A 144,179-nucleotide genomic window follows, 5' to 3' on the forward strand; every position below is an offset into this window, starting at 1 on the left:
ACATTCTCTATTTCTTCTGGCTTCGGTATCAGACTGTGTCTGACCCTATGCAAATTCACGTAGGCTTCGTTGAGCTTAGCTAGTTTGGAGCACATCTTCTTAGGAGGATGAGTCAACAATGGATGGTTAGACTGGAAACAACCCCGGTTCTTAAAGTCAAAGCGCGGACGTGAAGGAAAACATCCCCCACACGGTTTTCGAGCCGCAACGTTCAGTGAGTGTCATGAGAGGGATAGTAAGAAATGAAAGAGCATCAATCCAACATTCTTATAGCTAAACAAAAGACAAAGGCATTTTTTTCAAAACACAACATTTTTTATTCAAAAATCACTTAACACTAAACAACAACTCTAACATTTTTAACAATAATCCAGCATGATATCATCAAACAATTGTTTCAAATTACAAACATTTTTTTCTCAATTGACAATCTACTTTAAACAGGGCTGACAACGTTGTGATTTCCACTGTTGGAAGTCATTAGGCCATTGATGGACACTACGTTTCCTAGCTTGAGACAAAAGATAAGCATAATGGTCACAAAACCATCGATCTACTTTCACATCGTTTCTAGAAGAAGAACGAGGAACAAAATGAGTCACTAAATGTTCTAAGGAATAGCCCAGGCTGCGATGATGCAGAAAATACACACAGTACTGTCCACACACCAAGGAATCTGTGCCTTGTAATTTCACGTTATTGAATCGGGTGGTTTGAGCATTTCTTCTCATAAAGTCAATGATATCGTCTTCCAAAGGGGGCAATCCGTACGAATCGAAATATTCCACACATCCTTCTTGAGGAAAGTAGACGGCTACCCAGTGGGTTCCTGGGAGATGACTGTCGTCCGTGTTGATCACGTAAGCTTGATGGTCTTTAGGTTTGCGATGAGGGAGTTCATCTTTAACACAGACGACAGGATTCCAAGAAGCCGTATACGAACTGTGGTTCAAAAGGTAATAAAGTTCCCAGGTATCCATTGATTTGTGTGTGCTTTTTTCTTCTTCTTCACAGGTAATAATAAGTTGTCAATTCGATCCTGACTTTTTGCTTGAAAATGTCTGACGAATAAACGGTTATTCGTTCTGTTTCCTCACTCTGATTCAGGAGAGCTTCGATACGATGGATCTCTTGAGTGGTTAATGGTGGACAAGAATGTTCACGCAAGTCTTTATACCACTGGTGCAACACGTCTTTGTTCGAGATGAGACTCCAAGCTTCGTCCACATACTCGTCCAATTTTTCTTCTTGACTTAACATTAGGCATTTATCGTGTTGAATTTGACTGGGATGATCGTTTTGACATCCATAACAATTTTTCTTGATCAATTCCGTCATTTTTTCGACCAAGTGTTTGGCAAAACAGGAGACTAAATGGGCTTCTTGTTCTGGCCATCTCGACTTCATCATGACAACTTCTTCGTCTTTGTCTTGAGATTCTTCTCCTTCCACGGTCTCCTCACATTTCATGTCCAAAGTTTCTCCACTAGGTAAAGAGGGATAACAGTCTTCCATGACTTCTAGTAATCTAGAATGACTTCTCTCAAACTGTTGATTTCTATGGTATTATCGAATTCTGCATACAGGATGACGTTCACTGTGTTCCCTGCATCCAGTGGACTCGCAAACTGAATTTCCACACGAATCTGGCCGGATTTTATAGGGTGGAAATGTCCCTCGTCGCTGCCTTGGTCTGGAGTGAAATCGAAAGCCCACAAAGCGTAGCCTCCTGCATAATCGTCGTACGTAATGCCGTGACTGGTGTTGGTTCCTAACTGTCCGGTAGCTTCGTACAGGGACAAGTACGATCTCAAATAATTCTTCGCGGCACCAAAGTTAGGCTCAAAAGGTCGGGTACACAAGGTCTTGCCATCGCGACTGACTTCGATCTTGGTCACATTGTAATGATTAAAGTAGAAAGGATTTTCGTTGTAGACTCCATTGAAAGCTGAATTCTTGACGATACCAACAATAAAACGTTTGGGTAACTGTCCTTGGAACAGATGATCTTCGATCATGGATCGCTGTACAGCAGGAATGGTGAAGGTTTTCACTTCTACGCGTCGTATCGGATACTTGGCGGTTGTTCTGCTCAATGTCTGACTGATGTCGTTACCTACTTTAGGTAACACTTCCACACGACGCACATAGAGTCTGGCTTCTTGGATGATGGCTTTGTAAGTGGCATCAGCAGCAGCCATCAAATGGAAAGCAGCACTACTGCGATTCAGTCTCAGGCGGACATCCACCCCGTTCAGCAAATACTTTTCTTGTAACCACATGTCCAAATGCAAACGATCCATCAGTTCTAAACTACGACTTCCAGCAATTTTCTTTTGTCGTTCTACAAATCCCGTTGGATTTGAAGCATCCCCAGCAAGTGTAATGCCGTTGAACTTAGTCGCTTGGTCAGGTTTCCATACCACGCAAGCATCCAGATGAGTGTTCTTGGCTTCTTTTCCGTACGTCAAGAGATTTTCCAGGTACGCTCGATAAGGGTAAGTATCCATGCTGCTGCTGACCAGTTTGTTATTCAAGTACAAGTCCACTTCGCTGAACAAGGAATGCATGAAATTATTGACGGGAGCTACTGCTTCATCAGCGTCTATGTTAACGGGGGGTGTTCCTTCCATCACTTTCACTTTCAAGTACAAGTAACTGCTATTCAGATCGATGTAATCTTCGGGCTGTCCTTTGATTTCAAACTCGATGGGAGCGGAATCGGTCAATGAGGAGACGGGATGAAATTCCACCCACTGGGATTCTTGCATCGTCATCATGGTGGGGGGCATGGCAAGATATCCAGTTCCGTCTTGGAACAAGCACAAGACTCTCGGTGCATCATTTTTTTGTTCTTTCTCAATAATCGAAAGCGTCTAAGTCTCGAACGGTTTTTCTTTTCTTGGCCTTTCTAGCTTGAAGTCTGGTGAAAGGTTGTTTTCTTCTTCGTCGTCTCTTTCTGCCTTGTCCTTGCTGAATGCCTGACTCGGTAGCGTGCAGGACATTTATAGGTGTGTCTCGTCGGCCTAAAATGTCTTTACCCGTTTGCAGCAAGACATTTTTGCCTGCCCTCATGAAGGCTTCTTTAGGGTTTTGTTTGTCGATGATGACATTTTGGAGAAATTCTTTGCCTTGCGTCAGTGCCGCATCTTTCAAGGCGTGCAATCCGCGTGTCACCATCGGTTTCAACACCGGGGCCACCGAACGAAAGGCCGATTTTAACATATCTCCTAAACCGTGTCCTCGCTGTCGAGCAACCCCTCGGTACACTGGATACATGACTTACGAGTCGTGAGAAAACCGTTTTCGAAAATGGAGTTTCACCGTGACTTTTCCTTTGGTGAATGGAATATTTTGTCCCAAATCTCCTTTTATAGTAATGTTGACCGTGTCCAAATACGACTTGCTGACCGGCAAATAGTGAGGATGGACAAATTCGCGGTGAACGTGGTAAGTGTTTCCACCTTCCTCGTCAGCGTTCGTGGCAGAATCCACTTTGAAAGGAATGACACGCAGTAACGGCACGGAGGTGTGTCCCACCACGTTGTACTCCACCACATCGGAGTACACAAACATCAAATTCTGTCCTTGGTTCAGTTCTACCGGGGAACGAAAATACTTGGCAAAAGAATCGTTGTCAGAAATGACTGATAATTCGGGTTGTGCTTTTGTTCTACTTTTTTCCTCAGCTCCATGTCACCGCCCAACATGTCAAACAATTCAGGACAAAATAAAATGGACACGGTTTTACTCGACTCAAATTTCATCAAGAAGCGACGAGCTGCTTTGTGGTACTCCATGGTGACCTTTTTTGAGGCAAGCTCCAACGCTTTCCCAAACACGGCATTAAACCTGGAGCTTATGGTGCTGACCAAATGTTGACCACTAAACTAATAGCCTGGGGGAATCAAAATCTGGTAGGTCCACGTTCGAGTTGTTTCATTATATTTTTTGAGATCATATTTGACATTATTCAACTGCTTTTGCACTTGATCGTCATGAACTTCCACCGTAAAAAAATTTTGGTTGTTAAGGACATTGAGGACTTGGGTCGGGTGAATCATTTCTACTAAAGCCACTTCCCAATGGGCTTCGTGATCTAACGGGATGGCTTGAGGTAATTTAGCCGTGTAACAGCACAACGTGTTGTTGGGAAACACCTCCATGGAACTGTCACTGGGTAAGGTTAAGTAAAATTGGTTTTGGTGACTCATAATTCCAGAGTTCTGTGGCTGTCCGAGGGGTTACTGGACGTCAGAGGCGTGTCTCCGCCCAAAATGGGGTTCCGGTTGTGGTTGTTGTTGTTGGAGTGGTGACTGACACTGGCACTGGACACAAGGTTCCTGTTGGAAGAGAATTTCAGGGAGGGATTGGGAAGCAGGTAACCGATGCAACTGCTCAATAAAATGGTCCACGATTGTTTGTCTCCTTGTTGCAAACTCAAATTGGCGATGGCTGCCCCGATGACACAATACACCACGAAGATTTGGCAGAAAAAGACGATTTGCGTTTTAGGCACACGTTCTCCACACCACACCCACAAGGGTTGTTTTTGTAAATCTTGCACAGAAGAACTAGGTGAAGGAGGAGTGGTCGACGTAGCTGCGTCTGCTGTGTGAAAGGGCATGATGGTCACTTCTTTTTATAGTCGATGACTTGCGAAGCGTCGATCCAAGAATCGAAACTGGGTGGATATCCTTTCCAATGTACTTTGACTTCTTTGACACGTCGTTTGCCCACTTTACGGGTTCTGCGTTCGAGAATGCTTTCGATGTCGTACACGTCGTCTTCCTTTTTGGTGACACGTTGTAACTCGGGCAAATAAAACGTTCCTTTGAGCACTTCTCCGTTCATGTCTTCCAATTTATAGACGATAGGATGACGGCCATGCACTCGTCCAGTGACGCGAAACAATTCGGTCGTCCAGTTAGGTAAGTAACCTTTGTCGAAAGTGCGTTTGGTTTTGCCAATGCGCACCCAATCTCCTACGGCCAACATTCCACTTTTCTTGGGGACAGCCCTCGTCGGGGACGTACCGAACAGGCGCTCAAACACAAACACTTCGTTGTCGGGAGTCACATCTTGCGGGGCACGTCCGATGCTTCGATGGTAAGATTGGTTGTACGCTTGCACCAGGTGCGGTAAGATGTCGATGTACTTCAGAGTGTGGTGATGCGTAAAATATTTCCACATGCGTTCTTTCAAAGTGCGTTGAAAACGTTCCACGATGCTGGCTTTGGTTTCGGGATTCTCGGTGGTAAAAAAATGAATGTCACGTTTCTTTAATTCTTTTTGGAAAGCTTGGTTCAGAAATTCGGTACCTTTGTCCGTTTGCCATCGAAGAGGGTGACGACCGCTTTGTTTCAACACCCGTTGCAGGGCTCGCACTAACTCGCTGCTCGATTTGGAAGTCAAGGGCACGACCCAGGCAAATTTGGAAAAGACGTCGATGACACAAAACAAATATTTGTAGCCACGATTGTAGCTGGCCAAATGAGAGACATCGGCTAAATCGGCTTGCCATTGATGATCGATGCCTTCCACTCGGGTGCGACTTCTGGCAAACTTGCGTCGAATGGGTTTGTGTAAAGTGTAGGTAGCTTGTTCTTGTAACCATCGTTGCACTTGAGGTAAACGGAGACTTTTCAGTCGAGTTTTGGCAGCACGATACAATTTTTGAACTCCTGCGTAACCTGCAGGATGCGAAGGATCGTAGTAAATGCTGGCTAAGACTTTTTCCATTTTTTATTTTTTGTGTTGGTTGGTGTGTTAATAAGTCACCCACTCTTCGGTGATGCTACTTTGGGTGGGTCGAAAGGGTGGTTTGGAAACGGATTTACGTGTCCGATGGGCTACGGGAGTAGAAGTCGAAGGTAGTGGTGGTGGAGGTGGCAATGGAATGGCTTTGGTTTTCTTTTCTTTTTTCACTTCTGGTTTCCCTTCTTTCTTTTTCACTTCTGTCGAAGGAGGAGTGGACATCATCTTTTTAACCCAAGCTTTCATTTCTTCTCGTTGGGGTGTGGGGGACGGGGTCAACAAGGATGCTGCAATCTTACTCGAAATGGGAGCTGCTGACGGTGTTTGAAACACTTCTCGCATCTCTTCTTCCTCAGGCCTTCGTGGGGTAGCATCTCTGGTGACCCCAGGGGATGGTAGTAGTGGTGGTGGTAATGATGATGTTGCTGGACTTTTCATCAAGGTCTTAAAATCTTTCAGAGTGGGTAAAGCTGTTTCGTCTAAAGCTTTCTGGTGAAAGAGTTGCAGTCGTTGCAAGAGTTGACCGTACTTTTGCGATTTTTCTGTTTCGGACAAATCTTGGCGATCCATCAAGGACTGCAATTCGTGTTGTAACTGGGACATCTCGCTCAAATTGGGATTGGGAGGTAAATGCGGGGTGCGTTGTTCTTGCCACCGATGGTATTTCATCCATCGTTTGTAAGGCACTAAAGCTAGTTTTCGTCCTTCCATGGGGTTGTCAGGGGTCGATTCTGAGATCTTGGGACTTCCGAGGGCCTTTTTATCTTGCTCTTACCAGTCCTCCCAACATGGTTCCCAAGACTCCTTTCAGTATGGGGCCTAACAAGAGAGGTAAAATGCCTCCACGTTGCACTAACATCTTCTTTTTTTGACGAATGGGAATTTTCTTTTGAACCATTTTCCGAAGAACGTGACGTTGTTTGCCTAAGCATTGTTTCTGGTGTTTGGACAAAGGGATCGTGCCTTTCAAAACGTTTAAACAACATTCGCACACGGTATCGATGACCTCTTTGGAGGCAGTTTGAATGAGTTTTTTTCGTAGGGGTGGAGAAGCTTTGGACAGGACAGATAACATGTCCCCATGTTTGGCTAAACGTGGTGGCAGTCCTTTCCTTTTCTTTCCTTGGGGTTTTCTGGAGGGTGACATCTTTGAGTCTTCAGGAGCACCAAAAAAACACTGATACCCTACTTGGTCAAAGGCCTTTTTTATACTGGAACGCGTCGCCACTGATTGTCTTTACGTCGTATCAGTTTGAGGACAGGCATGACACGTCGTGCAGGGGTACGTAACGGACTAAATCGAGCCAGTTCTTGCTTGGACAAATCCAGTAAACTTTGTAACATGCCCGATCTTTCATGGACTTTGATTTGGGGAGAAGGTACTTTATGAGCAGCAGCCACTGCCGCTAAATTGGAGGGTCCTGCCACTGGGGAAGTTCTTTTGGGGGTCATCAACGGAGAAGTTCTTGGTGTGATCAACGTCTCCAAGTACTCTTCAGTTCTGGGTGTCATTAACAGAGAAGTGGATAAACGTGAGGCTGCCGGAGACGCAGTCACCGCTGTGGCAGGTCGTGGTTTGCGAGTGTAAGGTTGCGTCCTGGCCGAAGTGCCTCTCTTGCGACTAGTTTTCTTCTGTGGACTTTTCTTTTTCTGGGGACTTTTTTCTGTTTCTTTTTCTGGGGGCTTCTTTTCTTTTTCCGGGGTGGTGGTGTCTGGTCAGAGGAGGGTCCTGCCACTGGAGAAGTTCTCCTTGGGGACGTGGTCTTTTTCTTTTTCTTCTTGGGGCTTCGTTGGACTTTTGTCTTGGGGATAACTTTGGGGGCATTAGGATCCCATCTTAAGAGAGAGCGAATGATGACCCCTCCTAGAGTACCGCTCCCTCCAGGTTTCAAAATGATTTGTTTTTTGGTTTGAGTGTCGATGCGGGGATCGGCCAGTTGGACCAAAGCGACTTTGTTTCGATCGAAAAAGCGTTTGGTTTGATGAGGAATCTGAATGATTCCTTGGCGTATTTGACGTGCCGTCACCGTGAACCATCGTAAGACTTCTTTGAGACTAGCTTCTAAGACACGGGCTCGTGTTTGTGGATTTTTTTCTCGACTGATGCCATACAAGGCACGAATCAATTTGACGGGAAGATGCGACTGAAGGGACGTCATGTTCACACTGTGTGAGACAGACGAAAAAGGGTCTGAGGTTTTTATAGATTTTTTTATGGGGAGTGAAATGAAGTCCAGGACGGAGACGTGTACAGGACAGGCCCTCCGTCTTGGCACCAGTGGTGAAACAAGTGGGTACGAAATCGCAAATCCTCGGGAGTCGTAGGTTTCAAATCGACGAGTAAATAGGCGTGTGGTGTTTAAGTGGCATCGTCGTACGCCTGAGTCAGCCAAGGCGTTCCTAACTGTTTGGCTAAGACTTACACTTGCGATTTATCTCGAGGGCTTTTAAACAAGACCACGTAATGCGCATTGAGACTGATGGTGCGATGGGCTTTACTTTGTTGAAACAAATTTTGGGTGATGTAAACGACACTGGCATTACGGTGATGCCCTTTGCGCGTGAACCACAATTTAATTTCATCTTTGTCTTCTCCTAACATGTCGTCGAAAATGACCAAATGGGTTTGACGGGAGTCAGAGACGATGCCGTCGTCTTCTTTAGGAATGCCTTCCACAAACACGATGGAATCGCCTTGACTTTCTCGCAAGAGGTTGTACGCCGATTGCCACTCTTTGTAACACCACACGATCCGTTGAGGTGGCCGATCGATCAAATGATGTTTATGTTCGATCAAACGTTTGACGAATTCGGTTTTGCCTGAACCGCTAGGTCCAGCAATGAGCATGTTAAAAGGATGGCGAAGATACAAAGCCTCCCAACTGGCACGATCTAAGTGTTCGTCGATGACTTTGACAGTAGAGGAAGAGGGAGCAGAGACAGCAGAGGTAGCCATTGTGTGAGAAATGTCACTTGTGACACGAAAACAAAGAAGACAAGAGTTTATATACTTTTTCAGAACACGTTTATTGAATGTTTTTTTTTTCAAACATGAATACGAAAGATAAAAATACATAAAAGCCAAAGACTTAAGTACAAGAATAAAATGCACATGATAACCATTAACGTGGAATAAAAACAAGTGTCTGTACAACAACATGTTTTGGGTAATGTTCTAACCGGTTCTATAGTAGGGGGTAAGGTCACACAAGTGTCCTCCCGAAAGGGTCTTTCAGGCCTGTCCACGACAGTCCCGTCCTGGGTAACGGGTTCTTCTGGCACCGTCACTAACACGGGTTGAAAAGTAACTTTTTTCCTTGAACAACTCTCGTGCATACTGGGCTACTTCTTGGGTCCAAGCCTCAAAACCCCATTCTTTCCAAGCACGGACATCTGTCCAATGGGGATGTAAGTCACAAGCTACACACACATCGTCATACACGTCTTGGGTAGCTAAAAGTTGACGAATCTTTTTTTCCTGTTGAGGTCGAGAAGTATCCAGATGAAAACGCAAGGCTTTGAGCAAAAGGAGTTTTTCGTGACCATTTAAGGCCATTGAGGTGGTAAGTACTGATCGTAAAGAGTCCACAAAGAATCGGCTGGTAAACGAAATCCCAGAAAACAAGTCACTAAGACACACACCACTTGTCGTCCCAAATTGAATGGATACAGTTCTTGTAATAATTGATGGTAATGATCCACGGTTTGAATATGGTCATTGAGTACCTTCCACGGAATCTGTTCAATAATATGTGACATAATCCGTGGCATGGCAACTTGATTTTATAGTGTCTTTGTTTCGGAAGCAATAAAGGTAATTTCTAACCAAACATGTTCGTTCTCCAGTAGGGAATTTAAATGTTACATACTGTAACTGAAACGTCAGAGTTTGTCTAGATGTTTCGTCTTTTTCTAAGCAGATTCCATGTAACAAATGTTGGTAATCCTTTAACGTTGCAGTAAGTGAATCTCGAAGTAACCAAAATTACGAACGTCTAGTCCATCATCATCCCCAAACTGAAAGTGTTCAACAAGGTCTGACCACTGAAAAAATTTCTGACGAATCAGTCCTCTTATACCATTCAGGTACCAGTAGTTAAAGATCTGGTGACGTAACGGATGCAATTGTTCTTTACGTTTCACTTGTATTTTCACCAGCTCTCGGTAAATCCTTTCTCTCAACTCCTCAGGCAAGCCCAAAATGTTCTCTTGTAAAGTATCCATACGTATATACACTGTTTTTGGAATCGTTGGGTGGTGGCCAATAGCCTCGTTTAACTTTGTGCCTAATGTAATATCCACTCATAATCAGTCTTCTTGTACTTTGGAACAGAGCATAATTTAAAAACGGATGAATCACTTTGAGTTTGCGTTTCACTTGTATTTTGATCAGTTCTCGGTAAATGCTTTCTCTCAACTCCACAGGCAAAGCACGAATGTTCTCTAGCAAAGTATCCATGAATAGGTCATACTAAATCCTCTTTGGTCTAACACAAGAAATGTACTCTTTGCACAAACATGGTTTTACTTCAGTGTCGAATTTAAATCGTTTAGTCACTAATTTGCACATTACAATTCGTTCAGAAGTTTCCTCTTTCACTAAGTTGACATTGTGTTCAAGATGTTGGTAATTCGTTAACTCTTCCTCTGGAATTCGATGCAGTAAGTTTACAATGATGTAGGTAGAATCGTCCATAACAAACCAATCCTTTTTAAAACTAGAGGATCGTTGATCAATGTCTGTCCAATGGAACACTTTCAATTGAATCAGTCCTTGTATAGCCTTCAGGTACCAGTGGTTCAAACACCGGTGACGTAAGGGATGCAATTGTTCTTTACGTTTCACTTGTATTTTGACCAGATCTCGGTAAATGCGTTCTCTCAACTCCACAGGCAAAGCACAAATGTTCTCTTGTAAAGTATCCATGAACAAATTATGGTAAGAAGTTACTTCAATGTCTCGGTCCCACTAAGATTAAGTAATGACAATTCGGTGACCATCGAGCATGTTCTACGTAGGCCGAATCTTGCGGTTCCCAGTGGTGAAGTGACACACCGCAACTGAAGCACTTGACTTTATCTCCTTCGCCCAAGTAGAAAAATCCGGCTCTGGCTAATTCTTCGGGGGTCGGTCCTCCCAGATACTTAGGCCATTTTCCTTTGAACGAATGAAGCCGATTTTCAAAGTCGCAGTACTCCGACAAACGCACAGGGAACGAATATTCGTCTTTCACAGGTTCGTTTCGATGAGGGTTGAGTGACATGGGTAGGAGTTTGCTCAGGGCTGAATGACATCCGTAGTGGGGGTAGACGTGAAGGTGAACATTCCCCTTTAAACCCAGTAAAGTGTCCAAGAGGACGAGCGGCATCGCTTTCGCATCCCTCAGGTTTGACACGCACAGCATCACTTTCCATGATAGGGGTAGTGACACTAAAGTTCCCATGATGCTTTACGGCATCGCTAAGGTCACAGAGTACAGCATCGTACCCATCGCAAGGCTCACAATCGCATTCCACTTCCGAAGCCTCACACTTGAATTGTGCCTTTCTAAACAACTTGTTCTGTGTTTCTCTGAAAGTATTCATCTTGTTCGCTCGGTCTTGGTAGTCACAATGAACTATCGATCTTGACCATAGCCCCTTTTTATACTAGTCGCAATGTAGTCTCCAGCTTGTACATCTTTCCTTTTTTACGTTTTTTATGTCCTGTTCTGGAAGGTACCGTCTCTAAGGTACCGTCAACATTGTACCGTAGTGTGATGGGTGGAAAGGCCATAGAAAGGTAAGGGCAGTGCGGAGACCATCGAGTATGTTCCAGAATAGCTGAATCTTTATAGATACATATATCCATTCGTAACTTCAGTCCGCAAGCGAAACACTGTACCTCGTATCCCAATCCTGATTCAGGTCCCAAGTAGACAAATCCTGTTCTAGCTAAAACATGCGAAGAAGGTAATCCTTCCCTATCCGTAGGCCATTTCTGAAACGTGTCCAATCGACGGGCACAATCACAATAGTCAGGTAAGAAGACTGGAAAATGGTAGGGTTTGAACTTGGAGTTCTCATCGGGTTTCTCACTCGATTCTTGCTGTGGCGAAGTCATCTTTCTGGTGGGGTAACTATCCTCTTACAACCAATGTTTTATACCAACGTGTCCATACGGTAAGGTGAAATGATTGGGAAGTCGCACTCGCTTCTGGTACACGATTTGATAGACTTTTTCCAAGGGCCGACTGACGATGTGATGAGTGGGTAAACGTACAATCTTGTTCGGTTGATAGGTGGTCACTTTAAAGTTTCCATCCTCTCCCAATTGCAAGGCTTCTTTCAATACCCCAAAATTGACCACTCGACTGGTACGATAATTCAGAGTCAGTCCTTTCACTTTGCACGTCGTGTGCACTTCTCCTTGTTTGTCCCGGTATTCGTAGCCGTAATTTTTGGGACCGCCACTGACGAAACATAGAATCTTGTCGTCGGGATGCTCGTCTGTCCAGGCTCCTAAACGGTCTCCTTCGATGTTAGTGTGATGTTGAATCGGGTGATGGATGTAAATGCAACTGTCCGTGTCAAAGTACAGGACACGTTCTTCTAACAGTTCTAAAGCTTCGTACAATTTTAAGCGAGCATGGGCTGTCGCGTAAGCCGCAATGATGACATTTCCAAAAGGGTCGTCTTGTACAAAGTCCAGATCTTCTTAGTAATTGACCAAGATCAAATTCTCTCGAACGACGTCCACGTGTTTCATGTATTTGGTTTTGTCGTGAATCATCTGGAAGTAGCGGGAAGGTTCTGTCAAATATTCCGTCTTGGGTAAACACGGTCGTTGTGCCATTTTACCCCACAAGCAATTTAACATCACTTTGGCAAACGATCGCCTGCCTTCGTTTTTCTCGATGTGGTCTAAAGTGATGCCTTCTTGTTCGTAGTATTTCTCTTTGAATTGTATTTGGTCTTCGGGAGTGTGACACCAGGAAGGATAGCCGCTGGCTTCTTGCTTCAGTTTCAAAAAGGCATCCACGTAGTCTGCGAAAATGCCTTTCTGACTGGGGTCACCCTTGTGGTATTGTTGTGTCTTGGGAAAGTGGCAAATTTCGTACACTTCTAACAGTTGGTATCCCATGTCCAGAGCTTTGAACAATGCTACGCTGACCCAGGTTCCCGTCAAGACACGTTCTTCCTGGGTGTGCTGGCAAGGCTGGTCCTGGTTGCACGTTTCGGCACAAGTACGGCACAAGGGAAACATCAGTTTGCCTTGACAATGGTGAGGTAAGACGGGATGGTATAGGTTCGTGGGAGGCAAAACTCTACACTTGATCAAGCCTTCGTATTGTCGAATGTTTTTCAGGTCGATGTGTTCCGTCAGCAATTGCGGGTGCCCTACAGGAAAGCGACAATATTTGCACACGTAGGGATACAGCGAACACACGTCCAAGTATTTGATTTCTTCTCCTTTCTCTTCGTCGGCTTGGTACAGCAAACAGGTGGCATTGGTCCTTCCTCCGTACAAACTATCCCTCTGGTTCAACGGGTCCATGAACTGGCAACTTTCCACGAGGCGTTTAAACTCGGGATCGGTTTTCATTCGGTAATCGTACTCGTGTTCCCACATTTCCACCACTTGGTATCCTTGCTGTTCTAACTTTAGGCGCCGCTGACAAGTGTCCTGGTACAAGTCTTCCATGGTTCGTTGTAAAAACTGATTTTTAGTGCTACGGTCAGGGTAACAGACGGGACATCCGTGAAATAAGCAACCGTTAAACTCGTACACGATCTTGGGGTTTTCTAAGTCCCAGCCATCGACCGAATACGTTCCGATGGTCTTTTCACCCCCTCCGTTGCGGGCATGCTGAATCCACTTGTCTTCCTTGTCGCACAAGTAATGTAACCAACGTAGGGCTTTGACCGAGTATTGACGTTTGACAAAGTGGGTCGTTTGAGGACTGATGACAGCCACGGTGTTTTCAGGCATGAATCGTTGTCGATACACTAAGGAACACGCTTTGGCAATGGTGCAAGCTTCTTTCAAAGGATCGACCCCTCCGTGTTCCATGAACAGTTCTCGAAATTCCTGAAAGTCGAAAGGGTCGGAGGCGTGAGTCTGGTACCAAGCGTAGAAAGCTTCTCGTTGTTCGGTACGCATGTTGTCGGGGTCGTAATAGTGAGCCTCAGGTAAATGGGGTAGAACGGCCTGTTGATTGGCTTCCGTATTGAAAAAGTGAGGAAAATAACCTTTAGCCATTTCTGTCATTCCAAACGTTTTAGGCATTCGACTCAAAGGCATGGCCAAGTAACTCATCGAATCTTTAAACTGCACTTGTCCCACTTGCATGAAAATGATTTTGGCTCCGTTCAAAGTCACTTTAGGACGCTCGGTGCCTTGTTCCGTATAGTATCTGAGAAGAAACTGTCCATCGTATCCGGAAAAATTGTGAGCCATCACCGTGGCATGACGATGACAATCTCCGTAACGTTCGATGTCCTCTTGGCTCCACGTCTTGTCGATGGGGTCTAAGACCCATCGAGCAAAATCGGCTAACGTGTTCGGTCCCCGAAAGATTTTTTCACGCCCTCCAGGAATCTTGTTGCAGTGAGGGCAATGACTGAAGATAGGTTCTTGAACGCACTTCTCGCACGCTCGATGAGCCACGCAGAAATTAGGGATGTGAATGCCGGTCTCTTGCATGCATTCGAAATCGAAAAAGATGAAATTGCCTTTCTTCTTGTAACTGTCCTCTTTCTCTGGTGGGGGTTGGTATTTTTGCACGTAACATTGATGTTCCAAGTCCACGATGTGGTGACAAATGTGACATTTTTTCTTTCCTCGACATAGGTGTGCCTTGGCAGTATTGGTACATATGCCTTGTCCACAGGTAGGGCACAATCTCAGCAGTTGACAAGCACATTTCTTCTGTGAACCTTCCGTTTTCAAATGTTGTTGGTAACAGGTAGGGCTGACAAACGTACGCAGACAAGTTGAACAAGGCACTGGTTCTTCGCTCAGACAGGGTGGAGAGGCCAAACATCCTGGACATTTCATTCCACAATACTTGTGTTGCTCTCGATTGTTATAACCATAATCACATTTCTCACAATAATAACCGTATCCCAGGAATGCAGTGATACTGGTAATGGTATCGAAATGTTCATCGTGATGATAAAGGTGAATGTATTTTCCGTCCTTAAAATCTTGGCCTCGAAACAACAGAGGCCCGCGCATTTCTTGAGGGTGCACTTTCAAGGTGTATCGTGGAGCTAGGACATCTTGCAATTTTTGCATTTCAGGAATGCCACAGGGTGTGTCTTTGGACAGGCCAGCTTGTTGCAACAGGAGTTCTGCTTCGTTTCGTTGTTTGGCTCGATAGGAACGTTGAATAGTGTTCCAGGTTCTTTTCCATTCTACCGTGTCGTTCTTGTTGGCATAGGTTCGTCCCACCACGATGGCACGGGCTAAACACATCTGGTCATGAGGATTGTGAATTTGGACAAGACTACGCTTAATGCTGCGAAGCTCGTTCACCAATAACATCTTTTTGCGTCCGGTCCCTTGAGGAGGAGAGACGTGGGTCATGTCCAATGTGGCTTTTCCATCGGTGATGTCAAACTGGTCATTAGATTGTTGCACGTGTTGAATCTTGTCCATGACTTTGGAAGCGGTCAATTCTGCAGGGGTGCTAAACTCGATCCAAACAGGGGATTTCAAACCGTCGTGTTGTATGGAAAGTCTCAAGCGATCGTCTTCTTTGGGTTGACATTGTCGCTTGAGTGCAGTGAGCAGAGAATCCCACACCCCAGTGATAAACACTTCTGCTTTCTCTAACGGCACTTCAGCCTTGAAATCTTTAAACTTCACCGTGTATTTGTAAGCCGTGGTTCTAAATTTTCTAGAGGAGCGCTTTTCCGTCTCTCGAATGGAATAGTATTTTTCAGGGTTGACTAAGGGTGACGAACTTGGTTTAGAGGTTTCAAATTCTGGTTCACTCATGTCCTCTTCAAAATCACTGGCATGAATTTGTGCCAAGATTTCAGCTCTGGTACGAGGCGATAGATCACGTTTCTGCCTCTTACTTTCTTCTTCTTCTTCTTCTTCTTTCTTCTCGAATGAATAGGATCGTTTCATCTTGAGTGTAAAACGTCAAATGACTCAAGTTTAAACACCATAGACTAATTTATAGTCATGGCAGACTAGCGTATATAAAAGGGTGTGTGTCTTGTCCTTTCACTATTCATTTCACTCTCAAGCTGAGCACAACGATGGAAGAGACTAACCAAATCGAACGTTTCGTCAGAGCTTTGCGAGGGGTCATTAGAAAATTCTCTTCAGACCAGCCGACGGACTACTCTCCTTCCTTTCGAGATAAAAGTCAAGATACTTGCTATATCTGTCAGAAGAAAGGGCATTGGTCTTCAGAGTGTCCAGACCGTCAAAAAAAAAAAAAAACAGGGGCTAAAAAAGACAAAAGTCAAGATACCTGTTATTATTGTAAAGAAAAAGGACATTGGTCTCCAGATTGCCCAAAAAAGAAACAAGAGGAATCAGAAGAAAAGAGGAATTCTTCAGAAGAAGAGAGAGATTCTTCAGAGGAAGAGAGGGATTCTTCAGAGGAAGAGAGGGATTCTTCTGAGGAAGAAAGAAGACAGGTGAAGAAAAAGAAACAGGAGAAGAAAAGAAGAAGGGAAGAAAGCGAGGAGAAAAAAGAAGAGGAAAAGAGTGTGACGGTGAAAAAATTCAAAAAACAGAGAGACTAAACAAGGAGACAGAAGAAGTCAATGAACTTTTAATTAAAGTGTTCTGTTGTGAATTGTGAATTGGATTGTAATAAATGGAGAAAAGAATAAATTAATGATCCAAGGTAAGTGTCTTTGAGTTTTGATTTTAAAATAAGAAGCTACACTCACGCACTCATACACAGACATGTACTATAAGGGTAAAATGGGTGGGTTATTTTTTTTTTTTTTTTTTTTGAGTTATTGGCAAAATTGAAGGGCTATCTCTTTTCGAGAAATGTGGGTGGCCCTGAAAAGGGCCTTTTTTCTTTATGGTGTAGGGGTGAGTTTAAGCAATCAACTTTAACTGCCTTAAGCCTTTGCCACGGCCAAGGCCTACTTCTGATGATTGGGTTGAAATCACTAAGGGTGGTACGACAGGCTTAGTCACAGGGTTGGCGTGTTTAGCTCGGGAAGGTCGTATTCTCTTCGGTCGTGATAAAGAAGTCTGATACATTTGTTTCAGACTTCTTAACTCCGCTAAAATGTCCAACAGTACCGTAGCCGTTTGATTTTCACCCTCTTGTTTCTTTGCTGCTACTTCTTCTTGCTGTTGTTGCTGTTGTTTTTTTCTTACCTCTTCTTCTTGCTGCTGTTGCTGTAGGAGAAAAGCTTGTTCCGCTTCCTTTTGTCGTTGTATAAATTTCTCCAATTCTTCTTTCTGTCTCTGTCTAAAATTCTCCACTTGCGGTAATGAAGAAGGTAACGAAGGTTCCGGAACAAATTCTTGCGAGGAGAGAAAATCCACAAAATCCCAATTCACCTCTTCTGAAAGTAAGTCCGGGCTCCCTTGGGCAGTCTCCCCTGTTGGTGCACCCCAATGGATCGTTTTCTGAGTTTCCGTCATGTTGAATCACTGTCGCATAGATTGACTGCACACAAGCGCTAGCGAATCTATATAGACTACGTGACGTCACAGACTGCTCTCTTCGGATTGGATGCGGGCTGACTGAATTTTGTAACGCGTGTTCGGATTGGTGAATGAACTCAATCCGTTTCAATCCTACCTCTACCTATAAATAAGCCCAGTTCACTGCATTGATTCACCTGTTCTCGTCGCTTCAAGATGTGGACCGATGTGCAATCTTCTACGCTTGAGTCTTCCATGATGTTCAGGACGGACATGCTCATGTATGTCCGATCCAAGTGGACCGTTGTCCACAGGACAAACACCAGTCTGTGGATACGTAGGATCTACGTCGAAAGACAAGGATGCCTCAAAAGAGTTCTGATTTACGGGCCAACAGTGAGACGCAGCCTAAGGACAAGAAGAAGACCAATGCGGTGCCCTTTATGTTAATGGAAACATTAACATAAACCCAAAGGCCCTTTTCAGGGCCAGCCATATTTCTCGAAAAGAGAATGACTTTTCAATTGCCTACCCCTTTTTTTTTTAAAAAAATCCCTTTGTCCCTAAACAAACCCAAACTCTATTCCCCATGTTAAATTCCCCTTGTACGTATATTGACCCACGATTTTTCGCCATGTTAATTCCCCTTGTACGTATAATGTCCCACGATTTTTCGCCATGTTAAATTTACATTGTACGTATATGATCCCAGGGGTGTTTTTAATGCTAATTCCCATTGTACGTACAGTATCCCTACTTACTACTAATAAACCTCAGTCTGATTTTATTATGGAGAATTATGAACCATTCATATCGAAGGGTTCTATATCACTCTTTGGTAATTCGGCCAGTTCTACCCATATTAAAATTTTAAGGGACACTGGAGCGTCTCAGAAGCTTTAATTTTCAGGTACAGCAGCACAGCGGGTGAAAAGACCACTTGCTGGAAGGTCCATTTATGAAAAATAAAACTTCCTACGAAAGTGAAAAATATAAGGTCAATAACACAAAACCGAAGCCTCTAACTAAAACCAAGAGTTTCTCTAATTGGGTTAGTTTATTTTGTTACTCTATCTTTGTCGTTCGTGTTTTTCATTTTTTTAAATATGTTTTGTTTACCCTCCGTGACACTTATTTGTGGTCGCACTCTGCTGTTTTAATTTTTGAGTAATTAAATCATTCTTATATCAATCTCTCAACCAAAGATTTTATCAAGACCTATACGATATCGTGATCGAGGATCACATAAATGTATTGTGATAAATCCGTGTTTTGCTTCTGAAAAGAAGTTTTTGAACTTGATCATGCCCATGTCCCCACTCCACCAAGTCTGATGAATATTTCGCAGAGTAAGTGTATCGACTCCACTAAACACATGTAAAATATTATAATTTTCTCTGATAACCTACGTATTTGTGTATCTCGCCGAGTAACATAACATCGGTGTATTAGTGTCTTAATCGAGAAAATATCCGAGCTGGATTTGATTGTTTGTCCAACATTACATCATCATATAAAATCTTTAAGTACATCGTAACATTTCTGATCATCTACAGATGGAGCTACTAAATACAACTGATCCCATTTGAGCCATCTCATTATCAGATTAAGTAATAATTTGCGTTTTACCAGACCCAGATGGGCCTATGATTATCATTCTAATGGAATTTGTTAGCGCTGGATGATGTTTTACTGGTTCTTGCTTTCGTGTAGCTGAAAAATCAATGACATAGAAGTTGTAGATTTAAAATAAATAATATGAGTTCATATTGTGTTCGATACAGAACATCCACCCCCATCAGTCGATTAACAACAATAATAACATAAAATAAAAAGCGTGCACTTACAGATAAATGTGTAAAATGTGGTACAAAAATATAATTCGTCTCGTATGAAAACAGGTGGTGATATAGCCGCTTCATTAGGAAAATTGCCAGGAGCTCCATGGGCTACGCATCAAGTAGAAAAACATCTTCCCGGATATAATTATTGTGGTCCTGGAACTCGACTCGATATCCGACTTGACGAGATCAACCAAGGGTTTTGAGTAAATGCAATTGATCAAGCATGTCACGTTCATGATCTAGCATCTGAAAATAAGGATTTACAACAACGACATACTGCAGACGTGAAGTTGATTCACTCGTTAAATTTCATTTAAAAAAAATCTTTTAGAGAATTATTAGCTAATTGGTTGGTAAGATCTGCGATAAAAGGTAACTAGTATTATGAGCCGGTAATTAATCAACCGATTATTATAAAACAATGGAATCGATTTATTATACCCCAAGAGGATATTGGAGGGGTAGAGCAGCGATTAGTACACTCGCTGATGCAGGAAATGGTACACATTCTGTTGCTGAAAATTGGCTAACAGGCAATATGGCAAATAGCTACCACCACCTAAAAAATTCCACATGCACATTTTGATGTCATCACTCCTAATTGAAGTTCACCAAGCAGATATTTGTTTAATCACACGATACTATTAAAATTGGTAGACGTCAATCACGTACATACAAATACGCGTTGACTGTCCTTGACGTTGCAAGTTGTATCTGCTTTTGAACGAATTTATCAACGAGGACCCTTGCGACGGCCACAGTTACTACAGGTTGATCCTGGCAAGGAATTTCTTGGTGCAGTATCATCTGCAGTATCATCTCTTATGATAAAACATAATGTCAAAATTAGACGAGGACATACTGCAATTCATGGTGATCATGCAATTGTTGAACGATTTGATCGAACTGATAGAACACTTGTTGAGCAGGTTTTTTTTGGATATCAATATGCAAAGGAAATAATTCAGAAAGATATGAGATCTCGCAAATGGGTTGCAAGATTCCCAACTGTGATATCTGTGTTAAATAATGAAATTACCCGTGCAATTTATATGAAACCCATTAATGCAATTACAACAACAAAAAAAAACATATACCAATAGAACGACATGACTCCTATTAAAACAACTTGTACTACGTAATGTGACTGATATGATCTTTTTTAGTGTTATATTTGTTCCTGAATTATCTTATGATACTGATTGTAGCTTTTTAATCTGACCAGGAGTCAGACTGACACTAACATGATGATATGACATTATAAATATAATGAGTGATTTAATTACATGTTTTCTACTGGGGCATCAATGACTCTCATTCGTCCACCAACACCTTCAAGCAACATCGTTTTGTCTGAGAGTATAACAGCGATTGGCTTTGTAACCACCAGCAGGCAGTCGAACAACACGAGCTCGGAAGTGCTTATCAACGACTGATTGTCTGAACAAATCGAAATGTTCCAATGAAAAGTAATAGATTGGATACAATGTTGCGAAATCCCGCTGATATATCTGTAAACCAGAATCAAAATTCTGATCACGCCCCATGAATGTCATCAACCGATGACAAGCACGTGCAACATGATTTTGATCAAACTTTTGCAAAACTTATTCAGAAGGGTCTTGATGTCCGTTTATCCTCAAATCAACTTCATTAACCCCAAGCGTGTCAAACACCACTGGATTCCTTTCCTGCGAATCTAGTCTGGCATTTTTCTGGAAATAGATGAATATTTGTCGTGGTGCTGACACTCCCTGCTGTGATGCTATCTGCCATGTGAATAACCCAGCAGCATTACATTGAACGCTATCTGTAGTCATTGTCAACCATGACAATGCTGATTTACCGCTTTGACCCATGAAAGATAACAATCGATGTTCTTTGTCGTTCGATGGAGTCATTACTGACATCCATAGTGACAGTTTTGTTAGTATTATTTTACCTGCAGCAACTGTGTTTTTTTTTTCTTCTCGCCAGATAGCACCATGGTCGGTGGCTTTTCTTATAAGTATCACAGTGTGTTTAGCTCCAAATAGATCTTTTCTGACATTTCTGCAGAATCCAAATAAATGTGATAGTGGAATCACACATGAAAAATTTTCATCTCCATTTAACATTTGTCTGCGTGCTGCGAATCCTAAACTGAAATTGTCATTCATTGAATCAACCGTGTCCACATCTGCATTTAGTCTTACGTTGCTTCTCTCGGGGTGATCAGTGGTATCATTTACAAACATAATTGACGGACCAGCTGACCTCGAGTAATCATCGCTGTATCTTGCCAAACCCAATATCGTCGTAGCAATATCAATATTTTCTAGACATGATTCAATATTTTTCCGTCAATCATGTTAAATAATGCAATCACACCATTGTTAACAAAACCAGATTGATCTAAATGTCGTATGCTGTATCATCTGCTTTCAAAAGTCTACATTCCACTTCAATAAACTCTTCAGCAGGTAAAAATATCTCCTTGTATCTTGAACTTGAAATTAGATTTGTTCACGTGCGTCATAAGAATAATACTAATAATCGCGCACAGATTCATCTTTGAAAACGGGCGCATCCATGTCAAATGCGGGATCAGATTGCCGAGAGTGCTTTACTAGCAACATCACCAACAACACCAATACCTTTATCACGAACAACGTCAATAGCTTTCGTTGATAATTGTTTTGCAATCGGTGTTGCTTTTGGGGCTATCCTTCTAAATAGACCCTAAACAACATCACCGAGTCCATCTCCGTAGGTAACTTTGTATGTTGGTAATCGCGAACTTATCACCCTGACCAGTACAGGTCCACGTTGAGCATTATGTATAATCATCGTATTTTCTTGTCACTGATCTAATTGTAAACCCTCAATCAAAGTGATAATCATCAACGATTTAATTAATGAGAGACCGATAAGCATTAATGTCCATGATACCGCCTGTAAATAGTCGTTGACAAATATCAGCTGCTACATTGACGATTTCTGGGGAATTATTACCGGCTCGTTTTCTGCCAATCAGAATTTCTTGTCGTTCAACATCAGCAAGGAAGTTATGGGACATGAAGTAATAAGACCACTTCCTTGAGTGGTAATACCACTTCCAGTTGCTCCTTCTTCTCAGTTATTGTTTTATCTTGTCTTTTCTTCAATACTCTTGAGGCCAATTTCTTTTCTGCTTTCGCTTTTTTAAGTTGCTGCTTCATTTATTCTTCTCTTTGTCTACTCTCCTGTTTTGTTTAATACGCTCATCCACTCTCTGGTTAAAAATGTCAAAATTATAAACATATTCCTCAGATCTGATTTGTTGAATATCAGTAGCGATGCGATATACATCCCAAATCCAATTAGAATTCTTTAAAGTTTTAACATGTTTGGGTTTTACATATTTATCTCTATCATGCTATCCAAACGCAGCAATATCAAATCTTTTGTTTGAGTCTTTGATGGCGGTAATACCTTCAGGCGTAAATTTATCCATAATGTTAGTTTTACCCCTTGGCAGAGGTTGTGGTTGAAATTCAGGTTGTGGTTGGGGAGGTTGCTGAGGTGACGGTTGAGCTGCTTGACGACGGCCAGCAATATCAACAGGCAGTGTCTCAAGAGTTTTTTTTTTTTTAACCGCCTCAGTTACTTTAACAATTTTCTTTGTTGGTTCGACAATTGGTTTAAAAAACTGCTCCGTACATTCTGAAAACTCTACCAGAGACCCCTGACGCGCTTTTAGATGCTGATTGACAGCATCACGAATAAGGATATATTTTTTAATATACTCTAGTCGCTCTCGAGCTAATCTAGATGTGCAAGATTCCATTATTGATATAAAAATGATTTAACTACTCACACATTACAGCAGCAGAGAGGGTGCATTCACAAAATAGGTGTCAGGTTGGGTAAACAAAACATACAAATTTGTGAAAAACACAAACGACAAAGATAGACTAACAAAATAAACTAACCAAGTTAGAAACACTCCCGGTTTTAGTTAGAGGTTTCGGTTTTGTGTTTTTGACCTTATATTTTTCATTTTCGTAGTTAGTTTTATTTTTCATAAATGGACCTTCCAAAAAGTGGTCTATTCACAAGGTTGTGATTAATCCTTTTGTAACTGACAATCCTTGCTTGGATCATAAAGTTGATCCAAATGAGAAAAATATTCCCTGGTTTATTCCCAGCTTGTGCAGTTACCAGAGCTATGGCAAAGAAAGCTCCTGATAATGATGTTGATAAGGAAAATATTCCCTTAGCTGACACATGTATTGATCAGGCCTTTGATAAGGTCACTTTCACTCATGGTTTGGATCAATCAGAAGGTATTGATCACAGTGATCATCTTTTAACTATTCATTCTCTTTATTCTAATCAGGGTGACAAACACGTCAAACACGAAAAAAGATCCTAAGATCTGTTTGTTTCAAAGGGTCATTAGTGAAACTGAAGCCAATGACGTTCCTGTCCGTTATTTCATTAAAAATGGAATTCTTATGAGAAAATAGAGACCTCCCGAGGTACCTGCTGGTGATGAGTGGTCAGTGAACTATAAAATTGTGATTCCAAAACCTTACATACAGGAAATACTTAGTCTGGCACATGAAACTCCTTTGGCTAGTAATTTAATGATTAATCAAACTAATCATAAGATCTTGACTCACTGTTATTGGCCAAAAATCAAAAGGGATGTTTCTAAATACTGTAGATCTTGTCATACTTGTCAAATGGTAGGAAAACTCAATCAGAAGATACCTAATGCTCATCTACAACCTATCCCTGCCTTTGACTAGCCATTTAGTAGAATTACGGTAGACTGCGTTGATCTCTTACCAAAGATCAAGTCAGGTAACGAATACCTCTTGACCATTATGTATGCGTCAACAAGGTTTCCAGAGGCAATTCCTTTGAGGGAGGAATATTAAATCTAAAACCATAGTAAAAACTTGAATATAAAGTTGTTTTTAAAATTCAATTTGGCCTTCCCAAATCTGTCCAATCAAGTCAAGGGTCAAATTTTAGGTTTGGAACCTTCCAGCCTATTAATCTTGAATTTGGCAGTCAGCAATTCAAGTCAAAAATGAAATTATGGTTTGACAGAACTACAATGGAGAGAACTTTTGAGACTGGTGAAAGAGTTCTGTCTCTCTAGCTCATTCTTCAAAATTTTCTTCAGTTTAGATATTACGGCCCTTATAAAGTTAAGATAAAAATCAATATAGTTAAATTATAATATTAGTGCTCCTGGTATCTAAATAAATTATGGGAGTACCAGAATATTGAAAGAGATAGCCAGGTTAAACATGCAATAAATTTAGTTGTAACTGTCCCACTCTGTGAAGATTTAAGTGAAGGTATATCATCGGATTCTACTGATATTAGAGTGACAAGTCTTCAGAATTCAGAAATTATGAAAGATCTGGACCATGAACTTTCACATTTGCAAGTGCAAAAAAAGAAATGAACTTAAAGAGTTATTATTTGAATATAAGCACTTATTTCCAGATGTTCCTGCAAGAACAAAATTTTCCATGACGTTGAAATTATAAATTCCGAACCTGTGAAACAACATCCGTACAGGATGAACCCTCTCAAACAGGAATAATTGAAAAAAGAAATTCAGTACTTTCCAGTAGAATGATTTTATAGAGCCCAGTTAAAGTGACTAGAGTTAATCATGCATACTTGTTCCAAAACGAAATAAAACTTTCCGTATGTGCATTGATTATAGGAAGGTGATTAGTGTGACAAAAACAGATCCATATTCATTACCAAGGATCGATGACTGTATTGATAAGATCGGAAATGCCACGTATGTTACCAAATTTGACCTTCTGAAACGATTTTGGCAAATTCCATTAAGGAATGAGCAAAGGAAATTTCGGCATTCGTGAGTCTAGATGGACGTTCTCAATATAAAGTAAAGCCATTTGGGATGAAAGGGGCGCCAAGTACTTTTCTACGTTTCATTAATATGATCACCTCTGGTCTAGACAATTGTGATGCTTACATCGATTATGTCATCATCGTCATCGACACATGGAAAGAACATTTAGCAACAATTCGGAAATTCTTTGATAGTCTCACTGATGCAAGTTTGACAATTAATTTATCCAAAATTGAGTTCTGCCGTGCTAGTGTAACTTTTCTAGGACACATCGTGAGATATGGACAAGTTAAACATATATATGCTAAGGTCAAGGCTATCTCTGAATTCCCTGTGCCTGTACATAAAAAGCAACTGATGCGATCTTTAGGTATGGCCAGATACTATCGGAAATTTTGTTCCAATTTTTCTTTAACTGCTGAACCCCTGACAGACTCATTGAGTAAGGAAAACAAGAATCTTTAGACTGAAAAATGACAGGAGGCATTTGACAAGTTAAAGCCATACTTAAAAGCGCACCAGTTCTTACAGCTCCAAAATTAAGACAATCAATTAAACTGTTGATTCAAGTGATGTAGGGGTTGGAGCAGTTCTGATTCAAGAAGACAAAAATGGTATTGATCATCCAGTGTGCTATTTTTCTAAGAAATTAAATAAGCACCAAAGAAATTATTCAACACTCGAGAAGTAATGTTTGGCTTTGATACTGGCATTACAACATTTTGAAATTCACATTAGTTCAGCCCCTTCTTCGATTATTGTGTTTAGTGACCACAACACCCTTACTTTATTGGGAAGATGAAAAATAAAATCAAAGACTACTAAGGTAGATTTTGTTGTTACAGGAATATGATATTGACATCAGGTACATCAAGGGAATATAAAATTTAATAGCAGATGCACTTTCACATGTATAAAAATGTATTATCTCATGTACACTGTGTAATTTATAAGAGTTCTTTTTAACCTGATGAATAATTTATCTATGGTAAAAATAAAGCTTTATCCTATAAATTTTTCTTTTTCTTTATGGGGGGAAGTGTTACGTATATTTGATCTAATTTAATTGTTTGTAAGTTTTAAAATCTTTTGATTTTTAATTTCATTACATATCAAAGTAATGTAATCTTGTTTACTAGGAATCTGACATTTTCCAGAAAATTCAGTTTGACCCAACTCTTTTCATAAACACCTAATAATAGAAACACTGTTTCTATTTTTGACTTAGTTTCTTACCTTGATTCAGAAATCACTGAGACAAGTAAAGAACTTCTTATTTTTATTCTCAGAGTAAAATTATTGGTTTTCATCAAGGTCATACTGGGAGTACGTAATTTTATATGTAAACAACCTCAATTTTGCAGTTCTGGGTTTTCCAAAATTGCGCAGTAGTCAGGTTATATACCGATGGCTATAGAGATATTTCTCCATTTGGGCTTTTACTTTACACTGGAAAGTGTCTGTTTGTGATCAGTTTGAAGTTACATTTTAATTTTAGTCACATTATTTGGATTCTAAAAGATTAATTCTTTTTCCTGGAAATATTTGAGTGCTCATACAGAATTCTTGGACAAAGACATTTCTTTAAATTTTATTCGGAATACAAACACCAGAATATTATTTTCTGTGGTTCACAAAGAACTGAAAACACATCAACATTATACTGACTATAGTATACTTCATCGCCTTCCATTTTGTATTTTTTGTCAGGACTCGAACTTGAATTCATTAGAACATTTCTTTACTAGGACTTATAAAAATTTAATTCATTGCCTAAACATGTAACATAAGACTTGTCATAGTTTCATAATGATTCATATCAAGTATAATGAGAAGAGCTACTATGCATCTGAGGAAACTTTAATCAAAACCTGCTGATGGCGCCACCTGCAGGAAAACTGAGTGCTATGTCATGTTTTCTACTAATGCGGACTTGACATTAAAAATGTCAATATGCTAATAAAGCAAGTAGGGATAAATGTCTTCTGTGATTGAGTCAATTCACACCTATCTAGTCCTAAATGAAAACTACTTTCTAATGACAACAAAAAATCATCTGCAGAACAGTCTCTGTTGATACTCTCAACTGATCACTTAAATCACAAAGAATTCATTATACTGTTAGTAAACACCTGGACAACGTCTGCAGACCTTTCTACAGGAAAATCTGCTTGGAGGTGGTAGATAAAGGGTGGGAATGAGAATGGATGTTGTGGCCAGGTAATTCTGAAATAAAGGATTCCTTGACGTTTTATTCATATTTATATTTATGTATGCATTTATTAATTTCTTTATATTGGTGAAAGCCAGAGGTGACTGAAATACACCTAACAATAACTGTTGTAGGTACCTATTAGATGACAGATGTAGAAATTAATTCCTGCTGTTTGATAGATTGCAAACTTTATGCACCAAATTTTGGTTGGAATTAGCAAGAAAGTACAGTAGGATCAGGAAGAAACAACTAAAAAATGACAATGGAAAGATTAAGGAATGAACCATTCCAACTACAGGGGTTTGGTTTGGTGTTTTACAGCATAGTAACACAAGGTATTTTGAGCTGACACATTTAGAGTACTTTATCCTAGGGCACACCATGGTAAGTGATTAGCACTGATCTGATGGTAACTCCTACGCCCTCTATGCCACAAGTCTGGCATGCTGCTCACTCAACCACCATGGTTCCTGCCACTATTGGTCGCCTCTTATGACAAGGTCTATTCTACATTCTACATACATAAAACCACAAAGGCTTGTTGTCATTGCTTATTCACTTAATGTCCCCAGTATTTATGAAAGTTTCAGGAACAAATCTGTATGCAAACAAAAAGGAAACCTAAAAACTGATGGACGAATGGAAGACTGGGCAAAGGGAAAGCCCAATTTCAAAATCTTGGTTTGCTCCCCAAAATAATGGTATGTTCATGTGAATCTATGAGCATGTATATGCATGCATTACAGAGAGAAAGAGACAGAGACAGAGAGAGACAGACAGACAGAGAGATCCAAGTGGATTTCTCGATGTCACACTGAGGAACCCATATGCTTCGATTACAATCTATTGAGGCTACCACAAATGCATGAGAAAGTAAGAGGGACAGGTTTTGAAAGACTTTCAAAAGATAAAAACAAATCATGATGAAGTACATGTATTATTGACATAACCAAAGATATACCACATCTTCACATAGCGAGATGATAATATATGTTATATACAAATAGCACATAGTTACCAGGAAGTAATAACACCATTTGTGAAAAAGTCCATAGAGCATTCATAAGTCCATAAGTCTTTATACTGCTTGTACTAGGCAAAGCCTTTAAAGTAAAAATAATAACATCTGACAATAAAGATATATTATGCTGTTGATTGTGAAAAAAATCATAACAAATAAAAAACCAATAAAGCATTATTTTTATGGCTGATTTACCCTTGTCTTATTTTTTCTATTTTAGATAAGTATAGTTACCTCCATTAAATTCATGAGTTCTGATAACAAGGTGGCAGCACCCTCTTTAAGGTTTTTATTTTTGGCATCATTGTTAATATCGTCATTCTTGAAGATCCTAAAGTTGATGATTTCATTCAAGTATTTTAGTTTCCATTAATTCAATTATTATGCAAAAATACATATGAGAAGATATTATGACAGGTTGTGTATAAACGAACAAAAAATGAAAATTAAAATTAAAATTAAAATTAAAAAAAAAATAATTAATAAATCAATGCTTAATATGGGGACTGACCTTATATTAAACTTTTAATGTTTTTGACAGACAAGAGATGCCTTTTTATGTTAAGATTGTCTCTTATTAACCCAGAATGAAAAAAATCTTTAACAGTAACTTTGACCTAAAAGACTTTAGTACTGACCCGAAAAATCTAAAGTGTGGACAGATGGAAGGACACCTTGTCAAGATTCCCCAAAATGCAGGCAAGACAAAAATGACTTATGTTAAGTTGGTATTTCACAAATAAATTCTACAGTAGTAATATTTTATACTTTGACCCGATTTCCCCATCTGCGATCAACACGGAATGAGTCTTGGATTTTGTTAGAGACATTATATCAATGAAAACCCAAGAGTGGGGCTTTATTTTATTTATACTGAATATCAGTAATTTACCAAATTTATCCATATACAGTACACTCCACTTGGCACTGTCAAGACCCAGATATGCTTTACACAGTTCAATTAAAATCCAAAGAAGAACAGCATAGACCATTGCTAATCTCATTCAAAAAGACTCCTGCATTGCTTCATGAGATCTCCACAATAAGAGTGTCTAATAATATGCTTAACTGACCTGTGGTATCAATAGTTGTCATTTTCATCAAACAATGTAGAAGTAAAACCACAATGGCATTTCTCCCTATTTCAAAATTTACCTAGACAGACTTGCTGCAATCACTGAAACCAAAATAATACTGTCAGCTTAACAAGATATAGTTAAACATCCCTCTGTAAACAGACACAAAAAACTGCTCCCTATATGATGTCATAAAGAACACCACTGGATGTACATAGTCGACATACAGATAACTGGTACAAGTTATTTCTTATGCATCCGAGTAACCATTCGTTGACTGGATGTATGCAAAAAAATTTTCACTTGTGACATTGTAATTTTTTACCCATATCTCATGGACCAAACTTTAAACAGATTTGGAATAGCAAAGCAACAAACAACAACATACAAATTGGTCAATGTTAAATTTAATTTTATAAGACATAAATAGGCCAAGAACAAATAAACATTTTGCAGCAATAAAATAAAGATGTTGACAACAATAAACTTTTACATATGAAACCTATTCCTCTTTGAAGATTATCCAAGAGAAGTAAATCTTGCTGCAACAAAATTATCAGAAACTCTTCAATAACAGTACAGAATAAAGACTTTAATATTCTCATTCCATTCCAAAGAACAAGATGTGTATCAATATAGCAAACACAAACTGTTTGACCCTGTTGTCAGTCTAATTTTTAAATGTTCTTTTAATTATTTCAATGATTGATAATTTGTAAATGAAAAATCAATTTACAATGACTTTTTTCAATCAGATAGCTTAAGAATCTGTTTCTATCTCCTAATTATTGCAAATTTTTCCAAAAGGTAAAAATTAGAAAACACCTTTCTACACGTTTTTAGCAAATTTCCACATACACTTGCAATGACATTTTATGAGTCATAAGGGGAGATAACCCAATGTGAGGTGCACGCGAATGCCATTGGAGGAGAGGGATCTAAAACAGTTAAGACTGTCCATATTTATATGAAACCTGATGTTTCTTCATTATTACAGTGATGTATCATGCAATCTCACCTCATCATCCTATAAAATCAGACCCCCAAATTTTAGGAATGCCTCATTCTGGACTTCAAGGACAACCTGTTTAGCAGAGATCTTATGGAGCCATAACAGAGGTTTGAATGAGACAAAGGCTTTGGCGCACCAATAAAACTGGACCTATACTATTCAAGTTAATATCTGCCAACAAACCACAATGCAAAATTAAAAGGCCAAATAAAAATGTCTTTTCCAAGAAACATGAATAATGTATACAGAAACGATATCAAAAGTCTAAATTTATTAAGCATAAACTTCCAATGGACAATTTGCACTTTGTATTTAACTGTAAAAAAATTCTAAGCTTTGATCTTGTTAATGAAATTAACATAATAAAGTTTAATTCAGCAAGGTGGGTTGTCTTGTAATAGCTGAAGTTTAAAAGAACTAAATACTTGCACAGAATGTTTGATGAAAATCTGTATTACATACATCTGATAAAGTTATAAGCATTATGATAACTGTACAACTGTTATCTGTATCATAACAAGTATTAGATATTAAGATGATGAACAAATTTACTCATCTGGACCTAACATGTGAATGAATTTACTCATCTGGACTTAACATGTGAATGAAGGTACTCATTTGGATCTAATGTCAACAAATTTACTCATCTGGACCTAACATGTGAATGAAGTTACTCATCTGGATCTAATATGTCAACAAATTTACTCATCTGGAAATAAAATGTGATCAAATTTATTCACTTGGACCTAAAATGTAAAGAGATTTACTCATCTGGACCTAAAATGTAAACAGATTTACTCATCTGGACCTAAAATGTATCCTACACTAGTCTTGACCTTAGATCAATGTAAATGTTGCTGCATGCATACTAGCTCTGTTAAATGAACAGGATCAATATTAAGCTCTGATTGAACATTTTCCTTCACTCGAGTAGGAAATGTGCATGATGGTTTTATTCTGTGCACCTGTAGTTTCATGTCCCTTAAAATTAAGTTTCTTCCAGTTACAGCAACAAAATATCATTCATATGCTACTGATTACCAGTAAATGCTAATGATGTTTGTTTTCAAGAGTATACATGCTGATTCAGCTTCTTTCCAACTCTGCCTGGAGCAATCACGCATGCACCAATATGTACATTTGGGACAGAAGTATGACAAATATTGTAGCAATAGTTTTAAACAGTCGAAGTTTGCTACACAATTCACAATTACACTGAACATCTAACTTTGTATAATGTATTTAAATGTAGGTTGTTTTCTTTTCTATGTTAAAATAATTTTAAAAAATTACATGAACAGTCATTTTAAAGTAATATGACATTGAAAAACCAATGCAAATTTAGATCCTAAATTATTCTTTTCTATATAAGTGATCAGTTTCACTCAAATAATCATTCTGAATATAGTTGCTTATAAGTCCAACTGCAAACAGCACAGACTCTGATCTGCCAACACATAATTCGATGGAAGATTTGAGTCTATGCAATCTGTTAAGATATAATCAATAGAAGAAACAGCACAAACTCTGATCTGCCAGTGCATTACATCATGGCAGATTAGGGTCCATGCTGTTAGTAGCTGAATTTGACTTATAAGAGACTAAAGACACTATACTTGTAATTTATACCCTCTAAAACACTTTTAAGTCAAAAAGTACATCACTAAATCTTATCCCTATCAAGGTGTCTTCTTGCGACCAGTAAAAATCTGGTTTAATGTAAGCACTGGTAACATCAATTCTTCTATCACAAACATAACTAAATAAGTATGAGTAAAAGCATTAAACTTCCTAAATGAAGTTGCAAATAAAACATTTGGATACTGAATACAGGTTTCAATATTCCTTGGATAATGAAAATTACATAATGCATCTTTACCCATGACAATAACTTACTTTCTTAAAATAGCAGAAACAGTTGTAGATTTCATGATTGATAAACATGATTTTTTTTCTAGTCTAACAGTCATTCATATACTGAATAAAACTACCTAATACACATATAACTCCATTTCTGTCTTAGTGTATTCAAAGTGGCTCATTACATTCAAAGCAGTTTGCAAGTACAACATATTTAATCTACAGACAAAAAACAACATTACCCTAAAACTGGAAGAATACATAACAGGAGACTCAAGTAGGCTTCATATTGCTTACCTGGCTTACATTTAACTTTAACAGTTGATCATTTCACTAGTATTTCACAACCTATGTAAACCATCTCCAAAACTCTGAAGCATGTTAATTTGACCTATTATATTGTATCCTGATGAGAATTCTTTCTAAAGATAGAGGCATAATAAATAAACAGTCTTTTGCTCATAACTGAAATCATTGAAGATCTTGATAATATAAACCTACATACGATGTTTTATCGAAACTGGATGAGATACAAGTATATAGTCTCTAGACCTAAAGAGATAACAAGTTTAGCCAATCAGATGCCAGATACCTCATTAAAATGCATATATCTTACTTATTATACAGCCTATGATTATGCATCAAGCTGAGGCAAAATCAGACTGGAACTCAGTCTCCAGAATGGTAACAAGCTTAATCAGATAGATACAACATTACCTCACTGATAAGCAGTCATCCAACATCTTGATAGCATAAAAATATTTAACATGTTTGACCAAAATATGATCAGATATATAGTTGCAGGAGTGATGATAAGCTCAGCCAATAAGATGCAAGGTAACAAAATTAATATACATTGATCATGCTCATAAATGTACTCACATAGAGCATGCTCATAAATGTACTCACATGGATCATGCTCATAAATGTACTCATACTGATCATGTTCATAAATGTACCCACATGGATCATGCTCATAAATGTACTTATATTGATCATGTTCATAAATGTACTCACATGGAGCATGCTCATAAATGTACTCACATGGAGCATGCTCATAAATGTGCTCATCTAAGATCTTAATGATTTAAACATATTTACTACATCTGATCCAAATGAGCATCAAGAGTCATAACAAAGTTCTGCCAATCAGATCCTAGATCATCTCATTAGCTGCACTGACCTTGACCTATCCAACCTGATGTAAATCTTAACAATACTGTAAATCTGATCAGAGTGGTAATGAGCTTTGTCAATCACATGTGAGACCATGTCAATATTTGTGGATCCTGCTAATTATTTACATTTTCAGAGATCTGGATAAAAAAAAGCACACGCTGCCATTCTGATCAAATTCAGATCAGAAATATGGCTTTTAAACTGGTAACAAGCTCAATAAATCAGATGCAAAATTAAACCATTAATACAAATGGATCTTGGTCATTACTGACCACATCCAACATTTTGTTGATAAGCCCACATTTCAAGTTTAATCAAAACTGGATCAGAAACATAGGCTTCAGAGTGGTAAGCTTACCCGAAATCAGATGCCAGATCCTCCTTTTCATTATGCATCCAATTCATCTCACTCATTATGGAACTTGAGGATATAAGCATATATTGCAAGTATGATCAAATCTGGATCAGAAATATAGCCTCCAGAAATGTAACATGCTCAGCCTATCAAATGAAAGCTCATCATTACTACGTCTGTATTTCACTCATTATTAAACTCATCAAAAATCTTAATGAGTTAAGCATACATTGGAAGTTTGATCAAAATCTGATGATATCGCCTCCAGAATGTTAACGTGCAACTGTTGACAGATGGATGATAGATGACTGATACAGTGCCATTACATTAGCTCACTTGACCTTGTGGCCAATTGAGCAAAGAATCGTATTTAACAAGAAAATGACAGCAAACGTAAAAAAGTCGTGTAAGCATATATTTTAAGTCTGATCAAAATCAGCTCATAAATATGGCCCTCAGAGTGGTAACATGCAGTGTTGACAGGTAGATGATAGATGACTGATGCAGGGCCTTACCATATATCATGAGTTTGACAGCAAAATGTAACTGGTTATCAGGTATATTTCTTTGTCTATCAGATGTGAGGCATCATAACCATGAATTTGTGAACAATTTTCTGCTAAAACAATTTAAGTTCAAAAAATATATCAAAATGAGAGACGTTTACATGAAGCAGCATGAACTAATAAATTATCTGTGTAAGTGTTGGAAATCTCTATATAACAGGGACATGTCAATATGATTCCTCTGAGTAACTCAGTAAAGGACCAAGCACCTAACTGCAAACAGGGTAGACATTTATCTACCAGTACATAAATAAAAAGAACAACCTCGTTACTTTCATTTGCTGTTTCATTACATGCATGTGTATCAAAGTCTTCACTGTTCACCATGGGGGAGTGCACACTATATGCTGGTATACAGTGATTATCAACTTAATCCAGATATAATAACTTGTTGGATACATCACTGCTCAGCATTCCACTTAAATTTCCAATCAATAATAAATGACTAACACAAGGGCATCATGGGTAATTTCAACAACAACAAAAAATTATTTTGCACATTCTGTAGAAGAGTTCCCACCTTTGAGATAGAAAGCTCCCTTTTGATCAACCTGTTAGACTTTTTCTCCAAAAGGACAGAAATCCATAAGCAATTACAGATGTGCATTAACACTGAAATATCCACTGATATAAATACTGAATATTTAATATCTGCATGTCTGTTGTCAAGTTTCAAATTGTGCATGTTGCCTCACGTTTAAAAAAAAATTATATTATAACTATTAAATACAATACAATTCATGAAGTATGTGTGGCATGTTTTTGTGCAATCACAACAGAAGTTCACAGTTAAAATATATTTTTTTTAAACTCAAGAGTACAAAATGAAAATCATCCCTTATCCAACCTAGGACTAGATCAAAACCATCACTTCTCCAACCTAGGACTAGATCAAAACCATCACTTCTCCAACCCAGCATAAGATGACAACCATCATCTTCAGCCATGTAAAATGCCTGCCCAACTTCCAAAACAGCATAGCTCTAGATATAATCATTCCAAGTACTACCAGATCAATTCTGTTCACTTTAAAATACAAAATAGTGGAACTGGTCTGTATGTCAAACTCCTGAATGTTGTGTCCAAACACAATGACTCAGTGGCAAAGTGACCAAACCAAAAACTGACCACATGAAAATATTAACAATGAGGTTAATCTAGGGCATGGAAATAGAGACGCAGACACTAAATGGACCTGTGTTGTGCATATACCAAGACAGGCTAGACAAAAACTAGAATGAACAATATAGGCCCAGGTTTGCTGGCATAATATGCAATGTCAATCTGTACAGTAGTCCCTCACTATAGGGTACTTCAAAATAACATGGTCCCTGATTTATCATGGATGCATTCAATCAAATTAGCTAATAGTAATTTCATTTATAATGCACCCCTGTATAATGTAACCTCATCTATTATGTGCTCATTTCTTTCTCCATTAACTTTACATTGTCAGAATTGTGCAGTATTTTTCCAAACTGCACTGATTCATACTGCATGATATTTATCTAAAATTAGTATATGTTAGGAATTTTTTTTTTTTTTATTGTAAACAAACACTGCATGCTCATGTAGCAGATGTCTGAACTTTTGATTTATTCGATTTGTCTGTGGATGAACTAATCAAGCTGTTTGGTTCATTTGAAAGTAGAGATGATAAAGTTGACAATGTGGAAGTTAACCGAGTCACAGAAAAACACTTTCAACCAAGCAAACAAATGAAGGTCGTATTTGCAATGTGACACATACAGTATTGAAAATATGATTCTGATCATTTCAATTTTTATTTAGGAAAAATGTTTAAAACCATCCACAAATCAAATGGCTCAGTGTACGACCAATACTCTCAAGGCAAACAGCAGAAGACGGGCATATTATGGCCTATGGCTATCTCATCTTCCTCAGAGACATTCCATTTTCCAAGTCAGTCCAAACAATTAACTGGAAAAAATATGCAACTGAAGAGGACATTTTCTGGTAGAAAACCATGAGCCTTAGAGCCAAGATGATTAAGTCTTTCTCCATCTATGAAAAGAGCTGTCAGCTGCTTTGCAATTTGCCATTTTACTTTGTTTGATAATGTTTAATTTGTAGTAGCAGTAAATGAATAAGTCATATAGGTCATGTCAGTAGCTGGATTCTCTCCAATAAAGAGCATGGAAGTAATAAACATATGTTATCTACAGCAGTAATAAAAATGGCAATAAATACACTTACATTTTTGCATCTTGAAGTTCCTCACAATGTATTTTCTCAGTTATTTCTGCTAATCAGAATTACATGTGTTCCACACTGTGATACTGTACTATAATTTTGACTACACTTCCAACAGAAATTACATTCTTCTTAATGCAATCAAATGAAATGAATGCGATAATCACTAGCAGAAAATATATAGTCCTGCTTATATTTTTTGAGAATATCAATTAAAAGAATTAAAATTTAAGCTATGTTCAGCAGCATCAAGGCAGTCCTTCCACTGCTCCAGTCACATTTACTTCATGTTACTGACACAGCTAATATATCTAGTCCATCAAGAATAGAAAAGCAGAATTAAGTTGGATCGACAGAAAAAGTTCCTGCATTTCCAGACCAAATGGAAAAGATGTTTCAAAGCACTTTCATTCACAATATGATTCTAAATTTTCAATTTTATGAGGACCATAACAAAAATTATTTTTTAAATTAATTGTCAATGGGCAGTGCTATGCATGTATTAACACTGTTACTATATATTGCTGAACATATTGTTGTGTATTTACTTTGGAATCCTGCATAAATTCAATACCTTGTTTATTTTAGTGTGTTCTTTTTCTTATTCAGGCTTAGCTAAAAAAGCAAAATGAGTATATAATAAAATAGTTACTACATTTGTATGGGAAAAAAATGAACTCATTTTTTTCCTGATTAATACTGTACTTCTAACATCATTCATATTTTCCCATACAAATGCAGTAAGCTCTAAATATATCATGGTGCACTTTCATGACTCCTATGAGTAACATTATACTGAGGAACCAGTGTACTCTGTACAATGTACTCCAGAATTAGGAATCCTCAAACATTTCATGTTTCCTGTGAATGGTGTCATAGTTAAGGATCACTGTATAACTATGCTGTTTGCAGTTTTGGTGTGCAACGTAAACTGACAAGAATGCATGTAAAACACTAAGTGATGTGAGAATTAGAACATAAAACTTCACATTATCTTTTACTTTCTAGATAATTTACTTTCCTGTAATGGAGAAGTTTATTTCTAAACCAATGATTTTAATTTCATAAATTAGCTTATAGGGTTTAGTCTTACTGACCTAACCTCAATTACAGTTAAACCTGTCTTGAAAGACCACGATTTTTATTAAAAAAATTATGGTCTCTCATTATAGGTCATGATGATATACAATCAATAAATTTGTGCACTGAGAATGTGGCCTCTTAAAGCAGGTAGTCTCACATAGCAGTGTTCTTTCAAGACAGGTTTTACTGTATGGCAATATAAAAATTGGACAAACCTACATGTCAATTCACACCACTTTTGACAGACACGGAAAGGCTCCCATTCATGTCATCAACTTTGGAATTATTTAGAAAAGCAAAGTTTGGATTTTCAAAGGTATACTTTGTATCACATATGAGGTTTCAAGCAAAAAAAGAATCTACACCTTTGAAGCACATAATTGTGAGATTGTAGAAACAACAATGATGTAAAAATGCAGTAACAAATGTGACTGCAGAAATCAGTGAATGATGTCTTGTTCATCAGAATATTCATCTTCCATTGACTTCATTCAAAATGCACACTTCCAGCTGAGTAAAGGTTAAGGATCACTAAAACTTATGTACATATACATTTTTAATCAACAAGAATCCCTTGAAGGGACTGATGCTCTACTGGGTGAAAAGATTACAGATAAGACCATTCCTTCCCTTTAACTGTAGAGTGTTGAAACGGTCTCTAATGTTCTTCAGCAATAGCGTTAATTTTAAATGGTGAAATACTGGATATTAGATTGGCACCATTTTCATACTGGACAAAGCAAACATCATTAGAAGTCTTAGTTAAAGCCTTGTGTCATAATGATCATCTATTCGGGGGGAGTAGTGACAACATTTTTAAGACAGTCAATATGGCAGCCATACTGGATGCAGAACTAGTGCCATTTTCATTTAGGATCAACTAGGTATCGTAATAAGTCTATCTGGAGAGGAGTAGAGATAACAATATTTTTTCAACATATGATTTTCCTTTCACGAGTATTGAAGAAAGATGGCTGCTGTGGCAGCCATACCGGAAGTCAGCACATCACCATTTTAATTTAAGACCAACTAGATACCATAAGAAGTCTTCTGGTGAAACCCTAATGTCAATATCACTTTCTGTTCAAGTCAAGTTGTGATAAGATGATTTTTTCATATGGCTGCCATGATAGTCATATTGAATATCAGACTGGCCTCACTTCGTTTAGGCATCACAAATCTTTAGTGAATACCCCTTGCTGACATGACTGAGGAGGAGTAATGATAACAAGATTTTCAAGATGGCTGCTATGGTGACCATACTGGATGTCAGATCTGCACTAATTTTATTTTGCACCAAATAGAGATCTTAAGAAGTAATTTAGTGTCTGCGTGTTTATCATTTCTGATCTTATTCTGCTCCTAAGCTGTATGTGAATTTTATAAACTATGCTGTCTTCATTACAAATACAACTGCACAAAATTTTTCACTCTTTCTTTAAACACTGAATGCAGTGGCTTTGAAGCTGAACTTGAGTACATTAGCCTTTAATGACTGCATATAATCATCTGACTCGGCATTTCATGAAAGAGTTAACATCCTAAAATTCAAACAACTGATTTCTGATGTAAACGGGTTACTGTTCCTGCAACATTTGCAAATATCACAGAACATACCTACTTTCTTGGAGCTGTGTTATAACCATCTGAACTCTGACAACCAAGAACTCTCAAACTTTGCTCTGCATTTTGGTTTCTTTCTGGTCATACATCTGATTCGGCATGTGACATTGCTGTTCAAATATCATCTTCTGTTGTGTGGAAAACTCCAAACATTTCTTCTTTCTCCCATTCACTTTTCACATTCCTGTGACTACTGACTTAATGTTGAATATACTAATTTTATGTCTTGCCACGGTTAATTTCAACTTTCAGAAATGGACAAAAGTTGGTGCATAATAAAACTAAGGGTAGCAGATTCAATACCCATTCAAGCCAACCAATATTGGCTGCAAAGTTGCCAGTGGGAAAAATGTGCATGCAAACTTTCGAGGTAATCCACCAAAAACTTTATGAGAAGCATGGACAATAAACATGTGCTAAAGGACATCCAGATGACAGACAATACGCCATCCCATACGCTGTTCTGGTCTCTTATCAGTGAAGCTAAAAATAATGATACACATAAAATATTTCAAAGCAATCCATCTAAAATGAAACAAGTAGTTGTATTATTCACAAGACTGTGTGATGGATAAATGGATGAACCCAAGGAATCACATACACACACATATAGACACACAAATGCACACCACACCAAGTCGTAAATTGTAAAATGTACATTTTTGAGCCTAAGACACAAATAGTTGCATTAGGGTCAATAAACAGATATCTCATTATAGCAATATTTTCCTATCATTATTTCCAAGGTAAGATTTCCAACTAATAAATACTTTTGAATTCCAACACACAATAAAAGTTCAACTTCAAGGATTTTGTCAACATGAGACCAAAAAAATTTAATAATAATAAATCTCATTTTAAACAAAAGAAGAATATTGCTATCATTTTAATTGCCTCTCCACCCTTCCCTACTGCCATATTCGATCCCTAACTGGGTGACCTCTTTAAAGTGAGACCACTGAGGGATTTATGGAAAGATGATTTTTTTTCTCACTCTAATTGTAAAAGGGTAATTCACAGCAATGCAGAAATAATATGGCAACTGTCTTGAGGACATCAAGATTTCTTTCAACTCTCAGAAAATGATCTGATGTCTGAACATGTATATCCAACATAGAATATGAGCTAATATTTTATCAGATCTAGACACCATATAAGACAATAGGAAGAAAAGTCAACTGACCAAACATTTTGAATAGAAAAGAGCCCCTCAAAGAGCATGACACTCTGCTGTCTAAAAAGAATTTTCAGGAATTTGAAATAAGACCATCTTTTTCTTTTGACTATTTAGTTATAAAACCATCTCTAACAGTTTTTGGCAATAGCAAAAGTTTCAAATTTACTGCTGTGAAGTCAGATTGGCATCATTTTCATTTAAAACCACCAAGACATCATTTGTAACCAAGAAGACATCAGAACAAAAAAAAGACTTCTGGTGGCAACTCAATGTTGACAGGACATCCGTTTCGGAAAAGAAACATTAACAAGATTTTCAAGATGACTGTCATGGTGGCCATTCTGGAGAAGAAGCAATAGCAATTTTTTAAACATGCCCATTATGGCAGATTGGCACCATTTTTATTTATGGTTTGGTTTGGTTTTTAAAGGTTTAATGCAATTTTTAAACATAAGATAAGCTATACATGACAGCCAGTATATTTGGTGGAAGAAGATCCCAGAAAATCCCAGAAAGAAACAATGACTCAAGGGAAGCTTCTGAAAATTTTTCTCATATAACCATGTTGGCCTAGCTGAGATTGAAAATGCCAGACTGATATGACCATCCATTCAACAAGGAGTGGTGATAACAAGATTGGTCATACTTGATGTTTAAGCTGCACCATTTTCATTTAGGAAAATTAGATATGATAAAAAGTAATTTAATAAAATCCCCATGTTTATAATACCATCCATTGAGGAGACGTAGTGATGGCTAGATTTTCAACATATTGGGTGTGCAAGCAACACAATTTTCATTAGGACCAGGTTTACGTGATACAAAGTCTACTGGAAAAAAGAAACATGGCAATATTACTAATCATTCAGGAGTAATGATAACAAGATTTTAAAGATTGCAAATATGATGGATTTCTTGCACATCACTGCTTTCCAAGTGCACAAATTCACATTAAATTTTGCTGCTGTGTATGTGTGATTAGATATCAGATCATCACCATTTTCAAGACCAACTAGACATCATAATATGTCTTCTGGTGAAAACAATGTGTCAATATGACTTTCCAATCAGAAGGAGTAGTGATAACAAGATTTTCAAGATGGCTGCTGTGGTGGCTATATTGGATATTTTCTTTTATGACCAACAAGACATCATGCAAATTCTTCTGATGAAAATCCCATCTATTCAGTAGGAACTAGAAGAAGATATTCAAGCTGGCCACTGTGACAGCCATATTGGAGGTCCAAAATGCACCTTTTTCCAGTAGGATTAACTACATCATGGGAAAACTGTGCATGTAACTCCTCCAAGCTGGCCACTGTGACAGCCATATTGGAGGTCCAAAATGCACCATTTTCCAGTAGGATTAACTACATCATGGGAAAACTGTGCATGTAACTCCTCCAATAGCAATCCTCCAAATAGTTTAGGAGGAAAAACAAACAGTGCTATAAGATGGGTCAACTACAGACTGATGATAAATAACAGACCATCTCATAAGCACCTCTGGTCGATGATCACTAGAGCTAATACAATAAATCTATACACTAAAAAAACTATACTGCTTATCTTTTATAATAGGGTCCAATTAAAGGATACAACTCGAAGCCCCCTTTCCACTGGATCCACAAGCAACAGTCCTCTGGGTACATATACTGTGTGGTTTTGATCTTCAATGTACCGTTTGATTTTCTTCAGCATCTGTCAAATCATTCATATTACAGTAAAATCAAAGAAAAAAGATGTGTCATAGTAGTTAAAAACTGTACAAGGACCTCAGCTTAATTAGACTTTGCTTATGAAATTATCTTTGATCCTTGAAACTTTAAAATCATCTTAAATTGAAATTTCTCTAAAGACAGCATACATGGACTTATTAGGATTAAACGTTTTATAATATAAAAAAAATCTATAAGTTTATTCCTATTCTTTCATCAAGTTAAATACTAAACATGTAGAAAAATGGAATCACTTGGAATTCCAAGTGTGTTTTTAAAAAAGAAAAAGATTTATTAAAAGTCTATTCTGATAGCAAACATGTACAATATGCTATAAATCCTCAAGGGGACAATGCTTTATTGGTAAAGGTACAGTGCCTGAATCTATGACCTACAATTCTGTATGATTGTGCACGTGTATGTGTGTGTGCTTGGGACAATGGCCAAAATGGAAAGAGTATCTATGAGGGTTAGCACCTAAGTGAGACAAAAAAAATCAATTCCACTGTATAATACTTACAAATGAAGGTTGGATCAAAGCAAACAGGCTTATTAGGATCAATGAATGAATCTCAATAAAGAACTGACAGTAAAAGTAAACTGTGTTAACTTCTGAAACCTGACTTGGATGGGTTTACTTACAATTTCGTAATGTGTGTTCATACAGATGTAAGAGAGATACGCTGTCATACAGGCAAAGCAGCTTTCACAGTATGTTCTGCTATTCAGTGACTCTGCCTCTGAATACATATCATTTAATTTTCTTATTGTTGTTATGAAATTCTCAATTTCAATCTGAAAAAAAAACAACACATTTAGTGTCGCCTTCATAGAGATGAAAATTCTCAAGAACAAATTTTAATAGCATTTATTAAAATAGTTTTTATGGGACTCAAAGAGAAACTGAGAGAACAAAGAATACAATAACTGAACATTACACACAAGACCGATGTTTAAAAATCCTTAATGTAGGGCATGGTTGAATCTGGATATTACTGACCAATGTGCCTCAATGACCTTGACTTTTGGCCACAGTGTGTAGTCTTGAACTAAACTTACTTTGCAATAATCATTAGTTTTTAGTGACTTAAAACAAATTCAAATTATGTACTCTAGATCCATAATCATCAAGTGTATTTATTACCTTCAGTGCAAGCCATCAAAGTTTGGTTGAGTACTTTATTCATAAACAAACGTTATTCTGCAAAAGACATTTTCTACGAGCCTCAATGATCCCAAAACACTGACCTTTGACCTCAAAAGGCAAGGTTTAATTCTGAAACATTTAAGTCATCCAAATCTTTGGTTAAGGAACATGGTCAAGAACTGAAATTTATGTGTTGAAACCATTTTACTTTTGAGTCAAGTGACCTTGACCTTTGACCTTTTGAAATTGAGAGGCATACTCCTTACTCAAAGTCCAAGTAATCAATAAAGTTAGGTCTATTTCTATTATGCAGAACTAATGTTAATATTCAAACACCATGTTTCCTCTTTCAGATGCAATGACATTAACATCTGACTTCAAAACTGATAGGCTTTCTTCATGTCCCAGTGCAAGTTAGCCACAAAAATTTGGAACTTGAATCTAATGCAAAACTAATTTACTGTGTGGAAATTGTTTTTTTTTTTCTTTCAGTTGGTGACCTTGATTTTTTTTACTTCAAAATCAAATGGCTCATTCCTTAACCCAATCCCAAGCAGGCCTATGACGTTAAGTCACACTGGCTTTGAACTTATGAGTCCCATATCAATAGGCTCCTTCCATATAAGTTAAAGGTTTCCTCAAAGTTTAGTTTAACTTGCTTCTCCCTGGAAATTATTTTCAATTTTACTTGAAACACATTTTGGGATTACTTTGGAATGCATTTGAACACATCTGCTTCTGAGAGATTTTCATTTAAGCAGATGCTTAGGTGTATATGAGATGTCTTTGATTGGCTATTTCAGACATGCATGTACAGAGGGGTGAAATTTTTTTACAAAGGGGCGAATTTTTTACAAAAATTCTTCTTTGATATTCAAATTTGATTTTTCATGTCCTGGCCCATATTACTCCAAATTTGAAACTTATCCTAGTTTTTGTAAAGGTTCAACTGTCCATCTTTAGCTTGACCCAGGCTGCTTAGACTTACTGCCAAAATCTGGACAAAACACCGGTTCTGAAACAGGTTGCTTTGTCATGAAAAGAGTATTAAAAAAATGGTTTCTTGTCTATATTTTTTAATGCAAAAAGAAAGTCAAAATTAATTTACATCAATATAGAGCTACAGCCTTCTCCTTTCCTGTAATACCACCTGCTTTTTGGTGTATCATAAATGATGCTCATGTTATATAGTTTGGAAGCAGTCTTACCTCATGAGGTGTGAACATGACAGGCATTGTTAATGAGCCCAGTAGGCTATTGTGACATTTTTTAAATTATTTCATTCAGTGATTTTGACCTTTATCAACTCAAGGGACAGGCTTCTTTCTTACCCCAAGTACAAGCTATTCACAAAGTTTGCATGTAAGACTTGGCTTCGTTAATGAGTTAGTGGGCCTTTTTTGAGAAAAATCTATTGTCACAAGTCAAGGGGATTCAGATATAATTCTAGAGGAATTTTTTAATTTAAATTATTAATTACAATTGCAAAGTGCTTGTTGACATTTTTGGACTAAAGCACTACTATGAATTATTGAGAATGAAAACAATTCTGGATTACTGAATATCACTGTTGTACATCAGGCTATTCAAGATCGAATTCAGTTGGAATATTTTATACTTCTGGACTTGTGACGGAACATTTAGGATTATTTGGGATCTATTCACAATGCTATGTCTTTGAATTTTCATTCTGCATTCCAGGGAAATAAATTACTTGATGATTTTACTAAACTCATTGGTTTCTTTTCTATCTGTTACTTAGTTTAACTCTTAGACTCATAACATTATATACATACATATATATATATATATATACACACACACACACACACACGCAAACACACACACACACACACCATTCCCTTGATAACTTGTGCTCTGATAGCTCACAACCTCACTTATAATGTGGGGGTCTGGCATGGATCCCATTTTTTAAAACCAGAAAATACCAAAAGTTGATCCCTATTTCTTGAACTTGAAGAAAAACGTGATCAAAATTTTTATTTAGACGTTGATATATCACTCCTTTTATGATCAAAAAGAGTAGAAAGGACCTGGAAATTTTAATCAACATTATGAAATCAACTTTTAATAAGAAGTCATATAATTTGTTACATTTTTTTTCCACAATGAAAATGTCACTTATGCCAAGTGTAGGCAGTACATTAATATTTAAATGCCAATTAAATAATATTAAGTGAAATTTGTGTTGTAGTTCTATCTTCCAGTTCCTCTTAAGTGTAATCATCACAAATGCAATGTGTATTTAAATGTAAAATGTGTCAATCTACCATAACAGCTATGTCTGCGAGCATTTCTCTGAGAACCTAAATAAGTGCAATGTTTTGATAACCGACTTGTGGAAGTATCTGGTGTATTGTTGCACTGAATTAAAAGCTGGCCTCTTCTGAATTATCACATTAATTACATCTTTTGAAATCAAACAAAGGAGGTGGAATAAAAGAAAACTTAAAAGGCATGCAAATCTGTCATACTTAAAACTAGTGGCCCCAGTCGTATGTCGGGTGAACTCACTTCAGTTGATCAAACATTGTATTAAATGTTATTGTGTATGCGACATAATTAAAAAACCTTAAATTAACCAACTCATTCATAACTGTGATCAAAGACAGCAAGGCAATCAAGCAAAATGAATACTTTGTACAATAAAGAGCTTGGTTTCACAGAAACGGACCATTGTGGGCCAATGAGTTTCACAGAATTCCTGAACTGGCAAGGATGATAATAAGTTTCATTATTACTTCCAATGAAATCACATTATCAATATAGAACTAACTGAACAACACAAAACTTATGTTTTGATGTAGACAATTGTCACACGAAATCAATGTTGCTAGTTTTTTTTCAAAAAAGGAATTGTGTTTGGTGGTGTATCAACAGTTAGTCTAGTTCCCTGATACACTGCCTCCCTACTTGGCACTATACTAATAAATATCACTCCAGGAACCAGAGTAATCAACAACAAAAAAGCAGTGACATAATACACATGTTTTCGTGTACATGTAATGATTGTTGAAACCAGTTGGAATAACATTAATAATCTTTCACATGCTGGACATTTTAAAAAATTAATGTAATTTATACAGAACAATGAACAACTTCATTAGTAAAAGCATGTTATTAACAATAATTATCGACATGATTGTAAAACCAGGATTCAGTCATTATAAACAGCTCAGTTCCCTTCCCCCCATGGTTTTTCTCAATGTCTAGCAGTTTTTTGGGAGGTCCCTCAGTAACTCATGCCCTCACCTATAGAGCAGTCTATGTTTGTGGACCCCACTGTGAGCAAGTTATCAAGGGAGAGGTGTATACATGTAAAGAGAGACAGAGACAAAGTCTCAAAAATTCTCGCCTGATAGCATTAAACTGATTACAAGATACATATTTGTAAATTCTTGCACAGAATTTATTAACCATATCTGTGAACATTTTAATCTAGCAGTTTTACTTCCAACAGGAAAGCAGTGTTTTCCTTTACCCTGAGTTATGCATTAGAAACCTCCAAATTTTTAACATGACCCCCAAGTTTACTTGACTCAGCCAGACCCCTGCTCTGACACCATGGGGCACCATAAAAATTGCCCATGTCATCGGTGAAGGAGCTGTGTAATGAGGACAGCTCCCACAATTCTTCATCCTGATGCTGCGTTAAAAATCAGGTTTTTAATGATGTTAATTTATACTGTAAATGATTTGCATAAGCTAAAAACTCAAAGAGCTAAAAAAATATGTAGTGATGATAAAACAAACTTCCACCAATACAACTCCATCCATGACTTCACACTAACATATGTGACACACTGACCTACTAAGGAACTTTGTAGTGAAAGAAAACTAGACTAGATAAATTCTTTTCAGCATCTACAATATTTTACTCTATACATGGTTTCTAAACCCCAAACTGTAAAACATATTTGCTTCATATTTTCAATAAAGTTTACCTTTCCTTCCAATTCCTGTGGAAATTTTTCCTGAAAGTGTACAGTGGTGCCTTCAGAGTAGTCTCTCTGAATAAATACCTTGGCACAATGGTTCACTGGTATTCGGCTTAAGTCATCCATTTTTCGATCTGAACATAAACAAGGGATCATAAAGCACATAATAATAAGAGCTTAAACAATTTGCATGGATTGTACAAGGCAAGATACATGCATAAAATTAACAGCAAAGAGGTCCAAATCAGCCTGCTATGACTCACCCAATCACTTATCGGCTTGTAAAAACTGCTACTTATAATATATGTGTTGCAAAAGGTAGACCCATAAACTTAAAAATTTGTCTGACACAAATGCAATCCATTTTCTTGGTATTCCTTTAAGAATATTAGAAATATACTGCAATCATACCAAGGCTAGTTTTCCATGTTATACATTTGTGAATAGGCTGTATAACTGATTTTACTAAAGTAGATCATGCTTGTAACGTAATCAATTGCTAATGAACAAAATTATGGCAGAAAAACTCTTGTACTGAACTATTTACATTTATCATCAACAATAACTGGCAAATGTTCATCGTTCTCACTGTTCATCCAGTGATCAATTTTCAATTTCATCCCAAATAGTCCCAGGACTTGCATATGTTCAAACAATGAGACCTGCTCAATGTAATGAGTTCAACGATTCTGCTAATAAATGGCATACACATTGAGATACATTTTCTTTATTTATAATACAGAATTATTACAACTAGGTCATTATTAACTACAAGATCAACTCCTTCACTTTACTTTATTTCATGAGTTCACCTGTCTTAGATCTCCAGGCCTTTAATACTGACTTGTACTCAAATGACACTGTACATAGTTTTACAGCCATCAGTTTGTGCTGAGTCTCAATATGAGCCTGTCTCTAGCTTTAACCAGAATTCCGTTCTGGGCAGAAAACCCATGCTCGCATCCAGCAGTATGTACTGCTGAAGTTAGTGCAAGTGCTGCTAACTTGAGTAAGTTTGGAAAATCTTCTCTGTGGTGGAGGTCAATTAAATGCCACAGTTTACACATCATATCTTGTGGGTATTTCTCAGCCAGAACTACTTTCTTAAGCAAAGTCCACTCTATTTTTTCCTTAACAGAGTCAATAACAGGTTCTGATGTTTTTTTCCTCAATACTTCTGTTAGTTTCCCATTGTATAGTTTTTGCTTCTCCATAGTATGTACAGTCTGTCAATCTCTTCATCTCGTATGTATCCACTTCTGTTTGTGACATCATGCTGATCGGTCGCATAGCAACAATACCAAAGCATATAAGTAGGTCATCTGCTGGAAAATCTAGACAATGTTCTCAATTAATGAGTCAATGAAGAGTTTAGTTATTTTTTCCAGGATGAAGTTGTTCTTTGTGATTTGTTTTTGTTGTTGTTGTGGGGTTTAACACCATTTTTCAGCACACAATAGGCTATACATGGCGGCCAACATTAATGGTGGAGGAGAATCCGGGAAAACCTGGAAAGAACCACCAACCCACAAGAAGCTACTGACAAGCTTTCTCACATACCCACATTGGCCAAACCCGAGACTTGAACCCAAGCTGACATAGGTGAGATGGCAGTGATCCGTAACAGAGAGTGCTTTAGACCACTCGGCCTGGGGCCCCGAGTGGCCGAGTGGTCTAAAGCGCTCTCTGTTACAGATCACTGCCATCTCACCTCTGTCTGCGTGGGTTCGAGTCTAGGATTCTCCCAATGTGGGTATGTGAGAAAGCTTGCCAGTAGCTTCTCGTGGGTCGGTGGTTCTTCCCGGGGTTTTCCCGGGTTCTTCCTCCACCATTAATACTGGCCGCCATACACAGCCTATCATGTGCTGAAAAATGGCGTTAAACCCCACAACAACAACGACCACTCGGCCACTCGGGGCCCCCTTTGTGATCTGATGATGTTCCTTAAATGTACTGCCCTTCAGGTCTTCCTGGAGCTTTTGCATGTATGGAGTTTCAAAGCTATATACCTTCTGCAGACCAGTAATACACTCATCAGTTCTTACCTTCACAAGGGACACATCCACATTTTCTTTCTGGAAAAACCAACTGAGAATGGTTACAGGTACCACTGCATCCATCATCATGTATGTTGTAGAAATAAAACTTTCAGTAGCTATATTTTTCTTCATCCCTCCAGCTTTGTGATCCTTGTGACTGGGGGGCCCCCGAGTGGCCGAAAGCTCTCTCTGTTATGGATCACTGCCATCTCACTGTCTGCATGGGTTCGAGTCTCGGATTCAGCCAATGTGGGCATGTGAGAAAGCTTGCCAGTAGCTTCTCGTGGGTCATTGATTCTTTCCGGGGTTTTCCCGGATTCTTCTTCCACCATTAATACTGGCTGCGATGTATAGCCTATTGTGTGCTGAAAAATGGCGTTAAACCCCACAACAACAACCTTGTGACTGGCTTCAGCCAGGTAGGTAAGCAAGTTATCAAGAGTTCTCCATACAGCAGTAGGGGCACTTAACTAAGACAACCACCTCACTAAATGGAGCTCCTTATATATGAGACATGGATCATCTAAAACCTCCTGTAAGGCATGTAGTCAAGCCTCTCGTTGACTACTTCCCTTAAAATAGTAGAAAAGATCAGTCAGTATTTAGTGATGCTTTTTAACGGTTCTATTTTCTCTGTGGTTAGTGTTAGGACTGGTCAGCCTGGTGTCAGGATAATATGACTGGGTGGGACATCATGCTACATGTCTGCGGCATGATGCCCCAGTGCTAGACATCACTTTAAACTGCCACACTGCAGACATCGTAGCGATATGACTGAAAATTTTTTAAAGCTACGTTAAAAATCAAAATCACACACACGCAACATTGTTAGCAAACTCTGCTAACAACTCCAGCAGCTAACTGGCAGTCACTTAAGTTTCCTAATTGATGTTACTCTTTCTCATAACGTCAAGATATTGAAATTCCCAATTCATGTAAGAGATTCACAAAAAGACTTAAATTTTTTCAGTGGGATGTCTTCATCTGCCATCCATTTAACAACCTTCAGTAAGGCAGTTATGGCTTTGTCTTGATCTGACATGAGCTTTGAACTACATTTTTCGAAGTTATTTTGTAACTCTGGGGCTATCAGACATAATTTGTGGTCAGCAAGATCTGCATCATGTCTGATAAACACTTAATTTTGAAAATTTCTGTTCCTAGCAATCTTGTTCATACCATTTACCTTTTTATTATCTGTGCATAGCTCACAATACATAAAAGTCCTCATTTTTATTTGCACAGCCATTGTCATATCGCAGCCACAAGTACGTTTTTTAGCCACTTCAGCTGAAACTGTTGAACTTTTGGCAATTTATGCAGTACACTGGAGGCTGAGCATCCTGAACATCAGATGAAGAAACCAAATGCTGCTGATCAGTGGAATTTGAATCAAAAAATAAAATATCCAATGTCCTTTGCTTAGGGTCAATCTTCATCATCTTTTTTTATTGCATTTTAACTGGAAACATGAGGGGAACTGATGACATCCCATAATAGTATACTGTTAAGGAGTGGTACCACATGACCGGTGCAAAGATAATATTTGCCTAGTGAATAGAAAGTCCTGTTAAACAAAAATCACAGTTAAGCACATTGTTTCTTTAAAATTTCTTGCATCCAAAGTAATGCAGATATGGACATCTAATGAGTCCCTGCCATTTTTTGTGCGCACCAGATGCGGGATGCTGGTGTAGATTAATCACTGTTCGTCTATCACTGTTTTACCCAAACTGTCCCTTTATAGCTTTCTTATATTTTACCATAAGCTGCATATCACATTGCAATGCTAGAGGTTAGGATGTAACTCTAACTTGTACTCAAATTATGCTCCCTGGATCAGTAATTTTATTTGGGTGGTCAAATATTATGCTCTTGTGAGTAGCATTAACATATCAGTTCCAAAAATAATTGAAAAATATGAATGAAATATTTATATGAAAACTAGCACTGAAGTGAAGCAAAAATGATTTAATTCATTTCTGAAATCTTAACTTACTCTTTATATTTAGTATATATAACCAATTTACTGACTACTTTTAACGGTTTGAAAGTCACTCTTAATTGTCATGATTTTATTACTTTAACAAATAAACACATTCTTAAGAAATGTGACTTAAAAATCCAGGGTGCAATAAACAAAGATTAATTTCATCTTATCATAACTCTTATAGAAATAGCACTGTTATGTGAAAGTGAATTCACGAACTATTAAGAGTTATATTCCATACGAACACAGGGATTGCTATCATGTGATTAATGTTTTAAAAAATATATTGATGACAAAATGTGGCGTTTTGAAAATGTCTCATACTTTCCTTCAATATTAAATATAGTCTAAAAAGGTGACCAATTTCTTAAATCATGGAGCATCTTTAATATCACGGAATAGTCAGGAGTGAGAATTTATTAAGCAACGCGACGAGCACCTGTGATGCATCCAGATTTAGAGATCGAAAGATTCAACAGGAGTCGAATCAAGCTGAATCATCTATGTTAAACATTCACCTTATCGTGAGAAACGGATAAACTCAAATGAACTTTATTCTTTACATTTTTGTAAAATATATGAAGTTTTCTTCAGACAGATGACAGCTTTTTATGAAATATGTTACAATACTGGGATTTGTTTCCAAATAACGCAAAACCTACCCATTAATCCAATACTTTTTGTCCAGCATCCGGGCAACTATGTCAATATAACAGAGACCAAAATGTAAATGTAAAGCGTTCTACTATTGGTCAATAGGACCATGAATGGACGGGTTTTAGAATATGATAAATATATAACAATTTTTTTGACTAATAATACATATCGAACTGTCGATTGCCCTTCACCGAGTCAACATGGCTGCGTCTTGTAAAGTTCTTGGCCGGATAAAAGGTTAAAGTTAATTTCTTCATGTAATGAACTTGTTTCTCCATATTTATTAATTCGCATGAATGAGAACACATTATTTCATTTTTCATTTTTTTTTTTCAAAACTGTTTGCAAAACCTGGAAAATTTCACATGGCCTAGGTGATTATGCCCTAATATCACTGTATAGTATTCTCACACCCTCTATTTTGCTTGAACCCCGATTTTAAAAGCAAAAAGCATGAAGGAAAAAATAATGAACAAAGTGTAGCATTTTCATTCATCAGTCAGGGCAGAGCAAATTTTTTTTTTTTTTTTAACCGCTAGTCCAGGACAAGTGGTTTCAGACAATTCACTAGTCCCACCTTTCTCTTCACTAGTCCCACCTTACTCTTCACTAGTCCCACCTTACTTTTCACTGGTCCCAAAATGGTAATCACTTGCCGAGATTGATGAGATGTATGTACTTAATCCATAGAAAGAAAAAAATAATATACAACATAATTATTTCTTAAAACAATTTAATTTTTGAAAACATTGGTTGTTACACATTTGGCTTCTTCAGGTTCATGTATATATGTTTTAGCTCATGGATTTGAAAATATGTCCATGTATATGTCTGCCACCTTCCGAGTCATATATTCAAGACAGGGATAACAAGCACACTCAGTATCTGTCTTACGTTTTATCCCTCCATTTTCAAACAAATTTACCTTCTCCGAATCGCCGTTATTACCTTCCTTGCGATTTTTTTTTAGCAAACTCATTTTATCTGCAGAGTAACTATCAGCATGCTTGACAACTACTTCTAAAGTGATCACAACATCAATTTTCTATTTTAAATACAAACTGAAACAGCTCATTAATTAGAGTAATTGTTTCGCTTCAAACACAATATCGCACGTGGAAGTTAGTCATCTGTAAAATCAATTATAAATTAAAGAATCATTACTGTCATTTAATCAGTTCATAAAGGAAACCAACATTGATGTCGGTAAAGTACCTTTCATTAATTTAATTACACTGACTCGCTGGATTAAAATCATAGTGAGCCGCTGGTTATGATCTAGATTGAGTAAACTCGTTGCAACAAAACTGCTTACAACACTGCTGATTGATCATACTGGCTTTCTTTGTTTGACGTGTTTAGATTTGCCAATAATTTGGTCGCTTAGTGCAATATGCAGTCAAGCAGTAACAGGATGTACATGTATACACGAAGAGGGGTAGAATCAAGTATTCAGTATGCCTGGAGGGCATGATTGGCCAAATAAAGGCAGATATAGCGATTAAAGCACCAAAATAAGGATTAACCCAACTTTTTTAAAAAGCACTTGTCCCGGACTAGCGACTTGGAAAATTTTACTTGCCCGACTTCAAGAATGACTAGTCTGGGACATCGGGCTATGGGATTTGCTCGGCCCTGTCAGTTTATAATTTCTAACCCGGATGTGGCCAAAGGGGAGAGTATACCAATACTATATAGTACTCCTACTTCATGGATGGGATACTATAGTCTGACTATGCTTCCCCATTTGTTTGTACCCCATACCAATTTCAATAACGAAAGCATTTAATGTGATAAAAAGTGCAGAGAACTAAGTCAACTGAATCATTGATTTATAAATTCTAACCTGACTGACCAGAATGGCACAAATACTGGCATCCCCAACACCTTTCATGCTTAACGGACTTTCCATAACAACACAGCACCATATTGTGTACACTATGGGCTAATTTATTTCCATCAGACGACATGATGACGTTCATCCTGTTCGGCAACTGCTGGATAATTACATAAATTATATAATGTTAAGATTTTATAATTATATCCCTTTCCACACATGAACATAGAAATTAAACCACTTGTTAAATCCATGTGAAAGGCAAATTTGTTGTTGTGTTTCTTTTCCTTTGCTTGATTTGACATTTTAAATATTGGAAGCAGGCACACACCTTTGCTGAAAGTGGACTTGTCCAGGAACTGGAAATGGATCTCGAGCATGTCCGTCTATTACATTGAAAACTTCTGTTAAGCATGAAATGCACAGATGACGGTGTTAGGGCCACTCTGTTCATAGTCACGTTAGAAATTATAAATCAGTGAATTAATTGACTAAGTTCCATGCACTTTTTATCACATTAAAGTATTCCATTTTTGAAATCATTAGGGGATTACAAACAAACGAGTTGGTGTAGTCAGACTATATGTTCCCATATGCATCAGTGGAGCAGCAGGGTGTGATTCATACCCGGCGCTTATTCAGCATGTTGTCAGAAAGTTTGAAGATATTACATACAGATCCTTAGACAAATCAAGTAGTCATATTTAATACCGGTATTGTGAACTTAACTGTAGACTTACGAGTAAGTTACAGAGATCTCGGAAACGCTTAATTACACATATTTGGTTGCCAATTTTTGATCTGGGATGCAGAAAATCACTGAGGAGGGAGTCCTCTGTACGCATGTAATAGGTGTTCGGCAAAATTCAAAGACTTGCCAGTCCTGCTTCAGCAACCTGTTTTGTGGGAAAATGTGTTGATCAGTTAGCTGTTATAATATTTATGATGACAGAATTCAGTGACTGAAAGACCCTTTGATGTATATACATGTTGCCATTATAAGAGTACATCAAAAAGAACATGATGCAATAGCTGGGCGGCAAGTTCAAAGGCCAGGTGGGGAAATGTACTGATATTTACAGTGATTGAATTCAGAGTCAGAAAGACCCAGAGGTGGTCATTTATAAAAGTACATCAAATAAACAACTTTAGCTTTCGTTATTGTGTTCATTTCCGAATGTATTGGAATAAGTAGTGCACGAGAATCAAGACATGTTGAGACTTAGACAATATGCCATTCATAAATTTGGATAAGTATTTTGGGGTTAAACGGCAAACTTGCGAAGATTGTAACGAGATTCAGAAGTGCTAAAGTTGCGAGAATTGATAGTTCGGATAAGACACTATCTACGTCTAAGAAACTGTGATGTCTAGCTTAGTGTTTGGAATAAGTCCTTACTTGGATTGACAAAATTCAGTATCACTTGATGAACAAACAAGCTATTTAAGAGGTACATTGACTGACCATACTTTTTTTTTTTAAATGCCCCTCGCCTTAGCCCGGTTAGTTCTAGGGTTGTAGTGAAATGTATTCATCAATAGACCAGTAGCTAGGCCTAGTTTTGATATCAATTACGTTGACAAACAAACTCTTGCCCATTCACAAACATTGTTTTGATAGCTGATTGACTATTAACCCTTTTCCGAGTATGGTAGCAACTATCAATTTCCTGCATGATATCCTTTGATGATAAAACATACAAACATGTGTTTTAAGATCAGAATCGGTGAAATGGATATATATTAACTGCCCCTTGTACACTATTTCATCATAAAATTAGTTTGAAACTGTAAGTGAACCTGTTGGTCCAGTAGGCCTAACAGGAAATAATGGCGGACTTCGCTAAGTCTGGGATGTATCAGTTTATTAGCTTGTCTGTTTTCGTAAATCATCGGGCAAATATTTTTAGATAAATATACAAATCATTGAAAGTAAAGCCAAGGTATTATTTCATTAAAGATTTAACTTTAAACTCTAAATTTTGTAGGTCAGAAACGTATAGGGCAATGCTGTGTTGTGGAATTCGCAAGATGCGCTTTAAGGTCTGAGCTGTTTTCCGACTTGACACGTATATGCAAAAATACGGGGGCGGGGGGGGGGACCATTGCCTAAATTTACTACAAGGACGTAGACAAATAAATAAACTTTAAATTTGCAATCCTGTCAATGAAGCTATATTAAAGTGAGTGATTACATTACGAAAACCTCTCCATCTAAAAATAGATGCACTCACATCTGTGTTGATTCTGTAGGAAAGAAGGGACTGCAACTTTAGATGGTGGGACTCCTATTTTTACGAAAATGGGAGTCCTGGACTCCTAGTTTTAAAATTCTAGCAAGACCTCTGAGTTAGCTTTTGTATTCTTCATACAAAATTTACTTCTGGATCATCCTCCATATTAGCTTATCAAAGAGCTTCTTCCATTTTCAGTATCATGTTTTTGATGTCTTATATAAGTAATCCATTCACAGACTTAAAATTTCTAAACTGACTGTGACCATAGTGGCCCCAGCACTGGTATCCTCTGCGCCTTTCATGCTAATGAACTTTGAAAATCATTGTCTAATAAGCCAAAAGATAAAGACAAATTTTCACCCATCTGCTCGAGTGAAATTGCCAGGTGTAAAGATTTTTTTTTTTTTTTACTTATCTGACCATCTGGAAGTACAGCTTGGATTGAATTGAAGTAAATTGAAAACTTTGTCTCAGAAGAAACTAATAATAATCTCCCTTGTTTTCTGAGTTAACTGCAAAGAATTTCTTTGAGTAACTTCATTTGCTTAATAATAAGAGTAATTTTCCATTACAGAATTCTTTCTGTTCATCTTTACTGGACTTTTCATCTTCCCACTATGTCATGACTCTTGCTCAGTCACTTGTGTTTATGTGATGTTTCTTTGAGTATATTTTGATTTTTATGAGAGTATAAATTGTCTACCTCACAAGGCATGGTATATTGTAGGTATTTCAGTATATCCCCTAGGGGTGCAAGACAGAGAGAAAAATATCCTTGGTGTCAAAACTGGGGTCAGACTAAGTAAAAACAAAAACTTTGGTATCAGAGCTGGGGTTAGAGCATCTGCCTCGGATGTGGCAGTTCATGGGTTCGATCCCCAGCCGAGTCATGCCAAAGACTTACAAAAATGGTACCAACAGCTGCCTTGCTCAGTACTCAGCATTAAGAGGTTAGTATTAGGACTGGTTGGCCTGCTGTCAGGATAATGTAACTGGGTGGGACATTATGCCACTTTGTCTGCTGCATGATGCCCCAGTTCTAGACATCACTATAAACTGCCACACTGCAGACATCATAGTGATATGACTGAAAAATTGTTAAATTGTTAAAGCTACATTAAAAATCCAAAATCACACATGCACACAATCAAAACTGGGGATCAGATAAAAAAATTGGGGGTCTCTGAAGTATAAATGAGGGTAAAGGGAAATATTGTATTTGTATCCTTCTTGACTTTTCCTTACTGGTAATATTGACTAATTATTCTGATTTATATCGAACAGCAAAAAATGCTTGATATCTCATTCTTTCTTCCTTTAGTCAGTTAGTTGAGATTTGCATTATTCCATTCAAAAAAATACTATGATGTTTTTCACTATAGCTGTATTTTTAGTTATGTTGTTACTAATATAGCTGTTTGTGGTGAATCTTCAGTGTTTTCTTTCTTTCGCAGGAAACGAACATGATGCTGTCACATCTTATTTGACAGGTCCTTTTATCATATCATGTGCTGAAAAATGTTGTTGAATCCAAAACAACAACAAAAATCAAACAAAATGAAATATTGTTGCAAAAGAAAAACAAAAGAAAAGGAATTATGGGGTTCCATTTTTCCATGTTGATGCTTTGGACTTAGCTCATGGTAACTAAAAGATTTGGTGCAGGAGTCAGATAACTCGTGTTTACATAATTCACATTTCCAGCAAATGAAACTGTCATGGAGGAAATGCCAGAAGTAATAGCAATCAATATAAACTGTCATTTGACATCATTTTTTAATTGATTATACTAACCTGTTTTTGCATGTGTTGATCTGAATTGTATATTCAGTATTGTAAATTCAGTATAATCTATTACATTGTGGTTCTTTTGATGGCCATGAATTTGATTATTGGGGAAAAAAATATTGGAGAAAGATCCCTACGTGCAATTTAAGTCAAATCTCTATCTTGCACTTAAGGTTTGATTATTAGTGAACAACTGGCATTGTGTGCAGCATGATTTGGGGAAGAAATTCTTGACAGATTTGTTATATAATCTGGGTTCCAGGAGGCATTGCTTTCCCAGTGGGTTTTGAGAAGTATCTGGATAATGTTTAATTCTTTACCCATTTTAAAGAGATGACATCATATTCCTGTGTTCCCTTTGATACATTTGCACAGTGACATATTGTAAAATGTTGCAGAACACCAAGGTTCATAAATTTAATAAAAATAATAAAGGAGATGGAACATGCCTTTAGATACGACATGGCGAGTTTGCATTAGTGCAATGTTTGTTACAGCATTAAATGTCCTCCCAAAAAAGTTCACAATTGATTATCTAAGTCCAGTTTATATTTAATTGAATTATTGCTCTATATCAGCTTAACTGGTTGGATCGACTATAAACATTCTTCTTTGGTACTGTGATCTCTATGTAAAGCATAATACTGCTTTGCTTGAACCAGTGTTGTAGGAGACCACAGCATCCGTATAAATAATTATTGCTTAAAATATTAAGGTCTAATTTAGTATCACTCAAGTAGCAAATCTACTTAAAATTACATGAAATTATTTACAGTGCTTTTTAAAATATTACACAGTTGTCAAATTTACACTATTTTGCACAATAAATTAAATGTTTTGCAAATAAAAGAACTACAGTGATGAACAGTAATATCAGTTGCAGGTTAGTTTTTTTATGCAAAAGACACAAAATGTGATTCTTTAGCTTGGCACATTGATTCCATTTTGATCCTATGACATACAGCTTCTGTAACAACACAAGCGATGGATGGTCAAAGTTGAAAAATTACAGACAACTAACATATTTCTTGCTTTGCTACACCATATTTCAGAAAGGTAAGATAAATTGTTTCTTAAATTATGCATGAGAAATTCTGGCATGAAGCATGGATGGCCTAACTTGGAAGAAAATAGGGTTTGTAAATTTCCACACATAAGAACTTCTTTCCAGTTGTTGTTGACTTGACAGGTTGGGTAGATTGATCTTGTTGAATGAATTTCCTTAATATTTATAACAATGCAATGGTTCAGAGCTCTTGCATAATTTGGATCAGACTCCTTGTTACATGCATTTAATTTATATTGTGTACCTGATTTTTGTTATGATTATAAGAAGTAAATAAGATGTTTACTTGGATTTTAGTTCAAGACCTGACCTTGTTTATGAGTTAGTGAATTTTTCCATTAAAAATTATTAGTTTTCCAGAACATTCTTTTCATTATAAGTCAGGTGTCAGTTTGTATATAAAGGGATTTGGTAAACAATTATGTGTTCCTGTTTCATATCAGTCTTTGGGAATCTATGATCAGAGTTTATATTTTTGTGTTCAGATATGATTGAGAGAAATTATTTGTTTAAATTATTCATTGGAACAACAAAGTGCTCATTGGCTTTGTGGACAAAAACACTGTTTTTTTTAATTATTTTGAACTCATTCAAAGACATTCTAGATTATAAACAAACTCCACAACACTGAAATCTCAGTTACAGGAATCCCCACAAGCGCAATTTTTTTTTTTAGTCCTGAAATTTTCTTTAACCCATTTTATCCTGTTTACCAATTTCAACTTCACTGCCTGAGTCCTGAGAAGCAAGTCTAAATACATTGTGATAAAATAGAACATCATACAGCAGCAGCAGCAGCATAAATCCTGTTCATCAACAAAAAATTTCCAGATTAAATCATCCCATAGTAACTCTGAGTAATGTTGTGCATCGGCTTCTTCTGGGTGTTGAACAGCCACTCCTTCTATCAATTTAAATCGTGGCTGCATCTGAGGTGAAAAATCATCTCGGACCCATTCGTCTTGAAACCTTCAGAGTCAGCTTCATTTTCTGAATCACTGTCGAAAAGTGCATGAAGCCATGCATCATCTCTTTCATCAACATGATTCAATTCTAACCCATCATTTAAGTCAATATTATCATCAGAATCATCCAAATTGTCAATTTTAGTGTCGCTACCCACGCTGTCTGGATCCATGTTTACATCTGAGTTGTTGTCCATCATTTTATCGATCAATTTTCAAGCCAGCAATTTCTTTTCCAACCAATTTTTTTTACATTTCACTGCGCATGTGCGCTTTGACCATTTCCTATATAACACATTTCTAGAGACACTACACGCATACGTAGTAGAGTACGATCATAGTCGTATTCAGGATTATGGTCATATTCAGAATAAAATGGGATACTACGACCACATGCGTATTCAGGCTAGAGTGAGGTATTACAACCATTCAGGATAAAATGGGTTAATATCTTAATTATTTTCCTCATTAATCTGAAACCCTTCAATTCTGAACACTAGCATATTTCTCCTTCAAATACGTTCCCCGATCACATTAACGCTAGGGATATAAGCCTGCTACCTCTCGAATCCAGCCCTACTAAAAGACGAAAATTCGTCTTTTCGGTCTATCTCTCATAGACCAAAGGGCAATAACTCTTGCCCCTTACCTCCCCATGCCACCGCCAGGTGTCACTAGTTTTTAAGCTTTGCTTGTACTGATAACATGTACATTATACCTCCAAACAATCCAAGCCATCTTAGCATTAAATTGGACCATCCGAAGTTAAATTTGGATTTATTGCGTTGGACAATCATTCTTCTACAGGTTGTATACATTATTTTAACAATTTTTTTTCAAAATTGAGTGACTTTGTCACCCTTACGGATTTCGTTTACTGAAGATCATGTTACACATGCTATCGCAGAACTCGTGTTGTCAATTAAGAGTTAATGCGACACTGAATAATTTCGCTTACTCCGTTAGTAACGGTTGTGGTATTAGCGAATTAATAACATGCTGAATTGATAATTTGTGCTTTGTTTTCTTTTCTTGTGTCGTTTCAGTAGAAATGTCAACCAAATGCATGAAATGCAAAAAGTTCAAAGCAAAAGAAGACAACCATGACTCTTGTATTGTATGTACCAAGTGTACATCATCTATACCATGCAGCGTGTTTAATACTTGGACGGAGCAAACGTGGGCTGATGTAGTCCAGAAGGCAGCAAAAGGAAGGGATAGATGGAATAAGTCAAAGAAAGATAGCATTGATGTCCTCAGTATACATCAGAAGACAGCCTCCATTGCGAGCCTTGTGGGGAACGTTGGGGTCCCCCCTTCACCTAAAGTTCGTCGTTTGCAACCGTCAGCCACAGTAACATCAGCGGCAATGGAGGAAAATAATGTTGACAGTGTACAACAGTCCAGCTTTGAACAGATGCGTCGTTTGGTCCAGGAAACGACGACGCAGCTATTGACATCAGGCCAGATATTACCCTTATTTCCCTCGCTCGCTTACACAGCTTTTTCTGACTCTTTGGGGGGATGTTCCCCCAATTTTAGGCTGCCCAGTGGGCGTAAGTCCCCCCGCATGTCCGAGCATGGCCTTCGGGCCGGTAAGTCAGGACGCATGGGTTTTTTACTGGATCCATCAGATCCATTTCTTTATACAACCTATACATCACCGGCCGTCCAGCTGTCCCAGCATGGGGACCCTATTGCTAAAACGGTCCAACCAAATATGACTTACAGGGATTTTAGTGATAAATCCGTCTGATAAGCTGTACCGCCGGCAACATACCAATACTATGGCGGAGATTTTAGTGAGAAATCTGTCCGTCCACCCAGGCCATTGGAGCAGCCAGTACCGGTGATAGCAGGACCGTTGCCAACATTCAGACCGACCACAAGCCAGACAAACCAGCCAGCAGGGCCGTCCGTCCATATGTTCACGGCTTATCCACAAGGGAGAGTTAGTGACAGTGTTAAGGATGACGGAATCGCGTCATCTATGCCACCTGGTATGCTCTATCCAGAAATGCAAGCTATTACAGAACACGATTCGGCACACAGTGAGGGTGACGAAACTCCTGCAAATCAGCCGTACACAGATCCAACCATGGAACGGACTGAGTTTGGCTTCAAGGCAGCAGTGGAAGAAATTTATAGGGTGTTGGCAACTTAAGAATGCCCTCCACCTCCTACCGCCACTCAAGACTACAAAGTTAAGGCGTCTGTAGATCTTGACGGGGAGGAAGAGACGCTGTCCTTCCGGTTCCTTCCCCAGTTGGCAAAAAATTAAGGAGATCAATGATCGTCTATCAATACGAATAGGTGATCCGGGGAATGCTAAGGCATTCTTTTCAGAAAGCCAAGTACCAGCGACGTTCTCGTGTCGCTGGTACAAAAACTCATTCAGACGCCTTCAGTACGGATCTTCCGGCCCTGGGCAAAAAAATATGGCAGCAGTTCACATGTCCGCTCCACTGTTTTACAAAGTGGACAAAAATGTGTTCCATGCCACGTCAAAGCTAGTCAGGAACGTAGTTGCTACGTCTTCAATGTTAGACTTGGCTTCATTAGCCATTTTCCGACTCGCAGAAAAATCTGACAGTGACCACGCTTGGGAAGCGACGGCCCAGATTGCTAGAGTTATTAACAGGGCAGCTCACCATTCCATGGCTAATGCGTTGACTGCTTCTGCCAATTTAGACCTGATAGGACGTGATGCATGTCTGCAGTCCACGTCGCTCAGGCCCCATCATACTCTGGCTTTACAGATGACTCTGTTTGGGTCGCCTTTACTCTTTGGAGGAAAAATTGAAGAAGTTCGGAAGCAGGCAGCTCAGGAACTGCCCCTCCAACTTGCCGCCCAACCCTCGCAGGCGTTTAGAAAAAATCAGCCCCTGCCACAGCGGAGGGATGATTGGCGGACCAGGGACAAGGGATCCTTACAATCAAATGTGCAGTATAGATCCCAACCCAATGCCAGGAGACAACAGTCTAATCAAGCTAGGAGGCAACCATACAGAGGCGGTAAGAAACAAAGTTTCTCCGTCTTCAAGCCTCCTAACTCTAAAAATTGACATACCCTCTCCACTGCCCGCGGACAGCCTTCCTGTGGGCAGCCTCCTCCTGCAATTTCAGGACCACTGGACCACCTTTTTTTCCTCAGAACGAATGGGTGATCCAGGTCATTTCGGAGTGACTTCGGATTTCATTTATCCAACCCCCTCCCCTGTCCTCCTCTCCCCTCTTCACGGACATACCATCCGATCGGGAGGATATCTTTCTACAACAGGAGATATGGTCAGTCATAGAAAAATGGGCGGTGGAGATTGTGAAAAAAACTGCCATCGCCGGGGTTTTATTCCAGGCTGTTTCTTATCCAGAAGGCAAACAGCAAGTTGAGGCCAATCATCGACCTGAGTCGCCTCAACCAATACATTTTACCACCGAAATTCAAGATGGAAACGGCGAGATCAATCCGTCTTTCCATCCGGCGGGACAAGTATGCCATCAGTCTAGATATGACCAATGCATATTTTCACGTCCCTATCCACCCCGCGTCACGGAAATTTCTCCGATTCACTTACCGCGACGCGGTTTATCAGTTCCAGGTCCTACCCTTTGGCCTCAACATCAGCCCTTGGGCTTTTACCAAGGTTATGGATTGCGTCATCACCCTGTTCCACTCGACTTCATCTACAGGGATGTCACTATACTTGGACGACATCCTCCAGAAACATATGGTAAGTTCTATTCTGCTCAAAGGCAGAAACGATCTTTTATCGCTTTTAGATCATCTAGGCTTCTCGTGAACTGGAAAAAGTCTGATCTCTGTCCATCCCAGCGTTTTGTCCATCTGAGTATGGAGTTTCTCACCGATCTGAATCTGGTACAGCTTCCTCGCGCTCGCGTAATCCGGATCGTCGAACTCGTCGAGTCCGTTTCCAACAGGACGTGGATTTCAGTGAGAGAATTCTTGCAACTTCTCGGATTATTCAATGTGGCGGCGGACTTGATCCCGCTTGGCTGTCCTTTTATGCGTCCCTTACAAATGACGTTACTGGCACAATGGCGCCCCTTTTCAAGTCCCCTCAATCAAACAATAATGATCACGCCTGAGATATGATTGTTCCTGCGTCAGTGGCACAACCCCAGTTGGCTGTCCATGGGGATTCCTCTGGAGATGCCCCAAGCGGATATAACGGTATGTACCGACGCCAGTACCTACGGTTGGGGTGCCCACCTGTTGCCGGACTTCGCTACAGTCAGCGGCACGTGGGAGCCAGGGGAGAGGCCTCTCCACATCAACCTTTTAGAAATGAGGGCTGTCATCAATGCCTTTCATTTCTGGAAGGATCAACTCTCAGGAAAAACTGTCCTCATTAGGACAGACAACTCTGTGGTGGTGACTTACCTCCTCAAACAAGGGGGCACCAAATCACCAGACCTGTGCATTCTGATCTGGCAATTTCTACGTTGGTGCGACAACCTCCACATCAACGTACAAATCAGGCACATTCCCGGCAGACTCAATGTCTTGGCTGACACTCTATCAAGGAAAGGTCAAGTCATTCATACGGAATGGTCACTCCATCAATCAGTCTTTCTTCGGATTTGCACACTTTGGGGGCATCCGATGATCGATCTTTTTGTGACAAGGTGGAATCGCAAGTTGCCCACCTTCGTCTCTCCGGTTCCAGACCCAGAGGCGTGGGCCGTGGTCGCTCTGTCAATCAGCTGGGAGGGGTTGTGGGCATTCGCCTACCCTCCCACAGTTTTGGTACCGAAAATAATCCAGAGGTTATGGGGTCAGAAATGCCGGATGATTCTGATTGCCCCTCTCAGATGGAACAAGTCCTGGGTCACCGATCTACTCGATCTAGCGATAGATCTACCCAGGAAGATTCCAACCAGCCCAAATCTTCTCAAACAACCATGGTCACAGGTGTTCCACCCCTGCCCGGACCATCTTCTTCTTCACGCTTGGCTCTTGTCCGGGCAGCCTTGCAAGACAAACAATTTAAACCTTCGATTGTGGAGAGAATCTCAAGAGCAAGAAGGCCCTCCACTCTGAAGGCTTACGAGGGGAAAGTGGCGTGTTTTCAGGGACTGGTGCCATATCAATAACATCTTCCCTTTGAGTGTCTCAATCCCTCAACTGGCCGACTTTTTTCAAAGGCTACCGCTCCATGATATCAGACACATTCCGCCATCATGGTAGATGTGATATTGGGCATAACAAAGATCTATCAGATCTCTTAGCCAATTTTGATTTCAATCGACCAAAATCCCTCACCCTGTTTCCAAAATGGAATCTGTCCTGGGTTTTAACATGACTCAATTCAGACAAATTTGAACCTTTAGCCCATACTTCGTTAAAGCTACTATCATACAAAACATGTTTCTTGATAGCCTTAGCTTCAGCTTGCAGGGTGAGCGAGTTACATGCCCTTTCCAGTGACCCGAACTTTCTTCAGTTCAGATCAGAGGGTTCGGTGGTCCTCCTGACTCAACCAGGCTTTGTAGCGAAAAAATAGGTTACCATCCATTGGCAATCAAAGAACCATCATTCGCTCGCTCTTTTCCATAGATAAGTCAAGAGCAGCAGCCATGCAAGGTCCTGTTCGTGCACTCAAGCACTATTTAAAATACACAGAGGCGTGTCAGGACACCCCTAAGCGCCTCTTTCTTCTGGTCAAAGCTGGTAAACGGGATATCACCCCTCAAGCCCTTGCTTCATGGCTGAAGTGGGTTATACGCTCAGCGTACTCTGAGGTCTCACAAGATCAGAGTCGCCTCATGAAGATTACGGCTCATGAGATTAGAGCAATCTCGGCGAGCCTGGCATTCGAACGCAATGTTTCGATCTGAGATATAATAGAAGCTGTTGGCTGGCATGCAGGGTCAACCTTCTCCAGATCTTATCTCTGAGATTTGGCTTTGCAGAGGCAAACCTTGAATTTGGTAGGTCTGGTGTCGGCAGCCCAGATGACCACCAGACCCATTTAAAACAATCAGCACAGCCTATCAGCTTTGCTGGATTCACCAGTGAAATTTCTTAGGTAAGAAGATTTCAGTAACTATCTTCTTAACTGTATATAGGGGTCACATATCACGTGACCCTAGGCTGTGTTGCTGATGAAATTAGGAGAACGGGTTATCGTTCAAATGGGGAATCCAGCCATCATTCCCTAGAAGGTACCCAGGGTGGAGGTAGGATGCTCAGCATTCCCTCCTCCTATTACTTATTCTCCTAACATTAATGTGATCGGGGAATGTATTTGAAGGAGAAAGCAAATTTTTAGTAAATTGTGTTTCTCCGAGAATACTTACCCGATCACATTACTTAAAAACCCTCCCAACCACCCCGCTATGCAAGCATCCTTGTATAATATATATCGCTCAGCTTAAAAAACTAGTGACACCTGGCGGTGGCAAGGGGAGGTAAGGGGCAAGAGTTATTTCCCTTTGGTCTATGAGAGATAGACCGAAAAGACGAATTTTCGTCTTTTAGTAGGGCTGGATTCAAGAGGTAGCAGGCTTATATCCCTAACGTTAATGTGATTGGGTAAGTATTCTCGGAGAAACACAATTTACAAAAAATTTGCTTTCAATCCCAAATTTCAATTTTATGCTTACAAATATCCTGTAAAACCAAAACTCAGTTGCAACTTGGAAATACATTATGTACTATATTTCTGACACATGCTGGAACAGATTAATTATGATTAACAGGTACTGTAGTGGTCTTGTCTGTGAAACAGAGGTCCAGAAAATGTACCCTGTGCATGCATGGTTAAAACAACACTTGACATGAATGCCAACGTATATTGTGGCTTAATTTGAAGTCTTTACACCATACAAGAGAACCAGCTTCTAACGCTAATTACACATATTTTACAGTAACTGGAAGTCTTAAGAACACAAGAGTATGTTTATTTTGAGCAAATAAATGCATGAATATAAATTTTGGTTGGAAGTAAGATATGTTGGGGCGGGGGACAAAGCCTGTAACCCTGTCATGAGGAGCCTCTATTTTTAATGAATGTTGATATGCTTCTTTTTTACAGGATTGACTCAGCTGGGTGTAAGGACATGCTATGCACAAACACGTGCAAACTTGATGATAAATAAAGAGACTAGAGTTATATGTCAGGGCTTCACTGGAAAGCAGGTAAACATTGGGAAAACATATGCAAAATTATTCATTATCATTAAGCATTACAGTGTAACCCTATAACACTTATGTTGGTGTCCATATAATCCAACTGTGTTACAGACTGCACTGTGTTATAACCAACCATGTCAGTTAGCTAATGAAATGATGCATTTACCCAAAACATGACAGGCAGGGGGGTAATACAAGTGGGTGCAAAAATACATTTTTGATTAAATGAAGACAAAAATCTAGTCTGAAATACACTTATATTTATGTAGTACAATCCATAATCCATTAAGTACTGTACTTGTATATAAAAAATCCATGAATTCGAGTATAGATCACATGTTATAAAATTCATCAGTGACTCATATCCTGTAAGAAACACAGGACGTATACATAAAAAAATGATGTTCGTCCTCATTTTGATTTATATCCGATTCACACATAACAATTCACTAAATTTGTCACAGGTACCACAAGGTTGTAGCTGTTAACATGTTACATGTACATGTTCTTAAATTGGCCTAGATTGTGGTCAGTTGGAGACAGAAACATATTGCTGAGGCTACCTAGTGAATGGGGTTATTGACAGGGGAATGAAAACTTGAACAAATTAAAAAGTTCAAGAAACATCTTTGCAAGATAACCCATCGTTGGCTAACGATGTATATGGTTTCAAAAGACTGGAAATGTACTTTGTGTCACTGTTGGTAGCTACCATAATGTAAGCATTTTTTTCTGCAAAAGTGAAACTTTCATGGTGCAACAAATGTGTTCCAGTCACTTTTGAAAATGCAGCATTCCATCAGATTCCATTGTTTTTATTTAACTTTGGTGCTGACTTCCTTTGATGAAAGGTTATTTGTTTTATTGAGTAGTTGGATTTCTTTGATGAATTGTTCATGTGTTATTCAAGTTACTGGTAAAGGACAGCTTTGGAAGACCAAACAGGCATGTTTCCTATTGTGGTAGCAGTATCATATAACTCTAGAACATGGACTGAGATCAATTCTTTTTCTTCATCTGCTTAGTATTTATATAGAAGGATCGGTGCTTCAAAGGTGATTGGTTTTTCTTTTTGAAGTTTCAGCAAAACTAGTTTTTCTTATTTCATTTTTAAAACAAATGGAATCAGCCATAGTTAGGTTGATTATAGCAGTTACTTCTCCTGCTTTGAAAAGTTGGTCAATTGTGGCTAGTCCTAGTAGCATAGATAGACCAACAAGTAGATCTCATTTTTTTTTTTTTTTTTTGGGAGGTGGTGTCATTTTTGGTGTTGGAGTGATGCTGCCTTCCATGCATGCATCAGAAATGTTTTAAAAGAAAGGCCAACAGACGATATTTACACAGGTGTTCTGTTCTGACAGGTATTACTACAGCAAAAAAATGTTAAGAAGGATTTGATTCAGTGAGTGAAAAGAAGAATTTTACTTATCATTCACATACAGAGGTCAGTCAGAATAAATATATTAATTACTAGTGAGCAGCCGATAATCTGATACTATTTTTCCAAATAATCCATTACGAGATAGTGCCTTGTTTGGTTTATCTCCACTACCAGAAATGTTAAATAAAAATTTCATTTAAAAAATGCTGAGATCTTATATCATACAGTACTCAGGCGAAATGTCAGAATAAGCGGATTACAATGCACTGTTGAGATGGTTAGTCAGTATGAACAATGAATTTGTTTATCTAACAATATATAAATTCCAGTGCATTTTATATCTATTTTGTGGCTTCCTTTCATGGTGCTTCTGAATTTCTTCACTCCAAACCTAAGTTGTACATACAAGTTTAAACAGTCAGCATTGTGGGGGTGGAGGTGGAGTATCACCAGATGGTATATTTTGTCACGAGTAAGGAAAATAAATTGCAATTTGTGACATTGGCAAAGCCCACCATGATCTCTGAATAAACTTGTTTCATGTTATTTTTCATACTTTTAAGAAGAAAAACTTCTTTTTGTGTGAAAGATAAATACATGTACAGTGCCACCCCACTATAACGTGAATTCGGATATAACGCGCTCTTGGCATGGCTCCCGAAATTTCTTATATTGATTTGCACATGAAAAAAAAAATATTTTTTGTTCAAAGTACATGAAATAGTGTATAAAAAATATATTATCATTATGGGGAAGAGATTGCGTATGAATCCAAATTTAATATGATTGTGGCATGGTTCCTGAAATTTTAAATATTTTTTTTAAGTACGAGAAATAGTGTGTAAAATGTTATTATCATTTTGAGGAAAAGTTCGCATACAAATTTTAATATAATAAAGTGTTATACCAAAATAAACATTATCGGAAATGTTACTTATTACTGGTCCATGAGTAAAGTCATTAAGTTGTCTTTGTGATTGTCTTCAATTAATTCTGTATACAATCATTGCTCAAACAATAGCCAACATGTTTCTTCTTTTAACTTCATACACAGCCAAGCAGCAGACAATGCAGTGGTACATAAAGGATTCTCACAATTTAATAAACATCAAAAAACAAAAGCTGCCTACATGTTTTCTGGGCTTGGTGGTGTATTTAGACACAGTCAATTGACCAGTAAATGTCTGTTTTATTAGCTGGAAATTGAAAGGGTATGAAATTGTACATGCTTTAAGCTTAATTTTTTATATAAAAGTGACTCATGACCATTGCAGGCCTACTGCACTTAGTTCTCTGGTTTTACATGGGTATGATGTTTGTTTATGAACTCGTTATTAATTTCCTATTTTTTATTAAAATATTTTATCGTTATGAAAAAGCAAGTTCACAAACGAAAGTTGTTCTCTGCACTACATAGATATGAAATTTTGGGTGCCATGCCACAACTGTGTTGTATCCAAATTTGTTTTATAACAGAGCATGCTATAGCAGGGTGACACTGTATTTAGTAAAGGCTTTATGAAATAAAGTGTTATAATCAGATAATCTTTTATAAAGATTTTTTACCTAAGTATTTATGCAGCTCTTTCATTGATTAGCTTATAAATGTACTTTGTGTATATCACTACAATAATTGTTGCTATAGGAACGTGAAGTGTCTTAAGTCTTGTTTAAGGTCATTGGTGTTCCTTATTCTTTCATTAGCATTGTCCAGTTCCATTTCTACCACTAATCTGTTGGAGAAAAAAAATGCATCCCTTGATCAGCAATGAGGGATCATAGTTATCTTTCCAACAGGTGGCACACAGAAAAACCCGGTCCCAGTATTTGGTTATCCTCTGAGTTAATCGTTAGTGAGAACAATATATTGTTGATCAATCGAGTGGTACATAATTAGCAAAACTACAATAATACAGGTATCAATGAAAACAAATAGTTTTATTTCATTTTTTGGTGTATTAAAATATATATGATAGTAGTTGTTGTTGTAGGGTTTAACGCCATTTTTTTTCAGTTCACGATAGGCTATACATGGCGGCCAGTATTAATGGTAGAGGAAGAACCCGGGAAAACCCCAGAAAGAACCACCGACCCACAAGAAGCTACTGGCAACCTTTCTCACATACCCACATTGGCTGAAGCCGAGACTCGAATCTGACTAGTGTGGCTTAATGAAAATATCTTAAACAGTATTACAAATGGCATGCTGCAATTTACGGTTATGTACAGGGAAGAAAAAAACTTGATAAGTAAATACAAAATATACAACTTTTTGTCTTATTATTTTTATTCACTCATTGCAAAACAAATAATTTATGTAAAACAACTGCGAGAACAGTTTGGTTCAAATAAGTTATTAAAAAGTGTAGTGTGTGTGATAATCGGAAACAAATTCCATTGGAATGTTCTCATTCATATTGCAAATAGTCACTGCAAAACTGAATTTAACACACCAAGAACAATAAACTTTATTTAAACCATGATAATTTATCTCCTTTAGTCCCTTCCAAGTAAAATTTTTTAGGTGTAGGTTGTCTGAATAAAATAAAAGGAATAGAAAGTTCACTTCTAGCAAATCGGACATATATCATTGCACACACACACACACACAAAACACACACGTACATCTTTCTCTCTCTCTCAACCATGTATGGGCTTAATATCAAATTAAACCCATTTTAAGAATCATAGTTGTCATAATAAATGTAATAACAATCTGTCTGTTTTAACCCAAAAATAAGTTTCTGGAGGAGAGCAGCACAAACATAGCAAACTTTATTCACTTACATGACTGCTATAAATACATGCCTAGAATGACATCTTTAAAAAAAAGACTTATTGTCATAGACATCCAACCACAGAATAAAAAAAACATTTTCAGTTGCATATAATGCAGATATGATATTGCCATAATAATATATCAAATCTATGTTTAACATAAAAATATTCAACGAGAATCTTGTAGTTATATTTCCAAACCAAACAGCTAAAATCATTACTAAGGAAGTCCAATTTCTTTACTAAATTACCCAGCCAAGTAACTGTTTAAAGAATTATTAAGAATAAGTTGCTGAGTCATCATGAATTATATGATTTTAGGCATATGAATCTGTTGAAAAATAATTTCAGAAAATAATCACAAAGTTAATTGTCAAAATGATTATTTTATTTTTATGCAGATACGAGAAAATATGATTTTCCATTTGCAAATACAATATCCCAATCATTCCTAATATTTGCTTACCCATTGATTAACTCCTTTTTTCCTTCAAAGATAACTTAGCCTTTTTTTAACTCGTCTCGCACTGATGTTAACATCCAAGATCCTTACGATTGAGACATTTTGTAAAGCAAGATGGAGATGCTATAATTTTATTGCTTGCTTATTAGGCAAGAAGTATACTGGAAAAAATCTTGAACTGCTTTGTTCCATGCTGCCACCTATTGTTTTACATGGAAGATAACTGGCTATGATCGCTCATTTTGATGAACAGTGTTGTGAAATGAATTAGAAAAAGTACCACATCTCGGATTCCTTGATAAAAACACATCTTTTGATGAGTACATCCATGATTCTCTAAGTCCTTGCTGTGTTGCATGAAAGAGGACACACTTTACACATCGTAATTCTGGACAAAAGAGAACTTTCAGAACTGATCTCAAAGTGTAAATTCAAAAGATTGGTTTGTGTATTAAAGAGAGCATAAAAAGTTTGTAAACATTACATGTATTTTGATTACTCAGATTAACCATTTATGGTAAGACAGGTGTATAAAATACTTTAAGATATTTACATATTTAGTGCAGTTAAAGGTGAAAAATAATCCAGGCAGATATTTATCTCATTTGCAATTTTTCAGTTTGAGTTTCACAAGTATTTTAAATTTATCTTGTGCATTCTCTTTTTTATGAATCATTTAGCTTTGTTACAGTTTAAACCTATTTCTAACTCAGAAGACATCTCAAATTATGAAGATTTGCCTGGAAAATAGTTGTCATATTTCTTAAGTTGTAAATGGTGTCATGATATTTTGTACTTTAAAATCATGCTGATCTTTGTCTTCATTGGAAAATTATGCGACATTAATGCCAGTTTTTATTTTGTTTTGGAGCCCCATGTGACAGAGTAGTCAAAGGCACTTGCTTGTACAGGTCACTGGTATCTCACCTCTATCTCTTTTGGTTTTAATCTTGTTTCAACCAGTGTGGGTACATGAGAAAGGTTGTCAGTAGCTTCCCATGGTTTTGTTGTTCTTCATGGAGGTTTTCCCAGAGTTCTTCTACCCAATATACTGGCCACCATGTTTAGCCAATCATATGCTTCAAAGTGGCATTAAACCCACAAAACACAAACATTTTGATTCTGTGCAAAACTCACAAGATCAGATTGAGGATGAAAATCTAAACTTATGAGGATTGAAAGAAAAACTGGGACACAATTATTTTGAGAATTATTTTCTTTGAGCCTCAGTGTTTGACAGGAACATTCAGAACATATTGTAGACTTGGAGATCATCCACAAAGCAAAATATATTCTGTTGAGACCATGTTATATGTGCACTTTCATCAATGCAAACATGAACATAAACGTTATGCTTATTTTAAAAGCCTGTATGTCAAACGTATATGTAACAAAGTGGCTTAAAAGGGCCATGCATACATTTGTAAATTGAGCCTTTGGTGTTTCAGGGCACCTTTCACAGCCAACAGGCCATAGAATATGGCACAAATATGGTGGGAGGAGTTTCACCAGGCAAAAAGGGAATGTATCATCTTGGTTTACCTGTGTTTGAAACGGTGAAAGAGGTAGGTTGAAGTCACTTACTAGCAATTTTTTTAAAGTTCTTCTAGAGCATCAGAGACATGCTAATTTCTTATTTTGTAATGACAAAGGTTCCATTTCCTTATGATTATTTTATGTATCTGTTGCAGGATTTTTTAAAATCATAAATTGATAAAATTGCCCAAAACTGAGATTGTCATGAAATCTCATACAATGAGGACTTTCCTCTTTTGTGGTTCCAAATTCCAGCCCCATTCTCAGTTCCCAGAAATGTGTATTTTCCCAGTTTTGACCTTTACATTTCCAATTGAGAGGAACTAGATTGGAGATTCAGATAGATAAATCTTTGTTCCCTTTTTTCATATCTACAAGAAGAATGGATTGGCAGTATTATCTACAGGAACATAAAGGAAACAAACATCAAATATTATTGTAGCTGCCAAGTGTCATGTTTTCTCAAATTTGCCCTATATTTTGTACCTGAATGCAGTTGTATGGGTTTTCTTGATAAAAATCCATTTTTTTAACACACACAAAAAAAAAATTTCCATGCCTTTTTTTTTTTTATTGAATGGCACACAGTAAATGTGTTGACTGACTATAGATAGTGATGTAGAGTTGTAAAATATGGTTGGTTCATTCAAAATTGATGCTGCCAAGCCAATCTTTAATCAGCATATTGGATTGAGCAAAGCATTTGCCGCCACAGGGGCTTGTTACCAAAAAAATGAAGATTATCCAACATTGAATAGAGTGCTGGGTAGGCTTCCAACCTGTAACAACAGTAATCTGTACATTGATGGTGTTCTTAATTGTCTTTGTAACAGTGTTATAAGTTTGACACACACACCCCAACCCTCTATCCATGGATGGATGGATGCTATTATTTTTCTTGGTAACAAGCCCTTGTGGTTGCCGCTATCACAGTATCCCATCTTCATAATACACCGCTCCGTCGATAACTCGTGCCCGGATAACTCACGATCCCGCTTATAATGCGGTGTCCATCTTGGCTCCCGATTTTTTCCAGAGAAAATTTATTTAAAATATCTTTAAAATATGCTGAACATGAAAAAATTACGATAAGAATTGATAAATTAAACCTTGATACATTGCTCGTTTTATCATCGAAAATGGTGATTAATGCCCGTAAAAATATAATCCATATTTTGAAATTTGCAAGTTCTAGAGAAGAATTAATTTTAGAGATCTCAAAAACGCTTAATTACACGTATTTGGACGCCAATTTTTGATCTGGGACGCAGAAAATCATTGAGGCGGGAGTCCTCCAATCGCATGTAATAGGTGCACGGGAAAATTCAAAGATTTGCCGGACCTGTTTCAGCCACCTGCTTTGTGGGAAAATGTGTTAATCAGTTTACACTGCTGATATTTACAATGACAGAATTCAGTGGCTGAAAGACTCTTTGATGTACTGTTGCTATTTTATAAGAGTACATTAAAAAATAAAAGAACATGATGCAACAGCTAGGCGGCTAGTTCAAAGGCTTTGACTTGGCGGCCGAGTGAGAAAATGTACTGATATTTAGTGATTGAATTCAGAGGCAGAAAGACCCAGTTTTAAAATCCTAGTGAGACCTCTGTTTAAAGATATCATATATTATGTAAGTTTTTATGATAAATAGTTGTCATTATACTGTAAATAAACAGTCTGGTGAAATAGCGATCAATGAAAACTTCTGGTAAATGTTAACAGGTGGCAACAGAGAATGAAATAAACAACCAATTAAACGTCTTCCTGTGTGAAAGTCACGTTCTAATCCTTTAATTCCGTTTCAGTGTAAACATTATAATCACAACATATTCTGTTCATTGAAAACATGAAAAGAGTCAATCGACAGTCACATCGAAACCCGTGAGTACTTCTGTGAGAACCTAATTACATGTACATGCCGGCTTTGTTTTCATCAACAACTTGGGGAAGTGTTTGTTGCATTAAAAAAAAAAAATCGATTACAAGAGACCTCGGGTGCTGGATTAAGGGTCTTGGAGCTGCCTTTGACGTAAAGCAAAACAGTAACAGAGACAACGACGATGATAGTGACTTCGAATGTTTCAGTGAAACTGATGTCATTAATGCCGAGGCTGTTTGGGAGAAATTCGTACAGACTCATGGTCCTGAGATGGGCGTTTCTCTTGATGATATGGAGGAGTGGATTTGTGCTGACAATGATTGCCCCACAGCCGAATACATGTCAGATGAAACTATAATTATTTCTATAGCGAACAAATTTGCAGCAAAAGACGATTCTAACTGGAGTAACACAAGTGTTGAAAGTGATGCAGACGCAGATGTTGCACCCCCACCCCTCTGCACAGAAAGCAATCAAATATTTTGATATTGCCATAAGGTGACTGGAGACTCAAAATGTTGACTATGTAAAGCTCATGCAGTTGAGAAATCTGAGGGAATTTGCTCAGCGGCAAAGAAACCAAAGAAAAAAAAATTAACTGATTTTTTCAAAAAGTGAATTGATATTTGTCAACTTTGGCACAAGCGGCAAGTATTAACTTGTTCTAATTTACGTTGTTTTAAATTTGTAGACCAATTAAATATGTTAGTACTGATTAACCCTTTTTTTTCCGTTTTACTTCTATCGCATTCAAATCTATCTATCTATCGTTCGATCGACACTGTTTCTCGAAAAGAGTCGATCTTTTGTATATAAAAAAAACGTCTAATTTGGATCAAACAATAAAACTAGAATGTATCCAATTCAACATAAAATTTAGTGACGTAGTACACAATGTGTGAAGTGGTACACATGTTCAGCGAACGGAAACCACGTGGAATAATGTTTTCGATGATCGCCTCAATATACTGTAATTTATCCTGAAATTAATGTTGTCCTATGAGAAAATAATAAAGTACACCATTATGAAGAGATATTTATTAACAGTTAATCTCAGAACGATTATAAAGTGAGTATTCAACAGTATAATCTGCCTACCCCCCCCACCTTTATTTTTCCGTTATGTCGTCAATCACTTTATTGGTTTTGGACTTATTTTATAGGTCCCTCGAAAACTCGCGCCTCATTTATAGTGCGGTCGATGTTTCTGGACCCCAATGTGCGTGAGTTATCAAGGGAGTGGTGTATTCAGCTTATAGTCATGTCAAACAGGAAGGCAGAAGATTCGGAGTTTTCTCCAGCAAAGAAAGAAAACAGTACTGGAAAGACAATTATGCTGTCTTGTTTAGACCTAAGAAAACTTATAGTAATTGGGAAAACTTTGCATTTTGCAAATTGTGTAATTGTGATTTTGCTGTTGGCATGGAGGTGCCCATGACATAAAAAGGCATGAAAAATAAACATCTGCTTCTGCTTCATCAACAACAACACAGCCTGAACTTACAACAGCAGGGCTCGAATTTAACACAAATTTCTTTGTAGCCAGAAGGACTAGTATACTGAGAAATTGATTAGTCCTGCCAAATCTTTACTAGTCTGGCCACAAAACATCACACACTTGTATTGAGATTAACAACAATTTTATTTCATAAATAGCATTATCATATGAAATGCAGAAGTATAAATCCTGCTTCAAATCATCAATCAGTCAATTCACATTTTTTTGTTTCTCAAGATAATCTAGATCCAATTCCAGAAAGGGATCCAGGTGTCCTTTCTCGTCCTCCACCTGGACTCGGAGTCCATGTGGGGCTTATTCTGGTCTCCTTACCCATCTCCCTAAAACATTGCAGTGCAGTGGTGATCACCTTCAGGATCACTTCTGTCATCTCTACATTATCAATTGCTAGGAATGATGATTTAATCTTTCCTCCTTTGCAAATTCTTAAATATACAATATCCTCCTTCTGAATTGAACTATCAGTACAACTGTCGCACACTACTGCAAGAAACCTTGCTTCTTTCACACTTTGACAAATTTCTGCCTTTCTTATTCAGCCATATAGTGAGTAAATGTAACAACCTGTTTATCATTCCTGTAAGTCTCTCCAACATCAACTACATGTGCCTTTGCCTCCTCCCCTACAATTAAATGACCTCTCCTTAATAAAGACTTGACTGCAGCAAAATGGTCTGCAGGATCAGAACAGTGGCTATTGTAAACACTGTTATAAAATAATAGCATGAGAAGATAATGTTAGTTTCACTTGGAAAAGGTGTGTTCCCATCAAAAGAATTATTTCAACGCTCCAATTACGGTCTCATCTTTAATAGCGTAAGTTTGGTAATTGTTCCTAATTAATCGAACCTAAATGTATTGCTGAAGTTAATAATAAGGCAGAAAAATTTTAAATCTTAGATGCCAATGCTAAGAGATTTTAATTCGCAACAAATGTACGGCATTTTGCTTGGATATCTCCACGTGTATTCAATTATTTGTTCGTTTGTGTAAGAGAAAAAATACAAAAACTATTCTTATCATCATAGAAAAAGTAGTTGTATGGAAAGGATGTGTCAGTATGCAGTTTCCCATTTGTGACGTTTGGAACATTTGGCTAGTGAGCCACAAAAAAAAAAAAACAACCTTAAACAAAGAAACATGAGAACTAATTTCTTTGAATAGTTTTTGCCGTGTTCTTTTGTGTGGTATGCCGCTTTGTAGTTTGTTACTGTGGTCGAGTGAATAAAGTGTGATACCACTTCATTTTTCATTTAGTTTGTTATAAGAATAATTAGGATCAACTACCAAATTTCCATTGTTAATGATGGGACTATAATTGGCACTGTTAAGCGAAATGCACAAAATCAGATGGTTTCTTTTAGAAACACACCTTTCCAAGGCAGAAATTGACTTCATCTTCTCATGCTAATATTTTACGACTGTATTTACAATGGTCACTGCTTTGATTCTACAGAACATCTGCTGAAGTCAAGTCTTTATTAGGGAATGCATAAACAAACGCTGACTGTTGACAACCGAAACTTACTAGCCCATCGGTCTATTAACATTATGAAAGTTACTAGTCTGACAGGACATCTACTAGCCTCAGGCTAGAGGACTAGCGCTATTTTCGAGCCCTGAACAGTTATAAATATCAGAGAAAACATTGATGTAATTTAATCAGAAATTCGTTTTGCTAAGTTTCTTTTAGAAAGGAACCTTCCTCTTTAAGTTGCTAGTGTTGTTGGTGATTTATTTCACACACTTTTTCCAGATAGTAAAATTGCAAAGGATCAAATTGCAAAGGATTACTCATGTGCTAGAACAAAAACAGTTCCACAAAAAAAATTGCACAGAATTCAGATCATCAGTGAAAGATGGTACATTGGAATAAACAATAAACAAATGTAAAAAGTAAACACCATGTGTCTGAGTGCGAGTTTGTTCCACTCTTGCACCTTCTGAATGGGCACCCAGATGGAACAGGGTACCTGTTAAGGAAGGTGCAAGAGTGCAAACAAATACATCTTTGACATAAAATAATTAAGTTACTGTCCTACTTTGCTGATGGTTGTAGATATTGTAAATAGTTACATATGCATTATAAATCAGTATTTGTTCCTGAAAATTGGTTTTATTGTACCCTGGGGTTGCATTGCAGCTATGCATTGTTGTGTTAAATGTGTTTATTGCAGCATAGGATATAATGTAACCTAGTTTACCCAGCCCACTTCCTATTTTGGTTTTGAATGTACATCAGGTCATAGAAGAGATATATTAATTTTCTGGACAATGTACCAGGTTATGCCCCTCTTTAACTACACTTTTGCCTCAGGGGAAAACCACGTGTTTCATCAAACACAGTTTTTTTAAATATTATTTCCATTTGCCCATGATTCAAATTGATCATGAATTTATTGTAAAAAATATGCAAGCAAGGTTTTTTAGGTCAAATTCAGATACCTAACCCTCTCAGCTAGTACACCTACTGAAAGCAATGTATTGTTTGAGAAGTCATAATGTTTTAACATCAAGTCCTAAATTTACTTTGCATGTATCATGTAAATGTAAAATGTGATTCATACTACTTTTATTATCATGTTCAGTCTATAATCAGAGGTCTCGCTAGGATTTTGAAGCGAAGAGTCCAGGACTCCCATTTTGGTAAAAATAGGAGTCCCACCAACAAAAGTTGCAGTCCCTTCCAGGGGTCAAGCTAGACTTGAATTTTAGGGAGAAGTGACTTCTCCTTTTGGATGGAACAGGAAGAAGTGAAAGCTCAAGAGGGAGAAGTGGACACGAAGCATGAAACACAATATATATATGCACACACAACACACTTATATGTTCTCTTATTTGAAATAAGCCCTGTTTCCCAGTATTAATATTTGCATTTAACTTTGTATTTAAGAAATACTTTTTCTTCAAGGAGACAATTTTCTGAGTTATTTTGGCCATATGACTCAAAAAGAGAATAAAAGAAACTACATTGTATCATATTTTAACTGAGTAAGCAGTTTATATTATTGTGATGTCAAGTTAGTAAAAATGCTTAATCAAAGGCCCTTAATCAGTCTTTTATTTATTTATACTTTCTAAAAGTTCACAATAATGGCACTTTCAAAGATTTTAAACATGTTTGAAACAACCCCTGTACCATGTACATGAGGGCAAATGCACACGTGTCTTCAGATCATACTGTTCATCCTCATTTCTTCATTGCAGATAATACATTACCGTAACTATTCATACATAACACATTAAAATGCATAAAATTACAGGCATATCTCATTTATTGACGGTATGAGAACTAAACCCTTCTTTCCTACAGAATCAGCACAGATGTGAGTGCATCTATGCTTAGAAGGAGACTTTTTTGTAATGTAATCACTCACTTTAAAACAGCTTCATTGCAACAGTCCATTGACAGGATTGCAGATTTATGGTTTATTTATTTGTCTATGTACTTATATTAATTTTAAGCAATGGTTAAATAGTATCTGCTTTGCTGCTTTTTTTCATATTTTCACAAATACGTGGCAAGTCAGAAAACAACTTAGACCTTACAATGCATCTTCCACAACATAGCATTGTCCCATCTGTTTCTGACCTATATAATTTGTATTTTAAAGTTAAATCTTTAATAAAATAATACCTTGGCTTTGCTTTCAATGAATTGTATATTTTTCTGGATATACTTGGCCAATGATTTACAAAAACTGACAATCTTAGATTGAATCTAATAAACTGTTACATCCAAGACTTAGCGATGTCTGCCATTATTTCCCGTTAGGTTACTAGCTCACTTACAGTTTCAAACTAATTTTATGAGGAAATAGTGTACAAGAGGCTGTTAATATATATCCAAATCACCAATTCTGATCTTAAAACACAAATTGCTATTTACTCACTATTGTTAAAGCTTTGAAACACAAGTTGGTATGTTTTTATCATCAAAGGAAACATGCTGAAATAGGGCATGATAGTTACTACCTTTCTAGGGAAAGAGTTAACGGTCAATCAGCTATCAAAACACATGCTGGTGAATGGGCAAGAGTTTGTCAATGTAATTGATATCAAAACTAGGCCTAGCTACCGATGTCTTGATGAATCCATTTTGCTACACACTAGGACTAACCAAGCTAAGGCGAGGGAGTATCTAAAAAAGTATGGTCAGTCAATGTACCCTCTTAAAAAATCACAGGGCGAAGTCGTTTTTGCTTTCCTAACAGAAAAAAGAGAAGTTTACATTTTTAGGCGACATGGAAAAGTTTATAAATTATAGAAAAGCATTTCAAGGGCATTGAAAAGTTTTGAAATTTTCGTAAGTCATTCAGAGTTTTTTGAAAGTCATGGAATTTTGTTATTTTGCATTATCGGGTCACATTTTTGTTTTCCAAAACAAAAGTTTTACCAACCTACCTAATGTCGACAATTGCTTTGTGAGAGTAGGTTCCCCATAAACTTGATTACTTCATAGTCAGACTACATCGATGGATCTTACTGCCATTCAAAAATTTTGTATTCACTGCACTCCAAAAAAGAAGAATGACCTATCCAATAATAATAATAATAATAATGAGGACTTTGTATAGCACCTAATCTTTAGAAGTTCTAAGCGCTTTACAACATTAGAATGAAATATGGCCAAAGCCATCTGTAAAATGTTTTCTTGTTATTTATGTGTTAGTTAAGTATTAGAGGTCATAAAATTATGTAGTAGGTACTCTTGAAATTGGTAAAAAGGTTTTGGACAAGTCATGGAATTACATTTTTGAAAGATTTTGGGAACCCTGTTTTACAAACCCTCAGTCTCCATCCAAAAGGGGGTCAGGGGGAGTTTACAAGCCTTTGGTCAGTCTAGAGGGGGTTCAGAGGCTGGAAGATATGTGATATAAAGCATGGGGATTTGCTATTGAGTACCATGAAAGTAGTTATAATTCTTATTTATGCTTTTTTATGCATACCTCTTGATTACTTTTATTTTATAGGCTCGAGAGAAAACGGGGGCTGATGCCACCGTGGTTTATGTGCCTCCTCAGTTTGCTGCAGCTGCCTTGATAGAAGCCATTGATGCTGAAATTCCCCTTATTGTGTGCATCACAGAAGGGATCCCTCAGCAGGATATGGTTCGTGTTAAACACAAACTAGTTCGGCAGAGCAAATCCAGGCTTATTGGACCTAACTGCCCAGGAATTATTAAGGTATGTTTGGTCAGATTCATCCATAATATTTTTCACGTATCATTCCTTGTTCTTGCAGTTCCAGACAGCTTACTTTCAACATGTTTGAAGCAGTTTTAGACTGTACTTTAAAAAAAAATGGTTTTTTAAATTTCATTTTAAGAAGTATTTAGAGAAAAAACAGTAATGAAGAAAAAAACCAACACAACAGTGAGAGTAATAAGACCTCTTTTATTCTATAATAAAGTTCACTATGGCACCAATTGAACAAATGGAATTAGTATCTGCACAATGGAAGAATTCAGGTAATCATATTTCAGAAATGATGACAAGTAATCTTTGCTAAAAAACAAGCATCTTTCAGCCCAGTAAATATTTTGTTAATATATTGTGCACATTGTTCATACAGCTTTGAAAAGTTTACTTTTTGGGTTTCCTTGAAAACTCCTTGAAGTTCAAGGAAGTTGGTTTTTGTTCTTGAAAAGCCCTTGATTTTAGTGAAAAATGCTTTGAATTTATAATAAAACTCTTTGAATTTATCTAAGTGTATAAAATATCCTTTCTGATTCAGAAATATTTTTCTCCAGAAATATTTCAGTAAATAATAGCTAAGTAAAATGAGATGAAAGTGAGTGGATCATAACAAAGGACAGCAGAAATTAAGTTGTTCGAATTTATTTGTAGTGAAAGTCATAGAGGTCATGTATACGTTCAACACCAATTATTTCAGTAATGGGTGACATTTTTAGAGTTTGATTCTACATACCTTTACATAGCAGTTATTCACTTTATTTGATCCTCATACAGGGACTGCTTCTTTGGCTTTGTGGTTAGAGTGTCCACCTTGGAAGCGGGAGGTTGTGGGTTCGAACACCGGCTGAGTCATACCGGAGACTTACAAAATTGGTACTAACAGCTGCCTCACTAGGCGCTGAGCATTAAGAGGTTATGTTAGGACTGGTCGGCCTGGTGTCAGGATAATGTGACTAGATGGGACATCATGCTACATGTCTGCGGCATGATGCATCAGTGCTAGACATCATTATAAACTGCCACAGTGTTGACATCATAGCTATATGACTAAAAAATTGTTAAAGCTACGCTAAATATCCAGATCACACACACACACACTTGATCCTCATACATTCATATTCCTTTGGAAGGTCATTACTTACACATCCCGTAAAGAACATATGGCAAAATCAATGTTAAAGTATGTGGACATTTTTGGATGATATCAGCCTTAGGATATGATCCAGTACAACCTGGAAAGAAAGTAGTGCAGTGTGATATCACAGAGAAAGCTATGCATGTCGATAAACAAATTCATACTGCCTTATATTATGACAACTGGATTCAATGTGCTCTTTTCATGACCCATTTTAGTGCCCGGCCACCATTGCAAAAGTTCCTAGTGATTGATAATTTTCTTCTGGAAGTTTGTTGATGACAGTTATGGTCCAGAGTATTCAGTAATCAGGATTCAATAGACTTTGGTTAAGCAAAATTTTAAAACAACAATTTATATTTAATTTAAGATAAGTAAATGCACATACATGACCTATACAGTTTTTACTATAAGTGTATACAAAATGTTCAGACTAAATTAAATGTACTTTCTAATTCAGAAATTATTTTCTGTAACATTTTTCCAATAAATTATTAAAAACTAATTAAGTAAAATATGATGAAAGTGGGCTGATCATAAGATATAAAACCAGAAGTTACGAGATGCAGTGTCATTCCTTTTCAGCAGTGGCATATTAAGGTTTTTCTCTTATACTTTTATACATTTTTATGCAGTGACAAATGAGATAATGTGAATAAAAAATGAGTTTCCATAAGAGAACATTCATCTTGAAAATTGTTTAAAGTACTTGTAAATTCCTTTTAAAAAGCATGCCAGGGCTTTAGGAACCATGGTACATAGTGATAAAACTACTTTTCTTTTATAAATCAGTTGATCCTGTGTATGAGCCTTTTTGATACCTTATTGTGGAAACTATTTTGAATCCATTATGACAGTCTTTTTATCAATGAATCTTTTAATATATTTACATTTTGATGCATATACTGTAGTCAGCCATTTCCATCAGTCCATTGTTTTGGTGTTCATTCATCCAACTGTTTATCACTTAGTTTTCCAGTAACCTAAACTCTGTTTACAGTAAGGGCTATTCCATTGAAACATACATGGTACCTATGCCAGGCTACTTTGATTTCAGAGAGTTCATATGAAAATGATAAGAAAATTCTAAATTGCGCGCATGGGTGAGTACCCCACATTAAAAGTGCCTTCCCTGGGTCCCAGGCATGTTTCACTGGAACAGCCCTAAGAGATAGTGCTCTTAGTTGGTATGATGTTCAACAAGGATGAGCAGTGGACAGTAAAGGTATCAGATCCCAATGGAGCCAAAGGGTTATTGAGGTGGGGTGGGGGGTGGATGTAAGCTTATAACATGAACTCTTGCCAATTCTGATTGAGAGAGAGAGTGGTATTTCTTAAGGGTGACTTCACTTCATGACAGTAAAAGCTGAGACCTGGAAAGTCAGATTTTTGTTGGTAATTCAGAAGAAAAGGCAGTTATATTGTGATGGTTTCTATCTCTCTTTTTTTTTCAGCCAGGAGAATGTAAAATAGGAATAATGCCAGGTCATATTCACAAAAAGGGTACAATAGGTAAGTACCAAAGTTTTTCTTGTTTTAGTGTGCCTATAGACCTGGGAACAATTTAGTGCTATGTATATATACTTATGTGTTTTGCATAATTCTATGCAAGTCTTCTTTTACAAAAGATTTCAAACCATTTCACTTTCAGCCAAGATGGTACAGACACTGAAATGGGTACAGCAACTCCCTGAGATACATAAATTGTGACATACATAAACTCACAGATATGTAAATGATCTGCAAGTTTTTGTAATCTTCAAATCTCAGAACTACATTTGGAGTATATGATTATCACTGCCACCCATCATTTCCTTCTTTTATCACACATTTGGAATGAAATGGAAATGCATTTATAGCAAAAAGTGGGTTTTCTATTTTTAGCTCAATTTTTATAGACCAGTTAAACTTATGGGATGGTCATTATCTGTACAGTTGTCCATGTGTCCTTAAGCAAATATTTGCTGTCTTTACTACATGGAGTATTGCTTTGGTTTAGTTTTTTTTTTACTGGTCATAAAGCAGAAGAGGTAGGTTGCACTCTTTTGTTTCACACTTTGCAATGGGTTTGATTTTTAAAGAAAAAGAATTTCCTAGGTTTTCTCTTTCATTATCCTGATTATTTAAAACAGATCTTTTATATCTTAGGTATTGTTAAAATAACTTAATTCCCTTTACTTTGCTTTTTAATTGTAGATGTATTGTGGCTAGTAAAGGAAGAAAAATTTACTGTCAGTGTAAAGAATTGTATCCTTCATTGTCACGATAAATGGTTGTCCACTTTGGAAATTTAGTGACATGAAAATTTCAGGTTTTCAAATCCATTTGTGACATACGTTCATTTTTAATTCCATCTATATTTATCGTTCTTCATTCTGCATTTTGCATTTATGCTTCATTTCATCAGTAATCTTTTTTCATTGCACTGCCAAAATTACCGATATTGGAGTCTATAATAGCTATAATGCATTCAGCCAGGACTGTATCTTCTGTATAGGATTCAGTCCCTTTATTCAGTCCAGTACATGCTGTACCGTCAGTCTGTCAAATGCAGTATAACATATTGCCTTGGATACCATTTGGATCAAGCAGACTCAGCTCCATCATCACATAATGTTCTATGCTGTTTGTTATCACTGGAACAAACAAGACAGGCCCTGATCTGCTGGTGCGTTATGCAATGGAAGAGCAGGGTCTGTGCTACTTGCAGTTGGACCTGAGTTACCAAGTGTATTAGGTACATGTTAACATCTCTGCAGAGTGCAAAAATTGCAGTTGATATTTATGATGTGAAAATGATCACGTCTCATATTAGCAGTCCCAGTGTGGGGAATATACCCTTGGAAATGACAGTTTTACATGGTCACTGCACTTTTTCCATATGTTATGAACTGTCTTTATTAAAGATTGCTATAAAATATATATGCAATAAAGCCAACAAGATTATCTTTCTGAGTATGTATTATTTGTTAGTGTTATTTTTGGGATTTACACTTCATTGCTGGTTGAAAAGTAAATGACAGGTAATTTACACTTCCTGTACAGAATCAAATGAACAACTTTAGCTTCATTATTGTGTTCATTTCCAAGTAGACAAATAAGTAGTGCATGTGACCTCAAAATCAAGATGCATTGAAATGTCTACAAAATGCTGTTGCAAATCTAGATAAGTATTTTGGGTTAAATGGCAAATTGTCAGAGATTGTAATGAGATTCAGAAGAATGTTAAAGTTGCTAGAACTGGTAATTTGCATGAAACAGTAGTCAGATGTACGAAAGTGTGTGATGTTGTTGGCTTGGTGTATGGAATAAGACCTTTCCTTGGCCTGACATAATTTAGTTTCACTCTAATGGACAAACAAGAGCTATATGTCACTGGTGTAAAGAATTCAGAAAATTACATTCAGTGTGGCAACCACTGCTTCTTCACATGTGGAAATTTAGCCACTTCATGTGTGCCCAATCTGCTTCCGGGAGGGGACTGCAACTTTTGCTGGTGGGACTCCTAGTTTTAAAATCCTAGCGAGACCTCGGCATAAGTTATACGATTTTGAAAGATGTCTTTTTATTACATGATCTAATTTATGAATGGTGGGGAAAAAATGATGAATATGTATAACTTTTATTATTCTAGTTTTTGAGGGCCCCAAGATTAATTGTCATGTTTATTGTTCGGTATTTCAGGTAATTTAATCTATTATTTTTACCTTTATATCAAGAAGGTTCCTTATAATCTGTTTTAAAGGTATAGTTTCCCGATCTGGAACACTGACATATGAAGCTGTTCATCAAACCAGTCAGACTGGACTTGGACAGAGCCTCTGTATAGGAATAGGTGGAGATCCTTTCAATGGTACAAACTTTGTTGATTGTCTTGAAGTCTTCCTACAGGATCCAGAAACAGAAGGTAGGTGAAATGTTAAACATTGCATTTTTAGCTCATTGGCAGTCTTGAAGTCTTCCTACAGGATCCAAAAACAGAGGGTAGGTGAAATGTTAACCTTGCATTTTTAGCTTATTGGCAAAGCATAAGCAAGACACGAGTTTACATTTTCAGAATGAATTTTTATTTTGTTTTTGTTTTCATTGTGGATATAATTATATGTACATCACTTTGCCTGTTTAACCAGTGGTCTAAAAACAGGATATCTCTAGATGCGAGACATGTCTAAATATAACACCAGCCTCTGTTCTTCGAACAGCTACTTGACCAAAGGGTCTGTTGGCATTTTGACAGGCTGTAGAATCTGTAGAGTAATTCCTGATTTTGAGGATTTCAACTACTGATGAGTATGAAGACACTGAAACTCCTGATTTTGCTTGACATAATTCAAAATTAAAGGATTATTGCATGAGAGACACATTAACTGCGGAATTAGTTGATACTAAAGGGATTTTCTTAGTTTGTCTTTCTCATGCCTGTTATGTGAAATGAATATCTTTGACAGTTACATAATCTACTTTTTATATAGTAGTTTAGTACAGTTTTGAATGTGTGCTCACTGACTATAAAAGTAAAGGTGTCCGAAAAGATGACCTATACATAAAAAGTGAATGTGGTCACTGAAGGTTGAAAATAGTAATGGGACAGTGTCGCTGGTATTATCATGAAACTTTATATGCTCATTATATGGATTATTATGATGGTGTAGTCCTTAGAATATGCTTCAGTATATAGATGTGTCCTTTACTATTCACAGTCCTTAACTTTAAGTATTTGTATATTCACTCTGTTGTCATCATATTCTTTGTTCATTCATCAGTTATCCATATTCAGTTTCTGGGGCAAAATCTTTAAAACCATTTCAGATACCCATATGAAATTTTGTACACTTTTTGACTTGTGGTGTTACATGCCTTTCACTATTCACAGTTCTTCAGTTACAATATTTTTTAACATTTTTTTATTCATTTCCATCAAAAAATAACATTTCTTGGACTATATCTTCGAACTTACTCAAGATGTCTCATTGAAAGTAAGTACATATATTAGTGGTCAGAATGTGTCGTTCTCTGTTCACAGTTCTTAGTTTTCAATTTGTTTCTCTATTTATCTGTCAACCCATCCACTCTTTATCCACACTTTTGTCTCCAGGTCCAAACTCTAAAACAAATAGTGATGTAGATTAATTTATTGTTATTTTTGTGCCCTAACATATTTGTAACTATTCATTTTCATTATTTTAGCATTTTTATTTGTTTGTCTGTTCATCAACCATCCACCATTCACACATTAATTTCAGGAACAAAACTTGACTACTTTCACTTCCCTGTATATAATTGGTGCATATAAACATCCATTATCTGAAAGCTTTGACAAACCCTTCTGTTAGCAGACCTTATGAGGTGGAAAGAAAGGAGCAGATGACTTTGTTGTTTTGTTACCATCAGCCCACTGCTCCCTTATATGATTTGTCAAATGGAGAGAAATGTGTCTGTCTGCTTGTCTGTCTGTCTCTTGGTAATCATTTTCATTTTTGGAACATACCTCTCAAACTCTTAAGATAGATTAGCCAAATTTTGTAGTCATGTCAAGCAAGTTGTGTTGAGGTATTTTTAGTTTAATTTACATTTATAATATACAAGGCCGATGGATCAGAAACGAGTTTTACAACTTACATATTAACCGCTCTTTTGGTTTAAAAATGGTTACATCTGCCTCAAATGCAGGAGGTCACAGGTTCGAACCCAAGCCAAGTCATACCAAAGCCTTAGAAAATAGTAATAGCAGCTACCTCGCTTGGCGCTCAGCGTTAAGAGGTTAATGTTAGGATTGGTGACCTGTAGACAGAATAATGTGACTGGGTGGAACATCATGCTACATGTCTGCAGCATGATGCCCCAATGCTAGACACCTCTATAAACTGCCACACTGCAGACATTGTTAAAACTATGTTAAAAAGGTAAATCATGCACACACAGTTTACATTTTCCTTACCATTGTAATATTACATATCTGGCACTCTGTAAAGGTATATAAAGTTAAATATTTTATGAGGGAGAGAGTCTGGTGTAGTCAGATTAGTAAAACAATGTTTCAGATTTATTCAGGGCAATATAGATGTATTTGTATCTCAGTGCATGAGATTATAAATTTGTATATCTTCATATTTTTAAGCAGTTTTGCATTTTCTCTTGTATTAACATATTTCGTTCAGTAATACATGCATGCAAACAATTTCCATTCCAGTGTCAGAAAATACTTTATGTATTTTGTTTTTATACAAATCTTCACTTGCAAAGAAAGTGATAATTATTCTCTATAGGATATCTGTTTGTGCATGAAGTGTGTCTTTTGGTACTTAGAAATTTGTGCATTTAGTATTTTTTGTGCTATCATGGAAACAAATTGTAGCAATAATAGTATGAATTTGAGAGTGTTATGCCACAGATAGCCTCGGTTACAGTCTGTTCAATTTTCTTAAAGTTTTAATTTTTCGGCCTGGGGAGACTGCTCCAGTGGCCTAGTGGTTAGAGCATCCACCTCGGATGCAGGAGGTTGTGGGTTCAATCCCCGGCCAAGTCATACCAAAGACTTAACAAAAATGACACTAACAGCTGCCTCGCTTGGCGCTCAGCATTTAGAGGTTATTGTTAGGACTGGTCGGCCTGGTGTCAGGATAATGTGACTGGGTGGGACATTGTACTACATGTCTGCGGCATGATGCCCCAGTGCTAGATGTCACTATAAACTGTGACAGTGCAGACATTGTAGAGATGTGACTGAAAAATATTTTAAAGCTCCATTAAAAATCAAAATTACACACACACACATGGCCTGGGGACATGTAAAAAAAATAAGTGCATCGCCTTCTGTTTTACCCCTCAAATTAAATGGGCTAATTTCATGTTTAATAATTCTGATTATGTTGTCACTACTTTAAAATATACAGTATCCTCATTGCTTTATTTTGAATTGATTGCCATATCCGCTTCCCCTATTCTGAAAATTAGAATTTCTTACAATTGCTTTTACAGTGGATTTTATTGCAATGGAAGATTTTGACAGACAGTTGTTGGTTGTGTCAGAGTAAATTTTATTGCAGTGGAAGATTTTGACACATTTGTTGATTGTGTGAGAGTGGATTTTGTTGCAGTGGAAGATTTTGACAGTTGTTGGTTGTGTAAGAGTGAATTTTATTGCAATGGAAGATTTTGACAGACAATTGTTGGTTGTGTAAGAGTGGATTGTATTGCAATGGAAGATTTTGACAGACAATTGTTGGTTGTGTCAGAGTAGATTTTGTTGCAATGGAAGATTTTGAATGACAGTTGTTAGTTGTGTCAGAGTGGATTTTATTGCAATGGAAGATTTTGACAGTTGTTTTTTGCGTCAGAGTAGATTTTGTTGCAATGGAAGATTTTGAATGACAATTGTTGGTTTTGTCAGAGCGGATTTTATTGCAGTGGAAGATTTTGACAGACAGTTGTTGGTTGTATCAGAGAAGCATGGTATACAATTAGGTATCCTTGTCTTATTTTGGAAAATATAATAGTCCTGTGTTAATTGGCTTTCAATAGAATTGATCATGACGTAAAACATCTTGCATGTCCGCAGGCATTGGTATCCCCACAGTCTCAGTAGGGTGCATTAATTAATGATATTCTATTTTCAGCAGATTATTGGCTGGGGGTATAAAAGGAAAAGAATACACTGATAAAGCAAACATATATCAACGACTGTACCCAAGTTACACCATAGCATACTATCATGAGTACTTTTAAAACTGAGATTTTTTTTACATAAGGTACTTTCAGTATGAGTTGAACCAGCGGCATCTGTCATCACTAAAGATGTCAGAATTTTAGGAAACTTCTACCAGGTACCCATCAATTCTAACGACCTGTTACCCTGGTACCCAATCAAGGGGAAATTGTATTAAATGTGAACCTGAACGTCTTTATTGTAGGTTCACACATGCAAACCCCCAAGAGAGGTATAAGCATAATTATTACTAATATAAGTGACAAAAAAGCATAATCTGAGCATGAAAAGAGAATCTATATATTACATGCCATAATTACAGAAAACTTAATGAAACATGTTCATTTATTTTTGCCACTTACCTGGATCTGCAGTTAAAATTTTTGTCACAAATTGGCTAAATCCATGTTGATTGGTAGTTAGTATGAAAGTATAGACACAAAAGAAATTGATAAATTATGAATGTATAACACTCACTTTAACTAGACTACATGTCTTCAGTAATTTTCATGAATATTCATAACATCCACAAATGATGACTGTTTTATAATTTCACTGTTGAATTTTTATTCAAAAATTTTAAAGTGCTATTCATTTTTCCTTTTCCGGATGCAACACCTTTTTAACAAAGTTTCTCTTCTCTAACATCATTTAGTCATATAACATCCATGAGGCAGATCAGTAAAACCCATTTATTATGATATCTGGTGCCATTTATTTTCAATTTAGACTGGTCTGCTATAATTGTAGTATCAAAATAGAATGAGTTACATGGTTTCACACTCAAGAAATCTGTTTTCTTGGAACTGTTTCATTACATACCGGTACTATAAATTGAAAATAGAGGTCTGAAGATGAATACACTACTATTAGGGTTGTTTCCAATTTGACAATTAGTCATATATGTACTGTATAATTATACAAAAATAAGTTGTAAATAGATTTAGTACATCATTTTCCTTTTGCCAGTGAGAAGGCAGTATTCCATTCACTTAGTTGCACTTGCATATTAAGTGGGTATGATCATGGCAATGTCGAGTGGTAGTGTGGGGAAATTGTTTGGCATTACTTAAAGGTATGACAGTAAACCAGACATTGGAGAGGTATAAAAGTGGAATGCCTGAGCTAAGCATTGGTACCAAATTTATTATGCTCTGCGAAATCTAGCTTGAAATACCAGCATTGATTCTTAAATAGGATGTACAAGAAAGGAGAGAAGTGTCCTTCCATGTATTATTATGTAGTACATGTATGACAAGTAAGTTGTAAGCAACAATATGAGCCCCTGTGACAGTGAATAAATGCACATGTGACACAAGCTTTGAACTGAGTCATTATTATCTGTCTTGATCTGAACTGGGAAATTTTTTTAAGGGTACCCAGTTGTCAATTTTATTACCTGGGTTATTATCGTTGTGCAAATACCCAGGCATCTTTAGTCATCATCCTTATTATGAATTTCATTTATTTATAGGTATTGTATTAATTGGTGAAATTGGAGGAGGAGCAGAGGAAAAAGCTGCTGATTATCTTAAAAACAACAATATTGTGAGTCGGATATTTTTCTGATGTTTTTATTTTACTTTACTGTTTGATTAATAAGTAGACAATTTGCAGTTAAAATTGATATTGGTACATGCATTAAAATTGAAGATGTAGTAATCCACAAAAATTACTGAATTGTTGAGCTATGATGTTGGAAAAACATTAGCTTTTTCATGTCAGCATCAAATGGGAACGGAGCATATAGTATCCATGCATATGTACATGCATCTGTCTGGCTCCGTATGTACATATTTTGTGGCTTGGTTAAGGTTTATTTGATATATATATATAAAAATCTAAAAATGGTACATTATGTCGCCATTGTGTCTGTATGCGGAATCTTTGTTATTACAACACCATCCAACAAAATAGGTCATATTGGTGGGTATTTGTGTTTCATGAACATGTTTCTAGGTCAGTATTTGTAAACCATGCAAAAATTCATCTGTCTATTTTGATGTTGCAAGATGCATGGAGGCATAGCAAAGTCCGTAACCTTTAATTTGGAGCTATCATTAGCATCAACCTTGGTTAAATTTACTAGGACCGGTTGTGATAACCAAACTTTACTCTCCAAAATGTCAAGAGGCATCCCATAGCCAGCTCTTTAACATAGCTTCTATACATCAATCATTAAAAGATTTCACTGTTAATATTGCAATGTCAGTTGTTTTAAAATTTCTGGTTATATTAAATAAATAACTGAGATATTATTTATTGTACAAAAGTAAAGTACTTTGTACTTTTGATTGTAATGGTCTCAGAGATTACTTCTCGCATTAAGGAACTCTCCCTATGTCTGTTTAGTCAAACCTGTCCTAACAGTCACCTATGTTCAGTGATCACCTGGTCACAATGGCCATTCTAATCTACCCCCCCCCCCGTAAATTTCCTATATAAATGTCATGTAATCAGCAGTCACTTTCCTTCCATTATCAGGAGCCATGTGTTTCCTAACCAAGCGATGTTTTCACCCTGCCTTCATCAGAAATTTGTATATATATATATATATATATATATATATACACACACAGGAAGAATTAGAGTGAGGATACAGCAATCTTAGTAATATTGTGTGGAACTTATTAATTTATGATTTTGTTATTTTCTTTTTGCTATAAAGTTACACTAAATACATGTATCTTGATAGTATACTACTACTGCTCATAACAATACACGCACACTGATGCAAAACAATAATAATGAAATACAGATAATGCTTATGCCATTTGGTGCATAGTTCATGCATTTGTCATTGTCCAAATTTGAGAGCTGAACCTGGGGACCTGTCTACAAAGGCCATGATATATTCCCATGGGTGGCTGAATCATTATCTGAATCAAAGCAGCACTTAACTGACTTCACCAGTATAAGCTACTTTTTCTTCTATACACAGTGTAATATATTCCAAGTGGAGTAAATAGTTCAGTAATAACCAGTTCACTAGTTTTTAAAGTGATGCTTCACTGACTTCACCTCAAGACCCCACAACCCCCCGCCTTAAAATTTTTTCAGCTTTCATAATGGAAGACCAAAATCATGTCTGTTAACAGCAGCAGTCAATTTACAGCTCACAGAAAGAGATGCATTGCTCTCCACTTCCCCATCCTGAAAGAGCATCACAAAACCATGCTTAGATTGTCCTCATTGGCCACATTTAGGAAGTACACAAGTTGGGGGTGTCATGAACGACAAATTCATGTTCAAGCCCAGCATGTTCTGGGCAGACTAAATCATCCTAAAAGACTCAGTTAAACATGATGAGAACTATAGCTACCTTCTAGGTCATTTGGCAACATCTTAGTAACACAGCATTATTCCGTCTGCTGGATTTGCAAAATCATAGTAGAAATACACCCTCCCAATCTCTCTGCAGTCATATCATGTTAACACAGCATGCATTCTGCGCCAGTAGTGACTGAAATATAGATGGGCATTTGGCACCAAGCTTTATATCTCAGGGGAGGTAACTCTATCACCATTTTAGGCAGATAACTTGAGCTTTCATAGCTACATTTTTATCTTGGGAGGGTTGGATTTGTGAGGTAGTGGTTGTATTCATACGGTATTATGATCATATAACTGTTATTGAAGAAAGATATTCTACTCAAACAAATGGTTTCTTGAAAATTAAGAATTAATCAAATATCCCACATTTCATTGATTTTAATCCATTCTTTTTTTTTCAGCACACATTAATACATTTTTTGAAAAACCAGAAAGGTATGCTTCAGATAAAGCTAATATTTGCAAATCAGTTCAGACATTTTATTCTATTCTTATGTTCAAGACCCTTTCTTTATGTTAAATTCTGTCACAAAATATGTTGAGTCTTTGTATTTCTTTCATATTTTCAGGGAAATAATGCTAAGCCAGTAGTGTCTTTTATTGCTGGGCTTACGGCACCACCTGGCAGGAGAATGGGTCATGCAGGTGCTATAATTGCAGGAGGCAAAGGTGGTGCAGAAGAGAAGATAGAGGCATTGAAAGCAGCTAATGTACAAGTTACACTGTCACCAGCTCAGATGGGAGTTCTCATGGCCAAGGTAAATACAGTGTGCTTTTCAGATTTCCAGATCAGATCATGCACACATCATTGCAAGCATTGGAGACAATCCAGTATGCTTCTTTATCACCTGTGTCATCAACAAAACCATGTCACAATCTCCAGTACATAAATGAAAATGCCTTTTTTATGTCGTGTTTGAAAGAGAAACTTTTATTTGCCCAGATAGAATGAAAGTTCATTTTGGGTCACAGTTGCAAGAAGATTTTACTGGTACTTTTAGTGATTGGCTAAGCAATCATATGCATATGAGAAACAAGGAAATTTCTGCACAGGCAGCCATAGGTGATAAAGGAGCATAGCATATTTTCTTCTTCAAACACATTATCTGATCGCAATACTTTAGGAGAACTACTTCTACCTTACAAGTCTCAGATGAAAACTTTTTACTTAAAAAGCTAAGAATTATCTGCTGACATAGTTGGCAGTTAGAGTGACCTCCTTTTGATACCATGATTGGCGCCAAATCCTATTAAATCATCAGTTACTACTTCCGCTCATGCCAAGTAGCACATTCTCTGCAGAGGCCTTACAAACTCCATACAAGCAGTTTGGAACTTTTCTACCTTAATAAAAGTTGGTGGAGTTTTGTCTTCGAAAGGAAATATACTCTATCTATTAATTCCAACTTTTCTGTTCTTCTGTCATTGACAGTAAAGCTTCTAAGTTTTCAAAGTTATCACTTTGCCATCTTCACACTCTTTGGCACCTTTGGTACATACTTGTGCAGGTCACAATGGTGTCCCCTCACAGTTCTATAACTATATTAATAAGTGTGGGTCTGGTGCTTGAGAAAATTCATATAATATTGCTGTATAATTTCTTCTAAGTCTGGATGCATATGAGTGAGTTTTCAAATGGTGGAGGATCCCTTGAGTGAGATGACCCTTCCACCTTAAAGGTGTATGAAGGCAATGAAATATATTCTCATTGGTGTGCACAATGCTTATACCACGTAGGCATCAGTGCCTCAATAGCTAACTTCCAATGGCTCTTTGCACGACAGTTTTAACACTAGTCACATTTAAAACCTACTGTTACTCTGTATTATCATGAAAAAGAGGATATCAGACAAATCAAAGACCTATCCAATCTTCTGTTTAATTTGGATTACACATTCAAATGACACTGGATCCTTATCATGAGTGCTAACCTGGCTAAACAAGACACCATTTGAACTGCTCACAAGAGCTTCAGTGGTTCACCTCTCATATAATTACTGCCTGCTCACTGCATTGATGAATGGCAGGCAGAATTAGAGTACATGTCCTGTTGGTGGACTCATTTACATGCAATTCTGAAAAGATGAGTCGGTATCACTCATGACACCCCCTGCTTTCATTGCCCAGAATAGGCTAACGTTCATGGGTTATCAGAATTTGGTAATAATTCCTATCTACTGTAGACACTTCATTTCAAGATCATCTACAGTACCTAGTGCAAGCTCTGGTACTTGAGGAAGACCAAGCCATTGTGTCAAGAAAGATCACACCCCAAAGAGGGAAAGGATAATATATTAAGACAGACACTTTCATCATGGATAGAGTGGGCTATTTGTTCTGTTTATTGGAAATAACCCCAACAAATGAATTTGCTATGCATCTCAATTCACAAAGTTATGACAGTTGCCACAAACATTGCATATGATCGAAACTGTTCTCTATTATTATATATGCCATGAGATGTGAGTACATTTACCAGATTTTGTCTCTGAGATATTTCATCCTAAAAGGCACAACTTAATCTGGTGGGACCTGCAGCTGTGGAGTGAAATGTTACCTTCCTGGGTTATCTGACAGCATCATAAGGACATGGCTTCGCAACTTTTTCCATTTCGAGGCTCGGAGTGGTCTAAAGCGCTCTCCATTACGGATCACTGCCAGCTCACCTCTGTCTGCATAGGTTCGGGTCTCGGAATCGGCCAATGTGGGTATGTGAGAAAGCTTGCAAGTAGCTTCTTGAGGGTCAGTGGTTCTTTCCGGGGATTTCCCGGGTTCTTCCTCCACCATTAATACTGGCCGCCTTGTATAGCCTATCGTGTGCTGAAAAATGACGTTAAACCCTACAACAACAACAACAACAACTTTTTCCCTTTCAAAGCCACTCCCATACATATGGAATTTATTTTCCAGTCAAGGTTATCTAAAAGCTGTCTCATATACCTTATTACAATGCAGATCTCTCTAGGATAAGGGGATATATCTCCTGTCCCTCTTACCTATTCTTATAAAGTATTAAGATTTAGGTAACATATTTGAAGAAGCAGCCAGTTTTATCTAGTAAATATGTTTCTTTGATAATACTTAATACTTACCTGCTCCCAGATTAAAACGTTTTAGTTTCAAAGCTAAAAGTTATCTGCCCACCTGATGACTTTTTGATTGGATGGTCCTATCATCATGGGGTTTTCACTGAAAGACTTCATCTGATGACTTCTTGATTGGATGGTCCTATCTCTCTGTCTCTCTTTCTCTCATGTTTGATGTCATTTCTCTCTCTCATGTTTGATGTCACTTTGCACACCAGCTTCATCTAAGAACTCACTGTCAGATATTCTCTCCAGTATATAAGATATAGTTGTCCACCTCAACTAACTTTAATTTCTTAGCCTAGATAAACTGAAATGCACATAAACTAAAATGCACATAAACTGCATAAACTGAAATGCACATAAACTGCATAATATGAAATGCACATTAACTGCCCATTGCTACTTATGGCACTCACCCATTATCCACAGGTGCAGAGCAACAATTTTTGCCAAAAATGACTGTTTTTCTTAAAATTACAAACATATGTAGGCATTTTTTAATAATTTAAAATATATAGCAATAAATCATTCTGGATATTTTATAAATGGACTATCATTTCATACTTCAAGTTGTAAAAGTAGTTCCAGGCTGGGTGTGTGATACGGAAAATATAAACGTGTGATATGGAATCACAGATTGAATATCTGTATCGCACGCCAGAACAGGCAAGTAAGATTAAATGGGTATTAATACAATTTTATTTGTAATATTCACCATTAATTTGTGAGATACACAATCATTTTATAATAACAGAAAGTTAATTTGTTGAATTATTTTGTCATGAATAATGAAAACATGATGCTCATATCATTTAAGTCATAACAATATTCCTCAGGAATTTCTGTTTATTCGTTATGGAAACTACTGATGTACCAGTACACGGAAAAAGTACCATGTTACATACCACAGAAACAAAACACATTAAACTGGTATATCAGCAATAGCGGGCACCCTCTATCCAGTTCATAGGGTTTTCACCAGAAGACTTGTTTTTATGACTAGATGGTCCTAAATAAAAATGGTGCAGATCTGATACAGAGTATGGCCACCACAGTAGACATTTTGAAAATCGTGTTATCTCATGTCCTCCTGAATGGATGGTTATATCAGCTTGGGGTTTTCAATAAAAGACCTTGTGATGTTTACTTGGTCTGAAACGAAAATGGTGTTAATCTGATGGCCATCATGGCAGCCATCTCAAAAAATCTTTTTACTGTTACTCCAGAATAGGTTGTCAAATCAACATGGCTTTTCCACCAGTAGGCTTCGTATACTGTCTTCTTTTTCCTAACTGAAAATGGTGCCAATCTGATATCCACTGCAGCAGCTAGTTTGAAAATCTGGTTATTGCTTTAGAAAATCAGAGATGGCTTCAATAAACAGCAGTTGAAGGGAAGAAATGGTCTTATCATGAAGTCCACCAGTACATTCTTTTCAGCTATTAGAGCATCAGTCCCTTCTGGGGACTCTTGTGAATGGATTGCCATGAAGCTTAGGAAGTGTCATGATGTTATGTAATGATTGTTATCTAATGATGTGCATATTTATTAATCACTATGCTGTAGTGGCTTTTGTTAGAGTTATAGCCCTTTTTTATACTTGGAGCTTGATGTAATAGATGGCTACAGAACTTTGCACATATTTTGGTTATTATATCAAGATGCACACATAAAAAAATTATGGTCCTCTCAAAACTTGTATCGAGTTGTTGTTCATTCTCACTTGGAGCTAGATTTTAATGTATAATAGATTCTTCTGAACACACAACCAGTCTTAGTTTTCAGTGGATTGCCATGGAACATTTTTACATTGCAAGTCTCACAGTTTACTATCAGTAGCCTTGGAAGTTTTATATATGCAAGTCTGAAAGTGATCTTTTGTACATGTGTCTCAGTTCTCAATGGATTGCCATGGAACTATTTGACCTATGATAGTCAGTTTTTAGTGGATTGCATTGGAACCTTTGTATACGAGTCTCTGTGTTTTTGATGGACTGCCATGGAACTTTTTGTACCTGTGATTTTCAATTTTCAGTGGATTTCCGTGGAACTTACGTATCCATTAGTCTCTGTACCCATTAGTCTCTGTTTTCAATGAATTGCCACAGAACGTTTGTACATATGATGGCCAACATTGGGAGATGGGCATATTGAAAAGTCCTTGTGCTCTTGAAGTTTTTATCATGGTTATTGACCTTTTTGTCCTGTAGTTGAAGACACTGTAGGACAGAATCTTGTGAACTCAATTTTTCTTGCAGTCTTTTATGGATCACTGTGAAACTTGGTACATATTATGGTCATTATCTAATCGTGCACAAATTGACCAATCGCGTGCCCCTGATTTTTTGAAGAGTTTTTACCTTTTGTGTCTTACAGCTTGATACATCTAACAGCTTTTAGTGGATTGTTGTGAAGCTTTGTATATTTTTTATCTCATTACCAAGATATATTCATGTTGACCAGTCATTAATCTCACACAGTTTTCACAAAGTTGGTGCCATTTTTTTATTTTTAATACAGACTTTTCCCCACCATGGGAGAGAGGTGGAGGTATAACTATGTGAGCAAAATTCCTCATTTCTTTTCTAATTATTGGGGAGGTTTTCTTTCTTTTTGTTTTCTTTTTTGGAGGCTTGCATATATTTTCAAAATGTTAGTTTACACTTTATATTTTTTAAAGGAAAATTTCATTTTACACTTTAATTCTGATTCATCTTGTCATCATAGGAGTGCAGTTTCTTTTTTCTATGTTTCTCCTTTAGTATTCATCCATTGTTCTTGAATACTTTCTTTAAATTTTCAAAGTGTGCATCTAACATGTATCGCCTTATAGGCATTGTAAAATGACATATAAATCCACTTTTTAAAATAATTTTCGCTTTACTTTTCCATCATTCAGATGTATTAAAATGCACATTAAATAATGTGGTTTTTTAATTTATTTTGCAGGCAATGAACAGTCGGATGAGATAAATTTGCTAATTAGACAAAGAATTCCTGCAAGCTTAACAAAGAGCCAGTTTTGTCTCAGAAGCAAATTCCACAAAGAGAAACTACTGTACAGTGCTTCATAATTTTGTATTCCCACTGTACTTACATGTATGGTCAGATTCTGTTGATTCATGTTTTGGTGAGAAAATTATGTGATAAAGTTTTCAAATTAAAATAGCAAAAAAATATATTTGCTTTGCAGTGCTTTTTTTCCTACTTAATACAGTCTGTTGTTAGGTCTTTTTGTAAAAATCCATGGTTATGAATAATTTGTTTATTTAAACAACAGTTTACTCTACATTTCAAATATTTTTGGCTCCTTAACTTGAAAATACTTGAATTAAAAATTAACAAGATCACCACAGAGCCTCAAAAGGACGGATGGAACCTCTTGGTGCATTATGTCCAGCATTATTTCTTGATTTATTTCAGGTTCTCTGACTATAGTACAGTGATGTATAGTAGAGTGTAAGTGCAGCAAAAAGTGTTGATAATTGATAACATTTGGTGTAATATAAGAATTTGTGACCTAAATATGGTACGATGTATAAACTTGAATGTGCTCAAAAGGTTTTTAGTCCTATGTGCTAGTGATTATTTTTCAAAATCATAAAAAATTATCCTTTTTTATCTTTGTGTTTGTTTGTGTGTGTACATGCACATGCACACACGTGCACATGAACTAGATGTTAATTTCCACATAACTAGCAAGGAGGTTCCTGTACATTGGGAGTGATTCCTTTGAGAATTCCATCCATTTTTGGCTCATCAGGCCCTAAGTCCATGTCAGCTTTTAGCATGGCCCTTTGTTGTGCATTTTCATTCATCCATTATGTTGACTATGAACATATTCTTTTTAACAAATTTACATCAGTTTTGCACTATCAGTATGGGATTGCTAATTTCCCACGTTTTTTTTTTCCTTTCTCCCCCAGATGTTGAATTCTGGGTGTTCTTTTTTTTGTCATGAAAAAATCTGCCTACATTATTACTTTGGTGCATGACTGTTCCAGAATATACATCGGCACTATCAATGGCCAAAGCTGCTAAAGACACTACAAACTTTATGATGGTAGTTTATTTCAATTTCAAAAATACCATTTTTACCAGTTAAAACATACAAGGTTGGTAGTAGTCCACCGAGTTGCAAGTCAGAGTCAGTGTTAGTCACTTGTTTAATGTATTTTCAAGGTTGAAATGAATAACAAACAGGATTAAATTCCTACAATGAAAATCTTGAAGAAATACAAATTTTGGCTTTTATTCAGTGAATTATTAGTTTCAAATGAAAAATAATTCCAAAAATGGGGGAATTAATGTAATATATGGTAGGTGATAGTGAGTGAAATCTAAGGTTATGTGGGATAAGGTATGGAGCAGAAAGTTCCACAGTGCAGGTGGATCAGATATTCAGATGTGAATTATGGGTACCTGGCCCTGTTATAAAACATATCCAAAAATAATGCAAGGAAAAGATGACACTGCAGCCAACACAATTTTAAGGTGGCAAAACTGTCAAAGCAAATAAGATATCTTCTTTACCACTACTAATACATGAGATGCTGAATAGTTTTCAGTATTTTATTTTGTGATATTTTTTCTTTAATGTTTTGAGTTTAATAGGTTTATTTCAGAGGAAAGCAGCATGGCAATTGGAGGGAAGACATACCTATAATTGGTGTTCTTTAGTGTGGTATAATTAAAAGATGATCATATCAGTTTATTTTATTGTAAGATACAGTCTTTATTCTTTGGATTTCAGCATAAGCAAACAATTATTTATGAGTGAATACTGCATTATTGCTCCCTCCAGGATATAATTTTGGGATGGAATTGTGACTTTTGGATGAAGCTGAGTATATTTAACTAGATTCACTCAATATCATCTTTAAGAGGGGCATGCAAATTAAAACACATTTTCATAACAATACAAGCCTGAGTGTATATGATCTAAAGAGAACATTATGTCTGACTTTGTTTCCTACTTGTCCACATTTTGAATAAGCAGAAACTTGATAACCTTTCAATATTACTTGCCAAACTGTGAAGTTATGAACAAAAATGATGTGTGCATTGCTATTAAATATTGATCATTAGAAGGCAAAAGTAATTTGACAATAGTAGTAATTTTACTTCAGAACACAGAAAAGACTGAAAAATGATTCATTATAAATATATCATCTGTTATTATTATAATGACCACTAGAGGGTTCACAAGAAGCACACTTCACAATATATTAGTACTGCCATGCATGTGATTCTACCATCTGTCGAACAAAAGACAGTTTTAAAGGTCATGTATTGTACATACCATTTTATACTTTAAATCTACAAGTTTTGAAATGTAAAAGATTTTTCTAAAGAAAAAAATGGTATTTTTATATGTTCTAACCTTAAATTCCAAATCCAGCAGGAACCAGTCTATATGTTATAGCACAATGACTGGGTAATCAGATCAAGAAGACTAGCATGTACATGACAAGTGGTTAATTGATTGCATTATTGTTGTAATGTGGAGAGTTTAAAGCCAAATGTGGGATGTTTTATTGGATGTTATAATTAAAGGGATCAAAGGGAGTCCATGATAGCTTTCAAGTCTTGAAACAAAAATTGGGCACCCTTTGGAGGATTTGAGATAAAAAGGAGAGACTAAACCAAAAATGATTTTTTTTTGCCTAAACACTTAAGAAAATGTTTTGTTTTCCTGTATAGTTTGATTATTATTGCATTGTTTAAAATGTGTTTAGAGAAATAATTCAGGACAGCTCATATTTTTTTAGCTCAATTCATGACAAAAAATACTGAAATGTACTTTCTCCCAATAATAAAAAATAACAGCTAAGAAATAATGATGCATTAGGAACTTCCTCGTCAGAGTAAACTTCACTTGCACAATAAATGGAGATTAATCAGCAGTCTTTAAGTCCCAGCCTCAGAAAACTGAAGTTTGAACTCCTTTTGCAGGCTGAGTATGGTTGTTTTGTCATAATCATATTTCTAATGCTGATGCTGAGAGGATGTTCTTCATTTTTCGCAGAATACAGTTCAAGACGAATTTAGGACTAGAAATCTAGCAAGAGCTAGCTTTTTTTCTCATTTAACTGACAATACACTGACTCATGTTATTTAACCATTATAACATTATTTGCGAGAAACTGATTCATGCTTAAATCATGTTTTATTATTTATTTGAAGACAATGCATATAATTATGGAAAATAAACTTGTTCCCTTTTCAATTACCTCAACAAAAATTTAATCTACTGGTTTGGTGTCCTGGTTCTTTCATATGTATGGTACTGCAAGCTGTTCACATACAAATTAAAGTAGTTCCACCTACAACAGCAAAGTGCATATAGCTTATCAATATAGATTGTGATGTTCAGTTCGTCATGACTAATACTTCACGTGCAAACAGATGTTTTAATGAAAATTTAATTGCATTCAATCCTATTATTAAAGATTAAGGTTTTGTGACTCCTGAGGAGATGGCACCGGATGGAGAGAATCCTGATGGTCATCATCAGCACACATCTAAAGTTCCAGAAGTGTGCTTGGTTTGCATATCAGTAATTTTATCAGAGCTAGTGACACCTGTATCAAAGAGAAAACTGAAAATTGTGTGCAGTTATTAATCATATTTTAAGAGTAAGTTCTGCATTGAGCTCCAGCAAAGTAGGGAATCCAGAAAGAGATGGAAAGCTCATGATTGACAAAGGAAGCGGGCACTAGATGAAATGAAATCCTCCAGTTTGAATTAAGAAGATTATTATGGAAGATGCTTAAAGTGACCCATTTAGCGACTGGACCAAATGTGAGAAGGTATTATACTTGGCAGCAATAGTTGCCCTTAGAGAAAAAAATCCACTTCGATCTATTTTGGTACCCCTTACAGTTTGGCACCTTGGGCGACTTGCGTAGTTTGCCAGTATGATCAAGCCACCCTTGCTTGGCAGCTTGCTTAAACAGGTATGCCATCCAAGTGTTGACAGACAATCATGTCTAACCCAGTAAAATCAAGTTCTGAAACCTAAAGGGTGCCTTTGAAGCTCACATTACATTTTTAGGCCAAAACCAGTACTACAAGGTGTTAGCGCCATTTCAGAGGAGGTGAACGACTTCCCAAACTTGGGCAGACCATTTAAGGACATGTTTTGCCTGCATATCCTGGTTGCCTACCTGATATTTGTGTTTTTCTGGCAAAAGATGGCTTCTTGAAAGCCATTCATAAAGACAGCATGATACTTATGATCTGGAATCATCATCTTAGGAGTTTTCAGGATGCAAACAATCTTGTGGTTAAATGGGAGACTTTCATAATTGATGGTGTGAAACAAAAGCCTGTAAGCTCTGCTGTTAGGAGAGGCAATAAATTAGAAACCATTAGTGAAGAAAATTAGGCCTGCAATAAAACTAATCAATAAAGTCTAGGTGAAAGTAGAACAGTTAAATGGCGCAAGGACCGTGAAAAAAGAGAATGTCATAACAGAGCGATCACAAGTTGGCTGCTGCACTGCAGTTGTAACAACTGGACTGCACCGGTGACCGAAGTGGTTAAAGCATCCGCCTCAGATGCGGTAAATCATGGGTTCTAACCCGGGCCGAGCCATACCAAAGAATTATATAAATAAATGGTACTGGCAGTGTGTTACGACTGGTCGGCTTGGTGTCACTTGATGCTACTTGTTTGCGGCATGATGACACAGTGCTACACATCACTGTAAACTGCCACACAGTAAGACATTGTAGCGATATGACTGAAACATTGTTAAACCTACATTAAAAATCCAATTCACACACACACACACACATTGTAACAATTGGGGTTAACATCAGGATGGGAATACCAAGTCTTTAAACAAAGAAATTTAATCAGTAGTGTGTTACCCCCTCACTGTTGTTCAGTTTACTCCTCAATGGAAAAACTCGTACATGCTAGATGCACCATCATCATGTTCTAGAAATTCTTAGAAATGTGATTTAACCCGATTTGACTTGCCATCATCAGCCCATACGCAATAGCACATCATTCATTTTTAGGGAGTACATCCCAAGTCAGAAGTCGAAAACAAATATTTACTTGCAGAAAAAATACGTACAGAAATGGTTATGTTATGTTAGGACAATTTCATATTTCCTTCTAATGAGAAGGTATTCCTTGGTTTGTAATTATCAAAAGTATCATTTGATAGTGAAGTAATAATTTAGGAGTTTTGCATGATAAGCTACCTATTCTCCCAACTCCTATTTAGTCTAGGAATTACTTACACAACTACCTATACTTATCAATGGGTCATCAAAATTAATTATCCATTCAACCTTTACATTTTGTACAGGGTTCGTCCATTAGTCTAATTGGTGTTATTAGTGCTTTTCGCATTATTAATGGCAATTATTCTACTAACGATACTTAGTAGAAATTACTCCATTTTTGTTTATTTACTGTATTTAGCATTAGTGCAATTCATACCTGATGTTCCTGTGTTTATAATTCGTTTCACGAGGTCAGGGTATCTACAGCTCAAAATGTCCTAATTGTCACCTCTGAGATCTCAAAGATCTTGGTTAAACGAACTCCTCGACCTTTTTATTTAGCAACCCTGGGTGTTACGTCAGTGGAAGTTGTTTTCGCAACACACAATCAGACTGTTTCATATCAATCGAAGTGTTCTATGTGCCGGGGAAGGTTTTCAAGAACATTAATCCAAGCTCCCTCTTTTGTTGCAGTAGCAGGTTTTCTGCTGTTAGTGTTTTAGAAAAGATCTCGTTCGGTCTACACAATCAAGGTTTTAGGGCTGCCCTTCATATATTCTTGAATTCTCCAAAGGTCAGTGCATAAACTCAGATCCTCCCTTGGCATATCCTATTAAGTAATTCGTGCTTCAGAGATGGTATCTCGCTCGTTGGTGCCAATATTGAATTTTGCGTGTTTTTTTTTATGGGAGTTGACAAGTAAAACCATATTAATCTTTGAGTGCGGCTTCATTACAAAATCTTACGCTCAAACCCATTTTCATTCTAGTTGTAATGTCAGCACAGAAAAGAAGAGACCATCATGTTTTAATAATAGAGTAGGGAAATTACGGTCCAACAGGAATTAATGTTCTCATATATTGTAACCAAGCCACTCCTCATAAAAGCTCATGGCTTCCATCAATACTTCCATCCCCAATAGTTATCCACAGTTTCAGTCGCATATGTGCTGGAAATGATCAAGATAGACTTCTCTGTCCAGTTGGGGCATTAAAGTTCTATTTAGCTGTTGTTAAGGAAGAAGGCCATATTTAAAGTTTTTTCTTTTCTTGAGGGGCTCAGCTGATATTGTATATCTGTCTCCAGATGGAATTTGCTCAAACTATCAAGGGAGTGTATTGGTCTCTTGCTGAGATATTTCGTGATAAAAGACCATGAGGTTAGGGCTATCACCAATTCTTGGGCCTATCTCAATCGCTCATCTTTAGAGGATTTATGAAGGCAGTGCGTTGGCGAACGCACACCTTCGAATTTTATCTTCAGCCCTTATTAAACTAGGCAAGGTATTGTTTGTCAGGGTCCAGTTGCTGCTGCAAAAACAATGAATGTTGCTTATGACAGCAGATGAGTGACTGGGCTACAAAGTGAGTTTAAAAAAATCACTTTGTGCTCCCTTACAGTCAATTCTCTATTCATACTGGCAAATTCCGCAAAACAGTTATGAGAGGTATCATATTCCTCATATTAAAATGTAGTTCGGAGTGAGGGAGGCTAGTTTTCATAATACAATACTTACCTGTCACTTGTAGATGCCCTCGTCCAATCCCGTTCTGATGTACCTCTTTAGTCAAGGTCCTTGAAAAGAACGAGGATGCGCGTTGCACATCAGTCAGTGACGGCTCAGACTGGTGCTTTGTGCGTATTCTTTTGAGAACATGGATTGGATTTTTCCATTGTGGAAAAAGTAAGCTTCACAACAGTGATAGGTGAGTAATAAATAATTCAAAACAAAATTTACAACTAGTATGAAAGCTGATGAAACAATTGAAAGAATGATTTCAGAAGGCAACTTGTTTTCATAATTTCTGACATTAGATCCTTGGATTTCATTGTTATATGTACACCATATGCGGTTTGTATACTGTTATGATGTTCTGCTGTCTGGCTGTTATTGATTGTGTTCCGGTATAATAATTTGAGTATGCATGTGCGAGGCTCTTTGCAGACTTGTTACAGGAGCTTCTCTCCACATTTCTGCACTTAACGAAACTACATGTTGTGCTAGCCTATGTTGCATTAACAGATGGAATGGTGCTAATACTGCTATGTCATCTAACCAAAAATGAAGTAAATTTGAAGACTACTGGTGTTTAGTGCACACAAGTCATTGCAGCATAATCATGTTGAATACCCCCCCAACAACAAAACTACGTTAAAAGGGACGAAAACCCGGACCTGCACAATTTTATTGTGAATAGAAGGATGTATAGTAGTTTGTGTATATAATCTATCCCGACTATTTTTTTTCCTTGCATATACTGTATTTGCACAAACACTTCATACAAAATATTGTCCTGTATTCCGAGATCAAACGGAAAGAACCTGCCGCGAATTTGTTAGCTCCCTTCCATACAAGCAGGATGTGACGTCATTTGAGACGATTAACGTATACGAGTTGTATTCAATTTGTGCAGCTAAGTGTCAAGTAGAAACAAGATGGTTCAATGCGCAGCTCTAAATTGCGCGAATAATATTAGTTCTGGAACAATCCTTAATTATTTTACTCTTTTTTTTCTCCATCTTTGAAAAGTAAGAAATTATCTACCAAATGAAATAACATTAAAGAAATGTTTACGCTTTTTCATTCAATGTTTCCAACATCAATTTATTATGCACGTTTGATTTTGTATGTAACTGCATCGGATGAATATGCATTTTTTCTACCACACTTACGTTCAAAACTGTTTTCCACTCGTTATATAATAAACCCCTCCTTCCCATTCTGCATTCATCTTTTTTGTGTAATGTGATAATAGAAAAATAAATCACTTATCATTGAAAGTCTGTGTGTTCATATAAACTCGTAAGATTTCTTATAACTACACACACCGGAACACCACGATAAAATAATTTAAATTTTTTTAAAACAAATGTTACTGTTAACTTTCTTGATTGATAAATCTATTATAGTAACATTATTCATTAATGTGGTAATTACTCGCAAACTCGGACCAGGCTGATTCGGTACAAATCGCTGACTGATTCGGCCCATATATCTAGCTGATTCTCCAAACGTCCAAGCTGATTCGGATTAAATGTGACATTTAAATTTGTTTTTAAAGATGATCTTCTCATTATGTCCCAGGTACGTTGAGCAGTTCAAATATGCGCTTGAACAGTTACTGGGCACTCAATCAAGCTTCTTCCTTCAGTTCCCACTTCACCGCCCATTTGAAAGAATTTTTGCTAGAGATAAGGATGACCTGGGTAATATGAATTTGAATGGGTTTTTTAATTAAAAAAATGTCTAGTCAGATACTATAATGCTGCCATTTTCCGACAATTGCAGTTCCATCTCTAGTACGAGTATGACTTGTACGTTATATACAGCCCACGAGTCTGGTTAAATTGGATAATGCGCGTGAGTAGTAAATGGGGTGAGATTAGCGTCAATGGGAATTAGCATTACAGAGACCCCTGGGTCAGATTAGCGTCAAGGGAAATTTAACATGGAGAAAAATCGTGGGTCAGATTAGCGTCAAGGGAAATTAACATGGAGAAAAATCGTGGGACGGTTTAGCGTCAAAGGAATTTAAACAGGGTGGGACTTTATAGCGTCAAGGGAAATTGAACATGGGATTTTTTTTTTTTTTTAATTTTTTTAAAAAAGGGGTAGGCAATGGAAAGGCTATCTCTTTTCGAGAAATATGGCTGGCCCTGAAAAGGGCCTTTGGGTTTTCTTCTTCTTCTTCTGCTTCTAGTTTCTTCTTTTTCTCCACCAAGTTCTTATTTTATCTCCAACACTCTTTCTCTTCTTTTCTTTCTTTTTTTTCTCCTGCTCTTCTTTCTTCTTCTCTTCCTCCTCTTCTTTCTTCCTCTTTTCATTTTCTTCTTCTTTTTCAATTTTTTCATTCCATGCTCTCATCCTTATCCTTTCCTCTTCATCCTCCTCCTCCTCCTTTATTTCTTTCAACAGATCACTGATGATTACCTTCATTTTTCGTAAATTGTTTATCTCCATCTTCACTCGATGGGGACTATAAGAATAGTGATCCTCGTTTAGGTTAACCAACATTTGCTCTATCATTCCTAAATTGTCGAGGACGTTTTGCAATTTTTCCATTTTGTCCATTTGGTTAGAAGCCATCTTCTTTTTTTATTCTTTGCAGAATGGTTTGAACGACGAATACTGTGGGTTCTTATACGAAAAGCGCGGACGTGAAGGAAAACATCCCCTACTTTTTCATTTCATATAATAAAACCCTAACTATACTCTCCACATACGCTAAGAAACAATTAACAAAATCCATAATCTACTATCCACACAATCGTACGTGAGCGCTTACAAAACCCAAACTATACTCTCCACATACGCTAAGAAACAATAAACAAAATCCATAATCTACTATCCACACAATCGTACGTGAGCGCTTACAAAACCCTAACTATACTCTTCACCTACGCTAAGAAACAATAAAGAAACCCATAATCTACTATTCACATACCTTAGCTCTTACAAGCACCAACACACAAACACATACCCTCACACTATCTTAAAAAAGAGTTAGTGTTTATATTCACACTACTCTACCTACACATTGGCAAATTGATGGTTATTTCTTTTCTAGAGTATTGGGTAGCCCTGGAAAGGGCTGTTTTTTTGTTTGGAACTTCATGGACACCTGGTTAATGGTGGCACCTTCCAGGCCTGGCGCCGCATACACATCTTATCCCCCAGTTACTTTTTACCTTTTGGGGGGAGAGAGCAGAGGCAGGATATGTCGCTTCAGAATCCCAATTTTCGCTCTCTGGGATTCTGAAATTTCTTCTTCTTCTCTCCTTTTCCTCCTCCTCCTCTTCTTTGTATCTTCTCTCCTCCTCTTTGTATCTTCTTTTCTCTTCTTCTTTATATCTTCTCTCCTCCTCTTCTTTGTTTCTTCTTTCCTCCTCCTCTCTTATCCTTCCCTCCTCCACAATGGCTTCCGCGGCCAGTTCATTTAATATGCGCCTGGCATATTCCAGATGCACATGAAGTTCCAACAGTTTCTCCAGTCTCGTGTTCATTTTTGGTGTTGATCAATCAACAAGGGTAGTTGGACTGCCGAACGAGTTTCAATTTATAGTGAAAGCGCGTACGTGAAGGAAAACATCCCCCTAAAAACATAAAATTGATCTTACCTAGATCATGACCAAAAAAAATAACAACAACGCGCGGACCTAAAAGAAACACTCACTTTTTTATTCTACCCATCACTATTTTAAAATTTTTTATAAATCACTTCAATTGACTATCCACATACTCAAAGCAATCCAATCTAACCCCTAAATCTACACCTCAAACACCAAATCAAGACATCATTTTAATCTACTATCCACACCAACGTACTTGATCACTTACAAACACACAAACTCACAAACACATACCCTCACATTTTTTAAAAACAGTTAGTGTTTATTTTCACACTACTCTACCTACACACATTGGCAAATCGATCGTTATTTCTTTTCTAGAGTATTTGGGTAGCCCTGAAAAGGGCTGTTTTTTTTTTTTTGTTTACTATGGCATTCCTTTTAGTTTCTAAGAATGCGATCTCCTCTGAGGATAGACTTTCTGGCGATAGGTCTGCTTCTTCGAAAAGAGAAGAAGAACTCTTTGGTGTCGATACGACAATCGACAAAGCCTCTGTCAGCTTCAGGTTGCTGCTGCTGTTGTTGTTGTTGCTGCTGTTGCTGCTGTCTCTGAAATCTGTACTTCTCGGTCCATTCTTCTTTTTCCCTGTTCATTTCTTCTCTGAAGAGCTCTTCTATCAGGTCTTCAGTGATTTTTAACATTCTCACATTCTCTATTTCTTCTGGCTTCGGTATCAGACTGTGTCTGACCCTATGCAAATTCACGTAGGCTTCGTTGAGCTTAGCTAGTTTGGAGCACATCTTCGTAGGAGGATGAGTCGACAATGGATGGTTAGACTGGAAACAACTCCGGTTCTTAAAGTCAAAGCGCGGACGTGAAGAAAAACATCCCCCACACGGTTTTTGAGTCGCAACGTTTAGTGAGTATCATGAGAGGGATAGTAAGAAATGAAAGAGCATCAATCCAACATTCTTATAGCTAAACAAAAGACAAAGGCATTTTTTGTCAAAACACAACATTTTTTATTCAAAAATCACTTAACACTAAACAACAACTCTAACATTTTTAACAATAATCCAACAGTATAACATCAAACAATTTTTTCAAAACACAACATTTTTTTATTCAAAAATCACTTAACACTAAACAACAACAACTCTAACATTTTTTAACAATAATCCAACACTAAAAGTTTCTCCACTAGGTAAAGAGGGATAACAGTCTTCCATGGTTTCTAGTAATCTAGGATGACTTCTCTCAAACTGTTGATTTCTATCGTATTATCGAATTCTGCATACAGGATGACGTTCACCGTTTCATCAGGGTCTCGGTCTTTAAACTGAATTTCCACACGAATCTGGCCGGATTTTATAGGATGGAAATGTCCCTCGTCGCTGCCTTGGTCTGGAGTGAAATCGAAAGCCCACAAAGCGTAGCCTCCTGCATAATCCTCGTACGTAATACCGTGACTGGTATTGGTTCCTAACTGTCCGGTGGCTTCGTACAAGGACAAGTACGATCTCAAGTAATTCTTCTTTTTAAAGTCAGGTTCGAAAGGTCGGGTACACAAGGTCTTGCCATCGCGACTGACTTCAATTTTGGACACGCCAAAGTGTTGAAAGTAGAAAGGATTTTTTTCGGCAGCTCCGTTGAAGGCTGTATTCTCGACGATACCAACGATCAAACGTTTGGGTAACTGTCCTTGGAACAGATGATCTTCAATCATGGATCGCTGTCCCTTGGGAATGGTGAAGGTTTTCACTTCCACGCGTCGTATGGGATACTTGGCGGTCGTTCTGCTCAACGTCTGACTGATGTCGTTTCCCACTTTAGGTAACACTTCCACACGGCGTACGTAGAGTCTGGCTTCTAGGATTTTGGTTTTGTAACCGTCACTATCAGCCATCAAATGGAAAGCGGCACTGCTACGATTCAGTCTCAGGCGGACATCCACCCCGTTCAGCAAATACTTTTCTTGCAACCACATGTCCAAATGCAAACGATCCATCAGTTCTAAACTTGTGTCGGCTCCCGTGATTCTCTTTCTTCGTTCAACAAATCCATCATTGTTGTCTTTCTTTTCATCAGTTTCCAATATTTCAAACTTGGTAGGTTCGTCAGCTTCCCATACCACACAGGCACTGAGATGAGTGTTCTTGGCATCTATTCCGTACGTCAAGAGATTTTCCAGGTAGGCACGATAAGGGTAAGTATCCATGTTGCTACTGACCAGTTTGTTATTCAAGTACAAGTCCACTCCACTGAACAAGGAATGCATGAAATTGTTGACGGGAGCTACTGCTTCATCGTCTATAGCACCTCCAGTCTTATCTAGAATTTTGACTTTCAGGTACAAGTAACTGCTATTCAGATCGATGTAATCTTCGGGCTGTCCTTTGATTTCAAACTCGATGGGAGCGGAATCGGTCAGTGAGGAGACGGGGTGAAATTCCACCCACTGGGATTCTTGCATCGTCATCATCGTGGGGGGCATGGCAAACAGATCCAGTTCCGTCTTGGAACAAGCGCAAGATTCTCGGTGCATCATTTTTTTTGTCTCTTTTCTCAATAATCGAAAACGTCTAAGTCTCGAACGGTTCTTCTTTTCTTGGCCTTTCTCGCTTGAAGTCTGGTGAAAGGGTGTTTTCTTCGTCGTCTCTTTCTGCCTTGTCCTTGCTGAATGCCTGACTCGGTAGCGTGCAGGGCATTTATAGGTGTTTCTCGTTGGCCTAAAATGTCTTTGCCCGTTTGCAGCAAGACATTTTTGCCTGCCCTCATGAAGGCTTCTTTAGGGTTTTGTTTGTCGATGATGACATTTTGGAGAAATTCTTTGCCTTGCGTCAGTGCCAAATCTTTCAAGGCGTGCAATCCGCGTGTCACCATCGGTTTCAACACCGGGGCCACCGAACGAAAGGCCGATTTTAACATGTCTCCTAAGCCGTGTCCTCGCTGTCGAGCAACCCCTCGGTACACTGGATACATGACTTACTTACGAGTCGTGAGAGAACCGTTTTCGAAAATGGAGTTTCACCGTGACTTTTCCTTTGGTGAATGGAGTATTTTGTCCCAGATCTCCTTTTATAGCAATGTTGACCGTGTCCAAATACGACTTACTGACAGGCAAATAGTGAGGATGTACAAATTCGCGGTGGACGTGGTAAGTGTTTCCACCTTCCTCGTCAGTGTTCGTGGCAGAATCCACTTTGAAAGGAATGACACGCAGTAACGGTACGGAGGTGTGTCCCACCACGTTGTACTCCACCACATCGGAATACACGAACATCATATTCAGTCCTTGGTTCAGTTCTACCGGGGCACGAAATAACTTGCTAAAAGACTCGTTGTCGTAAACGATGGGTAATTCGTTTTTCTTGAGCATGGCCTTTCTCATGTCCATGTCTCCGCCCAACATGTCAAACAATTCAGAACAAAATAAAATGGACACGATTTTACTTCGTTCAAATTTCATCAAGAAGCGACGAGCTGCTTTGTGGTACTCCATGGTGACACTTTGTTGACATGCTCCAAAGCTTTCAGAAACACGACATTAAACCTGGAGGCTATGGTGCTGACCAAATGTTGACCACTAAAATAATAGCCTGGGGGAATGAACAAATGATAGGTGGTGTACTTTTGTGTACGGGTTTTCTTGTCATATTTGACATTGCTATCCATCCACTGTTGCATTTGCTCGTCATGAACTTCCACATCAAAAAAATTTTGATTGGGAAGGACATTGAGGACTTGGGTTGGGTGAATCATTTCTACTAAAGCCACTTCCCAATGGGCTTCGTGATCTAACTGGATGGCTTGAGGTAATTTGGCCGTGTAACAGCACAACGTGTTCTTGGGAAACACCTCCATGGAACTGTCACTGGGTAAAGTTAAGTAAAATTGGTTTTGGTGACTCATAATTCCAGAGTTCTGTGGCTGTCCGAGGGGATATTACTGGACGTCAGAGGCGTGTCTCCGTCTAAAATGGGGTTCTGATTGTGGTTGAAGTGGTGACTGGCACTGGCACTGGTTCCCGGGGTTCCCGTTCGAGGTGAATTTCAGGGAGGGATTAGGAAGCAGGTAACCGATGCAACTGCTCAATAAAATGGTCCACAATTGTTTGTCTCCTTGTTGCAAACGCAAATTGGCAATGGCTGCCCCGATGACACAATACACCACGAAGATTTGGCAGAAAAAGAGGATTTGCGTTTTAGGCACACGTTCTCCACACCACACCCACAAGGGTTGTTTTTGTAAATCTTGCACAGAAGAACTAGGTGAAGGAGGAGTGGTCGACGTAGCTGCGTCTGCTGTGTGAAAGGGCATGATGGTCACTTCTTTTTATAGTCGATGACTTGCGAAGCGTCGATCCAAGAATCAAAACTGGGTGGATATCCTTTCCAACGTACTTTGATTTCTTTGACACGTCGTTTGCCCACTTTACGGGTTCTGCGTTCGAGAATGCTTTCGATGTCGTACACGTCGTCTTCTTTTTTGGTGACACGTTGTAACTCGGGTAAGTAAAACGTTCCTTTGAGCACTTCTCCGTTCATGTCTTCCAATTTATAGACGGCAGGATGACGGCCATGCACTCGTCCAGTGACGCGAAACAATTCGGTCGTCCAGTTAGGCAAGTAACCTTTGTCGAAAGTGCGTTTGGTTTTGCCAATGCGCACCCAATCTCCTACGGCCAACATTCCACTTTTCTCGGGGACAGCCCTCGTCGGGGACGTACCAAACAGACGCTCAAACACCAACACTTCGTTGTCGGGAGTCACGTCTTGCGGGGCACGTCCGATGCTTCGATGGTAAGATTGGTTGTACGCTTGCACCAGGTGCGGTAAGATGTCGATGTACTTCAGAGTGTGGTGATGCGTAAAATATTTCCACATGCGTTCTTTCAAAGTGTGTTGAAAACGTTCCACGATGCTGGCTTTGGTTTCGGGATTCTCGGTGGTAAAAAAATGAATGTCACGTTTCTTTAATTCTTTTTGGAAAGCTTGGTTCAGAAATTCGGTGCCTTTGTCCGTTTGCCATCGAGGAGGGTGACGACCGCTTTGTTTCAACACCCGTTGCAGGGCTCGCACTAACTCGCTGCTCGATTTGGAAGTCAAGGGCACGACCCAGGCAAATTTGGAAAAGACGTCGATGACACAAAACAAATATTTGTAGCCACGATTGTAGCTGGCCAAATGAGAGACATCGGCTAAATCGGCTTGCCATTGATGATCGATGCCTTCCACTCGGGTGCGACTTCTGGCAAACTTGCGTCGAATGGGTTTGTGTAAAGTGTAGATAGCTTGTTCTTGTAACCATCGTTGCACTTGAGGTAAACGGAGACTTTTCAGTCGCGTTTTGGCAGCACGATACAATTTTTGAACTCCTGCGTAACCTGCAGGATGGGAGGGATCGTAGTAAATGCTGGCTAAGACTTTTTCCATTCTTTTTGTGTTGGTTGGTGTGTTAATAAGACACCCACTCTTGGAGGATGCTACTCTTTTTCTCTTGGGGTATTTTCTTGGATTGCAATGCTTTGCGTGTGCGGCCAGCAATAGGTGTCGAAGAGGAGAAGGATGTCTGAGCGGGGGATATCGGTTCTTGTTTCACTTCTGTCTTCACTTCTGTCTTTACTTTCTTTTTCTCTTGTGAGGAAGAAGGGGTGGCCATCATCTTTTTAATCCATCCAATTCTGGAGGTAGGTGGTGTTGTTAACTTGCGTACTTTTTCTGGTGGAGTTTGAAACCCTTCCTCTTCTTCTCCTTTTTCTGTCTTGGTCACGGGTACTGGTGGTACTGGTACTGGTACTGGTACTGGTGATGGTGCTGGACTTTTCATCAAGGTCTTAAAATCTTTCAGAGTGGGTAGAGCTGTTTCGTCTAAAGCTTTCTAATGAAAGAGTTGCAGTCGTTGCAAGAGTTGACCGTACTTTTGCGATTTTTCTGTTTCGGACAAATCTTGGCGATCCATCAAGGACTGCAATTCGTGTTGTAACTGGGACATCTCGCTCAAATTGGGATTGGGAGGTAAATGCGGGGTGTGTTGTTCTTGCCACCGATGGTATTCCATCCATCGTTTGTAAGGCACTAAAGCTAGTTTTCGTCCTTCCATGGGGTTGTCAGGGGTCGATTCTGAGATCTTGGAACTTCCGAGGCCTTTTTATCTTGCTCCCACCAGTCCTCCCAACATGGTTCCCAAGACTCCTTTCAGTATGGGGCCTAACAAGAGAGGTAAAATACCTCCACGTTGCACTAACATCTTCTTTTTTTGACGAATGGGAATTTTCTTTTGAACCATTTGGCGAAGAACGTGACGATATTTGCCTAAGCATTGTTTCTGGTGTTTGGACAAAGGGATCGTGCCTTTCAAAACGTTCAAACAACATTCGCACACGGTATCGATGACCTCTTTGGAAGCTGTTTGAATGAGTTTTTTTCGTAGGGGTGGAGAAGCTTTGGACAGGACAGATAACATGTCCCCATGTTTGGCTAAACGTGGTGGCAGTCCTTTCCTTTTCTTTCCTTGGGGTTTTCTGGAGGGTGACATCTTTGAGTCTTCAGGAGCACCAAAATACACTGATACCCGACTTGGTCACAGGCCTTTTTTATACTGGAACGCGTCGCCACTGATTGTCTTTACGTCGTATCAACTTCAGGACAGGCATGACACGTCGTGCAGGGGTACGTAACGGACTAAATCGAGCCAGTTCTTGCTTGGACAAATCCAGTAAACTTTGTAACATGCCCGATCTTTCTTGAACTTTGATTTTGGGAGAAGGTACTTTGTGAGCAGCAGCCACTGCCACTAAATTGGAAGGTCCTGCCACTGGGGAAGTTCTTTTGGGGGTCATCAACGGAGAAGTTCTTGGTGTGATCAACGTCTCCAAGTACTCTTCAGTTCTGGGTGTCATTAACGGAGAAGTGGACAAACGTGAAGCTGCCGGAGACGCAGTCACCGCTGTGGCAGGTCGTGGTTTGCGAGTGTAAGGTTGCGTCCTGGCCGAAGTGCCTCTCTTGCGACTAGTTTTCTGTGGACTTTTCTTTTTCTGGGGGCTTCTTTTCTTTTTCCGGGGTGGTGGTGGTGTCTGGTCAGAGGAGGGTCCTGCCACTGGAGAAGTTCTCCTTGGGGACCTGGTCTTTTTCTTCTTGGGGCTTCGTTGGACTTTTGTCTTGGGTATAACTTTGGGGACATTAGGATCCCATCTTAAGAGTGAGCGAATGATGACCCCTCCTAGAGTACCGCTCCCTCCAGGTTTCAAAATGATTTGTTTTTTGGTTTGAGTGTCGATGCGGGGATCGGCCAGTTGGACCAAAGCGACTTTGTTTCGATCGAAAAAGCGTTTGGTTTGATGAGGAATCTGAATGATTCCTTGGAGTAATTGACGTGCGGTCACCGTGAACCATCGTAAGACTTCTTTGAGACTAGCTTCTAAGACACGAGCTCGTGTTTGTGGATCTTTTTCTCGACTGATGCCATACAAGGCACGAATCAATTTGACGGGAAGATGCGACTGAAGGGACGTCATGTTCGCACTGTGAGTGAGACAGACGAAAAAGAGTCTGAGGTTTTTATAGATTTTTTTATGGGGAGTGAAATGAAGTCGAGGACGGAGACGTGTACAGGACAGGCCCTCCGTCTTGGCACCAGTGGTGAAACAAGTGGGTACGAAATCGCAAATCCTCGGGGGTCGTAAGTTTCAAATCGACGAGTAAATAGGCGTGTGGAGTTTGAGTGGCATCGTCGTACGCCTGAGTCAGCCAAGGCGTTCCTAACTGTTTGGCTAAGACTTGCACTTGCGATTTATCTCGAGGGCTTTTAAACAATACCACGTAATGCGCATTGAGACTGATGGTGCGATGGGCTTTACTTTGTTGAAACAAATTTTGGGTGATGTAAACGACACTGGCATTACGGTGATGCCCTTTGCGCGTAAACCACAGTTTAATTTCTTCTTCGTCTTCTCCTAACATGTCGTCGAAAATGACCAAATGGGTTTGACGAGAGTCAGAGACGATGCCGTCGTCTTCTTTAGGAATGCCTTCCACAAACACGATGGAATCGCCTTGACTTTCTCGCAAGAGGCTGTACGCCGATTGCCACTCTTTGTAACACCACACGATCCGCTGAGGGGGTCGATCGATCAAATGATGTTTATGTTCGATCAAACGTTTTGACAAATTCGGTCTTGCCTGAACCACTAGGTCCAGCAATGAGCATGTTAAAGGGATGGCGAAGATACAAAGCCTCCCAACTGGCACGATCTAAGTGTTCGTCGATGACTTTGACAGTAGAGGAAGAGGGAGCAGAGACAGCAGAGGTAGCCATGGTGTGAGAAATGTCACTTGTGACACGAAAAACAAACAAGACAAGAGTTTATATACTTTTTCAGAACACGTTTATTGAATGTTTCAAACATGAATACGAAAGACAAAAATACATAAAAGCCAAAGGCTTAAGTACAAGAATAAAAGGCACATGATAACCATGAACGTGGAATAAACACAAGTGTCTGTACAACATGTTTTGGGTAAAGTTCTAACCAGTTCTATAGTAGGGGGTAAGGTCACACAAGTGTCCTCCCGAAAGGGTCTTTCAGGCCTGTCCACGACAGTCCTGTCCTGGGTGACGGGTTCTTCTGGCACCGTCACTAACACAGGTTGAAAAGTAACTTTTTTCCTTGAATAACTCTCGTGCATACTGGGCCACCTCTTGTGTCCAAGCCTCAAAACCCTGGTCTCGGTGATGTCCAACATTTGACTCCTAACCAATCTGGTTTCTTCTTCGTCAACGACATGGTAAGTTACTTCAATGAACAATGAACTATCGATCTTGCCTAGGGTTCCTTTTTATATACAGACCAATACCGACGTGACCGTACGGTAAGGTGAAGTGATTGGGAAGTCGCACTCGCTTCTGGTATACAATTTGATAGACTTTTTCCAAGTGTCGACTGACGATGTGGTGAGTGGGTAAACGTACAATCTTGTTCGTTTGATAGGTGGTCACTTTAAAGTTTCCATCCTCTCCCGATTGCAAGGCTTCTTTCAATACCCCAAAGTTCACCACTCGACTGGTACGATGATTCAGAGTCAGTCCTTTCACTTTGCACGTCGTGTGCACTTCTCCATGTTTGTCCCGGTATTCGTAGCCGTAATTTTTGGGACCACCACTGACGAAACTTAGAATCTTGTCGTCGGGATGTTCGTCTGTCCAGGCTCCTAAACGGTCTCCTTCGATGTCAGGGTGCTGTTGAATCGGGTGATGGATGTAAATGCAACTGTCCGTGTCAAAGTACAGGACGCGTTCTTCTAACAGTTCTAAAGCTTCGTACAATTTTAAGCGAGCATGAGCTGTCACGTAAGCCGCAATGATGACATTTCCAAAAGGGTCGTCTTGTACAAAGTCCAGATCTTCTTCGTAATTGACCCAGATCAAATCCTCTCGAACGACGTCCACGTATTTCATGTATTTGGTTTTGTCGTGAATCATCTGGAAGTAGCGGGAAGGTTCTGTCAAATATTCCGTCTTGGGTAAACACGGTCGTTGTGCCATTTTACCCCACAAGCAATTTAACATCACTTTGGCAAACGATCGCCTGCCTTCGTTTTTCTCGATGTGGTCTAAAGAAATGCCTTCTTGTGCATAGTATTTCTCTTTGAATTGTATTTGGTCTTCGGGAGTGTGACACCAGGAAGGATAGCCGCTGGCTTCTTGTTTCAGTTTCAAAAAGGCATCCACGTATTCGGCGAAAATGCCTTTCTGAGTAGGGTCACCCTTGTGGTACTGTTGTGTCTTGGGAAAGTGGCAAATTTCGTACACTTCTAACAGTTGGTATCCCATGTCCAGAGCTTTGAACAATTCCACGCTGATCCAGGTTCCCGTCAAGGCACGTTCTTCCTGGCTGTGATGGCAAGGTTGGTCCTGGTTGCACGTTTCGGCACAAGTACGGCACAAGGGAAACATCAGTTTGCCTTGACAATGGTGAGGTAAGACGGGATGGTATAGGTTCGTGGGAGGCAAAACTTTACACTTGATCAAGCCTTCTTATTGTCGAATGTTTTTCAGGTCGATGTGTTCCGTCAACAATTGCGGGTGCCCTACAGGAAAGCGACAATATTTGCACACGTAGGGATACAGCGAACACACGTCCAAGTATTTGATTTCTTCTCCTTTCTCTTCGTCGGCTTGGTACAGCAAACAGGTGGCATTGGTCCTTCCTCCGTACAAACTATCCCTCGGGTTCAGCGGGTCCATGAACTGGTAACTTTCCACGAGGCGTTTAAACTCGGGATCGGTTTTCAAACGGTGATCGTACTCGTGTTCCCACATTTCCACCACTTGGTATCCTTCCTGTTCTAACTTTAGGCGTCGCTGACAAGTGTCCTGGTACAAGTCTTCTATTGTTCGTTGCAAAAACTGATTTTTAGTGTCACGGTCAGGGTAACAGACGGGACATCCGTGAAATAAGCAACCGTTAAACTCGTACACGATCTTGGGGTTTTCTAAGTCCCAGCCATCTACCGAATACGTTCCGATGGTCTTTTCGCCTCCTCCGTTGCGGACATGCTGAATCCATTTGTCTTCCTTGTCGCACAAGTAATGTAACCAACGTAGGGCTTTGACCGAGTATTGACGCTTGACATAGTGGGTCGTTTGAGGACTGATGACAGCCACGGTGTTTTCAGGCATGAATCGTTGGCGGTACACTAAGGAACACGCTTTGGCAATGGTGCAAGCTTCTTTCAAAGGATCGACCCCTCCGTGTTCCATGAACAGTTCTCGAAATTTTCCACAGCAACGTCGTAAAATGTCCACGTCGGAACGACAATACTTTAACATTTCTTCCTGAAAGTCGAAGGGGTCAGAGGCATGAGCCTGGTACCAAGCGTAGAAAGCTTCTCGTTGTTCGGTACGCATGTTGTCGGGGTCGTAATAGTGAGCCTCAGGTAAATGGGGTAGAACGGCATGTTGATTGGCTTCCGTATTGAAAAAGTGTGGAAAGTACCCTTTAGCCATTTCTGTCATTCCAAACGTTTTAGGCATTCGACTCAAAGGCATGGCCAAGTAACTCATCGAATCTTTAAACTGTACTTGTCCCACTTGCATGAAAATGATTTTGGCTCCGTTCAAAGTGACTTTAGGACGTTCGGTGCCTTGTTCCGTATAGTATCTGAGAAGAAACTGTCCATCGTATCCAGAGAAATTGTGAGCCATCACCGTGGCATGACGATGACAATCTCCGTAACGTTCGATGTCCTCTTGGCTCCACGTCTTGTCGATGGGGTCTAAGACCCATTGGGCAAAATCGGCTAACGTGTTCGGTCCCCGAAAGATTTTTTCACGCCCTCCGGGAATCTTGCTGCAGTGAGGGCAATGACTGAAGATAGGTTCTTGAATGCACTTCTCGCACGCTCGATGAGCCACGCAGAAATTAGGAATGTGAATGCCGATCTCTTGCATGCATTCGAAATCGAAAAAGATGAAATTGCCTTTCTTCTTGTGACCGTCCTCTTTCTCTGGTGGGGGTTGGTATTTTTGCACGTAGCATTGGTGTTCCAAGTCCACGATGCGGTGACAAATGTGACACTTTTTTTTCCTGAACATACGTGTGCCTTGGTACTATTGGTACGTATGCCTTGTCTACACGTAGGGCACAATCTCAAGAGTTGACAAGCACATTTCTGCTGTGAACCTTGCGTCTTCAGATGTTGTTGGTAACAGGTAGGACTGACAAACGTGCGCAAAGAAGTCGAACAAGGCACTGGTCCTTCGCTCAGACAGGGTGGAGAGGCCAAACATCCTGGGTATTTCATTCCACAATGCTTGTGTTGCTCTCGATTGTTATAACCATAGTCACATTTCTCACAATAATAACTGTATCCCAGGAATCCAGTGATACTGGTAATGGTATCGAAATGGTCATCGTGATGATAGACATGAATGTATTTTCCGTCCTTAAAATCTTGGCCTCGAAACAACAGAGTTCCACGCATTTCTTGAGGGTGCACTTTCAAGGTGTAGCGTGGAGCTAGGGCATCTTGCAATTTTTGCATCTCAGGAATGCCACAGGGTGTGTCTTTGGACAGTCCGGCTTGTTGTAACAGGAGTTCTGCTTCGTTTCGTTGTTTGGCTCGGTCAGATTGTTGAATAGTTTTCCAGGTTCTTTTCCATTCTACCGTGTCGTTCTTGTTGGCATAGGTTCGTCCCACCACGATGGCACCGGCTAAACACATCTGGTCTTGAGGGTTGTTAATTCGGACGAGACTCTTTTTGGTGTTGCGAAGATCGTCCACCAATAACATCTTTTTGCATCCAGTTCCTTGAGGAGGAGAGACGTGTGCCATTTTCAGTGTGGCTTTACCATCGGTGATGTCAAACTGGTCATTAGATTGTTGCACCTGTTGTATCTTGTCCATGACTTTGGAAGGGGTCAGTTCTGCGGGTCTGCTAAACTCGATCCAAACAGGGGATTTCAAACCGTCGTGATCTATGGATAGTGTCAAGCGATCGTCTTCTTTGGCTTGACATTGTCGCTTGAGTGCGGTGAGCAAAGAATCCCACATCTCGGTGATAAACCCTTCTGCTTTCTCCAAGGGTACGTCGGCCTTGAAATCTTTAAACTTCACCGTGTAGGTGTAAGCCGTGGTTCTAAATTTTCTAGAGGAGCGCTTTTCCGTCTCTCGAATGGAATAGTACTTTTCAGGGTTGACTAAGGGTGGTGAACTTGGTTTAGAGGATTCGGATTCTGGTTCACTCATGTCCTCTTCAAAATCACTGGCATGAATTTGTGCCAAGATTTTCAGCCCTGGTACGAGGCGATAGATCAAGTTTCTGCCTCTTACTTTCTTCTTCTTCTTCTTTCTTCTCGAATGAATGGGATCGTTTCATCTTGAGTGCAAAACGTCAAATGACTCAAGTTTAAACACCATAGACTAATTTATAGTCTTGGCAAACCAGCGTATATAAAAAGGGTGTGTGTCTTGTCCTTTCACTATTCATTTCACTCTCAAGCCGAGCACAACGATGGAAGAGACTACCCAGATGGAACGTTTCGTCAGAGCTTTGCGAGGGGTCATTAGAAAATTCTCTTCAGACCAGCCGACGGACTACTCTCCTTCCTTTCGAGATAAAAGTCAAGATACTTGCTATATCTGTCAGAAGAAAGGGCATTGGTCTTCAGAGTGTCCAGACCGTCAAAAAAGAAAAAAAACAGGGGCTAAAAAAGACAAAAGTCAAGATACCTGTTATTATTGTAAAGAAAAAGGACATTGGTCTCCAGATTGCCCAAAAAAGAAACAAGAGGAGTCAGAAGAAAAGAAGGATTCTTCAGAAGAAGATAGGGATTCTTCGAAAGAAGAGAGGGTTTCTTCAGAGGAAGAAGAGGAAGAAAGAAGACAATTCTATTTAAAAGAGGCAAAGAAACAGGAGAAGAAAAGAAGAAGGGAAGAAAATGAGGAAAAAACGGTGAAGAAATTCAAAAAACAGAGAGACTAAATAATGAGAAAGAAGAAGTGTACGAACTTTTTAAAGTGTTCTGTGGTGAATTGTGAATTGGATTGTAAAAAATGGATAAAAGAATACATGAATGATATAAGGTAAGTGTCTTTGAGTTTTGATTTTAAAATAAGAAGCTAAACTCAAGCACTCATACACAGACACGTACTATAAGGGTAAAATGGGTGGGGTTTATTTTTGAGTTATTGGCAAATTGAAATTGTATTTCTTTTCGAGAAATGTGGGTGGCCCTGAAAAGGGCCTTTTTTCTTTATGGTGTAGGAGTGAGTTTAACCAATCAACTTTAACTGCCTTAAGCCTTTGCCACGGCCAAGGCCTACTTCTGATGATTGGGTTGAAATCACTAAGGGTGGTACGACAGGCTTAGTCACAGGGTTGGCGTGTTTAGCTCGGGAAGGTCGTATTCTCTTCGGTCGTGATAAAGAAGTCTGATACATTTGTTTCAGACTTCTTAACTCCGCTAAAATGTCCAACAGTACCGTAGCTGTTTGATTTTCACCCTCTTGTTTCTTTGCTGCTACTTCTTCTTGCTGTTGTTGCTGTTGTTTTTTTCTTACCTCTTCTTGTTGCTGTTGCTGTTGCTGTAGGAGAAAAGCTTGTTCCGCTTCCTTTTGTCGTTGCATAAATTTCTCCAATTCTTCTTTCTGTCTCTGTCTAAAATTCTCCACTTGCGGTAATGAAGAAGGTAACGAAGGTTCCGGAACAAATTCTTGCGAGGTAAGAAAATCCACAAAATCCCAATGTACCTCTTCTGAAAGTAAGTCCGGGTTCCCTTGGGCAGTCTCCCCTGCTGGTGCACCCCAATGGATCGTTTTCTGAGTTTCCGTCATGTTGAATCACTGTCGCATAGATTGACTGCACACAAGCGCTAACGAATCTATATAGACCACGTGACGTCACAGACTGCTCTCTTCGGATTGGATGCGAGCTGACTGAATTTTGTAACGCGTGTTCGGACTGGTGAATGAATTCAATCCGTTTCAATCCTTCCTGTACCTATAAATAAGCGCAGTTCACTGCATTGATTCACCTATTCTCGTCGCTTCAAGATGTGGACCACAGTTGAGTCATCCACCCTTGTGTCTTCCATGATGTTTAGGACGGACATGCTCATGTATGTCAGGTCCAAGTGGACTGTTGTTGATAGGACAGATACTAGTCAATGGATGAGGAGAGTTTACATAGAAAGACAAGGATGTCTCAAGAGGGTACTTGTGTATGGACCGGCAGTTAGAAGGAGTTTAAGAAGAAGAAGAAGAAGATGTGACAGATGCCATCTATGTTAATATTAATATTAACATAAACCCAAAGGCCCTTTTCAGGGCCAGCCATATTTCTCGAAAAGAGATAGCCTTTCCATTGCCTACCCCTTTTTTAAAAAAAATTTAAATAAAAAAAAAAATCCCATGTTCAATTTCCCTTGACGCTATAAAGTCCCACCCTGTTTAAATTCCTTTGACGCTAAACCGTCCCACGATTTTTCTCCATGTTAATTTCCCTTGACGCTAATCTGACCCACGATTTTTCTCCATGTTAAATTTCCCTTGACGCTAATCTGACCCAGGGGTCTTTGTAATGCTAATTCCCATTGACGCTAATCTCACCCCATTTACTACTCGCGTGCCTATTCTCAATGTGGTGTGAATAATGGGTAAATTAAATTTTCAAGCCCCAAAATGTTATTATGTGATTCTCTCTAGTTATCAGTTGATTTTTTGGCGTGAAATATGGGGTGCTTCTCGCACGCTGTCGTTGACCCACTTCCCAACTGACGTATGTAGTCAACAAAAAACTTAAAACGTAGATTTTTGACACAAGCATTTAGAATTATTTTGGTCATGTTAGATATAATACGTTGCAAAAGCACGTAACAGCGGATTAGAGCAATGTGGTTATAACAAAAGTTGAGGGAACAACAGAAAGACTAAGAAATCCATTTAGACAGAATGGAAGATGCGTATGTACAAGAAATGAAAGAAGCGACGGAACATGCGCATGTACCACAAGGGAATAATGGAACAGACATGCAAGCAGTAATTGCACTTGAATCTGTGGATTCGTTTTCTGTGTAATGGTGTAGGCCCTAATTAAATGTGTCTTTGATACCTACAGTTAATTTTATGGATTTTTTTTTAATTTATATGGATTTTTACGGATATATAACTTTTACAGGTGTACGCAAGTGCAGAAGCTTTCAGTGCAATATAGTATTTTATAACTGAGTTGTATACGAGTTTTTCTCTGTTGATGATTATACAATGTTGCGTATTTGTTTTAGAACACGAGACCGCGAGTTAAAATTATTTTACTTCACAATTGTCGAATTCATTGATTGTGATTTTAATTGTCTGCTTAAAGTGTTTTTTAAAAACCAGTTATTATATGCAACAATACAAAAAAAGTAATATTTTTCATCGTTATCATTTTTTAATGCATCTTTCTGTCACTGTCTCCTAAAGTCAGCATGTTCTGAGTTTATACAACTGTTGCAAGTTTAATCAACTGTTGCAAGGATGATGGTACGATTAGAGTTATTTGCTTTTCATCAGTATAATGCGTATAAAATATATATGTGTGAATTGCTGTTACAGTGTTAATCTCAACTCTTTCTACCTAACCCTCTGTCTTTAGTGTCGCTTACCTTGTCAAGGTGAAAGCACACTTGTACTGTACTGGATAACAGGGGGAACAGTTGGAACTTAATTGTACTCTAACTTCCAAAAATTGGAGGTTAGAGTTCGTGTTTTAGGCTTCATCTCCTATGTAATATTAAAATTAAGTGATTTAAAGAGGTATCATCATCAAATAAAACTTCAATGGCCCGTAATACGAAATATATCTTAAAGAAAGAAGTGAATGAAATGTCATTATTATATGCTCATTTTTTTCTCCGTTAACTTTTACATTGTCAGAATCGTACAGTATTTTACGATATTGCACTCACGTGTGCCCAATAGTGTATTAGGAACTACTTTGTAATCAAATGAACACTCGCGTAGTAGGTGCTTTACGTTTTGGTTGATTAAATTTGTTTCTGAATGGACTGCCACATACCCGCTGCTTTGCCACATTCCACGTTAACTTTTTTGATACAATGTTTCGGATTTAGGCTAGCGATAGATGCCAGATTTCATAAAACTGCTGGGTCCCTACAAATAACATGCAAGTAACAAGGTATAAACTGTCTTCTTTAGCTGGTAATAAGAATGGCAAAAAATATACTTAGAGTTTTACATCCTGACTTTCCTCAAAATGTACCTTCTTAGTTCTGCAAATCTTAATTACATGAGCCATGTCATGGGGTCTCGAGCTTGATTACACATTTCGAAATTGTACTGTAATTGCGACTATGTTCGAAGTGCAATTACATCCTCCTTACTGCACTCAAAATGAAATAAACATTATATTCCATAACGTCTTTTTGATAATTGCAATTGAAAGAATTCTTATTTTCCCCACATTATGATTTCAAACATTAAATGACAGAACAGAAACACACTTGCAGATGTCAACACGCTGCTCCCTCGCTGCTGAAATCCTATGTACTTCATGAATAATTGGCACAGATAAATCTAGTCCACGACATTTTCTAGAATCGACAAAAATACCAAATCTATTCATTCCAGATCAAATGGAAAAGTTGTTGCAATGCGCATTCATTCACAATATGACTCCAAATTTCAATTTTAAGTAAACCAAAACGCCATTTTCTTTCGAAAGTTATGTCTGACATGTGACTAAGTTCAAATTTATCTGGGTGGAGTTAGGTGCGCATTAGAAACGTTGTGTAATGATGAACCTGCGCTCATGTATTTAGTTTGGAATACGATATACGTTCAGTTACTTTGTTTCTTGTAGTGTATTGTTGTTTATATAATTAAGCCTAAGGTAGAATAAGAAAATGAGCATATAATAAAAAGGTTACTGCCATTGTATGGGAAAATTTAACTCGTTTTGTCGGATGGATATACTGCACTCCCGAGTTCGTGCTGTATTTCTATCCGAAAAACTCGATCTTAGTTTCCCATACAAATGCAGTAACCTATAATTAAACCCTTTTGGAATACTATGGTGGTTCCGATAACCAGAAATGCCAGAAGAAGCAATATTACGTGGACTGTTAAACAGTGAATTCAGTTTGCTGAGAAAGATACATCCTGTCTTCCTCTAATCGATACTAGTCTTATTTCATTGTCGGTTATTCTCAGGTCTTTGACATTAGATCTTATGTCCGGATACTGGCAAATATAAGTCGAGGAAGCAGATTAGCCTAGGATTGCGTTTAAAGTATGAAGGGGTTTATACCAGATTGAAGTTATGTCATGCTTGTATGTGGTACATATCACAAATGGACGGTGCTCGAGTTGCAAAACTGATATCCATGAATTTTATCTTAAACGAAATTAACGTAAATCATCGCATAAAAAATACGCTTTTTGTCTTTGTTAATATATCATATTGAGTATCTCCTGCATTTTTAAAGAAGTGAGGTTGTGTAGTTGATTTTATTCAAAGTTCCCAAGAGATTGTGAGATTAGCACGATATCGTGATCACGGAGAAGAAAAAAAAAATTCTTCTTAAACTGATCGATATTAATTTTGAATTTGGTATGTAATCTGAATTTATGTAATATGAATTTAGCATGTATGGCATTAATTGCTATAAATATTTTTAATGTTTACTCATTCTGTGTTACTTGAGTTACTTTTTTCACTTAGAGAGCAATATTTAGACACATTTTTGAAATGAAAAATGAGTCTCAATAAGGAAAATACTTCTTAAATGACAACGCAAACTGCAAGAAATCGACACTTTTGGGTATACAGTCATTTTATTATTTCTGGAAAATAGGAAATTAAGATGAGCTTTCCAATGGACTGTGTACATGAGTATAGAATTTCTGCTAGACCAACACGGGCATGTGAGAAAGCACTCCAGTAGCTTCCAGTGGGTCTGTGTTATTTTTGGGTTCTCCCTCAAACAAATATACCGGCCGCCATGTATAGCAAATCCTGTGCTGAAAATATTTGTTAGGCCCCCATACAACCAAACCAAAAGTGTATTCATCCACTGACCTATGAACAGTGGTACTATATTTTTCGTTGCTGCATTAAACTTTTGTGTGTACGTGATATCGAACTTGTTTTGTACGATATGTGGTACCAAATGGTAAAGTGACTGTTATATTCTTTGATAGAAACTCAACACTAATGAACATTTCTTTGCATAAAATTAAATGGTTGTGGTCAATAAAACGTCTAACACTGAAAATAACTTGGGTGTCAGTGATTTAAAAATACAGGGTGGGTAGATATTCGCAAATTCGAGCTCAATCCTAGGGATTTTTGCATCGCAGAAATAGCACAGGTAGTCTAAATATGTAACTATTTTGTTCACACATTATACTTGTTTAGCTGTGTAAAGGACTAGTCCAAGTTTGCTCTGACTTTTCTCGACCTATTTTTGATATGTTGGCGTTGATGCTAGGGTGTGTGGTAAGAGCGCTTAGATTATCGAAAAGTTGGAATTCACCGACAACGCGATTTGTTTGAGTGTGTGTGTGTGTGTGTGTGTGTGTGTGTGTGTGTGTGATTTGGATTTTTAACGTAGCTTTAACAATTTTTCAGTAATATCGCTACGATGTCTTCAGTGTGACAGTTTATAGTGATGTCTAGCACTGGGGCATCATGCCGCAGACGTGTAGCATGATGTCCCACCCAGTCACATTATCCTGACACCAGGCTGACCAGTCCTAACACTAACCTCTTAATGCTGAGCGCCAAGCGAGGCAGCTGTTAGTACCATTTTGTAACTCTTTGGTACGACTTGATCGGGGATCCAATTTGTTTGAATCACCTCGGATAGCTGGAAACAATATTTTCGTTCCGATTGGTAGGGAAGAAAAACGAATTATATCCTTTATATTAATTTATTATCTTGAGACTAAATATATTTCTAAAAAAATAATTTTGTTGGAAAGAAAATCACAACCATATCAAGCCTATGTTAAGTGATATTTGTACACACACCTCCGTTTGTACATTCCTTAGATTTTTTAAAATACTATTCATGGGTAAGCTGAGTTGGAAAAATATCTACCAGAAAAAAAAGTTTGAAACAAGCTGTCTCAATGTTAAATGAACTTGACAATTTTTCTAACTTTTTAATAAATATGAATTTATGCTGATCGACTATCAAATTTAGTCGATATTGTTAAAATGAGAAAAACATTAAAAATAGCTTCTCATATCCTCTTTCGCTCATTTCAACTATTCTTTTTACAAGGAACATTTTGGTATCAAAATCTTGTAACAGTGTTCTCGGTAAGAATTTCTGACAGAGATGAGTGAAATATGAATTCCTATATAATGTTAACAAGTGTAGGAAACAGTTTTAAGTATATTCTCTATCATCAAAATTGTTTGAGCTAATTTGGCTGTATTGGACAAACGTTTACATCATCACCTTCCCAAATCTACGCAATGATCCAGATCCGCCTTTAAATTTGGCGGCTATTACTTGACACGAACAGTAAAGAGAGTGAACAAATCTTTGCTAGAACGTCATTTTTGAAAAATTAAGCTTTCTACGAGAATGAAAAATATAAGCGTAATAATGCCAAACCGAAGCCTCTAACGTACCGAGAGTTTCTCTAATTGGGTTAGTTTAATTTCTTCACTTTATTTTTGTCGTTATTGTTTTTTTTTAAAAAGTATGCGCGTTTTATCTACCCACTGGACCATTCATTGAGGTTGCAACCTCTCTGCTGCTATATTGAAATTATTATATGAACCAAATATCGTACCAAAACCTACACGATATCTTGTTCTGGGATCGTGTAAATTTATTGTTACAAATCCGTGTGGCGTAGGTTGTGCTTTTGAAAAGAAGTTTTTGAACCATATCCATATCTCCACTACACTAAGTCTGATGAATTTTTCGCAGAGTATGTGTATCGACTCCATTAAAGACAACTAAAATATTATCGTTATCTCTGATCACTTTAGGCATTTGTGTATATCGCTGAGAAACATAGACAATATTTGTATTTCTATGTCTACATCGAGAAAATGTCCGAGCTGGATTTGTTTGTTTGTCCAGCATTCCGTAATCATATTCTACGAGATTATTAATAAACCCATCACGGTCGTTTACGGATGGTGCTTCATCAATATCAGTTATAAAATTAATAATGTCATCGATATCTTCATTTAATAACTTTGCGTTTTCATTTAAATCTTGAAGTACATAGTAACATCTCTGACCATCAACTGACAGAGTTACTAAATACAACTTATCCCACTTGAGCCATCTCATTATCACATTAAGTAATACCTGCATTTTACCAGACACAAATGGACCTATTATTATCATTCAGATGGAATTTGATAGCGCTGGTTGATGTTTGACTGAATCTTGTTTTTGTTTCGCTGAGAAGTCAATGACATCCATGTTGCAGAAATATAATAAATAATATATATCTATATTGTGTTCGATGTAGAGCATACACATCCACAAGTGGATTAACAACAATAATAACAATAAAAAGCGTACATATACACGTAAATGTGCAAAATGTGGTACAAATAAATATAAATTTATTTCTAATAATAAATGGTGAAGTCGCTACTTCACTAGGAAAATTACCAGGAACTCCATGGGCTAAATACTCAGGAGAAAAACATCTTCCTGGATATAATTATTGTGATTCTGGAAAACGACTTGATGTCCAACTTGACGAGCAAGATCAACCAAGACCTGGAGAATATCCAATAAATGATATTGATAAAGCATGTCATATTCATAATGTTGGTTATAGAAGTAAAGATTTACAACAACGACATATTGCAGATGTGAAGTTGATTCATGAATTAAATTCTATATAAAATAAATCTTTCAGAGAATCATTAGCTATTTGGTTTTTAAGATCTGCAATCAAAGGTAAATTAGTATTCGGAGCCGGTAATCAATCAACCGATTATTATAAATGAAATGGAATCGATTTATTATAGCCCAAAAGGATATTGGAAAGGTAGAGCAGCGATTAGCACACTAGCTGATGCAGCAAATGTTGCACGTTCTGTTGCTGCAAAAAAGTTATCACGACAGGCAATATGGCAAATTTACCTACCACCACCTTAAAAAATTCAGCATGCACATTTTGATGTCAGCACTCCCAATGAAGTTCATCAAGCAGATATTATTTTTTTACCACATGATACTAGTACAATTGGAAGACGTCAATTAATATACAAATACGCGTTAACTGTCGTTGACGTTGCAAGTAGATATAAGGAAGCAGAGTCGCTATCAACTAAAACAGCACCAGACGTTTCTTTTGTTTTTGAACGAATTTACCAGCGAGGACCCTTGCGATGGCGACAACTATTATAGGTTGATCCTGGCAAGGAATTTCATCGTGCAGTATCCTCGCTGACGAAGCAACACAACGTCAAAATTAGACGAGGACATACCGCAATTTATCGTGATCAGTCAATTGTTGAAAGATTCAATCAAACACTTGCTGAGCGGTTATTTGGATATCAATATGCAAAAGAAATAATTCAGAACGATATAAGATCTCGCGAATGGGTTGCAAGATTACCAAGTGTGATAGCTGCATTAAATAATGAAATTTCTCGAACTGCCGTGAAAACCATTAATGCGATTACAAAAAATATATACTAATACAACGACATGACTTTTCAAAACAACCAATATTAGGTAATATTACTGTAAGATATTTATATGAACCCGGTATACTTGAAGGTGGTAAAAAAAAGAGCGACTGATCCTATTTGGAGTATTACAACACATACAATTTCAAGCGTGGTAAGCTCTACGGGTAGACCTGCAATCTACAGATTAGATTCAACTGCTCATCAACGTGGATTTTTACGCGAGCAATTGCAAGTAATTCCTGAAGACATATATTTACTACCGCGTTCACTTTTGTAAACTAGCACCTCGATGTCGATTACATTCAAGACAGGTCAGCATTACATTTTCGCGTGTATGACCAACATTAATATTAATTCTGTCTACGGTAAATTGTCTTGGATTATTATTTGAATACTGCCACAACATTACTGTGCTACAGCTCGCACAATTGTTATTTTGCTGATGTTTCTATGTCATGATAAATTCAGCATCGAGATCAAAATCGCGCTTATTTTTTTTGTCACATTGTTTATAACTAACGAATTATTTTGCTTACTATATCATTATCCATAACATCGCTATTACCAACAGTTTATGTGAAGTCTATGATAATTCTCCGCAGCTGAGATATTCTTCTGATTTGAGACACTGCGAGATAAACTAAATTTGACCATTCGATACGATCATCGACGATCTAAACCTTAGCATCAGAGATGGTTAATCTTTGTGATGAATGAATTGTCATGACGTATCATAGCGTCCATAGAGTTTTTTTCCATAGTTAACGGGCTCTTAGCAACAATAACAGGAACTAAAACAATATCATTTAATACAAGATTTTGTTTCTCTGACGATCTTGGTATATCAACGTCGATATTCTGCCGTCGCGTATCAACCGGTCGATAACACAATGGTACGTGTAGATTTTAAACATTTTCTTTATGTAACATAAATAATTGTTGTTGAAGTGTATCACGAACTATCTTTCTACTTGCCACTATTAAATCATTTGTTCTCCATAAATTCCGAAAATTGTTAATAGGAGTTTCTGAAATTATTCCACACATTATTTCACATTGAAATTTATTCGGTTGTAGTCTGATTAATTTCTTAAACTCTCTCAATTCTGGATCACGTACTCTATGATCATCGATTATTTTTTCATAATGATCTACAGAATCCCTCAGCCATTCATACGGAGACAAACCAAAAAAGGTGGTGGTTGACCATGATTGCCACACATTATTACAGCAGTACCTTTTGTCAATAACTAATCAAGAAATATTTTTAACGTTTCTAATGAAACAGTGCATATTTCATCCCAATAAATATTTCTATCCCATTCGTTCAGGAGTCCATTTATCACCCTTCCATCGAAAGAACTTATGATAAGTGCATGATTTAATATTTCTTTCTCTCATTTCTCTTGCGAGTCTGTGTGTATGTGTTAATACAACTATTTCTGGACACCTGTTCAAGAATAATTCAATCATTCGAGTTCTTTTACCATAACCTCCAGATCCATTGAGATAAACTGTTTTATGTCTAGCTACAGGAACATATACCGATGGTGCAGATGATAATTTTGATATTTGATTTTTTTTGGTAATAAACACCCACAATTTCAACGTCGGCGGATTCAGAATAATTAAGCATATTTTGTTGTTTTATTCTCCATTCACCCCCTGATGCATATGTTCCGAAATGTAGTTGTTATAGCAATCCGGTATTGTTTTTATTGATATAAAATGAATCCGTAGAGACTCTAATCGCGATATCAGGAAATCATTTTATCATCGATATTATATTTATTGAAACGTAAGCAACCATTGGAGATATTAAATGAGTAAACTGCGGTGACTCACCATAAATATAACTCACAATTGTACCTAATTTAGTTCCGTCTGATAAATTAACATTATTTCGACTTATAAGCGTATTTCTATTCGTTGTATCAGCAATTGTAAAATCTAGTTCAGCATCGTCTATAACCAGTCTTGTACAATTTTGTTTATGATCATACCTCCTTGGGTGAATTATTTTTCTGCCAAGATTTTTTGCGATTTTATTCTCAAAATCAATTATATCGGGATTTTCATCATCTGAATATTTCTTCTGTTGTGGTGACCAAACTTCGTTTTGTGGACGATATGATATAATTGTTTCACTTACTGTTAACAATAACAGTATTTTTACATCTAGCATATACCGTAACAGTATTGTTGGTGACAACATTTTTTCTGAAAAAGGTTTACCTAACCATACATAACACATCAGAAGAAGATTTTTAGCAATTTTAAATGACTCGATACAAGCAAATCCAGTCAAATCAAAATCTAGTAATGTTCCGTTTAGCGATACTCTGGTCATTTCGTGTGTGGGATGTCCAAATCGCTCAAACTACTTAGAACTCTCGCCCATTCAAAGAACGCTTCCCGGATAACATGCAGTCATATCAACTGAAATAACATCCCTAAAATCATGTGTAGTATTCCATAATCCACCGTGTCCTTATTCGACACAACTGTGTTGTATTTCTTCAAGAAAATCCAATCATGTTGGTTTACACGAATTGTTCTCTCTAGCAAAATGAGCAGCAACTGCAGGATCGGAAAAACAATTACGCAGTAATTGTTCAGCGTCGTCATGGGTATAGTTCAACGCAAGATCTTTCATTTCTTCATGGAGATATTCTGTACAATAAATATCTCCATTAGGCTTAACAAACCAATCACAATTTCCATTATTTGAACTTTGAAATAACCCTACAGATACAGGATCTTTATTAATTATTTCATTAATAAAATCAAATATATCTCCTTGGTAATATTTAACAGTTCGATTTTGTTGAAATATTGTTACTGCATTAGTCCACGCATGCGCATTATGATCAATAATTTCAATGGAAGCTCCGTTCGATTTATACTTCGATTCTTAAAAAATCTCTCTGGTTATCGTTCTTGCTATTATAGGGAATTTTAATTTCTTTCCTAATGCAGCGACGTCTTTGACAGGTACTCCGGTATTTTTAACTATTTCTCCCTACTTGTTTATTATTTTACGTCTTTTATCCGTTAAACCGTTTCTACGTACAGCGTTTGTAAAATGTTCCGTTACTCGTTCGGCTAAATTGTTTTGTGAAAATTTCATCGGTTTTTTATTATTGACGCTTGGTTTATCATTTATCGGTTAAATACCATAAATAACCGCGGTTACAAGATACGCTCTTTCATAATACGGTTTGTCAATACCAGTCAACAGTCCTGGTTTGTAATTTTTACTTAATACGGCAATTTCTTCATTATGAAGGACATGGCCACGTTTATCACTGATAATCCAAATAGTATTTGTTCCAGCTAATACAATAAACTTTACTCTGTAAAAATATATTTGATCGTCGAGATAATTAAAAATCGTTTCAGCTCGAACACAAGAACACAAACGCCTGCCCAAACTACAAGGCTATACCCAGGGAATCTTTAAAAACAGACCCATGGGGCAGAAAGGAGGTGGACTAGCAATTTTTTTAATAGATACACTAATCTACTATGAAGTAATAGAAGTACCCCCTAACCTAAACATCAATAATATCATCGAAATAATGTCAGTAATGATAAATATAGGAACCACAAACATTCAAATAATAAATGCATACGACCCAGGGGGTACCTTCTGCCCTACCAACCTAATCTCACTAAAGGCAATCACTAATAACAACAACAACAATCTAATGATCTGTGGCGACCTCAACCCACACAGTGAATTATGGGGAGGTAAAAAGAAAGATCAAAGAGGAAAAATGGTTGAAAAAATGGATAACTGAGAACAATCTGGTCATCTTAAATGACGGGTCGAACACTAGATTAAACCCTGAGGATGGCACTCTCTCAGCCATAGACCTAACCATCACCACCCCAAAATTGGCTCAAATCACAAATTGGTGGGTGGATCAGGAAGATACGTTAGGAAGTGACCATTTTCCCATCACAATTAATATTCAAACAAAAATTCAACACATTCCAAACGAAACCCCACCTAAATGGAGGTACCAACAGGCAGACTGGGACCAATTCCAATTATTACTAGCTAGAGTAAATCCAGATAACTTAGAAAGCCCAAGTATTGACATGTATTATGATAACATAACAGACACAATTATAGAAGCAGCTAACCGATGCATACCAAAGACAACTAATATCCAAAATAAAAACCCTGTACCATGGTGGACTAAACAGTGCACTAAAGCACATGAAGACAAAAAGGGCCTTAAATAAATATAAACTCACCAAAATTCTATCTACTTCCAGCAATATAAAGATAAAGAAAAAGCACTAAAACAAACTATACAAACAGCTAAAATTAATCTATGGCAAACCTTTTGCTCTAAACTGAGTCTAAAATCAAACTCAAAACAAATATGGGACAAGATAAAAGCCGTAAAAGGGAAAGCAACTACCTCAGCCCCAAAAATTAAAAATGCCATAACAAATAAAGATAAGGCAGACCTCCTAGCAAAGCATTTTTCGAACATGAGTAGCAACAATAATCACACCAGAAACTTTCAAGAACACAAAAAACTAATGGAGGGAACCCAACCTCAAATGTTTCAAGACCAAGGAACAAAAGAATCTCACCTAAATAGCGACATCACAGTACATGAATGGAAGATAGCCCTACGATCCAAAAACGAAACATCCCCTGGTAAGGATCAGTTAGGTTACATTATCTACAAAAAACTACCTATCAATATAACAATAGCCATAATCAAACTCTTTAATAGGATATGGGATAAAGGCCAACTATCCACCAAATGGAAACAGGCCATACTAATACCAATCCCCAAGCTAGGTAAAGATCCCAACAACATAAATTCGTACCGACCCATGTCCCTTACAAACAATATTTGCAAAATAATGGAGACAATAATCGCAAATAGGTTAAAACACCACCTAGAAACAAATAACCTACTCTCCATAAATCAATGTGGCTTTCGGAACAAACGGTCCACCACTGACCAACTTCTCAGATTGGAAACAGACATCAAACTCGCTTTTAACGCACATAGGAAAACCGATCGCAACCTCATAGCGGTTTTTTTAGACCTAGAAAAAGCGTTCGACCTAGTATGGACCAATGGACTAATGGCCAAATTAAACCAATTTAGAATAACTGGACGCTTGTCCAACTGGATTGGCGATTTCCTCACAGGCTGGAAAATTACCACAAGAATAGGCAACACCCATTCGGAAGAATTTTCACTTGAAAATGGAACACCGCAAGGCAGTGTAATAAGTCCCTTACTATTTAACCTAATGGTAAACGACCTTGACCTCAATGCAGCCTCCGCAAAAATAAACTTGTCACAATTTGCAGATGATAGTGGCATATGGAGGAATGGAAATCCTGCCAATAACACAGTAGTTAAAGAAATCCAGCAGAGCCTAGACAACATAGGGAGATGGGCGGACAAATGGGGTTTCAAAATATCTCATGAAAAAACTGGGGCAATCATATTCACCCCCAAACGAAATAACAACCTAGTCTATCCAAACTTCTGGATACAAAGTCAATTAATCAAATACGTAACAGTAGTAAAATTCCTAGGAATGTTCTTTGACAATCACCTCACATGGAAACAGCACATTGAACAACTCACCCAGAATTGTAACAAAGATCTCAATTTCCTCAGGAACATCACAGGGGCTGACTGGGGATCCAACCAGGAAACCCTCCTCACGATATATAAAAGCCTAATTAGATCAAAACTGGATTACGGTTGCCAAGCATATAACTCGGCTAAGCAGCCTGTACTACAAAAACTTGACACTATCCAGAGAAAAGCCTTGCTATTATGCACAGGAACACTCCCCTCAACATCATTAGAAGATCTACAAACACTAACAGGAGAACTACCCTTAAAATTGCGTAGGCAAGAACTGCTCCTCCGATACTCCATTCGATTAGATACCCACCCAGACAACCATCCCACCAAAGTAGCTATAAATAAGCGTAAAGTTGTCTTTAAACCCAAAATCATACTTATCACACCAAGTGGCAAAGTAATCCTTGAACTAAGAGAAAAGATACCTCTACTAATAAAGCAGGTAACAAACAATACAGAGCAGAACAAATCACCATGGTTACAAAAACCACCAAGGATTAACATTGAAGCTACCAAATTAGGCAATAAAGAAGGACAAGAAAACTTACTAAAACCTGTACTGGTAAACGAAATCAACCAAAACTACCCGGACTATGCTAAAATATATACCGATGGATCAAAAACAAACAACCCACCAAGAACAGCAGCAGCAATAGTCATCCCTGAATTCAATATGCAAACGGGATCCAGATTACCTAACTATTGCTCCATTTACACCACTGAATTCCAGGCTATACTTGAATCACTACAATGGATCAAAGACAACCAAATACCTAAATAAGTCATTATAAGCGATTCCCTAAGCGTTATCAAATCGATCCAAAATCGCAATACACACTCTAGGGAACAATTCCTCGACAGAGCATGCCAATTAATTGACGATATCACCACAGCACATCAATTAGTCGAGCTCATGTGGATACCGTCGCACATTGGAATCTCTGGCAACGAAACAGCAACAAAGTTGCAAAAACCAAACTAAGAGATCAAAACTCTATCAAGCTTAACTATAGCTCTACAGAAGCAATAAGCTTCGCACAAACATATATAGACCAAACATGGCAAGATTTTTGGAACTCCTACACAGAAGGTAAAAAGCACCATGAAACCCAAAAAAACGTAGATAGGAACATACAGCTACCTATTGGTACCTATTTAGAACAGAAAACCATAAACAGGATAATAACTGGAAAAACTAAACTAGCAAGCAGTTTTGGAAGGTTTATAGGACCCAGACCAGCAACCATTAACTGCTTTAACTGCCACACCACCGAAGATCTACACCACGTATTCAATATATGCCCAAAATATCAACCCGCTCGGAAAATATTTATCAAAAACCAAAAAGAGATTGGATCACCACACACATACCCAGAGTTACTTATGGACTTTAATAAAAATAAACAATCAGCATATAAAAATATAAATCAATTCATAGGCTCAGCAGGACTTAGGAGCAAAATATAATTACTATTCCCACAAAACCAAAAGACCCAGTAACTAGCTAAATAAATTTAGAAGCCACCACATAAAAACCCATAACATATCATTCAATTTTATAAAAGTATTAATAAATAATTCACTTACGAAGCACCTATAAAAAACTAAGGAAACAGCAAAATCGGATGTCCTATATATCCTTAACGAACCGAGTAATCAGCTAGGACTCCGGTCCTAGATGTCCTTAACGAACCGTGTAATCGGCTAGAACTAAGGTCTCTTGCTAAATAAAGTATAAATAACATTCAATCTCTAAAAACATCAATTAATAAATAACTTAAAGAGGTAATATCTAAAAACTTATAAATAACATAAAGTAGGAAACACACCCTAAACACCTCGACTAGTAATACCATAATAACCTTGAAAATCTCTCTTCACACATGATATCTACTAAGAACCTCTATAAACAGCATAGAACATCCCCACTCCTTTTAGAACATTTTGAAGAAGAAAAAAATATTTAAAAAAAAAAAAAGAAACACCAGGCAAATGCAATAAGAAACCGGCGATGTAAAGCAAGCAGGACCGTTACCGAGCTCTCCTTCCCACTAATGACAGCCAACCATTCAACTGTAGGGACCTTTATGGACCCACAGATTGTGGCCAAACTATCAGGGTTCCTTGAATCCATAAAAGCCTGGGGGAGGTGGCACCATTCCCTTCCCCAGGAACAACTAGCAGGCTGCGGTGCAGTCAGAAAAAAGTGGCACATGCACAATTGTGCGCACGCCACTATAATTAAACTCAACAACAACGTTTCAGCTCGTTTTTCGTTCACTGTATCATCGACGACTTTTTCAACACCATCTGTGTTGTGCATGATTTAGATCGTCGATCACACATGGGATGCACCACCCTTGTTAAATTCTTTCTTGGCGTCATGAATAGCATTAATCAAACTTTAATACGTCGGATCACCAGAACTCGCATCGGTAAGTGAGGGGATATTCTATCAAGATTAAATTTATTTTTAGAAGGCTTAATTTTAATCTCCGTCTATTCGTTCATATTATAATTAAGACAATATATATTTAAATTGATATATACAATGATTCAAACAAAGAATAAATGCAAATGCTCCGTTATAGGTTATATAACTCCTTGTGACAAAGTTTGTGTAAACAAATTCTGCGGATATCATTTACAAAGTGTACAGAGAGAGGGTTTAGGATCAAAACCGTGTCTGAAGTATGGTGTTGGAGGCAAAGCACAGTTATGTGGGCACAATGGTGGTAAAACATACAGAGAGCTCAAAAGATATTATGATAAAAAAAATAACAACGACAATATTGACAAAGTTATAAGAAACGTTGAAGACTATCTGGCTAGATTTGCAAATAATAATCTAGACAAATAATAATTTAAACAAATAATATTATTATATTCAAATAGAACAAAAAGAATTTGTGAGACATCCTATCATTAGGAATGGTGTATTCAGAAATTGTCGACAAAAAAAACAAAAAATAATTTAGTCGGTTATGTTAATTTACTGTTGGTAAGGAAATATATTTCTTCCATAAATTTATTTTTGAATGTTTCAACGGATTAATCGAGAGAGGTCTTGTGATCGATCATATTGATTCAAATAAGAAAAATAATTATTTGTGTAATTGCGAGCTGTTGCACAAAGTCAGAATTGTTGAACTGGTAGTTGGAAAACAATTGTACAAAGGGCGGTTAAATTTATAAATACAGAGACTGGTGAGGAAATGATATTTCATTCAATAAACGCAACTGGATATTTATAATATTTCGATATTTGCAGGTCTTCAATACTTTCTGTCGCAAATGCTATTACTAGATCTGCTTTCTCTAAGAAATATAAACCAAAGATAACTTTTCATTATTATTGACGGAAGATAACTTTGTCAAGCTAAAGCTCTCTCTTCGTTAGGGTAATTCATCATTTACTGTGCTTGTTACTAGGTACTATTTATACGACTAATTAATATTTATGTATATCATCGTAACTAATTTTATATAATAATTTGACCAGCTTTGTGACAATTAACACAACATAATTCAAGAAAATATTTCACTTACCTTTATTCACTTCCGATGTACTTCCAGACTAAGAGAGACACAATGAGTCTGGCCATCCGTTATAGGTAAATAAGCCCAAGCAGAATGACTGAGTTTCCATAATAATTCGCTCACGTGATCTTCCAGAATATTCACTCACGCAGATGCTTTAGAAATGACGGAATTTCCAACGTATTTTCTATGATACTTGCGTGGGCTTATTTGACTATACAAGACAGCCAGACTCATTGTGTCTCTCTCAGTCTAAAACTATACTGGAAGTGAAGAAAGGTGTGTGAAATATTTATTTAGTACTTTAATGGTTGTGTTTGCGCTATATTGCACAATTGTGTTATATAATGTACCAACATGTGAGCTTTTATACACGACAAGATATTTTGGATTTCCCGATTTGTAATAAGCCATTAATGTACGATATTTATCACCGCCTCAACCTGTACAAATCGGATAAGGAACTATCACGCCTTTCCCGCAGCTCAAGCACGGATTTTGACCTTTTGATTTTTTGTTTGTTATAAGATAGTTATGGAGCCCGCAATACTCCTTATAACAGCTTTTGTTACATAATTATGTTGTTCCCTGCATAAGCCACTTGAATTTGTTCATACCAATCTGAAATGGCATTATATATTTTAATTTATATTTAAATTCATTTCAATTTTGTCTGAATTTATAATTTAACAATAATTAAATATACAATTATTATATAAATGTCAAAGAGGACGAGAAATTCTCGTCATCTATTCGTAACGAGACTGCAAAACATATATCAAGCCCGTACAGGAAAAACCACTAAATACCCTAAGTCGAATGCTGACTTAAATCGTCATAAAGATGATGTTGAGAAAGCACTTGCAGAAAGACATAAAACTCGTTTCAAGGAGGTACTTCAAGAAATAAAGAAACCACAAAGATTACGACCAACAACAGCAAAAACTAAAATCACCCGAGACGAATTAATAAAAAACATGATGGAGAAATTTAAGCAATTGTCTAGAAAGACAGTGAAGTATCCCAAAACAAATATTGATCTTGACAGGTTAACAAAGAAGGTTGAATCACTCAGACAGGTAAAATTAAATCTAGCATTACTCAATTCGTCATTTAAGGGTTTTGACAAAACCTACCAACGGACTCCTCAAGAAGATACCAAAAGTAACTTGAAACACATTATTAGATCAATTTTGTATGATAATCCAAGCGTCAAAATCATTGTTGAATTTCAGAATTTTTTTCAGCATGCTGTAGATCCTGAAAAATACTCTGTATCAGATCTATCTCAGAAACCTCGTATCGTGTTATTAAACGACAATATCAGTCTACTTGCTGATCAAATACTGCTGGAATATGATGTTCACGTTGACGAGTACACTTCATTTGGAACAGGTTGTGTTTTGATTGAAATACAAATAATACTGATACACGTACATAAATACGACCCTCGACGCGTTGGTAATTTCGTGGAGTTGCCTGAAAAGATTAAAACTCGCAATGCTGTATAAATATCGTATCAGATGATAATAAGTTTGTTGTCTGGTGTATTTTAGCAGCATTACTTCCCGCTAGTAGAAATCCTAATCGTGTATCAAACTACAAACAACATTAATCAAAGCTGCATTTATCAGGAATAAGGTTTCCAATCAAGGTATAATAAATAGACCTTTTGGGCGATAACAATGCTGAATTGTTACCTGGTGAAATAAATGTATTCGAGCGTTGATAATGCTTGTAAAATCTTTCCTAGAGGAATAACAAAGAAAGCAAATGGTAAAACAATATATTTGTTGATTTATAAAGAACATTTTTTGTTAATAAAAATCTTTGATGCTCTGGCTGGCAAACAGTTCAACAGAGACAAGAGAAAACAATATTTCTGTTATCGTTGCTTGTGGGGTTTTTATAAAGAAAAGCTCCCCCTCGAGGATAATAAATATTGTATTCACCAACAGCGAGTAACCGTTCCAGATGAGAAAAACAACATCTTGAAATTTACAAATCATCATAAGAAGTTCGTAATACCTTTCACAATCATGTACGATTTCGAGTCCATTCGGGAAGCAATCCCAGAAGAAATAAATCATGCAGGTTCGCTATAATACACACCCACAAGCACGTACCGGTATCTGTTGCTTATGAAGTCACCTGTGCAGTTGATCTTTCGTTATCAGAGCCTGTTAGATTATATCGACGCACTAGTAAGGATGAAGAAGAGCCAGCTGTCTGGTTGTATAAAAAAAATCTTTTCATGGAAGCAAATAAAATCTTCAAGCGCATTTCAGATCCGACTCTGATGAACACTCTGACGCTAGAACAGAGACATGCTTATGAAACAGCTGCATGTTGCCACATTTGTGAAAAACCTTTTCTACCTGATGATATTAAAGAACTCGCTAAAGTTCGTGATCACTGCCACATAACAGGTGAATATCGAGGAGCAGCTCA

General features: G+C 37.6%; 2 protein-coding genes across 4 annotated transcripts; one reads left to right on the forward strand and one right to left on the reverse strand.

Moving 5' to 3' along the window:
* Positions 1 to 26,119: 26,119 nt before the first annotated feature.
* On the reverse strand, positions 26,120 to 52,065 carry LOC149795190 (golgin subfamily A member 7-like). Its single transcript, XM_089964927.1, has 5 exons — positions 51,984 to 52,065; positions 47,299 to 47,426; positions 42,829 to 42,981; positions 42,068 to 42,169; positions 26,120 to 38,178 (listed from the first exon to the last, which is right to left on the reverse strand). The coding sequence occupies exons 1-5, from the start codon at positions 51,985 to 51,987 to the stop codon at positions 38,140 to 38,142; spliced, it is 426 nt and encodes a 141-aa protein (XP_089821053.1). The 5' UTR covers positions 51,988 to 52,065; the 3' UTR covers positions 26,120 to 38,139.
* A 42-nt stretch (positions 52,066 to 52,107) lies between these two features.
* On the forward strand, positions 52,108 to 100,223 carry LOC149795191 (succinate--CoA ligase [ADP/GDP-forming] subunit alpha, mitochondrial-like). 3 transcript variants are annotated; one of them, XM_089964926.1, is made up of 10 exons: positions 57,512 to 57,695; positions 58,805 to 58,896; positions 66,930 to 67,033; positions 73,098 to 73,214; positions 81,558 to 81,770; positions 84,372 to 84,429; positions 86,663 to 86,824; positions 92,097 to 92,170; positions 94,525 to 94,713; positions 99,994 to 100,223. In XM_089964926.1, the coding sequence occupies exons 3-10, from the start codon at positions 66,983 to 66,985 to the stop codon at positions 100,015 to 100,017; spliced, it is 888 nt and encodes a 295-aa protein (XP_089821052.1). In that variant the 5' UTR covers positions 57,512 to 57,695; positions 58,805 to 58,896; positions 66,930 to 66,982; the 3' UTR covers positions 100,018 to 100,223. The 3 variants fall into 3 exon arrangements, with proteins under 3 accessions (XP_089821051.1, XP_089821052.1, XP_089821050.1); XM_089964924.1 differs by lacking the exon at positions 57,512 to 57,695 and adding an exon at positions 57,745 to 57,788; XM_089964925.1 differs by lacking the exons at positions 57,512 to 57,695; positions 58,805 to 58,896 and adding an exon at positions 52,108 to 52,215.
* Positions 100,224 to 144,179: the final 43,956 nt, after the last annotated feature.

This window comes from Sinohyriopsis cumingii, chromosome 7, assembly GCF_028554795.1.
Source record: "Sinohyriopsis cumingii isolate HCF-2022 chromosome 7, ASM2855479v2, whole genome shotgun sequence".
Classification (NCBI taxonomy): Eukaryota; Metazoa; Mollusca; class Bivalvia; order Unionida; family Unionidae; genus Sinohyriopsis; species Sinohyriopsis cumingii.

What these genes read in the sequence shown, in the direction of transcription:
- LOC149795190 (XM_089964927.1), bottom strand. An exon ending in CACAGGAATTGGAAGGAAAG is followed by an intron (nt 42,982 to 47,298) that starts GTAAACTTTATT and finishes TTTTTTTTTCAG; the next exon opens with ATTGAAATTGAGAATTTCAT. An exon ending in TGGAAAGGGGGCTTCGAGTT is followed by an intron (nt 38,179 to 42,067) that starts GTATCCTTTAAT and finishes ACCTTTACTCAG; the next exon opens with CTGGAAGTGTGCATTTTGAA.
- LOC149795191 (XM_089964924.1), top strand. Translation starts at nt 57,760, where the DNA reads ATGAAACTGTCATGGAGGAAATGCCAGAA. An exon ending in TCATGGAGGAAATGCCAGAA is followed by an intron (nt 57,789 to 58,804) that starts GTAATAGCAATC and finishes TATGACATACAG; the next exon opens with CTTCTGTAACAACACAAGCG. An exon ending in ACTGCCCAGGAATTATTAAG is followed by an intron (nt 81,771 to 84,371) that starts GTATGTTTGGTC and finishes TTTTTTTTTCAG; the next exon opens with CCAGGAGAATGTAAAATAGG.